Raw genomic sequence first — 142529 nt, 5'->3', positions numbered from 1 at the left:
GAGTAGGACTGGACACGACAGATGTGTAGTCTATTGAAGTGTGACGAGGCATTCTTACCAGTTAAAATATCTTTGTATTTCTCTGGAAGTAAATTCAAGGCTTGTCAACATATGAAAACCAGTAATAAACAAGTTGGAAGAGAAGATGAGCCTATACAAAACAAAAACACTGAATAAAACTGGTAAGTTGGTTGTTATTATGTTTGTTCTTAATAGTTTGCCTATTTACTATTTCAATTTGTACAAAATACTAAAGTCAATAGCGAAAAAGTTGATATGCTTGCAGAAAAGATTCTTGTGGAGTAAGGAGGATAGGAAGAATAGGATACCTTTATGCTATGTTTGTTTGAGAGGAAAATGGAAGGAAAGAAAAGGGAGAAAAGAAAATGGGAAGGAAAATGATTATTTTTCATTGTTTGGTTGAGGAAGAAAATTAGAAGGGAAAGAAAATGGATGAAAAAAACTGGTGGGCCCATCAATTTTTTTCTCTCCAACATTCGAAAGAAAATGGAGAGAAAACTAATGTTTTTCTCTCTACTTCTAATACTACTCCTTCACTTTTTTAATATATATTATAATATAAGAGTAAAATTGTCTTTCTATAATATTTCTTTCCTTCTTATTTTCCTTCCATCCAAACACATCTAAAGAAAATAAAAATCCACTCAATTTATTACCTTTCCTTTCTTTCCTTTATATTTCCTTCCTCTCTATATGGAATACAGCTTTCTTGTTTAAGTGGTAGTGACGATTTTCGAAAGATAAATGTTCATTATAGAAGAAGATTGCGTATTCATGTAATAATTTGAATCTATCTGAAATACTTTCTAGTCAGCCCATACCTACCAAAGGAGGCCATAGAAGGATGTTTGTTAGTTACAAATTAAAGAGTCACATGTGAGAAAAAAGTTATCAAAGATTTGTCTATAGAGATAGGAAATAAAAGAAGAGTTCAGTTCAGGGAGGATATATAGTTACAAAACAGTGCTCTACAAGATACTCTTCTGGGTCTCAAACAAAAGAGAATATGTTATAGGTAATTGTGAATTTTGAGATGAGTTATAGTGGTTATGGAGTTTTCAACGGAGGAGGGAGTTGTTCCAATAGGAGTTGGAACTAGTTAATCAACTCCATAGGACCTTAAAGTCGGTTAAGTTAACGGCAAAGGGAGAGGATTGAGTTGTATAAAAATTTGATAATAAAAAGACGGATATACTACTAATTCTTTTGTACAAGTTTTGCAGTTCTAGAGATTATAACAAACTATAGTTTCACTAACTCTATTTGGGGAGGTTCATTCCACCAAAAGTGGAGTTATTTGTTTAGTTAGTCTTAGTTGGCATAGTTAATATAAAGAAAAGATTGTGTAGATTCGACGTTATTGAGCAGAATGATAATGTTGTATATTATGTAAAAAAGAGGTTGAGAATATTTTTTACTTGTTTTTTGACTATAAATTTATTTAGCATGTGTGATGTGTTTGGATGTTTGTCTCTGGTAGATTATAAACTATTACAAATACTCTAAAATAACACTTTAAAAATTGGACGAAAACACATGAAAAAAAAAAAAGAAGAGCGGGAGAGATGCTAAGTGGTTTCTTTATTGTTTTTTGGAATGTTTAGATATAAAAGAATGATAAAAATTTTAAAAATAAAGACTCAAGCATTAATGGCAGCTATCAACAGGTCGGTTAATAGCTACTAAGACTGAAATAGTGTTGACCTTATAAATATTGATAACAATGTCAAAAATAACTATAGATTAAATTTCATAGTCTATTTGTGTTTTTAGTTTTTTTTACTATTTGTTCTTTATATTTAACCATGTGTTGAGTTCTTTGTCGCAAACAAAATTTTTTTTGTTAATTTAACAAATACATTATAAAATACGGAATTTTTATTTAAATTAATTAATATAAAATTTATTGAAATATGTAATCTATCAAAAATTATGAATTTAAATATGCCTTACACATTCTAAGTATACATCCTTCAAAAAAACAAATTAGATACTATATACTCGAGATATGACACGTTAAAAAAAAAAACTAAAAAAAATTAATTGTATGTAAAATATGACACAACTTTAAAATTATATATAACCTGGGTGCCGAGTACCTGGAACATTGGCATAATTAAATTATGGCAAATGTACCCGTTATATATATATAAGCAATGCTAGGGCCAGTAATTTTAATATTTTATAACTATTAGTTGGCCATCAATAATATTTTTAATTGTGTGAAATTACATCAAATGATGAAAAATCACCCACTTTTTTTTTAATGATTAAGTGCTGGTCAGAAAACACAAAAATTGCTGGCCCCTAGACTTTTTCTATATATATATATATATATATATATATATATATATATATATATATATATATATATATATGAGGGTCTACACTTTGGATAACTATTTGACAAAGATCTTATAAAGATTGTTTTGGCTCAACCATTTGTTATACGGCATTCATCTTACTACTATCTATACTTCTTTTTTTTTTTGTTCCCTTGTACAAATAGCTAGTATTCAATTTTTTTTTGTAGTTTATCTCAACAAAATCATAAAAAACGGTGACGAGATAGTGATATTTAAGTGCAATTTATTCGTGATATTGTGTATTTATCGTCTTGATTTTTTTAGATGCACTAAGAAATGTCATCTTAAACAACACAAGGTCAATAGATTCGAAAAAAGTTGGGAGAGTTGCATATAAATTTTTATCATTGCTGTTTAGTCAAAGGTTTTTTAACGGAACATTTTGGGTCGAAGCTAATAAGTATCTGAATATAATATTTGATATACATGTTAGGCTAATGCTACAACATGTGATGGAGTGGTATGCTATGATCGGTGACGTAGGTGGTAGTATCGAGGAACACCAATTCATTTTTCCAAATCTTGCGATAGTATTGAGGAAGATGAGAATGAGTGTGATTTGGATTATGTTATTGAAACCAAATCATCTAACAAAGAGTGATTTTTCTGTGGAATTTGTACTAGAGACTCCAATAGGTGTAGTTACTCGATTTCTTCTTCCTTTTTTTTGGCCATTCTATGATTATCAGAGGTTTCAAAATATTATCACACTCTTTAACTTGAATGCAATCCAATTATATTATCCTTTCAACTTGGGGGAATATTGCAACACAGATGATAGTGTAAAATTTTAATGTGCCCTAGATTTAGAAGTAAAGATGTTGTGATGGTGACCATCTGTGTAAACCAAAATGGTAAGCTACATTTTGAGTGTGATGATGACCTCTTTCCTCTTCATACTGAAGGTGAAAAATATGGGTCTCCGCTTCATAAATGTAAAAAGTAAGACATTATCAAAGATAAAATCATTAGTTATACTGCATATATATCCGAACCCAACTTTGCTAATGTAAAATGGTAGCATGTCTGGTGATACAAGAAAACTTGTCTCTCAACAAATTTCCACCGGCAAGTGCACCGGATTGTCGTCAAGTAAAAACTCATAGTAGAGTGAGGTCGAATCCCACAGGGATTGGTTGGTTGATCAATTTTAATTAGAGAACTGTTCTAGTTGAACTAAATCAGAATTTGAATTTAGGTTTTCAAAATTTAAATTTGCAGGAAACTTAAAGTGCAAGAAATGTAAATAACTGGATGTAAATAATAGAAATTAAATGACAAAAGGGAAGTTGCAGGGAATTAAAGTGCAGAAGCTTAAATTGCAAGAAATTAAATGGGAATGGGGTTGTTAAGCATAAATGTAACAGCAGAATTACGAGAATGTGTGAGATCAGAAATGGGAAAGCTCATCGGGGTCAGGAGATGTTATAATCCTCCGGATCAAGTTTATTTTCATCTCTTCCTCAATCAATGCATTCATTGATCTCCTTGGCAATCTTAGGTGATTGGATCCCAATTTCTTGACAAGCCAATCTCTCTAAGCATGAACAATTGCCAATTTCTTGATTTAAGTGCTCATGGGAAGAGATGAAGTTTGGTCACTGATTATACCACACACATTCATAGATCAAAGTATTGGTAGGATTACGTGTCACTATATCCATCCAACCCCCAACCTAATCCAATGTGAGAAAGATTTCAAGCATGATTCTGTGATTTTTCTTCCAAGCCTATCACAGAACCCAATTACATTCAATTTCTTTCTCAAGACAATTGAATGATTGAATGAAGAACGAAACCTTTCTAACAGATCAAGAGAAAAGAAAGAAGAAGAGAAATAAAAACTAATATTGATCCATTGAATTACAATAGAGCTCCATAACCCAATGAAGTGGGTTTAGTTGTTCATAGCTCTTTGAATGGAAATTGAAAATGGAAAGTACATTGCAGTAAACTGAAATTACAGAGAAAAGGAAATTCTGCAGAGTTACAGTACTCAATGTGTGAAAAGTCCCCCTTTCTAACTTAAACTCTAAGCTATTTATACACTTTCTTCCATTTGCCTTCAAGTCTTTGGATTGGGCTTTTGGCTCTTGTTGAAGCATATTGAAGTGGATCTCAATGATGTGGAGGATGGACGTTAACCAATTAACGTTTCTACTTTGCATGGTGCCTGATTTAATTACTGCTGGTAGTAACGTTGGTGATAACGTTGGCATGAAAACGTTGAGCCCAACGTTAATTGGAAAGGGAGTGTTTTGCTTCTAACGTTTGCCCCAACGTTGGTTCACCAACGTTACATCCAACGCTGCCTACTTGTGTGTACGCACGTTGCCTTGTGCGTGCGCACACTCACCATTTTTCTACTTGTGCGTACGCACACATGGTTGTGCGTACGCACACAAGGCAGTTTTGGGAGCTAATTTTTTGGAAATCATCGCAGACGTTGGACCAAACGTTGGATTGCCAACGTTTCATCCAACGTTGCTCACTTGTGCGTACGTACATTGCCTTGTGTGTGCACATACTTTGCAAATTTCTTCTTGTGCGTACGCACACAAGGCAAAATTCCCAGCTCCAGTTTTGAGACTTTGTCGCAGGCGTTGGACCCAACGTCGGATTGCCAACGTTGTCTCCAACGTTTCCTACTTGTGCGTACGCATGCTACCTTGTGCGTGCGCACACGTTGAATTTTTCTTCTTGTGCGTTCGCACACAAAGCAGTTTTCACAATTCTGAATTTGAAGAGGTTGGAGGTAACGTTGGTGAGTCAACGTTCCCTCCATCGTTGGCACCAGCATTAGCAGAACGTTGCAGCCCCCTTTCTTCATCGTTTGAGGCAACATTGGTGAGCCAACTTTGGACACCAATGTTGTTTCCTCTTCTTCCTTCCATGGTTATTCTTGAGCTTCTTCCATACTTCTTTTCTTGCTTCTTTTCTCCTATCATCAATCAATACGTATACATCAAAGCTTTGCAAAAATCACAAGAGATTGCATCATTCTTAGCACATAAGTAAATAGAGCATAAATCTCATGAAAATGCATCAAATTAACCATGTCTGAATGAATCAAGGCATGCATGAACTTTTCATCCAAACACTTACTTATTACTCAAGAAAGTGCATAAAACCTACTAAAACAAAAGAAAAAAGGCTAGTAAAACTAGCCTAAGATGCCTTGGCATCATCTGGCGATGGAATCGAGAATGTCATGCGACCTGTCAAAAGCAATCGAAGTATCTGTAAGAATACCATTGATAAGTCTTTTTAAACTTATTGCGTATAACAATCCAAACAATTACTTAGTTTGTTGTAAAATAAATAAATAAATAAGATATAATAAATATAAAATAAAGAAGTATAAATAAAAAACTCTAGTATTGGTATTCACTAATATAATTATCTCACTATAATAATAGAAGTAACTTATCTATTTACTCATATTATATATATTGCAACTTAAGAACTTAAAGAGAGAAATAGAAAGAAAGGGAATTGTATATGAAAGAGGGAAGAGTATTTTTATTATTGCTGTGTGTGTTTCTTTTGCATCAATTCATGACTATTTATAGGCATACAAAGTTTATGTTTCAAACTTCATTAAGTTTTCTTCATCCTAAGAATTTGTTTCTTTCAACATAGGAAAAATGATCCACCCATAAATGGGCATCCATCATCTTTATCCATCTTCGTCACAACACTCCTCTTTGGATGACCATTTAGGATTATGCCTCATTAAAACCTTACTAAAGAAAAGTCCAATGAAAAAAAAAACTTTAGTAAAGAAAAAAGAGTACAATATCCTTTGTGATGGGAACTGCCTCGTTAAAAACCTTGTAAAAAAAATCCAACCTAACCAAGAAAAAAAAAGTACAGTCCTCCTCTCTTGTCAACATCATTTAATATCTCGAAATCGACGTATCCCAATCTGATGTACCAATTTTTCAAAGAAGGATTTTGGAAGTGACTTAGAAAATAAATCTGCCAGATTATCACTTGAGCAGATCTGTTGGACATCAATTGTCTCTTGATTGTGAAGATCATGTGTGAAGAAGAATTTGGGAGAAATATGCTTTGTTCTATCACATTTGATGTATCCACCCTTAAGTTGAGCAATGCACGCTATATAATCTTCAAACAGAATAGTTGGAGTTATCTTATGATCAATCAGTCCACATGATGACAGAATATATTGGATCAAACTTCTGAGCCAAAAACACTCGCGACTTGCTTCATGAATCGCTAGTATTTCAGCACGATTAGAGGATGTTGTTGTAATTTTCTGTTTTGTGGACCTCCATGATATAGTTGTACCACCATATGTGAACAGATATCCTGTTTGAAATCTCTCTTTGTGTGGATCAGACAAGTATCCTACATCTACATAGCCAACTAGTTGTGACTTGGATCCATAGGGATAAAACAATCCCATATCAACCGTTCCATGAAGATATCGAAAGATTTGTTTGATTCCATTCCAATGTCTTCTGGTTGGAGAGGAACTATATCTTGCTAGTAAATTCACAGCAAATGATATATTGGGTTGTGTATTATTAGCAAGATACATTAGCACTCCAATAGCACTAAGATATGGTACTTTAGGATAAAGGATATCTTCATTTTCTTCCTTAGGACAGAATTAATCATTTTTCACATCCAAATACCTTACGATCATTGGGGTACTTAACGGATGTGACTTATGCATATAAAATCTCTTCAAGATCTTTTTTGTGTATGTTGTTTGATGAATAGAGATCCCATTTTTTGTATGCTCGATCTGTAGGCCGAGACAAAATTTAGTCTTTCTAAGATCTTTCAACTCAAATTTTTCTTTTAGAGTTTTTATAATTGTTGGAATCTCTTCAGGAGTTCTAATGATATTTAAATCATCAACGTACACAGCAACTATAATGAATCTAGATGTAGATTTCTTTACGAAAACACATGGGCAGATATCATCATTCTTGAATCCCTTTTTGGCCAGATACTCAGTAAGACGATTATACCACATTCGTCCAGATTGCTTCAGGCCATATAAAGATCTTTGTAATTTGACTGAGTATAACCCTTGCGAATATTTATTAGATGGTTTAGATATCTTTAATCCTTCAGGGACTTTCATATAGATATCACGATCTAATTATCCGTATAAGTAGGCTGTTACCACATCCATTACATGCATATGTAGTTTATGATATGCGGATAAACTGACCAAATAACACAATGTTATTGCATCCACTACAGGGGAATATGTTTTTTCATAATCTATATCGGGCCTTTGTGAAAAACCTTGTGCCACAAGTTGAGCTTTGTAGCGTACAATTTCATTTTTCTCATTTCATTTTCTCACAAATATCCATCTGTATCCAACAGGTTTTACATCTTCTAGTATACGAACTATAGGTCCAAAGACTTCAAGTTTTGCAAGTGAGTCTAACTCAGCCTTCATGGCTTCTTCCCATTTTGGCCAATCATTCCTTTGTTAACATTATTCTACTGTTCTTGGCTCAAGATCCTTACTTTCATGCATGATATTTAATGTCACATTATATGCAAATATTTCATTGACAAATGTCTTATTTCGGTCTCATTTTTCTCCTGTAAATACATAATTTATTGAGATATTGTCATTTTCACAATTTTCAGGTACCTGAACGTCTTTTGGCGTTAAAATTATATCAGAATTTTGGACAGCTGCATGTGACTTTACTATGTCTTTTTCAACAGGAATAGAATTTACCTCTTTTCTTTTTCGAGAATTTTTGTCTTTGGAACCAACCGGTCTTCCACGCTTCTGGCGTGAATTTGTTCCATGGCCACTTGTCCTACTGGGACATCAATTCGAATTAGGGTATTTTTTGTTGATATGTAAGATTTGGTTATCCTCTTTGTATCAGAAAATGCATCAGGCAATTCATTTGCTATTCTTTGCAAATGTACAATCTTTTGAACTTCTAGTTCCTATTTCCCTGATCGAGGATCTAAAAGAATCAAGGATGATACATTCCAATTAAATTCCTTTTCAGGAAGCTTATTCTCTCCCCTTAATGTTGAAAATTTTGATTCATCAAAATGATAATATGCAAATCAAGCTTTAAATACATCTCCAGTTTGTATCTCAAGATACCTCACTATAGAGGGAGAATCATATCCAACATATAACCCCAATTTTTTTGGGGTCCCATTTTGGTGCGAGAAGGTGGTGCAATGGGAACATATGTCGCACACCTGAATATTCTTAAATGGAAAACATTTGGCTATTGGCCAAAAGCTAATTGCATAGGAGAGAATTGATGGTAACTCGTTGGCCTCAAACAAATAAGTGTTGCGGCATGTAAAATAGCATGCCCCCAAACCAAGGTTGGAAAATTTGTTCTCATAAGTAAGGGTCTAGCAATTAATTGGAAGCGTTTAATAAGTGATTCTGCTAACCCATTTTGTGTGTGAACATGAGCTACTGGATGTTCAACACTTATTCCGTTATGCATACAATAAGCATCAAAGACTTGGGAAGTGAATTCACCAGCATTATTAAGACGAATTGCTTTGATTGAATTTTCTAGAAATTGTGCTTTTAATCGAATAATTTGAGTAAGTAATATCGCAAATGCCAGGTTGCGAGAAGACAACAAGCACACATGTGACCATCTTGAAAATGCATCTATTAGGACCATAAAATATCTAAAAGATCCACATGGTTGATGAATAGGTCCGCATATATCGCCTTGAATCCTTTCTAGGAATTCAGGGGACTAGAATACAATCTTTACTGGCGATGGCTTTAAAATTAACTTTCCTTGAGAACATGCAGCACAACAAAATTCACTAGATTTAAGAATCTTATGGTTCTTTAGTGAATGTCCATGGGAGTTTTCAATAATTCTCCGCATCATGGTTGTTCCCAGATGATCCTATTGATCATGCCAAGTTATGAATTTATTTGGGCTAGTAAACTTTTGGTTTACAATGGCATGTGATTCAATTGCACTAATTTTGGTATAATATAACCCAGACAAGAGTGATGGTAACTTTTCTAATATAATATTTTTATTTAAATCATGAGTTGTGATACATAAGTACTCATGATTTTCCTCATTTATTGTTTCAATATGATATCCATTTTGGCGAATACCTTTGAAACTCAATAAGTTCCTTAAAGACTTAGTAGACAATAGTGTATTATTTATTATGAAATTTTGTTCCTCTAGAAAACAAAATTATAGCTCTTCTAGAGCCTTCTATCACATTGCCTGAGCTAATAATAATATTAATATATTCTTCTTTTGGCACAAGATGGGTAAAATATATATCACTTTTGAGAATGGTGTGCAAACTTGCACTATCCGCAAGGCATACATCTTCATTATATATCCTTGTCATTTTCTTCTAAGACAAATAATAATAAAATGAGTAGAAATATTTGCGCAGTAAAATTATTTTCTTGATTGAAAATATTTTTCTAAGACATATAGTATATACTAAAAATTTTATTATTATTATCTTGGCACATTTAGTAATTTTGAAATTCATAAATATTTTATTATACATGATATTTGAAAATCTAATGCATAAAAATAAAACTTAACAATAAATTTCTTATATTTTTTTACATTAATACTTAACAATCTCACATATTAAACTATTCCATCATTAATCAAATGACCAATATTTTCTTTAGGATCCTCAAAGAAATCAGATATATCATAATGAGTGGTGTAATTTTCAGCATCATTTGAAACAAAATTTGAGACATTGTTGAGTTATGTTCATTTATGGATTTAAAATCCTGTCGACGCAAGTGCGTCCATTCATATCGGGTTTGAGAAAGTATCACCATTTTTTATGATTGTACCTTTTTTCAAGATCTTTCCACAGATTTACAGGATCTTTTAATTTGAGATATTCATTTTTCAATCTTTCATCAATATGACGACGAAGGAAAATCATGGCTTTAGCTTTATCCTTCTGAGATGTATTATTTTCAACCTTAATGGTATCTCCAAGATCCATTGAATCAGGATGGATTTTAGCATCTAGTATCCATGATAAATAGTTATTTCCAGATATATCAAGAGCATTAAATTCAAGATGAGAGAGTTTCAACATAATAAAAATTTATTACCCGAGTCTTTCTAAAATTTGATCAGAGTCTCGTGTTGATAAGGTGTTGTAAAATAAATAAATAAGGAAGATATAATAAATATAAAATAAAGAAGTATAAATAAAAGACTCTAGTATTGGTATTCACTAATATAATTATCTCACTATAATAATAGAAGTAACTTATCTATTTACTCGTATTATATATATTGTAACTTATTAAGAACTTAAGAGAGAAATAGAAAGAAAGGGAATTGTATATGAAAGAGGGAAGAGCATTTTTATTGTTGCTGTGTATGTTCCTTTTGCATTAGTTCATGCCTATTTATAGGCATACAAAGTTTAAGTTTCAAACTTCATTAAGTTTGCTTCATCCTAAGAATTTGTTTCTTTCATCCTTATCCATAAATGATCTATCCATAAATGGAGATCCATCATCCTTATCCATCATCACAACATAATTGAGATTATGTCATAAAATATTATTTATTTAAATTTTAAAATGGACTAATTAAATAATTGAATGTAACTAAATGTTATAAATAAGTAAATAAATAATTTAATTAAAAATTTCAAATTTACAAGATAATAATAAAACACAATTATTTAATTATATCTTACTATAATAAATCTTTTTAGTAAAAAAAATATAACTTCATATATAATTAAATAATTAATTTTGTTCTAATATTCACTCCTAACTATTATTCTTTTAGCAAATTGAATCCAAATAAATAAACATATCAATTAATTAAGTATAACAAGTTACCCTATCTAATTGTAAAAAAAAAATTAAACTAACATATTTAATACATACTCTAACTACTTAAGTTCAAATATTTTAACATGACAATTAATTAATTAAAAAAAAGACAAATCACCAAAATAAAATATTTGAGTTCCAAAATTACCGAAATATAACTTTTGCAGTTTAGATACGAAAATGTAACTTTCTACAAAACTATGTAAACCGCGGGAGGAGTCCCACAGTTTTAAAATACACATAAACTGTTGATGGGGTTCTGCGATTTACGTTGATAACGAATTTGGTTAAAAATTATGGTAGGGGTTTCACGGTTTCTGTGTGAATGGAAAATAAGCATAAACCATAGAAGGAATCCAATAGTTTATGCTTGCACCAAGTTCCACTATATATAATTAACCCATGTTTAGAAGTTATTCGCCATCATTTGGATATATTATTTGTTGCATTGCAAATATCTATTTAGGTTTATGATTGGCTTCAATTCTTTATTCATCAAGTATGAATGGATTTATAAACATTCAATAACATGAATTTGGGTGTTGGAACTCTAAACTTTAAAGCGTAGCCAAATCTATAGCTATTGGCACGCTTTTAAAGTGTGGGCATATCTCTAGCTACTGGCACACTTTAAAAGCGTAGCCATATCTGTTAGGGATGGCAAAACTCCCCGAAACACGGGGATCCCTGCAGGGACTGCCCCGAATGGGATCCGACTATGGGGAATTTTTCCCGTGGAGATGGGAACGAGGGACAAAATTCTCCCGAGGCAGGCGCGGGGACCCGAGCGGGGATCCCTGCCCCATCCCCGCTAATCCCCGAAGTTCATAAATTTACTGAATTGTCCTTAATAGTTTATTTCTCATATATGTTTTTTAGTCATTTCACACACACACACACACACACACACACACACACACACATAGAAACCCAAAACTCCTAATCCTCATTTGCATAACTTTTCTTCAATTCAGAAATCCCTAACGCTGTCCATACTCCATCCAACCTCTCTGCAACCACCCTCTCGCTGCTCTCCCTTCTCACCGCATCGTCACACCTCACCGTGCCATGATCCTCACTGCGTCGTACTCTCTATTTGCGGCGTTCCTTTCCGTAACTTTGTCATCGTGTCCATTCTTCTCTTTGTCGCGTCTCCCACCTTGTTCACTTCTCTATCCTCTGGCTCGCCGTTGCGTTCTCCCACTGCGTCATTTCGAAAAAAGTCACCATCTTGTCGTTTAGATTTTTTGTATAAAATCTTGTTATTTTTGTATAGAATGGATACTTACATCTCTATTCATATGGAAATTAATAATTAGCTAGAATTATCAGATAGATGGGGAATGGGGATGGGGAGCAATATTCCCCCACAGCGGGGAACGAGGTGGGACGGAGAATAAATCTGGGAGCGGGGATGGGGAGCAGGGAGGCATCCCCGTCCCCGCCCTGCCCCATTGACATCCCTAATATCTGTAGCTATTGGCACGCTTTAAAAGCGTAGTCATATCTCTCGTGACTTTGCCACACTTTAAAAGCGTAGCCGTATCTCTAGCTATTGGCACCCTTTAAAAGCGTAGCCATATCTAGCTACTGGTACGCTTTAAAAGCGTAGTCATATCCTTTCGCATACGGCCACGCTTAAAAGCGTGGCAATAGATAAAAGCGCGGCGACAAAAAAAGCGTGGTCATAGGTCACCAAAAGTGTGACAATAGAGCAACCGGCACGCTAGCAATTGTGACCCTTTCAAAAGCGTGCCGGTTGCTTTAAAAGCGTGGTGAAAAGCTATCGCTACGCTTTTTTCCACTTTTTGCCACGCTTTAAAAGCGTAGCAAAATCTTGATTTTCTTGTGGTGTATTTATTACAATGCAAGAAGGTGATTATGAGATGATATATATTGACAGAGCATTTAAAGTGCCCATTGCTCCTTTTCTCTTTCTATGTTTGGAGATTATGATGATAATGATGTTAATACTATTTGAAATAGAGAGCTTGTGATGGATTATTTTGGATTTAGATGCTCTCGAGGAATTAAAGTAAGGTATTTTGTATATAAAGAATCAAATTATCTTCTTGTGAATATCAGCAAATGTAGCATCAAAGTTTTTCCTCTTATAAGTATATAAACATTTATTCCACATTTGAACCTAAAATGTTATCAAGCCATGATAGGCAATTCTAGAGGGAAAAAAAAAGAGACAAATGTATTTTATAGTTTTTGGGTTTGGGTGAGGTAACTGAAGGATCATGTGTGAATTATGACTTGTGAGTTAATACTTAATATTCATGAAGTTTTTTCTACTCCAATATTATGATAGATTCATTGACATAGAAATTTGCTTCAAGGAGTGATCATCATCACCATTAACATGATATAGGGAAGTTAATCAATCAAGTTCACGTTTATATAGTTATAAGATTTTGTCACGATGAATGCATACATGTCACGTCATCACTCATCGGTCACCATGATTTATATGCAAACTTTTCAAAAGAATGCAAACATTCTCATTTCTCTATAGCTTCATGTTATACTTTTAACTAACTCCTCTCTCTGTAGTATATTTATATGCTTCCATTATTATATTGCCATAAAAAATGAAAGGTATGTCTCTGATCTCTCCCACATCAAAGTTTATTTATGTAAAAGAGTTAGAGTGTACTTATTCACACAGAAATTGTAAAATCTTATCACGGTTTTTAGTTAAATTCATTATCAACGTAAATTTTGAAGTTTATATAATTTTGTAAAAAATTGCATTTCGTATTTAAACTGCAAAAATTGTATTTTCGTAATTTTAGAGTCTAAATGTTTTATTTTAGTAATTTGCCTTTAAAAAAAAATTAATCTAATATGTTATTATTTTACTTATTTATTAATTAAATAAATTAAAATTTCTTAACATATCAATTAATTAATTATTTAAAATAAAAGATAAATAAACTAATTTTGAAGTCTGAGTGTTCTCACTACGTTGTCATGGCTTTGAACACACTCCAACATTACAGTGCCGGCACTTGGACTTACTCAACTTCTTGAGCTAAGACCAAGTCAGCCTAACCCTCAATACTTAGCAAGAAAGCTAAGAATACAAGAGAACACAAGAGAAAGGAAACTTTGGTGGAAAGAACACTTTATTACTCAAGTGTTGGTTACAAATGATTCACACACCCAAACTCTAACTCTCACCCATATTTATAGCCATCCGCCTCCTCAATGGATGGTTAGGATTAAATCTTATCAATATTCCAGATTAATCATCCAGAACCTTCTTTACAAATATCTATCCTACCACAACTTTCTAAATGTTTCTAGATTATTCCATACCACTCTTTATACTTCTATATACATCTACACTCTTCTAGAATACTCTATGACCTTCCAGAGTCTTCTAGAACCTTCTAGGATAGTCTAGAACGTTCCGGAACTATTTAGAGTATTCTCAAATACTCCAGAAAACTATATAAACACTATTAAATCTAACCTTCTAAAATTTACCGTGACATTCTCCCCCACCTAATGCACAGACGTCCTCGTCGCGTTCTGCTCATGATAGCGCCGTAGGTGTTTTTGGAATTGCCACAAATCTTCACAAGTTTCCTAGCTAGCTTTGGTTATCGGGAGTCCTTTCCACTTGATCAAGTATTGGATACTTGGTGGTACTCCTCTTCATCGCACGGTGCGATTAGTTAAGATCTCTTTGATTTCTTTATCAAAGGATCTAATCACCACGGGCGGAGCACGACTCGAGTTACCTCTACTCGGTTCGTCTTGGTCTTCATGATATGGTTTAAGCATACTCACATGGAAGACCGGGTGGATTTTCATAGAGGGAGGGAGTTGTACTTTATAAGCAACCTCCCCAACACGTCCAATGATCTCAAATGGCCTTTCGTATTTGCAGATTTAGCCCTTATGAACCTTGCAAAAGGCTTTGAATTGTTGTGGAAGAAGTTTAATCATTACCTGATCTCCCACTTGATAGCTTGTATGCCTCCTCTTCTTATCTGCCCATTTCTTCATCCTCTTTGCAGCTTTGTCGAGGTAAGAACGAGTAACATCTGCTTGTTCTTCCCATGACTTAATCATATGATAAGCTCCAGGGCTCTTTCCTGAGTAAGAGGAAGAAAGAGAGTGAGGTGTAAGCGGTTGTTGTCCAGTCACAATCTCGAATGGGCTCTTCCCTGTAAACTCACTCCTTTGCAGATTGTATGAAAACTGAGCAATGTCTAGGAGTTTTGTCCAATCTTTCTGATTGGCACTTACAAAATGCCTCAAGTAACACTCAAGTAAGGCATTCACTCTCTCAATCTGCCCATCGGTTTGAGGATGGAAGCTTGTTGAGAAATGAAGCTCCGACCCAAGGAGTTTGAACAGCTCTGTCCATAGTCGTCCTGTGAATCGTGGATCTCGATCACTAATGATGCTCTTAAGCATTCCCCAATATTTCACCACATTCTTGAAGAATAGTCATATTGCCTCCTCTGCAGTGCAGTCAGTAAGGGCGGGTATAAAGGTAACATACTTCGAAAATCGATCCACTACCACGAGAATAGATCCAAACCCCTCGGACTTCGGTAAGGTAGAGATAAAATTTAGAGAAACACCTTCCCACGATCGCCCTGAGGAGGCAGAGGTTCCAACAACCCACTTGGTGTCTTATTTTCAATCTTATCTTGTTGGCACACAAGACAAGTCTTCACATAGCTCTCCACTTCATCTCTCATTTGAGGCCAATAATAAGAAGATTCAATGAGTGCTAAGGTCCTTCGCTGACCTTGGTGACCAGCCCACTTGGTGTCGTCACATTCTCTTACCAACTTCCTTCTCAGATTTTTCCATTTAGGAACGTATAATCTTCTCCCTTTTGTGTAGAGAAGGTCATTTTCTAACCAAAATCTTTTGGTCTTACCTTCTCTAGCCAACTCCACCAACTTCTTGGCTAATGGATCGTGATGTAACCCTTCCTTGATGGTATGCACAATATCTCCTTCAACTATAGAAATGGCCGCCATCCTGTATGGATTTGAGATAGGCGGTTTCGCTCCTAACTCCAATTCAATGTTGTCATCCATCTTTCTTCTAGGTGGTAACTGATTTGGCAACTCGAGAGGTATCACATTCTTATTTTCTTCAAGGACTTCCTTGATTTTAGGGGGAACATCTTCTCCTTTGGCTGTTGACTCCTCTTGTAGTAAAGCCAAAGACATCATCTCCTCCTTCTTGAAACCTTTCTTGAGTTGCATGGTCGAGAGCATCGGAATTCCTTCAGCCTTTGAGATTGTAGGGACCATGCATGGAGACCCTTTCTCCATGACGCATACTATATTGTAGTATGGCATAGGTATTATATTTGCCTTTCTTTGCAAATCAAGTCCGATGACTATTTTAAAATCGTCCATGGGTGCTACTGAGAAATCCACAAGGCCTTTCCAAGAACCAAGAGTCATCTCAACCCCTTTTGCTACTCCCTTAAGGGGTTCATCCTTGGCATTCACGGGTTTGAAGCAGCCATTTTTTTTGGTGATTTTTAACCCTAGCATCTTTGCTTCATCAGGCGTGATGAAGTTGTGTGTAGCACCAGTGTCGATCATAGCCATGACGGATTTTTCATTGATAAAGGCTTTGACATACATCAAGTCTTTCTTTTCTACAGGGTTTGTCTCCTTTCCCTTCACAGCATTCATGAGTTGGATAGATCCAACACATTTAGTCACTTGTGATTGAGCCTCTCGTTCCTCAGCGATAGATGCCAGACTCCCTACCTTGGGACAGTCCTTCATTTGGTGTGGTCCCTTGCACACGAAGCATCCTCCTTTGGGCACGAAAGCCTTCTTCTTTTCCTCGTACTTTTTATTTGAAGAGTATTTTCCTTCCTTCTTGGTTGAGAAACTCTTCCCCTTGTCTCCCCCACCTTTAGTAGAACTAGGCTTGGAAGAAGACTTAGGTTTAGAGTCTCTCCTATGATACTCAGTGAGTGATTCGGCCACCACGATGGTCTCATCGACATCCTTAACATTCCTTCTTTGTAGTTCTTGCTTTGCCCAAGGTTGGAGTCCATCAATGAATAAGAACAATGCATCCTTTGATGCTAAGTTGGGGATTTGAAGCGTGAGAGTAATGAATTCCTTTACGTAGTCGCTAATCGTACTCTTGTGCTTCAACTCCCTCAACTTCTTCCTTGCTTCATAAACCACATTCTCGATGAAGAATTGTCTTTTTAATTCCCTTTTGAAATCTTCCCATGTGGCTATATTGCAAGTACCCTTCTTCATATCTTCACACTTTCTCCTCCACCATAAAGTAGCATTATCAGAAAGGTAGAGAGCTGTAGTGCGTACCTTTATTGCTTCTTCGACCACCCCTTGGCCTTCGAAGTACCTCTCCATTTGCCACAGGAAGTTTTCCACCTCTCGAGCATCCCTCATTCCCTTGAACTCCTTTGGCTTTGGAAGATCAATCTTTGTCGTCTCCCTTATAATGATTGGTCGAGATTTTGCCTCCTCGAACCAAACTCGAACTTCCTCAAATAGCTTCAAGGAATTCTCAAGCTTCTCTTCGATTTGGAGCATGCTTTCTTTGAAAGCATCTAGTTCTCCCAACATGTGAGCCTCGAGGGTCTCCTTGTCATGTTCTATCCTTTGGAAACGCTCATCCATAGAGGATAGAACATTCTCCAACACAGAAACTCTCTTTTCTAAGAAGTTAGAGTCTTTACCTCTAGGCTCACTTAAAGAACGGATCTTCTTGCCTCCCCATTGAGAAGGAATAGCTTTTCGTCCCCTTTGAGACTCAACATGCTCCATGGTTACACTAGAAGCCATACCCACAAACCACTTGTGCTCCCTCTCGAACCTTGCTCTGATGCCAAATTGTCACGGCCTTGGACACACTCCAACGCTACCGTGCCGGCACTCGCACTTACTCAACCTCTTGAGCTAAGACCAAGTCAGCCTAACCCTCAATACTTAGCAAGAAAGCTAAGAATACAAGAGAACACAAGAGAATGAAGCTTTGGTGGAAAGAACACTTTATTACTCAAGTGTTGGTTACAAATGATTCACACAGCCAAACTCTAACTCTCACCCCTATTTATAGCCACCCACCTCCTCAATGGATGGTTAGGATTAAATCTTATCAACGTTCCAGATTAATCATCCAGAACCTTATTTACAAATATCTATCCTACCACAACTTTCTAAATGTTTCTAGATTATTCCATACCACTCTTTATACTTCTATATACATCTACACTCTTCTAGAATACTCTATGACCTTCCAGAGTCTTCTAGAACCTTCTAGGATATTCCAGGACCTTCTAGGACATTCTAGAACGTTTCGGAACCATCTAGAGCATTCTCAAATACTCTAGAAAGCTCTACAAACACTGTTAAATTTAACCGCCTTGGACACACTCCAACGCTACCATGCCGGCACTCGGACTTACTTAACCTCTTGAGCTAAGACTAAGTCAGCCTAACCCTCAATACTTAGCAAGAAAGCTAAGAATACAAGAGAACACAAGGAAAAGGAAGCTTTGGTGGAAGAATACTTTATTGCTCAATTATTTGTTACAAATGATTCACACACCCAAACTCTTATTGTCACCCCTATTTATAGCCATCCACCTCCTCAATTGATGGTTAGGATTAAATCTTATCAACGTTCCAGATTAATCATCCAGAACCTTTTTTACAAATATCTATCCTACCACAACTTTCTAAATATTTCTAGATTATTCCATACCACTCTTTATACTTCTATATACATCTACACTCTTCTAGAATACTCTATGACCTTCCAGAGTCTTCTAGAACCTTTTAGGATATTCCAGGACCTTCTAGGACAGTCTAAAATGTTCCGGAACCATTTAGAGTATTCTCAAATACTCCAGGAAACTATATAAACACTGTTAAATCTAACCTTCTAAAATTGACTGTGACAACGTGGTTGTTATGTTGAGTTATATATGCTTTTTAAAAGACAATTTACCTATTTAAATTATTTGGAAAATTATGTGTTACCAAGATTACAACTTTTGAAAATTATAAACGTAAATGTAACTTTTATAAATTTACAGAAACTGCAACACTCTTCTGCCGATTAAAGTTGCACATAAACCGCTACATTTTATCGCGATTTACGTTGAACAGCGTGCATACAGAAATTGCTACAGCCTGTGTAGCGATTTCTAAAAGAATAGGCAATATGAAAAAACTATGATAGCTAGCCTACAGCAATTTCTTCAAAAATTGGATGAATATAAATCCGGTGGAGGTAATAGTGGATTGTTCACTTGAAGATTTTTGAATGAGATCCTAATTTATATTATAAAAAAATTACAATATAATTATAAATTTTATCGAACCGAATAAAAAATAAAAAAAATTTAACCAAAATAAAATATTAAACATAAAGAAGTAAAGAACAGTAAATAATAAAAAAAAGTTAACATGAACAAAGAAATAATAAGAATTGCAAAAAAAATAATATACATAAAAAATTAGAACATTAAAAAAAATATAAAAATTATTTATCATTATAAATAAAATAAATACAATAAAAAATAAAAATTTAAAATAGAGTACTATAAATTTTATAATGTCAAATAAAAAATAAAATATTTTATAATTTTTTTAGTATTATCAATAATTTAGTATTATTTTAAACTATAAATTTTTATTATTTATGATTTTATTGTTACTTATAATTAGTTTTTCATTTGTTTTGTTCTTTTTGACAGGATTATAATTCATATTATCTAAAATTTTGATAATAAATGTATTAGATAATGATTACAATTACAAATTTTACAAAGCCGAATAAAAAATAATTTTTTTATACAAAACAAAAATAGAGTACATCAAATAATAGAAAAAAAACTCATACCGATAAAAAAAAATAAAAATTTCATAAAACTAATAACATATATTATATGAACAAAAAAATAAACATTAAAATATGAAAACGAGTACTAAATATAATAAAATAATTAAAATATTCACTTACCAGCGATTGAAACAAATTTAAGAGATTTTGATGGAAAAAGGTTGGAACTAAGAACTACTGTAAACTAGAACTTACTGTAAAGCCATAAAAATAATGGTTACTCGTATCCTTAAGATTCGTAGAAAATAAATAAATTTCTCATTTAATTTCAAGAGACTCAAGCGTGCTTCTCTAAATGGTTTTTGGAATTTCCCATCCATTGGTACTTTTAAGATTAATTGTGATGCTAGTTATTTTGGTTCGGGTAATAGTGTTGGTTTTGCTTGTATTATTAGAGATTGTAATGGGAGCTGGCAAAGGGGGTGTTTGTGAATGATTGAGAGTAATAGTATTCTTTAAGGAGAATTGTTTGCTATTTGGAGATGATATCTCTTAGCTTGGGATGTGGGTCAACGAGATGTTATTTGTGAGACGGATTGTGTGGAAGCATTTAATCTTGTTACTCAAGATGGTTTTTGGGTTTATTGATCCATTGGTGCTCAAAATAAGAGATATCATGCATTGGAATTGACGTGTTGACTTTCGTTTGATTATGAGAGATGCAAACACGGTGGCAGATACTATGGCAAAGATGGCGATAAAGTTACAACTTTCGCATGTGGAGCCTCTTTCACATTGGGAGGAGTTTAAGAGTAGTCTTAAACAGGACTGCCCCTCTATTTAAGCAGTTCCTTGTTTTATTTTTTTTTGTTTTTCTTTGTTTAATTTATTTCAGTAAAAAAAACGTACTTCTCTTTTTTCTAATGTATTTGTCAAACATACTTATGGACATTTTTCAAGTAGTTACATTGTGAAGAAATCGCTGCAGACTGCTGCAGTTCCTCATGTTGCCTATTCTTTCAAAAATCGCTACAGAAATAGCCATTTCTACACGTCATTTAACATAAACCGCGACAAGATGTAACGATTTAGTGCAATTCTAATCCGCGATAAAATGTCGCAATTTCTACAAATTTATAGAAGTTGTATTTATGTTTGTATTTTTTAAAAGTTGTAATCTAATAACATAATTCTCCAAACATTTCAAAAACTTAAAAAATCTCTCGAATGATAAATATTTTATTATTTACCAGTAAATGATATATTTAATTAATTTAAATAAAAAATCTATAAATATGTCAAATTTTAACAAAAATATTTCTTGTCGTTATACATTCACAGTTCTATATCTGTTTTATTTTTTATTATTAATCTTCGTTGCACTCCTAAAAAAATCTTAATTTAGCATTACTTTTATTTGTTTTTTTAAGAATTCGTTATTTTTCATTATCATAAGAGAATATACATGCTTGACGTGTCTATGCTTGATGTGTATGTGTCAGAAGAAAATTTCGTTAGTAAATGATAATTTATTCTAACTTTTCAATATTCCTAGATATTTTTAGGATTCTAACCAGTATTTTGTTCCTGTCTCAATATCAAAATTCTATCCTTACTTTAATTAATTTGATGCTCGAACTGATAATAATGCTACAAATTTAAACAGAATTTAAAAAGATTTTTTGGGTATATTTAGATTGAAGTTTATAAATAAAATTATATAAAATTAAGTTTGTTTTAGATTATATTATTCAAAAAAAATTTTAAATAAAAAATTACTAAAAAAACAATTATTTTGTATTATTTTATTTTAGTTATTTAAATAAATTTTATTGATCAATTTTATAATAAAAATTAATATTTATTTATTAAATAAAAATAACATATAAAATTAATAAATATATTTTATATCAAAAATAAAAATAATATATCAAAATATATTTTGTTAAATTATATTATTCATAATTTTTCTAATATTCTCAGTACTCAATTATTAATTATAATTAATATTTTTTATTTTATCTTTTTAATGTGATTAATATTATATTATAACAAATTTATAATAATAAACATAATATACCAGAGTCAAATAAAAAATTTTATACAAAACAAAATAAAATATAATAAAAAATAAAAAAACTCATATAAACAAAAAAATAAAAATTTTACTAAAAAAATATAATTATATATATAAAATATCTTAATACTAAAGAGACTAAAAAAATTGAAAAGATAGCATTAAAAAAAAAGAAAATAAACTCAATTAATTAATTGCACAAAGAATTTCTTAAACGCAGAAACAAAAACTTCTAACTTCACCTACAGGCTAGGTGAGTTTAGAAAGTAACAGAGAAAAAAATAATCAAATACAGAAAAAAAATATTTAAAGAAGGTAAATGTATTTTTCTCTTTCTCAAGAGAAAAAAAAAGTAAAGAAATAGAATTATGTGTTAAAATTGTGTAAAACATACCATGATACAAGATACAAAGTATTTACAGATATATTCATCAATTACAATCATAAATATCTAACTGCTAGCTAACATCTTTTCAATTACTAACTACACTCTATTATTATTATTCTAATATTTGTTACATGATAAAGTAAAATGAATTACGGAAGATAAAATTGATTTCTTTAACGTGAATTAAATTATAATTTTTTTAGGGGAATTGTTATTATTTGAAATTTTGAGAATATAATTACAAGCAGAGAGGATCTTATCAAATTGGGTGGAATCAACGACAAATGAACCGCTATGGCCAAACTACACATAAAAGAAGAAAGCCAACCCAATGAGCTGTTTAGTGTTTTGTTTTATAAACTTTCATGTCTTACCTTATCAGGTTTGGATTATATATATGGATTTATTTTAAACAAATGAACCTAATGCACAAATATAGTTTTGTTTTTTTTTTTACTTAAGAAAAAAAACGAAGATAGCTATAAATGGGGTTAAAAAATATTATTTATTTTAAAAAATTAGCCATTAAAATTAGCTATTATATTACATTATGCACAAGTATAGCAAATAATAATTTAAAGGGAAAAATGTTATATGAATCACGCTGCAAGGCAAAACTGGCTACAAAAGTCTTGTTTATAATTTTGGTTACATTATAATGCATTTATGTGCACACAAGATCCGGTCTTGAACGATATAATATGTTAAGAGACAACATGTAGAAAGAATAAATATATGTGGGGTTTTACCAGCAGCAGGGTCATACATGTAAATAAAGGTGCATCATTATAGCAAGGTTTCAGTCAAAATTTAAATCATCATACATATTGAGATGATCTTATATTAGAGCATAGAAAAAGATCGACATGAAATTATGAATTTGGACATGTGGCTACAATGCTTATTGCTTACTAAGTCTACAAAAAATAAAAAATAAAAAATAAAAAGAATATTCGGCCTAAGTCATTATAGGTCTTCACAAAAGGAGATGAAAATGGGAAACGGTCCCACTCTCCTAACTTTCTATGCATTTTTCATTCAATTATTACATACAGCATGAGGTGGCAGCTTGAATACTCGAACTGTATACATATGTGGGTCCAATAATATGGTGATGAGTAATTTACTATTTTTTTCCCCGAGCTTTATAAAATTATCTAAGTACTTATATTGTATTTATTTACAGGAAACAGGACATTCAAATAGAAATATGGAGATATAAAATTATATTTAATAAATAAATATAAATAAAAATATTAAATTAATATATTTTATATTTATTTTAATAAAAAAATATAAAAATATTAATAAAAAGTATAATTTATTTTTTTATTATTTTTTATAATTATATTTTTATTATTATATATATTTTTAAATTTTTTAAATAAAAAATAAAAATAAATTAAATTTTTATAATTTATTTTATTTTATTATTAAATAAAATATAAAAATATTAAATTTTATATATTTATTTTTATATCTTATCTTATCATATTCTCATAAACAAACATAGTCTTAATAACTTAACTACACACGACTCATAGGTGGTAGCAAGAATTATGACCCTTAGCTTCTCCCATTTTGCCTAACCTCTACGTATGGTTCTAAGGTCCTACGTAAAACGTTTTTTCGATATCTTGAAGGGATATGTGTTAAGACTTAAGAATAGTGGCTAAAAGAGCTTAATGAAGTGAAGTTAGTGTCTTGACTTTTGTTTTCTGTGCAAGCTAAGGGCAAGACTAGTCCTTCTTTGGCTTAAAAAACAAGCTTATCCAAACAAAACCCAGTTTTGAAGCTAAAATATTGTTTTTATTATAATTCGGTCAACAAATATTATTTAAAGAAAAAAATTAGAAAACAATTTTGTTTTCAATCAATAATCAACTCTTATTTCTCTTTGATTGTTAGTTGAACAAATTAATTTCCTAACAAAAATATGTTTGATTGGATTATCTATTACATATATAGTGGAGATGAGGAGAAATTTATTACATAATATCTTTTTAAAATATCTTTCATCGTATACAATTCATAAGAAAAAAAAATTATTAACTCTAAGAATTGAATCCATAATCATTTAATTTTAATATAGTAGCATATACACTTACCATCTTGATTAAAATTAAATTTATTATTGTTATATATATTTAGTCTATAAAAAAATGAATAATACACTAGTAATAATAAGTTATTATGAACGGTTCAACTAATAACCTTGTTGAATCACTGATCTACTAACAAGTTAACACAATACTTTGACCGAATCAATTGCTGTTCGTTATGATAACTACCGTACATGGGAGCGATTAATTTTGCCATTTTGGTACTAGGAATGGGAACATAGAAAAGCGTGCAATGGTGTCAACAACGGAGTGTGGCCGCCATCAAGTTTTTCAGGCTGTCTTGGTTTTCTTTCTCTCTCTTTTTTTTTTTAATATCCAAAAAGAATTCATCCATACCATGCCCCCCCGCCCCCAGGGCCCAAATTAGCCAAATGTGTTGCCAACTGCTTCTTGCTGGCACCTCTTTTACAGCACCTCAATCTCTTTCTTCTTTTTCTAGTAGAATATTCTAGAACTTTCAATTTTTTTTTGTGGCTAAAGACTAATTTTTCATAGATCAGAGCTCCATCTAAGAGTCTTTTGTTGGCCAATTGCTATATGCACAATGTGTGATTCGAGCACTTGTTTAAGCGACTAATCCAAATTAGTTAGAAATTCCAATTTCTTAGAGTGAACTCCGTCTCCTGAGAATTATCTCGAAAGGACAACGAGGTCCCCAAGAAAAAAAACACTCAATCCGATCTCTGATATTTGTTTGGGATTGATTAATCCATGTGCAAAAAAAAAAAAACAACCTGAATTTTTTCGACCCTTTTAAAGTAATTATCAGTAATCGGGTTGAATTTTTTTTGTTAAAGGAGATAATTGTCAGAGACTTTTGGGTTTTATTCAATTTCTCTTTAACATGAGAATTCATCCTACTAGTCATATCCACCTCGAGCTACTTTCAAGTTTCAAGTCCATCTAAAGAAGTAAATATACTTCTCATGTAGTAAATAAATAAAAATCACACATGGTTTACCAAAAACAAAAAGATCTAAGGGACTGTTTCCATTTGTAGAAGCCATTGAATCACATAGTAATGAACTAATGATTGTCTAATCAACCTATAAGGGAAAAGAGAAAATAAAAAGACAGGCTTATTTGGAATTAGAAATCAAATAGAAAAGGTATTTTCAACATAACACATCAAAGAGAATAAAAGATAATTATGAGGATGTTCACAATGTGTGATGATTCGTGTTTAGAACATTGCAGTATGGTGGTAAATCAGATACATTGTTGGCCAATGGCCATTGTCCCCTCTTTTGTTTTGATTCTGCTTGTCTTCTTTTTTCGGTCGGGCTGTAAATAATGTTGTCTACTAAGATTCTGCCAATCGCTAAATGCTAATCCACAACTCGTTTGGGCCACTCCTCTTCCCGTATACAGGATTCTGTAGTTCACATGGCCCAATTAAGTTGAGCTAGCTCATATTTCTAATACCAAACATATAGATAAAGAAACTCTCAATCACAACACGAGGGAAAAAAAAAAGCAAAAAAGGATAACAACTGTTTCAAATGGACATTGAGTTAGTCACCAAAGGACATTGAGTTCTGACCAAAAACATAGATAACGAGCAATAAGTTGTAAAAAAAAAAATTGAGTTGTTCTAGTCGTTAGTTCGCTTGAATAAATGTCGGAAATTCGAATTCTATCTTGTGTATGCAAAAATCCATTAGCCAATGATAAATCTTTAATGACGAATTAGTTCTTGGCCTACCAGACTGGAGAATAGTATAGAAAACAAAAAAATTATGAAAAAAGTTATAAAAACAAATGATACCAAAAATAAAAGAGTTGCAAAAACAAATAAACAATTTCAATTATAAAGTAATTAACTCATTTGTTCGCTTAAATAGCTATCAAATATTTGAATTATGTCTTCTGTATATAACAATCTAATTTCAAGCAACATATCTTTAAATAAAATCTAAAATTTGTTGCAGCATATTAATATGTCCTATTGAGGAGGAATAGAACCTACCTTCACTCATTTCTTTTTATTCTTTATCCTCCTTTACATGACAAAGGCATGGAAGGTAAGCAGAGGAGGGTGGCTAGGTGAAATAAACGGTAAGGACCAATGAATCAGAGTAATTATTGGCAACTAGAACATACCGGATAGTGGATAGATATTAATATATTATAGAAGTAAACCAAAATCATGATCCTTGATGGAGTTAAAAATGCATTTAGACACAGACAGCTCCTAAAACCAATCAACTTGGCCTAAGCTTAGAAAAATAAGAACAAGTGGACGGCAAAGAGGGGACACCACCATAACTCCAATATTTGACTTTTCCATTTATTTTTATTTTTATGCATGCGTGGCAACCGGCAACCGGCAACCGGCAACGGCTAAGGGAGCAAGGTTAAGGGAATGAAATCGTGACAATTGCCTCTGTCAAGAGTTTCACAATGGAATATATGTACAATGTGTACAATGAGAATTTAGAAATGTTTTGGTACCCATATGGTTATTCTAGATAATATATATGAGTGTATTAAGTTTGAGAAATTAGTAGTATTTTATCTTAAATATTTATTTTTTAACTCATATTAAACTAAATAAATAGTCCATTATACACACTATACAAATATTCCATTGACTTCCTAACAGGATTCTATTTATTACAACAAATAATATTTAAAATTAGTGACCTGACTTTGCATTATTATATGATCTTCAAACTGTATTCTGTTTCAATAATGAACAAATGAATGACGCTTGCGCGAATTGGATTGGCGTGTAAGTCAGTAAGTTCATGAAATCTTTTTATATTTAAGATGTATGTTAAAATAGTAGGGCAAACGATGTTAATTTGATATTGAACTTCCACTAATTCCACAAGATATCGCGTCGCAGGCTGATTTTATAAACACCACTTTATTAATCAATTAATAATCAGTATTAGCGTGGAATTTTGATCCTCCAAAATGAAAGTCACTACTAGCAATAAAAAGAATTTGACTATGGATATAAACCCTTATCACTAATTAAGTAATTATTCTTATTATTAGAGTATATATCAAATAAATCTTAAAAAAAATTCGCATAAGATATTTTTGTTTAAAAAAAATTTATCACATTAAAAATTTTAAAATTTATAAAAATAAAATATATAAGTCTTTTTATTATATTTTTTAAAAAATTATTTAAATAAAACAACGAATCTAACTGAAATAAATATTTATATATTTTATTTTATGAATTTTAGAGATTTTAATATAATAAAAAAATTTTAAAGACAAAAATATTTGATGCAAAATACCTATTTGACTATATACTATTGTTATTATTCTACATTTTATCATATAGTCTTAAAGGTGACATTTATGCATATACAAACACTTGGTCCCATTACGAAAAAAAGAGTTATGAACTTTCTGCAATTATATTTATTTGGTTGGACCCGTTTTGCTAAAGACTAAAAAGAGTGATACGTAGACGCTGAGTGATTATCCACCATAGAATTAAGTTGATAGATCTGAATATTATCACCTACTTTTTTTAATTAATTAAACAAGAAATCACTTCCTTAAGTATTGAAAATTTGGGTAAGACTTAATATATCAAGATTAAATTAGATATATTAGTGTATAATGTACGCACATCGACCTAGTCCTATCCATTAATATATGATTAAATTAAGTTATATTAACTGAATTTTAATATCTTTACAAAATAATACTATGTTTCTAATTTTTCAATTGCTTTGGCAGAATTCATCAACAGTTAGATTAGATGTAATATTCTGTTTAATTAACATGAACAATTAACCGTGGGTCATTCTACATATACTAAAACTATTAAAATAAACTATTGCCCTTAGCTTGACCATCGGCAATAATTCGTGCAAATATACCTTTGCAAGCATGTGATGAAAGTCATACAAAATTGTCCATGACTGCTTTTTATTGTAAAGATCGTAAACATTGAAGAAGACGTTGGTAATTCGTATGATTGAGTTGAAGGGTAATCAATCAATAGAATGCTACTCAACAGTTAAGATCATTAAGGAGTCATTATTCCGGATGGTCTAAATTTTAAATTTTATTTTAGAGAATAAATATAATTTTTTATTATTTATTTTATAAATAGAACTTTGAGAAAATATGAGAAAAAAATATTTAAAAATAAAAAAAATCATATTTTATCTTTTCAAATAAAAATTTTAAATTTAAAAAACCTAAATTCAATGTAATTTTTATTTAACAAAAACTCTCAATTTAAACTTAATCAATGTGTGATAATTGATAAATAATTAGCTAGTCATTTGAATAGAATAAAATATTAGAATACAAAGGTATACATACGTGTGATATATAAATTATTTTTATGTATCCTTCGTATTCTAAGCGAGTTCACGATTTGTAGAGGTGAAGACTGAAAATTCCAACTTCGTCAAGTGCATAATCAAGTCGGGAGGACAACCTGCAACACATTTCGATGCTAAAGTCAGTAAAGTATTAGATAATGAACATTTTTTTTCATGTGTTTATTTGTTAGTTGCTTCTCCTTTTTAACTATTCTATTAGAGAATAAATTAGAATCAATATTAGATCAATTAGTATTATTTATATTTATATAGCATATCTGTATGTTAATTATAGGATTATATACTTTTATTACTCTAATTTTTTTAGCACCTATATATACCCTTTGTACATTGTATTTTTTCATAACCTGAATAATATACTCTTTTAGATTACTCTCTTGTTTCTAACATGGTATCAAGAGCATAGATTTTTTTCCATGTAAATTCGTTTATAGCCCCTTTGTTTCTTCTCCTCCAACTGTGTTCTTCAGCCTCGTTTTTCAATCCTCTCTTGACGCTTTGGTTCATCACAGCCATTCCCACTGTGTTCGTCTCATCGTCGTGATTCCAACGCATCCAGATTCACCGTCATCCGCCACCGCACGCACCGCTGCAAGACGCTGCCGTGACTAGTATTCTTCTCCTTCCAGATTCATCCTGCGCCATTAGATTGGGCTCTACGATCAACAGCCCAACGCTCTCCACGTGTCACCCCCTTTGCTCTGCGCTGACTCTACAGCCCGCGCCTGGACCCAACCCGGTCCGACAGTTGACCCGCATTCCAGCTCACTCGCCAGTGTGTCCTTCCCCTCCACTTAGACGTCGCCACGTGGCATCCATCTGCTGACGTGGATGTTGACGTGGCGCTGACGTGGCAGATAGTGAGACCATTCCTAAGGTTTTTTAGTGAGCTCTTTCTGATTCTGCACTCCGATTTCTCATTTTCTGCTTCGAAATTATAGTTTTCTCTCATCTCTTTGATCTCTGTGTCTACTATTATGGAAAAGTCAGATGTTTTTGTTATCACAGACAAAAAGGGTAAATCCTGTCGAAAACGTAACCATTCCGAGCACCTCTTCTCCGACTGTCCTTCTGTTGAATGTCGCACATGCCACCAAAAAGGTTACATTAGCTACCATTGCTTATAGCTATTCTACCATTATTGCAAGCTCTCAGGACATTTGATTACTACCTGTCCTACTCGCCCACCACGTCCTGATAAATTCAAGTATCATTTTCGTCCCAACTTCTCTAAGATTGTGCATGCTTTTTCTATTGCTGCTACTACTGAATCTACCACCTCTGATCCTCTCAACTCATCTCTTGTCTCTCTATCTAATATTGCGTCTCTTCTTCAGCATCTTCTCTCCCTTTCTGGTAATACCCCTGTTGCTTTTTTGACTCCTCCAGGTAATTCTAAATGGTATTTTGACTCGAGTTGCTTTAATCACTTGTCTCCATTGCGTATTCTTTTCTCGTCTCTGTCTACCACTACAAATGCACCTTCTGTCAATACTGCTAATGGTTCTCTCTTGCACGCAACACATAAGGGCTCTATCTCCCAGTCAACTCTTAATCTTCCTGATACTTATTATATTTCCAAATTAAAATTTAATCTTATTTCTGTTGGTCAACTTATTGATCTGGGTTTTGATGTCATTTTTTTCATTTCTGGTCGTGTACAGAATCGTCGGATGGGACAAATAATCGGGATTGGACGTAAGGTTGGAAGGTTGTTTGAACTCGAGAATCTTCATATTTCTCTTGTGCCAAATCTCTGTGCTGCTTCTTCTCTATCTACCCTTCAGTTATGGCATTAACGCCTTGCCTCACAGCTCCTTAAAAAAATTGCGTCCTCTTATGTCTTAGAGTGTTTTGGGTTATGTTCCTAATGAATCTTTTGATTGTATTTCTTGTCAAACTTCCAAACAACCTGCTTTATCTTTTCACAATAATTTCTCTCTTGCTTGCTCTCCTTTTGATCTCATTCACTTTGATGTTTGGGTCCCCGCTCTCGCCGCTTCTAGGAGGAGCTCGATACTTTGTCATTTTCATTGAGAATTATTCACGTTTTACTTGGGTTTATTTGATGACTAATCGCCATGAGTTACCTCAGATTTATATTAAATTTGCTATTATGATTAGAACTCAGTTTTCCAAGGTTATTAAGGTTTTTTGACGCGATAATTCTATGGAATACCGTGATTATAAATTTTAACCTTTCTTGCAGAACATGGTACTTTGTCTGAGTTTTCTTGTCCTAGTTCGTCTCAACAAAATGGACAAGCTGAACGCAAATACGGTCACATTCTTGACTTTGTTCGTGCAATGCTTCTTCCTTCTTCGTGTCCTGAGCTTACTTGGGGTGAAGCTGTTCTTACAATTGTTTATATTGTCAATAGACTTTCTTCTTCTGTTCTTGGTAACGTTACTCCCTTTGAGCGTCTTTATCATACCTCTCCAGATTACAGTTCTCTTCGAGTTTTCGGTTGTGTCTATTTTGTTCTTCTTCAGCCTCATGAACATAGTAAACTTGAACCTCGGGCTCGTATGTGTTGTTTCCTTAGTTATGGCACTGAACACAAGGGTTATCATTGTTGGGATCCTCTTTCTAACCGTATTTGTATATCTCATCATGTTGTCTTCTAGGAGCATCACACGTTTTCTCGGTTCTCCTCCCTTGAGTCCATTCCTCCTACTCAGTCACCTTTTTTCACTAATCCCAATGTTGATCTTTCTCCTAGTGATGATTCTACAGGTTCTATCTCGAGTCACCCTCTATAGCCTTCAGTTCTTCTGCCTTTTTTATCTCCTGATGATTTCAGATCGGACGACGATCCTGCTCCTACCTTCATGCCTCCTCCTTCCACTTGTTCTTCTATGGTAAGAAATTCACCTCCTCATCTTCTTTATTATCATTGTTTTTGTACTATTCTTCATCAATATGAACCTAAGTCATTCAGAGAAGTCTTCACAAATTCAAATTGGCAACAAGTAATGCAGGAAGAAATACAGACACTTAAAAAAGTATACACTTGGGATTTGGTTAATCCTCTTTCTAATCAGAAAGTTGTGGAAAGTAGATGGGTATATAAGATCAAGACTCGCTCTGATGGTTCTATTGACTGTTATAAGACACAATTGGATGCTCAAGGTTGTATGCAAGAGGATGGAATTGACTATGAAGAGACTTTTGCTCTTGTTGCTCGTTTCACATCTGTTTGAGCTCTTGTTGCCATTGCTGCGGTAAAAAAATCGTCTCTTAGTCAGATGGACATGAAGAATTCATTTCTTAATGGAGATTTGAAAAAAGTCTATATGAAACTCCTTCTAGGTTATCCTTGTCCTTCTAGCAAAGTTTGTCTCCTTCGCAAAACACTTTATGGTCTTAAGCAAGTTCCTTGCGAATGGTTTGACAAGTTCAGCACCACTATATGCAATATCGGTTTCACTTGCAGCCCTCATGAGAATGCTCTCTTTATTTGTAAAGTGAACATGGAGTTGTTCTTCTGCTTTTGTATGTTGATGACATGATCATTACTGGAGATGATGTTGATGGTATCTCTGATCTCAAAGCCTCCTTTCAACGTATTTTTGAGATAAAAGATCTTGGTTCTCTCAATTATTGTTTTGGTCTCGAGGTCATATCCACAGATGATGGTATCTATCTCTCTCAAGCTAAGTATGCTTCGGATCTTCTTGCTCGAGCCGGTATAATAGATAATCGCACTGAGTCTACTCCTCTTGAGCCTAATGTTCGTTTTACTCCTATGCATGGCATTGTTTTGGATAATCATACTCTTTATCGACAGTTAGTTGGAGTACTAGTCTACTTAACTGTCACCCGACCAGACATTATCTATCTGGTTTATGATCTTAGCAGTTCTTGTCAGCTCCTCGTACTACTCACTATGCGGCAGTTCTTCGCTACATCAAAGGCACCCTATTTAATGACCTTTATTTTTCTGTGCATTCATCTTTATCCCTTTAGGAGTACTCAGATGCTAATTGAGCTGGTGATCCCACTGATCGTCGTTCTACTATTGGTTATTGTTTATTTCTTGGCAACTCTCACATTTTTTGGCGAGCTAAGAAGCAAACGTTCACTGCTTAATCAAACACGGAAGCTGAATACCGTGCTCTCGCTGACATCACTGCTGAGGTTGTCTCGATACGTTGGCTTCTCAAAGACTTGGGTGCACCGCAGTCGTCCCCAACTGATATTTTTTGTGACAACCGCAGTGCTATTCAGATTGCCCACAATGATGTGTTTCATGAACACACCAAACATATTGAGATTGATTGTCACTTTGTTTGGCAACACATCCTTATTGATGTTGTTCGTCTCATCGCTGTTGGAACATTGAATCAGACTGCTGATATCTTCATGAAGACTCATCTTCCAACTCATTTTCAGACTCTGGTATCCAAACTCAAGATGGTATCTTTAGCTCCCACTTGAGTTTGAGGAGGGGGGATGGTAGAGAATAAATTAGAATCAATATTAGATCAATTAGTATCATTTATATTTATATAGCATATTTGTATATTAGTTATAGGATTGTATACTTTTATTACTATGATTCTTCTAGCACATATATATACCCTTTGTACATTGTACTTTTTCACAATCTGAATAATACACTCTTTCAGATTACTCTCTTGTTTCTAACATTTTTCTTCTGGAGCTGCCTTTTTTTTGACATTTAGTGCTTATTGCAACATATTATTACTGAGATTCGGGCAGTTACAAGCTTTAATGGCATAGCCATTGTGGTATCTTACCGTTATCCCATGAAGTCGGCCGTGACTTTAATCGCTTCATCAGTTACGTTCTTTTTTGTCCGGAACATGTATATATAATTTTTTTTGAGAATATATTACTAAAACTATAGGATATTAATAAAATTAATTGATTTTATGTATATATAATATTTTCGATTTTGTATGGATAATTTATATTTATATATTATTAGTGTAAAAAAAATTACACAAAGGGGTAAACATAACATATTAACAATTATAATTGTTATGTTACCCATTAAAACTAAATTCATTTGTTATTTTGACCGGAGTAGTCAACTACTAATAATTCACAGAATCTATATATATTAGCAGAAAAGAAAAAAAAAAGAAAGAAAGAAGATTCTGATTAATTTAAAAATAATTTTGAAAAAGTTCGTTACCTCGGTTGTAGGATTGGATAAAGGGGTAAACCGCTCCGCCCCCGCCAAATTAATTCATTTCAAAGTGAAAGGTTCGTTTCACTTCTGATTTCTAATCTCACCCACCAACGTTTCATTCTTCCGTCACCAGATTTTCTCGGAAAAAAAAAGGGTTTTATTTCAAATTTTCCGGGACAAAACTAAAAAAACAAAAAAGGAAAAAGACTTGAGTTGAGTATATTTAAATTCTCTCACTATAACAGTACTCTACGATTACGATTACTTTTGTTTCCCTTCCTTTCCGTTCCTTCCAGTTTGGGATAAAACTTCTCACTCAGTCTTAACTGTTACCTTTTTGTTTCTATTTGTGTGCTTCATGTTAATAACCAGAATCTCGTGAGTGCTCTCGTTCGTTTATACTTTTATACACATGGCGTGGCGGGGCTTCATATCTTTTGGAAGAATATGGCCACCGTTTCAGGTAGTTATTCATTTTCTTCTTTTCTATCCTTACCACAATAATTTAAACTCAGAATTTGGATTTGGATATTCATTTGATTCTTACCGCCGTACCAGTGGGATTTAATGTTGATTTGGTTTAGGATGTTAAAACTTCGAAGCAGGTAAAATTATTTTCTGGTAACTTCATTTACGTTTTAGCAGGGTTAATTGATGATGGAGACCTGATTATGCTTGAATTTTAATTGAAGCATGGAATAACCTAACTTTCAGCGGTTGTTTCAAATAGGTAGCAGCAAATTTATAGGGATAGAGACGTGTGGTCCATTTCTAATTAGGATGCGTGTGGTGTGGGTTGAAACTTGAGAGACTCCTCTTGATCCGTAAGAAACTTAGATCCAAAAATAAAAATGATCGACCATTTTCGTATGAGATTAAAATGAAGAACTAAGTATTAATCAACATAATTTATCCAGTTTATTACTGTTTCTTCAACTGAAGAATTTTACTCTGATTGATTGATGCATGCAATAATCATGTGGTGCGGGAGGAAAATTTTCCGAGTAGTTTTATGTGACCATTTTGTACTCAAATGTTGCCTCTGTTAAATTAGATGTTTCTCTCTTGGTTATTTCTTCCGGCAGGGACGGATGCCCCGGGTTGATCCTTCTGCTCACACAATCAAATCACATGGGGCTACACTTGCAAGAAATCACCTTCATGATTGGCTCATATTGCTGTTGCTCATAGTGATAGAGGTTATTCTTTTCGTCATTCACCCGTTTTACCGCTTTGTGGGCAGAGACATGTTGGAAGACCTTAAATATCCCATGAAAGAGAACACTGTTCCCGTATGGGCTGTTCCTGTAAGTTCCCTTCCTTAGACAGAATTAAAAGCTCATTGAATTGCTTCCATGTTAGGGGATCCCTTGCTTTGTTGATTTCTGTTTTCATTTCATTACGCCTGAATGAACTTGAATTATGTTTTAATAATAATGGCCTGAGCTAATTGCATATTTTTATTTAATGGAAGTAATTATGGTTGATATGTTTTTTCTTTCTTTGATGTGTCCAGCTATATGCGGTTCTGTTGCCAATGGCTGTTTTTCTTCTCTTCTATATGCGGAGGAGAGATGTTTATGATTTGCATCACAGTGTCCTAGGTAAACTTCGTATTTTGCATACTTTCACATACACAAATTAAAGCTGTTGATGAATTGGTAATAATGTTGTACTTCATTGCTAGCAGGGCTCCTGTTTGCCGTTCTGATTACCGCTGTCTTAACCGATGCAATAAAAGATGCAGTTGGTCGGCCCCGGCCAGACTTCTATTGGCGTTGCTTCCCTGATGGAGTAGAGGTTAGCAACTATCATTTAATGGACAATGTCGTTACATATATATACTAATATAACCACTTGATCATAGTTTCTCATACTCAATGTTTTAGTCTCTCCCAAGTGAAATTTGGCCCCATTTTGTTGTGGTAATGGTGGCATAGAAGGTATAAAGATAATAGGATGCGTCCATCTCTTGTATAGAGTTTCTGGATTATTCCTTGTCTATCTTTTTTATATACTTGTATGGTTTCATTTTATTAGGAGTTTTCAGATGGTTTTACAAGAACTGTAACTGCTGAAATTTCGTACAGAGGGAATGGTCTTTACTTATTTGTTATCTTCTATTTCATTAACCTTGTAGGTTTATGACAAATGGGGAGGTGTAGTGTGCCATGGTAAGGAAAGTGATATAAAAGAAGGACACAAGAGTTTCCCAAGCGGTCATACATCATGTGAGCAACAAAAAGTTTACTGTTCTCTTCTACTACAAGCTTTTGGTCCGAGCAGATTGGAATTAACAATGCATTTTTAGTAGTGAAGTCGAATCATAACATTAAATCAGTTGCTCTCACATATAACTGGGTTGATAATCTTTAAGAAACACGAAATTGGTGAAATGCAGTAATGTTTGTATTCTTATAAGATAGCATATTGTAAATCTAACGAAATTGGTAATCATCATTCACTTAAAATTTTAAGACAGTAGCAACAAATTCTTTCCAAAATCAGTGCTGAAGTTTATTATAGCCAATATCTCTCATGTGCTGTTAAGTACATAAAATAATATCTTAATTTACTCATCAAATCAGTAGCTAATTCCTTCAGGAAAAAGTCTGTGTGTGGAACCTGATACTTATATTCACTTCTGCAGGGTCCTTTGCAGGATTGGGTTTTCTATCGCTGTACCTATCTGGGAAGATCAAAGCTTTTGATCGCCAAGGGCATGTAGCAAAACTATGCATCGTGTTTCTTCCGATACTTGCTGCTTGTCTAGTTGGAATCTCTCGTGTAGATGACTATTGGCATCATTGGCAAGATGTCTTTGCTGGAGGTCTTCTAGGTTGTTCTTAATGACTTAAATAGCTAGAAAAGTTTAAAAATGGCTTAGTCCCAGCGCTGAAAGATCAAATTAAAGTGAAACTCATTTGATTGTGTTTCTTGCAGGGCTGGTTGTAGCAACCTTTTGCTATATGCAGTTCTTCCCTCCCCCTTATAGTGATGATGGTAACACCTCATCTCTCTGTTTGACTTCTTCAGTATTTCAAACCTTGTTTACGTTGATTTCTCCGAAGTTTTTGATTCACAAATATATTTCCAAAATTAAGTCTTTTGTAATTTTCTTATTGCCATGGCTCTACCAAGATATGGCTTTTTATGGTTTTTTTTTACTATACCCTCTCACTCCCTATACCTATTAGATTCTTCTTGAGAAGTTAACTTATTTTAGATAGCAAACAAGATAAAACATTGAGCCTTGCTTAATTAGTCACCTGCAATTTCTCCCTTCAAAGTCACTATTCTTCAAGGCCTTTTCCTTTGTCCCTCGTTTAGAAGAAAATTTTAATCTCCTCATTCAAGTTACCTAGAGATATCAGATATAGCACTTGCAGGTGATTTGACCACTGTAGCAATAATCTAGTTTGTAACGAAGTCGCATTTGTGCTTAATGTGCCACTTTTGTCGTCCAATCATTATTTCAATTTTCAACTGAGAATAAGAACGGATGCCTCTGGCCTATAAGCGTAGTTAGGTGGAAGTTGGTTGTACTAGTATTAAATTCTGCATGATTTTGGATTTGATAACATTTTCAATGACAAATAAAAAATATTAAGGTGGATTTGGCCACTAACTTCAGGTTAGCCATGTGGTTGTGTTTGACCACCTTTACCAATAAGCTAAAATTTTGGCCATTCATGATGTCTGGATCAATGTATCATATACTCCTAGTTTGAAGCAGATTCCTCGAGCTGACTTCAAATTTGTTTCTCTTCAGGATGGGGTCCCTATGCATATTTCAAGGCAATGGAGGAAGCACGAGTCAATTCAAACACGAACCGGGATTCACCTCTTGTGCAGACCATGGAGGTTCCAGGGGGTGTGAATCAAGCACCAAGGAGAAATGGTGATACATTGCCCCCTTTCACTTATCATAGCCCAAGCTTGGAAGCGATGGAGCTTGGACAGAAGTGATCTGATGAATTCTTCTGCGTTAATCTTCTCCTTTGATCCTTGTGACTTTGCTTTTGTGTAAATTGAAATGAGGTTCTCGGTCTACACGGCAAACACTTGATTTTAGCAAAGTAGCAAATATTGTGCAGTTTCTGTTCATGCATTACTAGCACTGTTGCTGGGTAAACAGAAAATGGTGCATGCTTTTCCGCTTATTAAGTAGATAGAACGTAGCTTAGTGGAAAAATTTCTTTAGATTAGTGTTAACATATGAATAATACTTGATGGCATTTGAATAATAATCGTGGTTCTAAATGTTCTAGCTTCCTGTTCACCATTATTCACAAGTCATAATTTGACGCCTCAAACCAAAAATACATCAGTATTACTCTGTTAAAATTTATTATCTACTACGGTTCTTGTAAAAACTTAAATTTGAATGTGGTATATGATTTGAGTTTTATATGTGAGCATTGGACAATTCAAAAGGAGGAGGAATGGTATAGTGCTTATAAGGTTTTCCATGAAACTAATGGATGATAAACAAAAGCATTAATAAATTTGTAAGATGCACATGCACTTTTCCAAGTTATCACGAATATCCAGCCAGCTGCATTGTCTGCTTGCTCGCATAACAATAAAGCCCATAAAAGAACATGTTTCTTGTAGCCCTAAAGGGCCTGCACGAGATTATCTTCGAAAATGAATCATCCTAATTTTTTTTTCAATTATTTGGTAAAGTATACGATCTCTTATCTTAAATTTTTTAAGTAGGACAAAAAAAAATATGAAAGAAGATATTAAATAGTGAAAAATCACACTTTATCAAATAATTAAAAAAATTGAGAAAATCTACTTCTATAATCTTCTATTAATTTTAGAATGAATAAACTTATTACTTGAGCCTCTAGGTTATGTACTATATTATATTATTATATAATCTTAATACAGCAAGTACTATTCACTATGGTATTCAGCTAAACATTAAATAAATCAGGAATCATAGGGGAAAGAAAGGAGACTTTTCCTTGACAGTATGTATTTTATTTTATATATTATTTGAGGTGTATGCCTGAGGAAATAATCATATGCAAATCAGTTGTCACCTCTTCTTAGCAATCAAAAGGTTGCTGGAGTAGTAAGCAATAACCACTCACCCATTTAATGAAAAATTCAATAAGAAATGTCTATAGTCTAAAATAAAGTCCGTTAGGTTCTGAAAATTAAACAGTATATTTCACATATAAACTGAAATTAGTCAAAATTTCATTAATGAAAAAGGGGATCTGAATTAAACCCCTTGCAATTGCAAACGAGTTGATGGAGTTTGAATGGATAACTGACTAAATCCAAATAAGAAAAAGCAAAAGCCAAAAAGGAAAAGAGGCAAAGCGGGGTTGAGATACGATTACGAAGTTAAAGTGCATATAGAAAATATCCACTCTTGCCTTGAGTAGTTATGATTTGTGAACGCAATAATAATAATTTTAACAGTTGTATTGTATTTTACCTTTCCAAACGAAAGAAAAAAAAATCAAATTATTCAAATTTATTTATTATTACACCATTGGCTTCTTTCTATGCCGAAGGTTCTCTCGCCACTCTGTCTGTGTGACCGTGTCGGTTGCTGTTCCTTTTTTTTTTTTCTTCTCCCCTCTTTCATTTTTTTTTTCGGGGTTCTATAGGGAGTTTGAGTAGAGAGCAAATAATTAGTTGTAAATAACGAAAAACAAATAAAAGGTGACATAGGAAGAATCGAAGAAGATTACTCGTAACAATTCTAATCAGCAATTATGAAGTTCAAATTCCCTATTTCCCTTTCATAAGTAGAAAATAGAATAACTGACCCGAAATCATGAAGGAAGCAAATTCCTAATAATTGAGGAGAATACAAAAGATAGAATATCGCAAAACCGCTTTGCGTTGTTCAACAACTCCACGCGCCTTCTCCATTGTTTCTGCTGCTTCCGCCTTTTTTGAATTTCCTTTCTCCTACATCACCACAAACGCGCATTCTCTCCCACGCATTTTCATATCATTCTTTCCTTCTGCTTAGCCTCGAATCTCGAACACGTGCATCTGAATCTGCAGGTCAGTTACTTTCTCTCAATCTCTTCGCATTGTGATTCCTCTTTGTTCGTTGCACGTTTCACTTTTGTGTCTCGGTTTTTTACGCTTTTGCTTCTTAATTTTCTGTTAAGCGCGACTTGTGTGATATTTGATAGCTTAAGTTGACTCCTCCTCGAAAATGCTCTTGTTTCCCGTGAAAACCGCTTCCACAGAATATTAACGGTTGGATTTGTGTGCTGATTGCTGAAACACTCTTCTCAATTGATGATTTTACTTATCAGAGATTCAGAGTTGGATGTGATCTTCTTTTATTTTTATTTTCTTTTTCCAGCTGTGGAACTCCTTGAGACAATTCTCGTTTTTCTTTACCTGTTCGACCGATGAATGAGTTTGAGCTAGCAAAAGGAAGAAAACTCTCCTTTTTTCTTTATGATTACTTTTTGAAGAGAATACGCACTGCATATAGTTATTAACTTGATGATACCGGTGCCTGCTCAATAGCTAGGGCACAGAAAACTTACACCGTGATCATTATGAATTCTGTGGCTGGAATTAACCGTGCGATCTAGATAATTTTGGATTTTATATAGGTGTATATGTAATTATATATTTCTGGTGCTAAGAAATCGTGTGTTGACTCATTCTTGGTTAATCAATTAGATGTCTAAAGGTTTTGCATTCCCCTGAGGAGGTTTAAGAGAACTCAGAGCTTGCGACTGTCACATCGTTTTGGGATAGGTCAATAATGAATTGTCTTCATTTTATTAAAGTCAATATCTTACCCGTGAATATGATTAATTTGAATGCTGCTTTCGTTGATTGCAATTCAACCCCAAATTGAACCGTGAACCTACATTCCTACCTACCTGTTAAAGTGTTTTATATAACGCATTCCTACCTACCCTCATTCCATCTTCTTTTTGCTCCTCCTTTTTTGGAACCTGTAGTCTAAAAGTCCTTACATTCTTTTCCATTTCTCTTACCAATCTAAGCATGAAAAATATATCAACGAAATCATATGCATAACAATATACTGTGGTTCAATGGTAATGACAAATTGACAATGGTAGTGATTACATGTTTGCTCGAGATCAATATGAGGCACAACATTAAATAAATAAAAACCGAAAAAATGGAACTATACATTCAGGTTTATTACTCTAAAAAACTTGTCACTCTAAGAATTTGAGGTGTCTTTGTGTACAAAATTGGGCTTGGGAAAAAGTGGAGAAAAATCCTTCAGACGCCAAACTACATAGTTCTGGATTGTGAATTTTCTTTCTTCTTGGGTGAAGACTGTTCCCCAATCCTATCTACTGAATTAATAGGATCTATCCCGCTAGTGTTCTGTTTTGTCAGTTTCACATGATTTGTAACAGTGTGTTTGTTTTGTTCTCCTTTCTGATTTTGCTTTTGGTAAATTTCCTTAAATTTTATGGTACCTTAATTCCTTCTTCCTATTTTCTCATTGGAAGCAGAGAAATGCCAGAAATTCAATTGGGTACACACACTATCAGATCACATGGAACTAGTGTGGCAAGAATACATATGCATGACTGGTTTATTCTTTTGCTTCTTGTGATCATTGATGCTGTCTTGAATATAATAGAGCCATTCCATCGTTTTGTTGGACGGGATATGATGACAGACCTTAGCTACCCATTGAAAGATAATACTATTCCCTTTTGGGCAGTTCCGGTATGTTGTATTTCCAAGAATTGTCTTAAAAGAAATTTACACCTATACAGATATTAAAGCTATATTACCCATTGGTTTGATCAACATTCAACATATAATCTCTTGACTGTGTACTTTCTGAGCAGATCATTGCAATATTGTTGCCGCTGGTCATCTTTCTTATTTACTATTTCATTAGAAAGGATGTTTATGACTTTCACCATGCTATATTGGGTACGTCTCTGAACCTTTTAAAAGTTTTTTGTTATTTGTTATCCTTCCTGTTTGCAGATCACTGATACACGAACATATTGTAAAATGCACACCAGGCCTTCTATATTCAGTCCTCATTACTGCTGTGATAACTGATGCTATCAAAGATGGTGTTGGACGACCACGGCCAGATTTCTTCTGGCGTTGTTTTCCTAATGGAAAAGGGGTGGGTTTTCAACATCAACTACTGAGCCTGTTTTATTCCCTTTAATGTTGCACTTTGTATTTCATTGCTGAATAAAAATGACATTGGTGCATGACATATCAGGTGTATGATCAAGTAACAACCGATGTTATGTGTACTGGAGATAAAAGTGTTATCAAGGAAGGGCACAAAAGCTTCCCAAGTGGACATACCTCCTGTATGTAGCCTTTGACGATCTTAAATTAGAATTACATTCTCTTCTAATATATTCTTTTTTCTATTTCAAAAATCTTTAGTATAACTACAAAGTCAGAAATTGTTCATGGATGAGTTTGGTTAAAAAGAATAAGGATACGAGAATCTTTGAACCCTATTTAAGAATAATATACTTACGCAAAAGGTTGAGGTTTTGGTGGTATTAGAATAGTTAGTTTATCAACCTTGTGATTTTTGAAAAAGGGCTTCCCATAGAGTTGGCATTTTTTGTGTGGTGGTCCATCTCAAGAATGTGTTATTCTGTTCTTGTTTTGTAATTTACTACTTCCTACATGAATGACAACAATATAAGAAAATAAAGTCTCCTTTTTTGCTTTTATTTTTTTTTAATTATTTTATGTTTTATCCAGGGTCCTTTGCTGGTCTTGTTTATCTGTCTTGGTATCTATCTGGAAAAGTTAGGGCGTTTGATCGTAGCGGTCACATTGCAAAGCTCTGTCTTGTTTTCTTTCCAATCCTCATGGCATCTATGGTTGCTGTCTCTCGTGTTGATGATTATTGGCATCATTGGCAAGATGTGTTTGCTGGAGGCCTAATAGGTTCGTTATTTAAAGTTAAATTTATTATTAACATTTAAGTAAATCTTTTGGTAAAGTTTCTTATGCAGACTTTTGCTATGCAGGGAGTGTAATTGCTTCCTTTTGTTACTTGCAATTCTTCCCACCACCATATGACACTGATGGTATGACTATGAATTGTTATCCTTTCTAGTATGTGTTGCAAAATCTGTCACATCTAACATCTTATACTGCAAGTTTAGTATGTGTTGCAAAAAAAGAATGTTTAACATGTTCTGTGTCCTATATATTCTATGATCATATGATTTGATGCTGTTCCTAATATGATTTAAGCTTCTATAGATATTAACAAAACTATTATTAGATTAGTAAATAATATATTTTGCATAACTGTTGCCACGTAAATTTGTTGGAGCTGAGTGAAAATTTGTCACCTGATGTTTTCTTTCGATTTAAGCAATGGATTAGCGTCTTTGTTTATGCGGCCAATCTTTTGTCTAATTGTCTAAGGACTAAGATCCTCGGCCCTGTTATTCAGGTGTCTTGAAGCATAGATGGCTTTTCGTTTGGCTTGTTTACACAAGTGTTGTTCATCAATGATTACTTGATTTCATTTTTCAAGAATAATATGATACTGTCACATATGCAGGGTGGGGGCCTCATGCATATTTCCGGATGTTGGCTGAATCTCATAATGCCGCTCGACCCTCTTCCGCCAATAATGACAGCCAGCGAGTGCAGTCCTCTGAGCTTCAGGCAGTAACTTTGTATATCCCACCTCACCAGGAGGGAGATACACGAAGCAATAGCTGGGATTCAAGCCCCATGTTAGGCGCACCACAAAATGTCAGGACACACTGACTGCTGTAAAGAGATTGGAAAGATCACCGGGTGTAAAAATTTTACGGGTTTGAGTTTTAGTTGCAGATAATAGACATTAGCATCATCCTGTTAGATATATATGCGGATGTCGATCTCTTTGGTTTTAACTTTTGAGCTTCTTATTGGATTAGAAATATCTTTGTAAGTTCGTTATCCTTTCTTTATAATGGCTTAGTTTTTACAGTCACTTGTTTCCAGTACATATACTAACATTACTCTATACATCATATATCGTTGGTTGAATGATTATTAGTGAAACGTAATTGTTAAGTTAGGTTTAAAATGTGTGTCCAAAACTAATTTGTCATGTTTAATTTTTCCCTTAAAATAGCATAATGGGAGAGAGAAAAATAATTGAATAAACAAGGAGCAAAGCACCGATAAATCTGTAAATACATATTAGTCGCTGTTCATATTTACGAAGTCTCCAAGAGTTTTATAAAGAGCAATCTTAAATGTTTTTGAGTCATCATAACTACAAAAATCAATAGTCATGTATTTAAATACGTGTGCTGTTTAATTTTTATAGATAATTAATTTAATAATTAATTTTTTTATATACGCATAACATGATTGTCATATTAATTATAAATAGATTTTCAAGTTAAAAAATATCAATTATAGTAGTCATGATTTTTTAATTTAAATTGAGTTTAACTATTGACAATTTGACGTACCTAACTTCCCAATGACTTGAAATAAAATGTTTGTTAATGGCCGGACAATATTTTAAAGAAAAATATGACAAAAAATGGAGGGAAAGTCAGCAACAAACGACAACCTAGAACGTTATTTATTCTGGCAAAGATCAAACGGCGAGTGCTTAAAGACCTTGCTTCTCTGTTTGTCTGCTTAGTGTAACTGCTGCAAGCAAAGCTACAGAGCAGCAATACTGAAAAGATGACAATCCCATCTGATAGTGAAGCTGCTTCTCTTGATTCTGGGCTTGTCCGCCTTCACGAACTCGGCTACAAGCAAGAGCTCAAGCGTGATCTCTCGTTAAGTTCTCTCCTTTTTCACCTTTCATTTTCATTTGCTAACTAGTTTGCTATTTAGACCCCAAGAATAGGATATTTTGAAATACTACTATTAGAAACTCACTTCACTTATAAATAAACTACTTGTTTGAGAAGTTTTAGTTTAAATTTTGTTTAATTGATATTGAGAAAAGTTGTTTAAATTTACTGAATGAAATTTGATTTTACTTCATTTCCACAAAACAATTTCATTATTTTTTACTTTTGAGTGGTATGTTCTTTTTCTTTTAACCAATATTTTTAAGTTTGATTTTTTGTATATGGATTAACATCTATATAGAATCTCAATACCTGAACATGATTGATTGTTTTAACTAACAAAATATGGTAAGTTTTTGTTTTAGTACTTGGATTTTGTTTTGGGTTGGATTCACGGTTTTTTATTTTGATTCCTAAATTTGTCCAACATGCAGGGTCATCTCAAATTTTGCACTTACATTTTCTGTTATATCCGTGCTGACTGGTATAAGTACTCTTTACAATACTGGTTTAAACTATGGTGGTCCAGTTTCGATGGTGTATGGCTGGTTGGTAGTTTGTATCTTCACCATGCTTGTTGCTCTATCAATGGCTGAGATTTGTTCAGCATATCCAACTTCTGGTGGTCTCTACTTTTGGAGTGCCAAGCTTGCTGGTCCTCGATGGGCACCCTTTGCCTCTTGGATCACTGGCTGGTATGAAATTTCTCTTCATACTCATTCTTCGTCGCACATTGAGCCAATTCATAATTCATTCCTCTCCACTAGTAGAAATGATGAGTTGCTGAGTATATATAACACAATGTTGGTTTCCCATGCAGGTTCAATATCATTGGCCAGGTATTTTTGAAAAATCACATAATCTAGTATTTTTGAAGGTTTTTGATGACCCATTTGACTAAGTTTTGAAATTTTTTTCATTTGCAGTGGGCAGGGACAACAAGTATAGACTTCTCACTAGCACAACTGATTCAGGTTATCATTCTCCTTAGTACTGGTGGGAAAAATGGTGGTGGATATGTGGCATCTAAATATATAGTTATTGCTATCCATGGTGGGATTTTGCTCCTACATGGTATAATAAACAGCCTCCCTATCTCAATGTTATCACTCTTGGCAAACTTGGGTACTGTTTGGAATGTTGTAGGTAGGAAGAATTTTTCTATTTGAATTCTCTTTTTCAGTTTAGGGGAAAAGATTTTGAATATCTAATTGGAACTTGAAAAACTTTCAGGTGTTTTTGTGCTTATTATCCTGATCCCATCTGTTGCAACGAAAAAAGCGAGTGCCAAGTTTGTTTTCACCGAGTTCAATACAGATAATGGGGTTGGAATCAATAGCAGACCTTACATATTTGTTTTGGGACTTCTTATGAGTCAGTATACCCTAGCCGGGTATGATGCATCAGCTCATATGGTGAATATTTAAGTATTAGTTTATAAGTTGATTTTCAACTTCAAAAATATTGGTGCTATTCATTTACTGTTATAATCCATGCTGACAGATAAACAATGGGAAATTTGAGAAAGTTAGAATTGGATTTTGTTAATGGTGGGATTTAGATTTACATTAGAGATACACACTACATATAGGATGGTAACTATCAAGAAACTAACACATTGTGGTAGCCAACATCCAGAAGTAATTAACCTCTAATTAAGTCACTAATATCTCTAAGATTTAACTTGACTGGTTGAGTGATTATAGGATTGGACTAAGATTTTTCTCTTATTGAAAACTTCAATTTTCAGACGGAGGAAACCAAGAGATCTGATATAAATGGACCAAAAGGAATTATCAGCTCAGTTGGAATATCTATTGTTTTTGGATTTGGTTACATATTAGGCATTACCTTTGCAGTTACTGATATCCCTTACCTATTGAGTCAAGACAATGATGCTGGTGGATATGCAATTGCTCAAATATTTTATATGGCATTCAAGAAAAGATATGGCCATGGATTTGGGGGTATTATGTGCTTGGTGATTATTGCTGTTGCCATATTTTTCTGTGGTATGGGTTCAGTTACCAGCAACTCAAGGTAAATGTACCTGAAATTTGGTGCTGTGCATTTGGCATTTGCATATTAGAGGCTTTATAATATCTCTAGTTGCTTATATTTACAGGATGGCTTATGCTTTCTCAAGAGATGGGGCCATGCCCTTGTCATCATTGTGGCATCAAGTTAATAAGGAGGAGGTTCCTATAAATGCTGTTTGGCTTTCTGTTTTGATTTCATTTTGCAAGGCTCTAACGGTATGTGTTTTTTTTATTTTGTTAAGAAATATTAAATATTTTAAATTTCAAAATACTCTTCAAACTACATCTTCTCTTATTTGTCCTTGGCAACAATGTAGAGGAACTAGTATTTATCTAACTCTGCTAGAGATTCATAAGCACTATTCAGTTTATAGTCTCTAGTACAAGTGTTGTGCTAACCGAAAGTAGAAACTAAATAACAGAATTGTAACTAACCACTAACTGTGAGCTAACCAATTCTACATAAACAATGCTATGTGTGTGTATGAAATTCGTTCTTGGCAAGTATCTAACTCAACTCTAATTCTATTGCAGTCTCTTGGAAGCATGGTAGCATTTCAGGCCACAGTGTCAATAGCAGTGATTAGTATCTATATAGCATATGCCCTGCCAATATTCTTCAGAGTGACATTGGCAGCAAAGCATTTTGAGCCTGGGCCTTTCAACTTGGGCCGGTATGGGCTCATTGTGGGCTGGGTTGCAGTTATCTGGGTTGTGATAATCTCAGTACTCTTCTCACTGCCTGTTTCCTACCCAATAACCATGGAGACACTTAACTATACCCCTATTGCTCTTGGATGTTTGGTAATTCTTATAGTTTCTTATTGGATCATCAGTGCTCGCCATTGGTTTAAAGGCCCTTTAACCAATATAGATAAATGAAGTTGTGTTCGTTATATTTAGTGACTTATATATAATAATAATAATAATAATAATAATAATAATAATAATGTCTCTTGGCATATCAGAATTTGGTATCAGCATCTAATATTAATATAAAAAACACTCAAGACCATGCTAAGAAAATCTGCTTTGTCCTTCAAATGTCATAATTTTTTTATACTCAATTAAAAAGTTGTTAGTTCGAATTTCCTATCTTTAATAAAAAAAATAAAAAATCTGCTTTGGTTTAAGTGTTCATATTTGTTTATGGTCAGCATTTTGGGTTGATAATTTGACCTTGTAATTAAGAATTGTGATTTTTCTTTTGAATACCTAAATACCAAGACTTTAGATCAAAATACAAAAGGAGAAGGGGGCGTAAATAAGAAAAGTGAGATGTGATCCACCGACGCTTTTTCTTCTCTTGATTCTGGGCATGCACGTCTTCACTCTTCATGAACTCGGTTACAAGAAAGAGCTTGATCTTTCGTTGAGTCGTCTCCCTCCTTTTCTTTCATTGCCTTGCTTCTCCTTGAAATTCAAACAAATAAAAAAGATTTACAAAAATAATTCGTTAAATTAACTATTTTTAGAAAATATATATTAAAAAGTAAATATATATTAAAATATTTATATATAAATATAAAATAAATTTACTATTCCCAATAAAATAAGATTACAAATTTATACTCTGCAAAGTTTGACGTAGCAACCTTCCTAATGACTTGAAAGAAAATATTTGGATAAACCATCAAATGCGTTCAATTTTAATGCAAGTGTAAAATTTAAATAATGGTACAATTATATCTATTTTTTGGATAATCATTTAAGTTGTCAATATAATGTGATGTTATATAATTGGATGTAGGTATAAAATTATTTTACACCAATTAATTTTGATACAATAATAATTAGAGAAAAACTCTGCATACAAGTCATTAGGGCTTGTATGCTTTACAAGTTAATTAACGAATAAACCCCAAAAACGCGATGCAAGGTCTACGTTCTTTTTCTTCTTCCTCTTCCTCTTCTTCTTCTTCTTTTCTTTCATTTCTTGCCTTCTCTTTCTCCTCCTTCTTCTTCTTGCTGTACGTTCTTCTTCCTTTTCCTCTTCTTCTTCTTCTTTTCTTTCGTTTCTTGCTTTCTCTTTCTTTCTTTTCTTTCGTTTCTTACCTTCTCTTTCTCCTTCTTCTTCTTTTTGCTGCACATTCTTCTTCCTATTTCTGTTCTTATTCTTCATTTACGTGCTTTTCTCTCTGTCGTTATTCTCGATTTCCATTTTTTTGACATCAAGTTGTGAAATCGTTTTTGAAGAAGAAGCAGCAGAAGATAAGGAGGAGAAAGAGAAAGAGTTCTAAAATATGCATAAGGTGTATTTCAACGAATTTTGGGTGTATTTCTTAAATGTATTTTTGTAATCCTTTGGTGTATTTCTGTAATCCTTTGGGTGTATTTTTATAATGGTTTGGGTGAATTCCTGGTGTATTTCTGTAATCCTTTGGGTGTATTTCTGTAATTGTTGGGGTGTATTTTTGTAATCGTTTAGGTGTATTTCTGAAGTTCTATTATCTTCAAATTTGGCAAGAAAATTGTTTTCATGGAGGAAGAAGAAGAGTCGTTCATAATGCATGGTGAGTAGCGCACCTTGGAAACAGGAAATTGTTGAATAATGTGCGTTTTATTTACTCTTAAATGTGGAAGTGTGTAATGCGTTAATTAAATGTAATGTGTGTATTTTATTTGACTTGTAAGACTTGTAAGCCAAAAAGAATTGTATATGTAGCATATCTCTAATAATTATACGTGCATCTAATTACATAGCGTTATCAAAATTAAACCCAAAAAGTAATAGGGTTGACGTAAGTGCATTTAAAAAAATATGGAAGCTGACTTAGAGATTAAAAGAGTGTAGAAACTTATTGTTAGCCATTTGTTGCAACTAACTCTCTAACTCATCAAGTTTAGAAATTGTGTATAAATATAAAAATCTTTGGTTGTTGTTGAATGTAAAAAATCAACTGTTACCAATAGAATTCTTCATTCCCTCTCGTCATCTACTTTTTGTTTTTTCTCTCTATTTCTTCAACAGTTTCTGTCTTTCTGATACTTTACAATGCAGGAAAAAATATACGAGTGCATCTCATTAGATAACGTCTTATCACAAAAAATAATTATTATTTTTATTAAATATTCATCTAAAAGAAATTATACAATAGTATTGTGTATTAAAATTAAACTCAAAATATCATGTGATTTGATAATAAAATTATTCTATTAATAATAAAAATACTCTCAATTTTTTTAAGTAGTGAATAACTTTATGTATTTACGAATCACTTGTATAATTTATCCAAAATTTTGTGAGAATATATGGCTAACTATTTAAAAATTTTATACAAAAAATAAAACCAAAATTTGATCTCAAAATTTGTTATTTTTAAAATTATTTTTTGATATTTACAAAAATCACAAAAATTTATAGTAAAATAATCACATTTTAACAATAAAAGAAACATTTGTGAAGGTTGCACAAAATATTTTAAAGAATGGTACAAGAAAAAATTGTAGGGAAAGTGAGCCATAAAGGAAAAGCTATAGCGTTATTTATTCTGGCAAAAAATAGTACGGAATAATAATAATAATAGTAGTAGTATAAATTCTAGCAGAGAAAGAGTACGTACTCCGTACTCAAGGAGAATGAGAGAAGGAGAGAGCAGGAGCAAGCAGTTGAGGGTGAAACACGGTGAGGAAGATGGTCATGCCATCGGAAGAGATAAGGGGGAGAGCGTGGGTGGGTGTGTATCCGGTGTTAAGGAGGGTTCTTCTCGAGATGGGTTAGAAAAGTCATCCAATGTCTCTTTTCGAGATAAAGTTATTGGTGCAGAAAAGTCTAAGGCCTTTGCATTAGTAGGGTCTTTATCTAGGGATGGAATCGCGACGGTCACAGGTAAGCAGGGTGATTTTCGTCCACCAAGTGTCAATCTTACCAAGGAGGCAAAGAGCTGTCTGGCTGAACTTTATAAGGAAGCCATCGTGATCAAGGTGCTGGATAAGCATTATGGCTACACGGCTCTCATGCATAAGCTTCGGATAGTATGGCGCATCAAAGGAGGGTTTGATTTGTTGGATGTGGGGTTTTGATATTTTTTGGTTAAATTTGATATTGCTGCAGATCGTGAGAAAGTCATTCTTGGTGGCCCGTGGTTGATAGACGGTCACTATGTTGCAGTAAAGCCATGGGATGTGGATTTTAGGCCATGCGAAAAATTCTTTGGATCAACGCTGGTATGGATTCGAGTCTCGGGACTTCCAATTTGGTGCTACCAGGAACAAGCAATGCTGCGAATCACTTCTGCAATAGGGATTCCGGTGAAAGTAGATTTGGCCACTAAGCTTGCAGAAAGAGGAAAGTATGCCCGAGCTTGTGTTCAAATTAATCTTGAGTTGCCTGTAATTAAACATATTATATTGGAGGGTGTGACTTATGAAGTAGAGTATGAGAGTTTACAGTTGATTTGTGCTACTTGTGCACGATATGGGCATGATAAATCGTTGTGCATGGAGAAGGAGTCCTTGGAAGGAAACGGAAATTCCTTTGGTGATGGAAAAAATAATGAATCCCCGACACTAGTGCCACACAACAATCATGAGATTCAAAAAGATACTGAATCAGAAGCTCGTGATTTAGGTGAGAATCCTTGTAATTTGTGTGAGAAATTAGGAGTTGTTAAAGGGAAGGATGTGGTTATGGAATCATTGGCTCCTCACGTGCCTGATGGTCATGTTAATGAGGCATGCATGGATGATGAAGAGGGCTGGCAACAAGTGCTGTGTAAGGGAAAATTCACAATGGGCCAGTCATCAGGTTTGAAGGACCAAGATGGAAAGCAGCACAAGTTTGGTTCGAGAAGGGTTCCAAGGCCCAATTTTCATGGTGATGGAGGCAAATCAATTGGCATTAGGATGGGGAAGCGAGAAAAACATGAAATTGCGCCATCTCCATCGCGCAGAACTCCTGCACGTCGTGGAATTTCTCTACGGAAGCGTCCTCGGCCTTCCTCCTTGCAGAACTCGCCAGTTGATAAAAATGGTGGCACAACGGAGAAAACTTTAGTAGATGGAAGCATGGCAGGTGCAGTGTCAGGAGGTCCGAAGGTGGCAATTATTAAGGATCAGAGTGTGCTAGTACCGCAGGACAAACCACCTATTGAGGTTGGTAATTCTGTTTAGAGTTTATGTTCTTATTTATTATGTCCCTATTATTTATGGATAGTTTAAATATGATTGTTTGGAATATTAGGGGTGCTTCTAATAAGTTAGCCCGAGTGCATTGTAAGGAACTTGTTAGGAAATTTAGACATGTTTTCTTTATTGTGGTTGAAACTCACTCCCCTTTTCAGCATTTAAAATTATTTTGGGAAAGGTTGGGGTATCACTCTGTTGGTATAGTAGAAGCAGAGGGGCATAAGGGAGGTATTTGGTTTCTATCCTCTATGAAGGGTGTTTGTTGTAAGTTCATTGATGCTTTTGATCAGGGTGTTACTGTTGAGGTTCACTTTGATAATTTAATTTGGAGGTGTAGCGGTATTTATGGCAGTCCTCAATTTAAGAAAAGGGTTCTCCTTTGGGATTATCTTGTTGCACAATCCATGGTTTTTCAAGGACCTTGGATTGTTCTTGGTGATTTTAATGAAGTCAAATTTTCTCATGAATCTAAAGGTTGTCAATTTTCTCATCAAAGAGCAGACATGTTTGCTACTTCATTAGGGGATAGTGGTTTGTTTGATCTGAAGACTATTGGGAGGCAATTTTCTTGGTATAGGAGGGTGAAAAATTATGTTGACGTGGCAAAAAAGCTTGATCGAGTCTGTATAAATAGTAGTTGGTTATCTATCTTTCCAGAGGCTTATGCAGAAGTTTTAAATAGGCTTCAGTCTGATCATTGCCCTATTCTGGTGCGTTGTAAAGGTCGTCCTCAGCCTAAAGGGAATCGACCTTTCCGATTTGTTGCTGCTTGGGCTACTCATCCTGGGTATAGGGATATTGTGAACCAGTCATGGTGGTCTGGTAATAGAGGGATTCATGGCAAGCTTTCGGAAGTACAGAAGAATTCACTAGAGTTTAACTCGAAGGTATTTGGTAACATTTTTGTTAAGAAATGTGAATTAGAGCAGCAGATTAATTATTTACAAAAGCGTTTGGAAGTGGTGGATAGTATTTATTTGCGTCAGAAAGAGCAACAGTTGCTTGATGATTATAATAATACTGTAGTGCAAGAAGAGCTCCTATGGTTCCAAAAGTCCAGAGAGCAGTGGGTTAGGTTCGGGGATAGGAATACAAGATTCTTTCATATTCAAACTCTTGCGCGAAGGAAGCATAATAAGATTCATGGCCTTTTTCTCAAGGATGGAGTGTGGGAAACTGATCCAGAGGTTCTGAGTCAAGAAACAGAGTCTTTCTATAAAAGCTTATTCTGTCATTTGGATGATGTTGATTTGGGTTGCCTTGGTGATGTGCCTCTTCCTTCTCTAAATGAGGAAGCTTGCAATAATCTTACGGCACCAGTTACTATGGAGGAAGTCAGAACAGCTGTTTTTCACATTAACTCTTTTAAAGTTCCGGGTCCTGATGGATTTCAAGCTTTCTTCTTCAAAGAATATTGGGAGATCATTGGTCTTGATGTTTGGAAGATGGTTAAGCAGGCATTCTCCGGTGTTACTCTTGATCCGAGAATGTTGGAGACTTTACTGGTTCTCATTCCAAAGGTTGAATCACCGGTATCTATGAAAGATTTCAGGCCGATTAGTCTCTGCAATGTAGTTTACAAGATCATCATGAAGGTCCTTATTAATAGGCTTCGTCCTCATCTTGCGGATATTGTTGGCCCGCTTCAAGGAGGATTTATTCCGGGACGAGGAACTCCTGACAACATCATTATTGCTCAAGAAGTCCTCCACTTTATGAAGAAGACTAAATCAAAAAAAGGCACACTGGCCTTTAAGATTGATCTGGAGAAGGCTTATGACAGAGTTGACTGGAGGTTTTTAGCTCATACCCTTAAGAGTTTTGGTTTTCCTATTCCTACACTTAATTTGATTATGAATTGTGTCAGTGCTTCTTCTTTATCTATTCTTTGGAATGGGAGTCGTCTGAATGGCTTTACTCCTAGTCGAGGTCTTAGACAAGGAGACCCTATGTCACCCTATCTTTTTGTGTTGTGTATGGAGCGATTGGCATGCTTTATTAGTCATCAGGTTGATTTGGGCTTGTGGGAGCCGGTTGCTATTTCTAGAGGGGGACCAAGAATATCCCACTTAATGTTTGCGGATGACTTGCTTCTATTCTGTAAAGCTACAAAGAGAGAAGTGCAAAATGTGATGTTGGTTTTAGAGACTTTTTGCAAAGCATCTGGGATGAAGAATAATGTGGAGAAGTCTAAAGCGCTTTGCTCTAAGAATGTCTCTGCAACAAGGAAAGAGATTTTCACTGGGGTATCCTCTATCAGATTTGTCCAGGACTTGGGCAAGTATTTTGGAGTTACCCTTAGCCATTCTAGGGTGACTCGTTCAGCTTTCAATGGTGTCCTGGATAAGGTTCGGAGTAGGCTAGCAAGCTGGAAAGGGAGTTTACTCAATCGGGTTGGTAGACTCTGCTTGGTTAATTCTGTTGCCACCGCTATTCCCACGTACCAGATGCAGGTCTCTATTTTTCCCAAAGGAATCATTCGTAAATTGTAGTCTATGATGAGAAATTTTCTTTGGAAAGGACAAGTTGATGGAAGAGGATTGAATCTTGTTAGTTGGAAGGTATTATTTACTCCAAAAAAATATGGAGGTTTGGGGATTAGAGATCCTTATTGTGTAAATATTGCTCTTCTTGGGAAGCTAGTTTGTACTTTTTTCCAGCAGCCAAACAAGCTATGGGTCCAATTGTTGGATGCCAAGTACCGATCATCTCTATATGACTGTTTTAGTTATCCTAAGAACAAGGACTCTCCCATTTGGAGGTGTCTTTGCAAGGCTTGGAAAGTGTTGAAGGATGGGTTTGCTTGGTGTATTGGAGATTTGAACCAGAATTTTTGGTTTTCTAGCTGGAGGAGAGAAGGACGGTTATCTAATGAGATGGATTATGTTCACATTTCTGATTCGAATCTCCGGATACAAGATATTTGGTCGGTTGGTAGGTGGCATTTGGATACTCTTTATTCTCCTTTATCTCAAAATCTGAAAGGTAATATTCTCTCTTACAATCCAGATGAACAAGCAGGTCCGGAAGTGGGTTGGTATTGGAGTGGGTCTGCTGCCAAAGTCTATAACTCACGCAATGGTTACTTGTGGTTGTGTAAGCAACTGTTTGGTTGGGAGGAGCGGGAGAATTGGCTTTGGCTTTGGCGTCAGCTTGTTCCGGAAAAGCATAAGTTTTTGGCTTGGTTGTGTCTTAAGGAGGCTCTTCCTACTGCAAGTTTTCGCTTTAGAAGAGGGATGTCGTCATCGGATAGGTGTCCAAGATGTCTTTCTAGCCAGGAATCGGTTTTACATTGTATTCGAGATTGTCTAAAAGCTCAGCTTGTCTGGCATAGGTTGGATATTTCTTGTCATCCTTTGGATTTGAAGAACTGGTTCTTGTATCATAGCAGAGAGCATCCATTCAAGTTCTTTTTGGAATTTTGGTGGATATGACGAGCAAGGAATAATGACATATTTAATCCCCATGAAACTTGGCCTAAAAAAAATGATTTGTCTGGCATTAACTTCAGAAAAGGAGTTTAGGAATATTTTTGAATTACAACGTATATCCCTTCCCTCTACTCTAAATGGTTTTTGGAATCCCCCATTCATTGGTACTTTTAAGATTAATTGTGATGCTAGTTATTTTGGTTCGGGTGATAGTGTTGGTTTTGCTTGTGTTATTAGAGATTGTAATGGGAGTTGGCAAAGGGGGTGTTTGGGAATGATTGAGAGTAATAGTATTCTTCAAGGAGAATTGTTTGCTATTTGGAGAGGATATCTCTTAACTTGGGATGTGGGTCAACGAGATGTTATTTGTGAGACGGATTGTGTGGAAGCATTTAATCTTGTTACTCAAGATGGTTTTGGGTTTATTGATCCATTGGTGCTCAAAATAAGAGATATCATGCATTGGAATTGGCGTGTTGACTTTCGTTTGATTATGAGAGATGCAAAAATGGTGGCAGATATTATGGCAAAGATGGCGATGAAGTTACAACTTTCGCATGTGGAGCTTCTTTCACCTTGGGAAAAGTTTAAGAGTAGTCTTAAACGGGACTGCCCTTCTATTTAAGCAGTTCCTTGTTTTGTTTGTTTTATTTTTCTTTGTTTAATTTATTTCAGTCACCAAAAAAATTACCGATTTGGATTAGTTAATGATTTTTTATTTTTAAATTTAGAATGAATTTGACTTTGGACAATTGACTTTCGTTCCAGTTTTCCAGTGACTTAAAAAAAAGTTTAAAGACAGTAATTTTATTAAATTCTAACCACATATAATTAATAAAAAAAATAAGTAATTTTATATTATTGAATAAAATTTTATATCATTAAAAATATTATTGATAGTTATTTAATTATTACAAATCACAAAAATTATTGCCTCTTAACATTCTTCAACTTAAAATATTTGTTTACCGCTGCACAAAATATTTTAAAGATAATAAATATTTATATGCAATTATGTTGATATAAAGTTAAAAATTAAAAATAATTAAAAATTTATTTATTTAAATTTATTAAATTATTTAATGATTTTTAAATATCAATTTTAAATAAAAACAATTGGAAGTGAGTTTCTATCAATAAAGAGGATACGACAAAAAAATGGATGGAAAGTGAGCATGAAAGGACAACCTGGAACGTTATTTATTCTGGGATAAATCAAACGGCGAGTCCTTAAGACACTGCTTCTCTGTTTGTCTGCTTAGTGCAACTGCAAGCAAAGCTAAAGAGTGAAAAGATGACAATTCCATTTGATAATGAAGCTGCTCCTCTTGATTCTGGGCTTGTCCGTCTTCATGAACTCGGCTACAAGCAAGAGCTCAAGCGTGAACTCTCGTTAAGTTCTCTCCTTTATCACCTTTCATTTGCTAAGTAGTTTGCAATTCAAACCCAAAAATAGCATATTTTGATTCCTTATTTCATCCAATGTGCAGGATCATCTCAAATTTTGCACTTACATTTTCTATTATATCCGTACTTACTTGTATAAGCACCCTTTACAACACTGGTTTAAACTATGGTGGCCCAGTTTCGATGGTGTATGGCTGGTTGGTAGTTTGTATCTTCACCATGCTTGTTGCTCTATCAATGGCTGAGATTTGTTCAGCATATCCAACTTCTGGTGGTCTCTACTTTTGGAGCGCCAAGCTTGCTGGCCCTCAATGGGCACCCTTTGCCTCTTGGATCACTGGCTGGTATTGTATCCAACTCATCTTTTTTTTATTTGTAACAATCTTTACATGTAACATAATATTGGTTTCCCATGCAGGTTCAATATTATTGGCCAGGTATTCTTGAAAAATCACATACTTTAGTATTTCATCATCCTTCAACTTTTACTGCAAAGTCAAAGTTGTGTAAGTTGAAGGTTTTTGATAACCCATTTGAATCTCTTAAGTTTTGAATTTCTATTCATTTGCAGTGGGCAGGGACAACAAGTATAAACTTCTCACTAGCACAACTGCTTCAGGTTATCATTCTCCTTAGTACTGGTGGCAGTGGATATGTGGCATCTAAATATGTAGTTATTGCTATCCATGGTGGGATTTTGGTCATACATGGTGTAATAAACAGCCTCCCTATCTCAATCTTATCACTCTTGGCACACTTGGGTGCTATTTGGAATGTTGTAGGTAGGAAGAAATTTCCTATTTGAATTTTCTTTTTCAGTAGTTTAGGGGGAGAAGACTTTGAATATTTAATTGGAATTTGACAAACTCTCAGGTGTTTTTGTGCTTATTATTCTAATCCCATCTGTTGCAACGGAGAGGGCAAGTGTCAAGTTTGTTTTCACTGAGTTCAATACAGATAATGGGGCTGGAATCAACAGCAAACCATACATATTTGTTCTGGGACTTCTTATGAGTCAGTTTACCCTAGCTGGCTATGATGCATCAGCTCATATGGTGAATTTTTTCACTATTTTTTTTTTCTTGACTCATCTCATAGTATATGTTACCTTGGACTGGTTGAATGATTAAATTATTGGACTAAGATTTTTCTTTTTATTAAAAACTTGGATTTTCAGACAGAGGAAACTAAGAGATCTGATATAAACGGACCAAAAGGAATTATCAGCTCAGTTGGAATATCTGTTGTTGTTGGATTCTGTTACATACTAGGCATTACCTTTGCAGTTACTGATATCCCTTACCTATTGAGTGAAGACAATGATGCTGGTGGATATGCCATTGCTCAAATATTTTATATGTCATTCAAGAAAAGATATGGTAGTGGATTTGGGGGTATTATGTGCTTGGTTATTGTTGCTATTGCTACATTTTTCTGTGGTATGGGTCAATTACCAGCAACTCATGGTAAATGTACCTGAAATTTGGTACTATCCATTTGGTATTTGCATATTAGAGGCTTTATAATATCTCTAGTTGCTTATATTTACAGGATGGCTTATGCTTTCTCAAGAGATGGGGCCATGCCCTTGTCATCATTGTGGCATCAAGTTAATAAGGAGGAGGTTCCTATAAATGCTGTTTGGCTTTCTGTTTTGATTTCATTTTGCATGGCACTAACAGTATGTATTTTATGTTTTACTAAGAAAAATTATTTAGTTATCTGGATCTTGTGCTAACAGAAAGTAGAAACTAAATAACAGAATTATAACTAACTGCTAACTAAATTCATCTTAGCTAATGCTATTTGTAACTGAAATCTTTTCTTGGAAAGTCTCTAAACTCAACTCTAATTGTAATGCAGTCTCTTGGAAGCATGGTAGCATTTCAGGCCACAGTGTCCATAGCAGTAATTAGTCTCTATGTAGCATATGCACTTCCAATATTCTTCAAGGTGACATTGGCAGCAAAGCATTTTGTGCCTGGGCCTTTCAACTTGGGCCCGTATGGGCTCATTGTGGGCTGGATTGCAGTTATCTGGGTTGTGTTAATCTCAGTAATCTTCTCACTGCCTGTTTCCTACCCAATAACCATTGAGACACTTAACTACACCCCTATTGCTCTTGGATGTTTGATTATTCTTAGAGTTTCTTATTGGATCATCAGTGCTCGCCATTGGTTTAAAGGCCCTTTAACCAATATAGAAAACTGAAGTTGTGTGTGTGAGTGAATTTTGTCCAATTCATCTGATAAAATATAAATAAACCACATTTTGAGGTTTAAGTTTCAATGGAGTCAATGGAAAACCTTTAAGTAGAGTGTCTTAGAGTGTGTGTGAGTTGTATGGAAAAAAAAATATTGTATTCATCATATTTATTATTTGGTGACTTAAATATAATAATGTCTCTTGCCATTTTATTTTTGTCAGAAGCTGATATCAGCCTCTGATATTTGTACAAAAAACTTTGAAGATCATACTAAGAAAATCTGCTTTGGTCAAAGTGTTGAATTTTTCTTTGTTGATTTTTGTTTTTGTCAACATTTTGTGCTGATAATTTGACAATGTAATTGGGAATTGTCATGGTTTGGAGTTTTCTTTCTATTCACGCCCAAATCTTGATTACCAAAATACTAAGAGTTTAAATCAAAAACAAAAAGAGAAGGGGATGTAAATAAGAAAACTGAGACGTGGTCCACCAAAACAAGCTTAGGTCTCTGTATGTCTGGAGTTGAAGGAATTGCATTATTAATGGAATAAGATATGATGATGTCTCTTCTCATTGTTTTTATGGTGGAAAAAATGGATACGTCACGTGTTCTTTGTCTCTCAGACTTAGCTGTTTGTGATTTGTGACATATAACCACTTTTTTTTTAATCAAAAATAAAAAGATTCAAATCCACAACTTCTAAATGAATATAAAAAGAATATGTCATTTGAGTTATAGTTAGTTACCTAGAATTATTTCTTCATTATATATACGGTACAGTTACAATAGAATGATACATTATGTTACCTTAAGTTTTACACTTTGTACATCGTATACATGAAATAGGAGAAATTATAATTTTACTTTCTTTTTCATAATGTCACTCCACATGATTTCTTTTATATTGTATACAGTATGAATTCGTAAAAAAAATAAATGACATTATTAAAATTGGAGTGAGAATATCCATTTGAAAAGTAGTGAGAGTATTTTTGTGTTACGACAAAAATTGGATGGGAGAAAATTGGTATCCAATGATTAATATTGACTTACATAATGAAAACAAAATATCTTCGCATGAAAACAAAATATCAACTTCGCATTAAATTAACATGGAGTTTTTATCAATCACAAAACCATACTATTAGCAAAATATGAATTTTATAAAAAAATTATAAAAAAAATTAATTATATAATGATATCTTCATATATAATATTTATATTTATTTTAATTAAATTAGATCATTTGATAATTTAGTTATTTATTTGATTTTCTGCAAGTGGTGTATAAAAGATAACTGTCAGCTGACATTAAGTTAGTCTAAGAACACATTGTAAAGAGTTCAGTTGTAACATTAAGATACCACGTTTTCTTTTAGATGAAAATTCAATCGACTTCGGTTAAATCATCTAACGACCTATCAACTTTACCTGAAATGTATTGCACCTCAGTTTTCACCTTTCTTTTAGACATTAACAAAATTTGAGTAAAACACGTACTATAACTTTGACTATTCATTTGCTTCTCTGTTGGTTGCTTAATTTGTTGAACCAAGCTCTTAACTGGTGGAGTCTTGTATTCAACATGACACTCCAAACACATGTGGTGGTCGACGCTGCTTCTTCTCTTGATTCAGGCCATGCACGTCTTCATGAACTCGGTTACAAGCAAGAGCTCAAGCGTGATCTTTCGTTAAGTCCTCTCCATTCTTTTCTTTCATTTACCTTGCTTCTCCTTCGAATTCTAACTAACAAACAAAAGAAAAGAGTATGTTTTGAATTCAGATTTCAGACAAAAGAAGGTTGTGATTTATTAAAATGATATCAGAAATTTATAGTTCAATCTTTATATTTATTGCACACTCAAGCATACACTACTATTTTGCAGGGCTATCTCAAATTTTGCATTCTCGTTTTCTATTATATCGATCCTGACCGGAGTAACCACACTTTACAACACTGGCTTGAACTATGGTGGACCTTTTTCAATGGTCTACGGCTGGCTTATTGCTGGTTTTTTCACCATGTTTGTTGCTTTATCAATGGCTGAGATTTGTTCAGCTTATCCAACTTCTGGTGGTCTCTACTATTGGAGTGCTAAGCTTGCTGGCCCAACTTGGGCACCTTTTGCTTCTTGGATCACTGGCTGGTATTGTAACCAATTCCTTCATTTTGCATTGTTTTTCTTTGGTGAACCTTTCCAACTGTTGTTATTTCTCTAACATGTGTTCTGTTTGGTTTGTTTTTCAATGCAGGTTTAATATTATTGGTCAGGTATTCTTGAGAATTCGAGTATTCTGGACAAGAATTTCAACATTCTAGTGTGGGATCATGATTTCTAATAAATAATTTGAAGCTCTAACTTGTTTGCTTCTTTGAATCTCCAGTGGGCAGTGACAACAAGTGTAGATTTCTCATTAGCACAACTGATTCAGGTCATTGTTCTGCTTAGCACTGGTGGAAAAAATGGAGGTGGATATGAAGCATCTAAATATGTAGTTATTGCTATCCATGGTGGAATTTTGCTCCTCCACGGTATATTGAACACCCTTCCTATCTCAGTGCTATCATTCTTTGGACAATTTGCTTCTATTTGGAATGCTCTAGGTATGAACACTTATCCTTTTTTATTTATGTTTATCTTTTCTGAGTTCATTTCACATGGGAAAATTAGAGCATTTTGAGAGTCTAATTGGAGATTTGAAATGGCAAAGTTTTCAGGTGTTTTTGTGCTTATGATTCTGATTCCAATTGTTGCGACCCAAAGGGCTAGTGTTAAGTTTGTTTTCACTCATTTCAATACTGATAATGGTGCCGGAATCAGTAGCAGTCCCTACATATTTCTAGTGGGACTTCTTATGGCTCAGTATTCTCTATCTGGATATGATGCATCAGCTCATATGGTAAATCTTTTCTCTTCATTTCTACTTTTCCTTTGTAACATAATTTCAGTCAAGTTATTGAAGGATTTAGCTTAATTTTCAGACAGAAGAAACCAAGGAAGCTGATAAAAATGGACCAAAAGGAATTATCAGTGCTGTGGGAATATCTATTGTTCTTGGATTCTGCTACATATTAGGAATTACCTTTGCAGTTACTAACATCCCTTACCTGTTAAGTAAAGACAATGATGCTGGTGGATATGCCATTGCTCAAATATTTTATATGGCATTCAAGGACAGATATGGTCATAGTATTGGAGGAATTATCTGCTTGATCATTGTTGCTGTAGCTATATTTTTTTGTGGTATGAGTTCAGTGACTAGCAACTCAAGGTAACCAACCATGCCTTAGAATATTACTAAAATTTCTTGTGTGCTCTAAGAGCAAATACATTCTCTTGTTCTGTATCATTTATGTTTATATTGCTAGTTTGAAGTTACTTATAATTAATTCATCAGAGCACTATGAGAGATATTTAATTAATATCTTTAGCTGTTAATGAAGGATGGCTTATGCTTTCTCAAGAGATGAGGCCATGCCATTGTCTTCCTTGTGGCGAAAGGTTAACAAGCAAGAGGTCCCTATCAATGCAGTTTGGCTTTCTGTTTTTATATCATTCTGTATGGCATTGACGGTATGTATTCCAAAAATTGTTAGATGATAATTTAATCAAATTATCAGTTAACTATTTTTATCTATTAATTTTACATGAAATTAACTGCACTCGAGTTTCTACCTTCAATTTAATTATATCTTAGTGTAAATGTTATTGATGCCACATTTTTAAACTAAATTTTGACCGTTATGCAGTCTCTTGGGAGTATGGTGGCATTTCAGGCCATGGTGTCCATAGCAACAATTGGTCTCTACATAGCATATGCACTTCCAATATTCTTCAGGGTGACACTTGCAGCAAAGTACTTTGATCCTGGGCCTTTCAATTTGGGCCCTTTTGGGCTCATTGTGGGCTGGGTTGCAGTTCTTTGGGTTGTCACAATCTCAGTACTTTTCTCATTGCCTGTTTCTTACCCAATAACCATTGAGACACTTAACTATACCCCTGTTGCTATTGGATGTTTGATTATTATTATTGTTTCTTATTGGATCATTAGTGGTCGCCGTTGGTTCACAGGCCCAATATCCAATATAAAAAAGTAAATTTTATTCATTTTTAATAATAATAAATTTTTAAAGAGAATCATTTCCAATACATGGACATTGTAAACAAAGAAGTTGTGTATTGTCTCTCTGAAAGTAATCAAAGTAGTGATGTTCACTTTACTTAGCAAAATTTTATATTCGCCTCTCTTAATTTGAGATATATGTTGATAAATGGCTCATAATTACGTCTAAAAATTTTACCAGTGTTTTTTTTTTCTTAAATGATGGAGAATTTTTTTTTTGCGAATTTGGTTCTTCAGTTAATTTCAGTCTAATATTATTTTAGGCTCTAAGAAATGTCGTGTGTGATGGGAACTCGTGGATTTGATTTAGAGACAATTTTGTTAAACTAACTCTTCCATCATTGTCCATAATTTTGGAAATTAAATAGTAAATTGGAGTTTTGTTAGAGAAAGGAGCTAAGGGGAAAAGAAAGTCAATTGAGACGCAAGAATCCTGTCGGGGTCGGCTAGGCTGGTTCTCATCCCATGTTACTTAGCAATACTGACAGAATGTATTACGCATATCAATAGTTCAATACTGCCAATTAATTAGAGAGGAGGGAAATAATTTAAAGAACAAGAGAAAATGACAAATAAGTCTTTGATCTTTTGACTCGCCTAAATTTAAGTCTTTGAAAAAGAAATCATATTTTATTTTTTTATTGGGTTAAAGAAATTGATGTGTCTAAATTTTGAGAAAGTACTGTATTTTTTAATTTTTGAAGACTTAAATATTCGTGAGTAAAAAAAATATGTATATATTGTACCATTTGCTGCTATGGCCTATGGGTCAACTTGTGGCTGCCATTGTGGTTGTTGGGAATATGTTATCATCATATTATATTGTGTGTTGTCTTTGATCTTTTTTTCCTCCGGCCATTTTCTTATTGTTATTTGTCACATGTTCACAGCAAGTCAGCAAAGGTGTTTTTTGTCAATGTGAAAGTTATTAACATCCACCGGCCGTCCACAACCCACATCATCATAACCATCATCTGATTTCAATATATCAATTAAAAAGTCAATTGTATGAAGTAATTTATAAAAATATATTTTAAAAAAAATCAGATGCCTTATTAAACAAATGAAACGAATTAATTTAGTTGGTGCACATCATCTTAACTTACATACGGGCAGCACATCTACTCGCTAATCAGTTACAACTTACAACATAACCAACACTAACTTATATTACCAGAAGGCTGGATAACTAACTCTAGTAGTTAATACGTGTGAGGGACTCAAACTAAAAAAATGTATTAATCGCATTATTATTCCCCTTCTTTCTCTACCATCCAACTTGCTGCACATTCGAATCGAATCACATATACAGAGCGAACAAGTAACTTGTTTTTGGTCAACCAAAAGAACGCGTGTGACTCAAGTATCAGTGTGTGAGTGGGCCCTATCGGACCCGGGTTTTGATTTCATACTTGTAAAAAAGAAAGAAAAGCTTGATATGGTAAGTTTATAATAAACAATTATACAAGAGAAAGTCTAAAAAATAATTTTATTAAAATTTGGTTAGTATTTAACTAAAAAAAAATATACGAGTAATTTTATATTATGAGATAAATTTCACATCACTAAAAATATAATAATAACTATAAATTATAAAACTTATTGACCTATCACTTATGTAATAATTAACAACGTTGAATGTAGCTTAGTCAACTTTAGATCCAAAGCTAAAGGATCCTCACAAAACGAGGGAGAATTTATAATTTTATATGCAACATTTCTTTTCTTATTAATTTGCATGTCCCTTTAACTCAGGCTCTTGTATTCTATCGGCAACAAAAGCATGACACTCCCGTCACACGTGGCTCCCGATAATGGCGGAGGCGGCGGTGACGGTAGTGTTCCGCTTGATTCTGGACTTGCCCGTCTTCAAGAGCTCGGTTACAAGCAAGAGCTCAAGCGTGACCTCTCGTAAGTGTTTTGGCTCATCTCATCTCATTTCCTCTTCAATTTTATTTTGCTTCTGATTAATAATGATTGAGTTTGCAGGGCGATTTCGAATTTTGCATTCTCGTTTGCAATTATATCGATTCTAACTGGAGTAACCACACTTTACAACACTGGCTTGAACTATGGTGGACCTGTTTCATTGGTCTACGGCTGGCTTATTGCTGGTGCTTTCACCATGTTTGTTGCTCTATCAATGGCTGAGATTTGTTCATCGTATCCAACTTCTGGTGGTCTCTACTATTGGAGTGCTAAGCTTGCGGGTCCATCATGGGCACCCTTTGCTTCTTGGATCACTGGTTGGTAAGTCAACCTTTTCCCCTTCTTTGCCTTTATATTATATGCTTTCTTTATTTTTATTTGCATAGTATCCATCATGTGTTGTAATTAAATTCAAAGGAAGCTGCTTGTTTCTTTGTTTTGCAATTTGATGACACTATAATGATATTCTATTAGAGAAGAAGAGACTCACATCCCAGAATCATGATTTTCTATGTTCAATTTTCAAGTTCTACTTCTGTATCACTGCTGAATCAATTTGGAGTACATTTAAGCCATATAACTATTCAGTACAATCATAATCATATATTCATATTATCATGTTCAGTTATAGTCAAGTGAAATTTCTGCCGCTTTAATTTCCCTGTTTTCTTTATTACCCAATTTTTAACTGTAGTTTTGAAATCTACTGCATTTAACCACCATTCTATTGATTCTATAACATCCCTTCTTTACAATATGTAAATATCTAATTTTGTAACTTCCACTCATGCCATACACTTGAAAACGAGGTTTAATGCTTAATCTGCATCATATCATATAAGTATAATCACTAGTTAATTGCACTCTTCCATTTGCTGCAGGTTCAATATTGCTGGTCAGTGGGCAGTGACAACAAGTGTAGATTTCTCACTAGCACAACTGATTCAGGTTATTGTACTCCTTAGTACTGGTGGCAAAAATGGTGGAGGATATGAAGCATCTAAATATGTAGTTATTGCTATCCATGGGGGAATTTTGCTCCTCCATGGCATCATAAACAGCCTTCCTATATCATTGTTATCATTCTTAGGACAATTGGCCGCTTTCTGGAACATTTTAGGTATAGAACAAGGACATACCTATTTGATCTTTATTTAATTTTTGAATGAATTGATTAGTTCTAAGTTCATTTCTCAGTTTTGAGTCTCTAATTTGGAATGGCTAAAAATTTGCAGGTGTTTTTGTGCTTATGATTCTGATTCCAACTGTTGCAACGGAAAGAGCTAGTGCCAAGTTTGTTTTCACTCATTTCAATGCTGATAATGGTGCTGGAATCAGTAGCAAACCCTATATATTTTTGCTGGGACTTCTGATGGCTCAATATACACTCACTGGATATGATGCATCAGCTCATATGGTAAATCTTTTCTACTATTTACAATGAATATACTTCCTCTTAAAACATTTCAGCTCTAATTTGCTCTTGATTTTCCACCTTGATTAAGAGTTTAGGACTAAGATCATTTCTTGTTTACACTTATTTTTTCAATTTTCAGACAGAGGAAACCAAAAATGCTGATGAAAATGGACCAAAAGGAATTATCACGGCTGTTGCAATATCCATTATTGTTGGATTTGGTTACATACTAGGAATTACTTTTGCAGTTACTAACATCCCTTACCTGTTGAGTGAAGACAATGATGCTGGTGGATATGCCATTGCTCAAATATTTTATATGGCATTCAAGAAAAGATATGGCCATGGATTTGGGGGTATTATGTGCTTGGTGATTATTGCTATTGCCATATTTTTCTGTGGTATGAGTTCAATTACCAGCAACTCAAGGTAACTAACTACTAACCCATGCGTTTGGGATTAGTGTTTAATTCATTAGCTACTTGCAAATTTACAATGCATGAAATTTTTGTAGGATGACTTATGCTTTCTCAAGAGATGGAGCCATGCCATTTTCATCATTGTGGCATAAAGTTAATAAGCAGGATGTCCCTATAAATGCAGTTTGGCTTTCTGTTGTTATAGCATTTTGCATGGCCCTAACGGTATGTATTGAATTCTGTTACCTGGTATTATTTTTAATTGATTTTATGTCTTTTTAGTTTTTATAACAAAGTGTGATTTCTGTGTATTGCAGTCTTTGGGGAGTATGGTAGCATTTCAGGCCATGGTGTCCATAGCAACAATTGGTCTCTACATAGCATATGCACTCCCAATATTCTTCAGGGTGACACTGGCAGCAAAGTACTTTGTGCCTGGGCCTTTCAATTTGGGCCGTTTTGGGCTCGTTGTGGGCTGGGTTGCAGTTCTATGGGTTTTGACAATCTCAGTACTCTTCTCACTGCCTGTTTCCTACCCAATAACCATAAAGACACTTAACTACACACCTGTGGCCGTTGGATGTTTGCTAATTTTAGTAGTTTCTTACTGGATAATCAGTGGTAGGCATTGGTTTAAAGGCCCTGTAACCAACCTCAAATACTGAAGTTTAGTGATTCAATGATGAATGAATAGTGCAGTATAGAGCCGAGGTTATTTGTGAAAATTATTGCAATATTTTGTTAAGGTTAAAGAGAGGTGATTCCTATCCATAGGTTAGACCAATTGTAACATTATTCTAGAAAATATCTTAGATGAATTTTAATTGATTTATATTTTCTTTGTAATTTAAATAAACGAAGATGTTTTTGCTGTATAATTTGTTAAGAAACACTCCATGCTACCTTGAAATGAGGTTGTTTCTGGTTTCTGCTTTCTAGCATTCCGAAGAACAAGGCAAGGCATCAGTGGTCTTATCTTAATTCAAAGATGAGAAGGAAGTTTTTCCAAGAAATGGTGTCCCAATCTGTGTCCCTTGAATGCATGTTTGATTATAATCCTTAACAAGCAAGAGAACTAGTGAAGATTGATTAGCAGCTGGATTAAACATATAACAGGACACAATGCAGCTGCTACAACATATCAGAATAGGTTGCAAGTAGTGAAGAAAATCCAGGTCCAAACAATCCATTGCAAAGTTCATGATTCAAGGAAAATATTTTCTTCCATGTGTCCCCCCAAGGAATTTTTTATTAAATATTTTAAAATCATAAAATCTTGAATTTAAAATTTAGATGGATATAATTAAAATTAACGACTTAATTGAATCTAATCCAGTTAAACATATTCGCATTATTTTTTTTTACTTGTAACACATCTCGTATCCGAACTCTATGTTCAATTGTTTTTAAACCTATGTAAGGCCGTGTAAAAATATAGGTACACTCAACAGTATACATATTGGTAAATAAAATATTTATTTTGTTTATAAATAAAAAAAATCCGTCCCACCCCAATCGTGTAAGAATTTTAGAATATTATTTATGGATTACTTTTTTCAAAAGTAGCCCATCTTTGTTGTTTATTTATTTACGAGTAAAGTGATCATTAGCTCTTGACTAATTAGTCTTAAAAAAAAAAGAGAAAGTATAGGGAGCCAATGACTTAAGCGTACAATGTGTATAATGGAGGTTTAGAAAGTATTAGAGATATGATAATTAGTGTTACATTGTCCTGTCAGGTTACGTTTTTGGGATAAGTAGGTTCATGACATGGTATTAGAGTTCTAGATCCGAAAGGTCAAGGGTTCAATCCTTGGTGAACTCCAAAATCAACTTATTTCTGGTATCCGGATGGTTATTCTGGATAGTATGGGTGATGTTCATTTTATTCATGGACCAAAGATTTAACCCATTATACACATTGTATGCTTAGGCCATTAGCTCCCTAGCACCACCCTAAAAAAAGTACCAATTACATGATGTCTTTTTATCAATTCATCAACTAAAATTTAACGTGATGTTTATATGTACTGTTAATTACTCTGACGTGTCTATCTATGAAAAATAGTTATGTAGATAACAACTTTTGGAGTGAAACTTCACTTGTTTTGATAGAATTTATAATAGAAAGAGAATCGTTGATAAAAAGATATATGAAAACTCAAAAGATAAGAAATGTTCACTATCCAAAATTACATCGTTTTAATACTCATTGATAGTAACAAGACATATACCACTGTAAATAATAAAATATATAGACAATTTCATTTCATTCTGTATTATTCATTGACAGAAGGACATGCATGTCCACCATTTATTATCTTAAAGAGTCTAACTGATACTTTTTGTCTTCAAGAACTAATTAGTCCAAGATTAACATATCTTCGAAGATCTAATTATCACTTTATTTTTTATTTATTATTGGTTCTGTTACCAACAATGAGATTTTAATATGCATATCACTTAAATATTTTTTTACTAGAGAACTCAAAGTCACTTGTCCAAATTAAATTCCAATTATATAAAAATTTAAAAATATTACACATATTTTTTTTTAATTAAGTCTAACCAACTTAAATAATAAAAATTAGGTAAATGGATAAATAAGAGTGATGAGAATATTTTTTATTAATATTAGACTAACTTAACTAACAAAAAAAATATACATATAATATTAGAATAATGTTATTCATCCAAATTTTTTTATGAACTAAATCCAATTAAGTTAAATAATAAAATTTGGAGTAATATTATCCATAATTAATTTTTATTAATATTTTTTTGATGATCATCGGGGCAGAAACGCCCAAAAAAACAAGAAAACTAAATAGAGACTACTCTAAGGAGAGCAATACCTATAGAATCAGCATGAAAAGTTAAGGAAATACAAGAAGGCAAATTGAAAAAAATATGACAGCCAGATGAAAGACTATGACTAAAGTGAGCCAACCTATCAGCACAAGTATTTGCTTCCCGAAATTGGTGATGAATATTCCAGCAAGTAAGCCTGCTGCATCTGTTTCTGATAGCCAAGACTAAAGATCTAGTAGCATGTAAGTCAATATCCTCCTGGAGACAAAGCTTAACTGCAACAAGGGAATCCGCTTCAATAATCAGATGAGAGCAACCAATATTCAAAGCTAGCTCCAGGCTTAGTAAAATTTCCCAAAGCTCTGCTGTCGTCACTGTTCCGCCATCCAAATTCGCACTAAAGCAAGCTATAAATCTTCCATCAGAGTCCCTTAGGATCCCACCACAAGCTACTCTTCCTCCATCTAACACAGAGCCATCCGAGTTGAGCTTAATAAACAGGTGATCTGGTGGCTTCCATTTGATCTGTCTTTCAATGAAATTGCAAACCTTTTTCCTGCTCTGAGCAAGCTCGAGCTGTGCCAAAGAGTAATCCTTCGCTAAGTGGAAGGCCAAAAAATGAATTCTATTCTCTGCTACGGCCTCGTCGCTATCAAAGATCACCTTATTTCGACGAAGCCAGAGTGCATTCATTGTGCATACAAAAAGGAGGGGCCAATGAACCCCTTTGAAGAGGGATTGGGATGATAAATTCTCCAACAACCAAGGGAGGAGGGGGGTGTTGAAAAAGTCACCAAATCTCAATCTGGCATCAATGCTCATCCATGTTTGTCTCGCGACTCTGCAGTCTCGGATCACATGGAGCATCGATTCGGTTGCCTCACCACAACTAACACAAGATCCATCCTGGGCCATATTTCTTTTGACTCTAATCTCATTTGTTAATAGCACCTCATTTGCAACAAGCCAGCAAAAAGTACGCAGCCTTTGGGGAGCTTCAAGCTTCCAAATCTTCGAAAATAGCTTAGCTTTAGAGTTATCTGAAGGGCTTAGGTAAAGAGAGCAAGCTGACTTGATAGAAAATGCATCGTCTGATGTCAACAGCCAAGCTAGAATATCTTCTCCCATCTCTGGTTCAGGTGTTTTCGTCGACCTAAAAACGGAAATCCAATCGTCGCCTAGGACTACTGTAATTCGATTGAGATCCCACCTCCGGTCTGATACACAGTCACACACACGTTCCTCCAACATATTAGGAAACACCTCGGGCTGAGCAAAATCAATCAGGTGGTGTACCCCTGGCATCCAATGATCAGTCCAGAAGTTAACATTTTCCCCGGACCCAAGTCTCCAAACAAGATTGTCAGCAAACTTCTTCCAAACATGAAAGATACCTTTCCAAGCATTAGACGAAGATAGATGTTTTGTGATAAGTGGCAGGGAGTCATCTCCACATCCATACTTGCTGCGGACTATCTTTACCCATAGCATATCCTTATTATGGATTAGCTTCCAGGCCAGCTTCATAAGATTTGCATTATTCAACACTCTAGCCGGTCTGAGGCCCAAACCGCCTTGGCGTTTGGGAAGGCAAACTTTCTCCCAACTCATGAGATGAGGTTTCCTCCCCGAGCTAACACTTTCCCACAAAAAATTCCTGCAGATTTTATCAATGCTATCACAAATGCTTAGAGGAAGTTTTATGGTCTGCATGACATAGGAAGGAATAGACGCCAATGCTGATTGAGTGGGAGTAACTCTGCCCGCAAGAGAAAGATTTTTAGCCTTCCACGAACTAAGTCTATTAGCCATTCTATCTAATATGAATTGAAAGTCCTCCTTCTTGGAACGACCATGAAAGAGAGGGACTCCAAGGTACTTACCCATATTGTTTGTTAGCCTCATTCCCAAAGCATCACTCAGTTCTTTTTTCCTAGCGAAGCACATATTATCAGAGAAGTAGACACAGGATTTAACATAATTTACCTTTTGCCCCGAACATTTACAAAACAATTCCAGAATGTCCCGTACAACTTCAACCTGCTCCATGGAAGCTTTCCCGAATAGAACAATATCGTCAGCAAAGCAAATATGGGAGAGTTTCGGCCCACCTCTATTCAAAACCATCGGCTCCCAAAAATTATGATTAACAGCAAAGGAGATAATCTGAGACAATCTTTCTATACATAAAACAAAGAGATACAGTGACATAGGATCACCCTGTTGAATACCTCTGGAAGGAGTAAAAGAATTGGACGGGATACCATTCCACAGGACTTTCATATCCGCAGACGAATAGCAATGAGAGATCAGGTCAACTAGATTCTCTGGCAGTCTAGCTTCAATTAAAGTATCCCTGATAAACTCCCAGTTCAAAAGATCATAAGCTTTCTCCAAATATATCTTAATAGCCATATAACCGCAAGCACCTTTCTTGATCCTCATGGAATAGATGGCCTCTTAGGCTATGATAATATTATCTGCACTCTGCCTGCCAAGGACAAAACTTGACTGGGAGGGGCCAATTAATTTGGGCATAACCTGCTTCAGCCGATGAGAGATAATCTTTGTAATGAGCTTATACGAAACATTACAAATCCCAATAGGCCGAAAGTGACTAAAGGTTTTTGGAGCGTCAATCTTCGGGATAAGCGAGATATAAGTGCTATTCGCCACTTTAATTTCTTCATGATTGTTGAAAACCCGAAAAACCCAATTTACCACTGAGGTTTTAACAGATTTCCAATTACTTTGATAAAACATCGGAGGCAAGCCGTCAGGCCCCGGTGCCTTCCAGGCTCCCATAGAGAACATAGCAGATTGGATTTCTTCAACAGTCACCATTCTTCCTAGCTGGTTTTGCTCCTCATATGATAGAGTCGGAAACAAGCCTGGAGCATTTAGTTTCTCACAATTCCCATCATCAGTATACAGAGTTAGAAAGTGTTGTGCTCCAATATTCTGAATTTGTTGCACATCATCGATCCATTGTCCTTCTGCATTTTTAATCATGGTTATTCTGTTTCTTCTCCTCCTGGCAGATGCTGTGCTATGGAAATAAGCAGTATTCTTATCACCATAATTAATCCATTTGCACCTAGAACATTGCTTCCAGTAGACTTCTTCCTGAATAAGCAAAGTTTCCAATTCCTTGCACAATTGGATTTGAAGATTATCAAGAAAAGGATTCGGCGTGAAACTGAGATGAGCAGAAATACCATTTAATCTCGCCAGTATCCGATTTTTTCTTTTAATTAGATCGCCAAACACCTCTAGATTCCAAATTTTAGCAGCCTCCATGAAAGTGGAGATATTTACCTCCAGCTGATTATCAACATCCTAACTACTCCTTAGTAAGTTATTAAAATCATTGTGAGTCATCCATGCCGCAATAAACCGAAATGGGTGAGTAGAGGAGCCAGGATTTTTGGAAGATCTCAAATCAAGTAATAATGGGGCATGATCAGATTTCAGTTTCGGAAGGTGTTTTACTACTGCATGATTAAATTTTTGAACCCAAGAAGGGTTCGCAACGTACCTGTCTAATCTCCTTTGAATACTATCTCTCTGCCAAGTAAATGGCTGTCCTTGGAAGCCAATGTCTTGGAGACCACATTCAAAGAGACAATTTGAGAAGCGAGCATGATCCCTGGAGAGAGTTGAGGTACCCCATGTATCTGCCAATGAGAGAACACAATTGAAATCACCCCCCAGACACCAATCACCATGCACCAGATCCCCTAATCTTTGCAAATTTTTCCATAATTCGGATCTTGGTCCAATATGAGGTGAACCATAGACTACCGTCAGATACCAGTATTGTTCATTACAAAAAGAAACTCTAAGATAAATAAATTACCTATGTGACTCAATAACATGAACATCCCAGAAACTGCCATTCCACATAAGCCAGATCCCGCCTAAGAAACCACATCCTTCCACTAGATGCCAATTCGGAAAACCAAATTTTTGAGCCACATTCTCCGCTTTAGCCCCCGAGATATGTGTTTCAAGTAAACAAAGAAAACCAGAATGAAATCTATTGCACAGGTCCTTCACCAATCTGGAGAAACCTTTACCACCCACACCTCTACAGTTCCAATTTATTATATTCATGATAAGCAGCAATAAAAAGGAGACGAGGGACCAAACGGCCAGAAATTACTGCGCATTTGGCGTAGCACCTATGGCGATATCTGCCACCATGTTATCTGAAAGCACCCCAATATGGGATATAGCTGAAACTGACTTACCAGCATTTACGTTCTGATTTGCTCCTGGATCAAGGGGATTTGCTGCTGAATTCCTCACTCCAGGTTTAAGGCGAAGCTGCTCCACCATCGCAGAAGCTTCCATGGAGGGTAAGTGAGTTTGAACCCCCAGGAAACATCCCGTTCTCCCAACCGTCACTACCTTCCATGCTTTGAGCTTGTTTAATTAAATTAATAGAATTCCAATAATTTTCCTTTCTCTGATTGTGGACCTCTGTAGAGCTGGAACCTTCTATCTCCTTTCCCTTCCAAGTAGACACACTCGTATTAACTATTGTCCCTTTATTCTGATTAGTATGAGGTTTTTGAGATGGTTTTTTATTTTCTTTTCCTATTGTGGCAGGTTTTGCAAACATAGCAGCTTTATTGTGCTGAGGTTTTTTGACCCTGGACTCCAGATGAGCTTCATTCTGCCTACCCACCAAGTCCATTTGTGTCGACTCCTGGTTTTCTATTGGTCTAGAACCTGGTACCTTGAGCCCAGTGCAACATTAACTCCCTTATTTAGATCAAGCCCAGAGACTTTTTTCTTCATATTTTTTCTTTGGGGCCTCTTAACTATCATCCAAGGCCCAAAAGAATTCAAGGTGTTCCCATTTTCCATATCTTCATTCAGATCTGACACCCCAATATCCATTCCCACATTATTTATAACTGGATTAACTGAATTCAAAAGTTCCGGCATCAAAGTAGTGGATTTCACAACCAAGTTCTTTGGAACATTTTTCGATTGACCACCACCATCAGTGCACGGTGGTTGAACATTCTCCTTCCTTACCCCTCCTTCCGAACATAGCTCAACTCTATGACCATAACGGCCACAACCGAAGCAAATCAAATGTAGTCCTTCGTATTCCAGTTTGAAGTTGCGACCCAGTACTTTGATTGCTGGAACCAGTTTGCGCCTCAGGTCAATTTCCACACACAAACGTGCAAATTTTCCTCTAGAATGAATGGAAGTATTCTGGTCAATCTTTAACATTGTTCCTATCTTTTCCCCAACTCTCTATAGAAATTTATCAGTATACAACTCCACAGGCAGTTCGGGAATACGCACCTAAACCGTAATTTTTTGGACAAAATCATTTGAAGGCTGGAATAGGGGCCTCCATCTCTGCACCAACAGATAGTGGTCTGCAACTAGCCAATGACCTTCAAATAAGGCATGTCGATAGTCACCTTCATCCATGAATCTCACTAAAAAGAAATCACATGTTAAGTCAATTTGAGATCTCCATTCCGTGACCAAGCCCTCCGAATCCAAGCCTCCATCGCTCGAAATTCCAGACTCTTGCCAAGCAGCTTCACGATGAGAGAAAGTTTCCATGGTTTGCACCACTGATTATATTCCTCCAAGGAGACTTCTACTACCGGTTTTGGATTGAAGGGAGCCTCCTCTTCCTGATTCACATCCTCGATCTCCTCCAAACCATAATCCTCAGCCACTAACTGCACAATTTCTGTTGGAGACAACACAATTCCCGTATCATCCGGCATCAACCTGTCCTTGTATGTACTCACTTGTTCCGGATCTTTCATCCTCGGTCCACACCCATCAAGCAGGGTGCTCTTGTTCTCACTCGATTGAATCCCCTGGCTGGAATTGGGATTTTCTATGATCATACTTTCTCCGTCTCCAACAAATTTCACGTTGTCATCCGCATCCGGCAGTGATTCATCCCCATTCGGCTTTGCTTTCTTAACGCTACGAAGCCTCGAGTCTTCTTCTTGGGGAGATTCCCCTTCTGGCAGCTTTGCATTCTCCAATACCATTCGGTTTCGTGACCTAATTCTTCAAATATTTTTAATTTTTATTAATATTAAACCAACTTAGTTAGACTTGATTAATAAAAATACTTAAATGTGTAACATTATTCATAATTATTATTATTATTCTAAAAATTGATCATTTACTAATAAATTTAGAGGAATATTAGGGACCAGCAACTTTTGTGATTTGTAGTCATCAATAATGATTTTAATAGTGTGAGATTTGTATAAAATTTCATTCAATAATTCATTTTTCTTTGCCGATTACATATATCGGTCAGAATTTAATAAATTGCTTGCCTCTAAACTTTTCCATAAATTTAGTCAAGCCTATCCTAATAAACTTTAGTTATATTCATTTTAAACCTTACATTCACTTTAAAGATATCATAACCAATCTTATTTATTGTAACTTAACTTTATTTTTCAGTAATTTTATAAGAACTTTAATTTTGGTACACTTATAATCTAATACTTTTATCACATGATCGTTCAATCAAATCCAATTTATTTGCTAATGATCATTTATTTAAATAGACGATATAAAAAATAATTTTATTAATTATTGTGTTGATGTGTTTTTATAAAATAAAAAATTTCTAAATGTTAATTATAAATTATAAATTTAATTAATTTTAATACATTGAAATATTGAACTATTCTGAGATATATGTTGATCTTCAATTTTAAAATATGAAATAGATCTAGTCAAAAAAAAAAAAAAAAAAATAGATCTATAGAAGCAAGAACCAAAAGATACGATTCGAGACGCCGCCAAGCACCAGAAGGGCGCGTGGGTCGTGAGTCGTGAAGTATGGCGGTGAGGTTTTTCAAACTCAAATCAAGGATTACCGCCAATTATGAACCCTAGGGTTTCTCTCAAATCCCTAATTCAGTTTTCTTTTCTCTATGCAGGACGACGAATTCGCCGATGAACTGGAGCCCTTGTTTGATTACAGTCGCGTTCAGCCCCCCGTCATTCCCCTCGACGATGGTTTGAATCCGAAAATATCTTCTCTTTTGCTTCTTAGTCGAAGTTGAATTTGAATTCCTAATTGTTGTTGATGAATCTCAGCAGATGATGATGATGATAAGGATGCTGTTCCCCCCAAGAAGGGAAAAACCTCTCATGATCCTGTAATTACAGCATTGCTCCGACTTTCTACCTATTTGCAATTGATTGTTTCTGCAATTTGGGAACTTATTGAAACTGTTGTTGGGATTTAGGTTGTGCCTGAGAAGAAGAAGACTGACGTGAAGCCGGTGCCGGTGGTGGATATTGACGATGAGGATGATTGGTTGCCTCCTCCACCAAAGGTCTCCACTGATGCACACAAGTCTATTGATGAAGATTCAACACTCAAGAAGTTGAGGTTATGTGCATTTTTTACTCTTCAAACTAATTTTCATTTTACAATTGCCAGATCCTTGCGATTATTACTATATAACCAATTAAGCATGTTGCACGATCCACACTAATATCTATATTGTGTAATGAAATGATGAACTGCAACAGTTTAGATTTTTTTTGGTAATACCTCCCCCTTGTTTGTGTGTTAATAATGTGGATAAGAGTAATGACTAATTGAAAGTTGAAACAGAAGAAAACATGCTCAGTTATCTTTGATTTTAAAAGAAAACCTACCACGTTTTTGGTAGAGTTTCTTATAAGGTTTTATTCATCTATGTAGATTGAAGAAGCAAGAACTTCAAGATTTGTTCAAAACTGTTGAGGAGTCTGAAAAAAGTGAAATCTGTGATTCACCGAAGTCTTCCATGGATGATACAAGTGAGAAAACATCAAAACCTGCAGAAAGACCTAAGATTTTGATCTCAATTCAAGACAAGAGCGAAAAGAAGCCAGTTCGTGTGTACAGGGTATATAATTTCTCCAGTACTTATACTTCGTGTAGTCATTGTACTATTTGTATTTCTTATTGCTTTGTAATTTCAAAACTAGAGTCTGCTTTTCCAAAAAGTTAGTGCTTTGCATTTGTGGTCAAATATAGGTTGTAACTTGTAACTAAAACTTGTGTTGAAATGTAGGACATGGTGACTCTGCTATATATGTTGAAATGAAATAAATTGAATTTCAGTTTGCACCATTTAAACCAGAGTTTGTGATGCTTTTTAGAAAGATCTGATTTTGCATTTCTTTTTAGGTCATATTTTATGATAATTTGGCAGAGTGGAGATAATTTTTTTATATTTCAGCTTGATGTCTGAATCTTGTTCTTCAATTCTCTGTAGGATGACAAGTTTGAAAGGATTTTCAAAATGTATGCTGAGAAACTGGGATGTGATCAAAACAAGATAGTGTTATCATTTGATGGTGATAAAATCAGTCCTTCCGAAACCCCGGATATCCTTGGGATGGAAGATGGTGACATGATTGAAGTTCATGTGAAATCAAGCTGATATAGGGTGAGACATCTTATAGCTTCTACAAATTATTCATTCCTGTAATCTTGTTATAATACTATTTGGTGATGCTGTGTACGACTCGAATTGACTCTAAATGTGTCACAATGATGAATTTTGATGTGTATCCAAAGTAAAAAGTAGGAGGGGTCTATTGTAAAAATAGTTATCCGAGCCCCAAATTGTAGCTTGAAAATATTTATAATCTGATTTCTTACTAATAATCTAATGTACCTTCATTCAGGTCTATCAATCAGGGATGCTCATCCTGGCATTTTGGAGCCTCTGTTTTTTGTCGTCAAGTGTTTTTATTGTCATCATTGTGTCTCTGTATTGTAGGAGAAAGCCGAACATATTGACAATATTTGACCTAATTGTACAGCATATGTTTTTTGGGAACGTTTTAGCTAAAGTTTTTGGTAGAAGATTCTCGGCTACTTGGTATAGTTCTGTGAAAAAAAATGCAAAAACGCTATTTGGAGTTTTTGGAATCCCCATGTTTGATTGATTTTTGTTTGTCACGACTAACAAACTAATGAAACGATGCTGATTTAAATTTTGGGAAGGGGAATCCATATTCTAGTTCGATATTATATGGTAAATAGTCTTCACTGTTCAGGGATACTGAACTTGGACGAACGAACCACTTTGTTCTTCTCTCCTTGTTCTATTCTTTTGTAGTTTCCATTATGTATTTATATTTTATATTAAGTCGTCATTGACTATATTTATTACTTTAATTTATCAAGTTGATGTCATTTGATGTGGTGCATTATGTTTATAATAATATATATATTAATCTGTCAAAATAATAATAACAAAAATAATAAATCTATATATTACATGGATAACGCCGTACATAGCGAGGATTTACTTTCAATTAGAATTTAGAAAACATTTAAAGAGTTGCAATTTGCAAATCAATGGGCTGAAGTACCCACCGTGCTAGTATAAACAACTTCATATTTCGTGGAAAAAATAATCACATTGACTGTCACAATTTGATGCATATAAGTGGAAACCTAGTAATACCCATTTATTATCATATATTGAAGGTTTTCCGAAATTGAGTAATAGTTGTAGGCACCGACACTTTTCTTTTCTCTGCACTACCTGTTGTCCCTATTTTCAACGCTTTTGCCTGTAGATTCAAATGCGCAATGAACTTAATACTGACATTCCAAAACTGAAATGATTTCATATTGTGTTTCGTTGAGCCCAAAATTAACAAATAAATTGTGAGTTTGTCCTGTGATAGTATAACAAAGCCTTGACTCTTGAGTGTTGACTCTTGATAGATGGAAAAGGTTAAGATGGGTGTGGCTCGTGAATCACGGGGGTGGGTTGAAGGTGTGTGGGTCCTACAAGGTTCCCCGCGCCCATCCCGGTTCGCAAGTTAGAAGGCGAAGTTTGATTGGCGGAGTGATGAACTTTCGGATCAACATTACCATTACCTTGACCTTTCTTTTCACATGTGAGGGAGGGTGAGGCACGCACTACACTATGCATCGGATAACGTCCCTGGACCCCACCACTCCTTGTCCACGTCTTCCCTTCCACGCTGGAAAGTTCACTCTCTTTATGACACGTCACCTCCACCATTGGGGCAAACACCTACAACGACCGTACCACCAACACCCAAACCCAGCGACGCATGTCTCCTCTCTCCTTCATACAACGCATTACACGACCTCACACTCGTCACACTCTTCTCTTTTCTTAGTTCTTCTCCCAAACTCCCTAATTTCTCCTTACTTAGTTGGATCAATTCAATTCCTTCCTCTTGAGAGAAGAAAAATAAAAAAATAGTTGCTGGTTTTATTGGGAAACAATCACGGGTACGTCTCTTCCTTTCTTCTTTTGCAGTTTTCCATGTAATTTGTGAAGTCAGCTCCTCCGCCTGCTTGCTTCTCTGAGTTTCACGAGAATTTCATGCTAGTTCTCTCTCTTACAAGGACGGACTGCTTTCTAACTTTGGGATTTTATAATTGTTTATTTGTTTTTGGGAACTTTAATAATTGCGATCTTTTCTTTATTTGCCTTTTTTTTGGTATTTTTCATTTTTGGGAGGTTACAGTGCTTTGCTGTTGCTAAGTTACCATTAATTTGGAATTTTCCAAGCTGGGCATGTGCATGAATGTGATGATTATTATTGATGAGTGATGATGACAACTATCATACTATAACTACAGTGTGTTCCGCATGCAACAGTTTAATTGACTATGCAACTTTTCCCTTTCGGATATCCAACAAAATTGGAGCTACAGAACTAGGATCTGAAGTTTGACTTTTACTGCCTTATTACTGGTTACCATCGTTTTTTATTATTGTTGTAAGGATTCAACTCCATGCAACTATATTTTGATGTAAACTTATGGTCTTCCTTTTAGCTATATTCTGATTTGTTTTTATTGTATATTTTACATTTTTTTTTTTTGCTTTAGACAGGACAGAATGGATTCCTTAACTTGACTTTGCCTTTGATGGAAAAGGTCTCTGTATATATCTGAGACCAGCTAGGCTAATATCTGGATTCTACTACATTCAAATTGCTGGCAGATTAGCATGGAGTTTCACAATTTCAGTGCTCATGTTCATGTTTGAAAACCAAAAGGGAATGGAGAAGGTCTGTGAATTCTGCACGGATTTGAGGCCACTTGTATATTGTAAGGCTGATGCAGCTTATCTGTGTCTATCCTGTGATTCAAAGGTGCATTTTGCGAATGCACTGTCCAGCCGGCATCTTCGGACCCTTGTTTGTAACTCTTGTAGGTACCATCTTGCTTATGTGCAGTGTTTGGATCACAAAATATTAATTTGTCAAGAGTGTGATCAGAAGCTGCACGATGTCTCTTTACCACATCGAAAACGAGCTATCAGAAGTTTCATGGGTTGCCCTTCTGCTAAAGACTTTGCGATGCTATGGTGTTTTGGCTTGAATGAGATGGAAAACATCACCTGTGAGGATTTGTTTGGATCTGCTTCATGTGTTTCCGCTGATTCAAATATGGCACAAGCCTCTGTACGGGCTAGAAGTCGAATATCATCTAAGGCCAAACTTCATGGGGGATCGAGCAGTCGACAAGGTCAGGTATGCCTGATGATTATATATATTGATTAGCCATGTAAATTTTTTAGACTAACAGACAAAATGGTACTTAAAAAGTGATTGATTGCAAAAATCTGAAGCGAATACATAACTTAAAGCAGCCCATATATGAGGATACAGAGGTTGGATCACTGGATGTAAGTTTACCTTTGATATTCATTTTGAAAATGAATATCAATATGGAGTGGTTATTAATTGAGAGTTGAAAAGGACCTATACTTTAATTGCTTTCATTTTGTTTTTGGATTTATGCAATGAAAGGATGCTTGAATTTAAGCCTTTGTTTTTGTAGAATTTGAAACCTGGTATAAGTCGTCTTGCAGATATTATACAGTGATCAAGAGCGAAAAAAGATTCTGCAGCAGATTATTGATTTAAAACAGCTTCAGCTAAATGAGAATACTGGTCAAACAATAAAGATAAATGGACCTGAAGAAGAAACAGACTTAACTTCTTCAGCATATCAAACTATCAAGAAATCAGATGAAAAGTTCAATAAGCAAGAACAAAATTCAAAGGATGTTGTGGAAAAAGACAGTCACACAGTGGAGCTGAATCCTGAACCTTTGCCTTCTACGTTTTCTCAGCTTGATAACTTACCTTCAATTGTAGATCTTCCCTTACATGGAGAGTTGTTCTGGACAGGGAAAAGTCCACCCCGAAGTAATCAGGTCAGCCTATAACTACAAACTTATTCTGCTGCTCTGGACTTTTCTGCAGTGATAAGCATGCTTTTGATATGGGACTTAGTGCCAAATCATATGGAAATATGGTGTTCAGTTCATAAAGATGTGCAATACATCATTTTTCTTTTCCTCTTTTTAGTCTAATAATCCAGTTAAAAAGAAAATAATCTCAAAATGCTCAACATTTTATGCTGATGTCAACTAAGATAGATAATATGCCTTATATAGGCAACTCAAAGCACCCCAAATTTACTAGTAAGACGAGCCAAATGAATTGAATGTCTGACATCTAGCAGTGTAAGCAAACACATGTATACTCTTTGTTGCAGTAACTATTAACATTCTATTTATTCAAATGAGGTTGGTTGTCATTTTATCGATTCAATACTCAAGCCTCTGGATTTTTGGTCATCTTGGAAAATTCTTTTTGTGAATCTTTGCAGTTGTGGTCCCAAAACATACAAGACCTTGGGATATGTGAAGAACTTGTTTGTCGAGATGATTTCAACATACCTGACGTTGATCTAACATTCCAAAACTTTGAGGAACTATTTGGAGATCAAGATCCAGTTAGAGCACTGCTTGATGATAATGATGTTTCCTGCTCCTCTTTAGAGAAGGATATGTCAATTGATAAGTCAGATATTGACAATCTAAGTGCAATAGAGGTCTGAATTTATACCTTCTGCTCTCTGAAATTTCTAACATCTTAACATTATATTCAACGCGTGTTATATTAAAGCATCATCATATACTTTATATGAGCTTGAGCAGAACATGGATCATATGGATAGCTTTTTGTAGACATGAATTATGTTTGCATAAATTTGTTGCTGTCATTCATTGTTGTTAGTGATTCCAAACAAGTAAATGAAGTTACAAAGTTGGCATATGTATGTAAAAGTTGTTGCAGCATTTTACAAATATAGTGTTTTATAAAATAGAAAAATGAGTGGCTATTGTAGCCTTCTATAGTTCTATGTGTGGTGCAATGGTTTGAGTCCGTTATTGTGTAGCACAAGCATAAATTACATTTAGAAGAACATATGAACTTGTTAATTTAAAGTTGATTCCATTTGGTCTTCAACAAAATCTTATAATCAACTATTTGCAGGTGTTGATGATTGAGCTAGTGTTTAAGATCTAAGATGTGAATGTAACAACATCAATGATATATCCTGCCTCAGAAATAAATTATTTTTTAATGTTATTGCTGTTGTCTGTGATGAAAGGATTCTTCGGCAGCCATATCAATTACCATCTTGCAATCAGCTCGTGAGAACAAGGATATCGATAGTACCAACATCCAGCATTATCCAAGAAGCACAGATCCTCCACACACAATTCGACCATTCGAGTCAACTGTGTCATCGTCTGTTTCAAGATTCTGGGCTGCAAGCAGTCCTACTTATCACAATGACGGTGCCCTTTCTCCCTGCAGTGAAGAGAAAGGCTATTTAGGAAATTCAGCTGAATTGGAGATATCACATATGGAGGCCACACAAAATCTCACTCTCACGTATGAAGAGAAGCCATCTCGACGGTAAGTGCTAATTATCTCCCTTCATCCTTCCTTGTTTTGAACAATCACATACTATGGTGCTTTCTGATTTCAGAAGAAAATTGCATCAATCTCCATCTCAGTATTGTTGTTAATATCTGAGCTTACTATTATTGTTACCATGCTGGTTTTAATAGTCGCAATAATGCAGGATGAGCCTGGAAATACCAATTAGGGTCAATTACACTAATCTCCCCTGAGATAAATTATATAATATTCGATATCATAGTCATATGAGTTCACTAATTAGGTGATCTACTGCATACTAATTCGCGCATACCATTTCATAATCCATACCGGAACATCATAAGTATACTTTCTACATAAAATATTTTACATATGGCATACCTTATACTACCAACCTGTTCCGGTATCGGAACATATTGCGTTCCATATAACTATAATCAATACCTTTGTATTGTATAAATTGAAGTGTGCCGTATGTAATGTCTTTTAATTAACTTTAGGGGAGTTCAGTGTGATCTACCCTAGTAACTGATATATGTATGCCACTATTTTTCACATTTTTCTTGTTTATATTCTTTTGGTTCCAGGAACGAGAAGCAAGTTCGACTCCCATCTGGGAAACCTGGAGCTAATGTAAGAAAGAAGGTGAAAGGCACTGTCAAGGCAGAAAGCTATCGACCTTAGCTAGCAATAGCGTGTGAATGCTTTATATATATATATATATATATATATATATATATATATATTTTCATGTTCATTTCACCAACTGATTCTTTCATTTTCATCATACACATACTTTTATATATTTCTAACAAGTATAGGGAGCACCATAATGTTAATATACTACTTCTTATTTGGAAGATTTAACATGTGTGCTTCTAATTAATTAGTAATAAGGGATAAGATCTACACATATTAGTCTCCCATTCAAATCTGCTAGCAGCCATTTTCAGTTGTAGCTCTGTGAATTGAGACAAAACAGAGAAAGGGACATCTGCTCCTTAGGCTTGACAAAACCACAAGAACAGCTAATTGAGATTGGTTTAGTTATAATAGTCTGCATGGACCGAAGCTGTAATGAAAAGGAAATGTAATCTGACCATTGCTTGTTTTATGGAAAGTCATTATGAGAAGAATTGTGTGGCTAACTTAACAACCGTGACACAAGGGAAGCCCTTCACTCATTGGAGGAAAAATCAATATCCGGATTAGTTATCTTTTAATATTTAGAAATTACAAATTCATTTATCGCAATAAAAGGACAACAAATTAGTCTTTCGATGTAAAAATCATACTATATGCGAGGACTAACGTGGGCCTGTTTTTTTTTTTAAGATGAGTTTGTTATTTATAAATTTTGATTAACTACTTTACTTTTTTATGGATGGGATTAGGAATTTAATCTTGCTTTTTAAAAAAAAAATGATTTATTGGTACCATGTATTTGTGTTCTTTTATTCACCATTTCACCAAACATTTTGATATAAGATTTTGAATTGATAGAGTAGCGATTAGAAGAAGAGGTTGTTGTAAATGTGATTAAGAAGCAAGCACCTTTGCCTTCACCTCAGAAATAAGAAAAGAGTATGATGGGCTCTATCTTCCTAAATGACATGTGGCTTAAGATGTCCTCATGACTTGAAAATTGGAAACATATGTGCCAAAGACCACCAGCCAATAACCTCCGATCCTTCAAAATAACTTCAAAATCAAGCATTAAATAATCAAATGCCTCTTCTAACCGCAACTACACCTCGAATACGCTCTCTAAACTCTCTCTCCCCCCTTATTATGTTTTCTGTTAGAACCGATAAAGTCATTATATTCTTTATATACAATACATGTTCTAGGTGGGACCCTATTGTGTGCTTTCGATGTGATTGAATGTTGATTAGAGTTGGACATCATTTCATATTGCCAACCATCATATACATACCACAAATCCTAATTAATCTAACTTTTCCTGATTTGATTGTTTTAAGAAAAAAAATAAACAATCACATATTTGATGGAATAGAAATGAGTTGAAAAGATGAATACAATAGTAATTGATATGAGAATTATTGAAGTGTATGTAGTTCAATGATAAATGCAGATTCAAATAGATACCCATCTGATCCAAAATAAATTGAACATGTGATTTCAACAAATATTTTGAAAAATTTTTGTTAGATCTCTATCTTTTTGAAATATTTTTTTTTATAATTATGCAATTTTTTCATGATTCAACTCCAATTTTCTGAAAAAAAAAAGCCTCCAGTGCAACATTCACTAAATTACATTTATTCCAATTTAATTTCTTTGAAAATCTAAGTACATATCTTTAAATTAATGTATCTAAATTTAAGTTATTGTGAATCCAAAAAATCATTCACTATATGCATTTTAAGTTCTTAACAACCTTTTCTTTTTTCCGATAAACATTGATTTCATTTTCATGTCCAAAAGAATAAAACTATAAAAGTTGTACTCATTTTATCTCCACTATTTTTTTTCTTAATTTTCTCTAATTTTAAAATTTCTTTCCTCCGTTGCTATCTCTTTCACTCTGAGTTCACATACTCATGTAAGTACAAACTAGCCTCTATGTAAAATCTTCTGTTACTTATATATTAAGTGTAGCTAAATATATGAGACCAATTTTATTTATTTGAACATATTAAATATACATAATTTAAACATAATAAAAAACAAAAATGATGTAATAATTTATATTTTTCTTCTTTTTTTTTCGTTTACAATGCCACTATGGTATGTAGTATAGTATATTAGTATGTACTATGTACAACAGTACACGTAGCTTCTTTCCATATCTCCGGCCATGATCATTTGATGGAGCTACAGAATAAAAGTTTGCAATTGCAATGTAGTGAGTAGTGACCCTGAGACCTGACTCTACAGCAAGTCAGCAACCTGTGCCTTTCATCTCCATGGACCCCACCAGACTAGATTACCCAAACAGCCCCCGCTGATACCGAGTTCTACTGAAAAGAGTAGGGGCTAACGTGGTAAAATCACTTCCCACCCCTCGATAATTGCACAAGGGTCCGAAAGAGCATTCTGTTAGGAAGTGTGTCGGAGACGGTTTTTTTCCCTCGCACCAAACACACTACCCCTCTCTCACTCATCGCCACTATATAAACCCTTCTTCCACCTTTCTCTCTCTCTCAAGAAGCTCAGAACCAGACGACGACGTCAGGTCAGGGATTCTTCTTCTTTGCTCCTTAGCGTCCATGTTACGTTCCACAAACTCTGATTCGTATCTCAATTGGACCTTACTCTATTCCGTTATTTTCCATTTCAATTTATTGTTATCATATTTTTATATTTGTTATATAATGATTGTTTCATCAATATCATGTTCATTTCTTGAATCATTGCGTTTTGTTTTTAGTTTTTGTTTATATATATTCGATCACATTTATAACAGTTTCTGTGAATTCTTGATGATTCTGTAAAGCAATTGCGACGTAGAAATTTGATGTACGAATGAGCTAAAGAAATGTGACTGATTCCGTTAATTAGTTTATAGTCAAGTTTCTGATATTTTCATATATTTGATCGCGATATTTACAGCATAAATCTTGCATCGAGGAGAGAAAAAAAATGCATAACAAGGAAGCTTGCTCTCCCTCCTCCAATGGCGGATTTGGCGCCAACACCGCTACTGGCGGTGGTCAAATCCAGTCCAATGGCGGCGCATTGGCTTCGTTCTACTCTGCTCTCTTGAACGACAATCCGTCGCTCTCGGCGAATAGCAGCAGCTCGCTTTACCCGTACTCTGAGTCGGGAACTCAGATCAACTCGTACGACTCTTGCGTCATACAGAAGCACCAGGACATGGTGAATCGTCACAGCATGTGCCTTAATCGCCTCGTGGAGACTTCCAAGGAGGTAGAATCTCTGCGGCAAGAGAACGCGCATCTCCGTGCGGTGAACAAGGAGCTCCAGAAGCAGCTCAACTTCGTCATCCAGGCTTCGCTGGAGAACCAATTCGGTGGCGGCTCCTCCTGCCAGGGTCAAACGACGCCGTTCGACGTGGTGCATGGATTCCGCGGGTTTCAGATTGGGGAAGGAAAAGAGAATTGCGGTGATTGGAATAGTAACAACACCAACAATAATAGCAATAACAATAAGGAGCAGGAAGTTTCGGACGAGAGTCCAACGAGCGTGATTGAGAACAACGGCGTTGAGGTTGAGAGGTTCTCTCTCCCAAAGAGCATATCTGTGAGGTCCAATGGTTACCTGAAGATGGCTCAGTCTGCTGCTGCGGCTACTGCCACCAACACCACTACCTGTCGCACTAAGCCTACGACTCGCCCACGCGTCTCCTCCACTCCACCTGATGCCGTTGTAAGCACGTAAAACTCACGCGCTATATATTTTTTCCTTTTAATTAATTAGTTTATTAATATTGTTTATTAGTATTAGTCAATTATCTTCTTTGCTTTGGTGTGTGTGATTATTGTTGCTTTTATCGTTATTTACCGAACTTGAAATGCCTTGATAATCCTTTTTTCCTTCGGAAACAAGTTATGTAAAAACCTTGCTTGTCAGCGTCATAAACTGGTAGCTGCAACGAATGGAGTAGTTTGGTTGTTTTCTAAATGACGGGTATATAATTAGAAAAATGCGTGTGCTTGTTTTGTAAGGGTGCAAGCACACTCTAGCTGCAGGTAAGCTCACCCGACCCCATTCGCTCTAGTTGCTTTGAGGCACAAAAGAGGACTAGTAGCCCGACTTTGAAGCATTTTGTGTGATAGTCTGAATAAGTAACCTGCGTATTGGTACCTTTGGCTTAGGATCGTTAGGTGGGCTTCTTGATTTTTTTCCATTTTTGGCAAAGTTTGTGGCTATTTAGTACCTTCACTACCTTTGTACAATAACTATATTTTGCATGTGTATCTAGGATGAATTTATTATTGCATATTTACCAGTAGCATGACGGAGAAAGATAGAGACATACTTAAGGGGTCAAATATTTACCTTTTTCTTCATATACAGATGACTTTTAAAATAGGCTAATTCTGTGATGTTTATAAATTGATATCTAATTTTTATAAATACCATGATAATCACTTTTAAAATATTCATGATAGCAATCTACTGTCAACATCCAATCCGCCGGTGATGCTGCGGGTGGTGTGTAAGTTCAAAGTTTTATTACATGAAGGCAAAAAATAACTTGAGGACACTACCAATATGGATAAAATGGGTGTATATATACACACACTAATTATGTAGCTACTTAAATAGAATCATGACTTTACTTTCAATTGTTTACGAAATTACAATATCGAAAGGACATCAATATGGCTGACGACAACCAGATTCAATTGTTGTCATCCAGAAGAGGAGTTACTATCTTTTATTTGTTGGTGGTTGATCTATAGGGTTTGACTATTGTTTAATATTTGCGTATGTTTTGTATGGTGCAGCAAAAGGTATATGTGCGTGGAGGGAAGACAGAGGAAGAGCCTCTTGAGATGGTGGTTTATAACCAAGGGATGTTCAAGACTGAGCTGTGCAATAAATGGCAGGAAACAGGGACATGCCCATATGGAGACCACTGCCAATTTGCTCACGGCATAGGGGAGCTTCGCCCAGTGATCCGCCACCCCCGCTACAAAACTGAGGTCTGCAGGATGGTCCTTGCTGGTGTTGTATGTCCATATGGCCATAGATGCCATTTCCGCCACGCACTCACTGAACAAGAGAAAGCTATATCACATCCTAAGTCCAGAACAATCAAGCTCGAAAGATAGATAAGATACCTGCTAAGTCCCACGGAGAGAATGGACATGTTCATATCACTCAACGAATTGAAGACCATACATAATAATTTTCTTCTTTGTGTAATTACAGACATAGACAAGCATTATAGGGGGAAAAAAAAGTTTAATAATAACTTTCCTAATGAATAGCAAAGGAAAGCAAGGGGGGAAAAACAAAGAAAAAGAAAAAGAGAGGTTCGCATCAAGGTGAGATCTATAGCAGGATTCTTGAGGCGAATATTATTGGTCGTCATTCTTTTTTCTTTTGAATCTGGACTCTTTTTTTTTATGGTGACATTTTGGATACCTCATACCTAATCCGTTTGGTGATCCCACACCAGTAACCAAGGGAAAGTACGCTTAGTAATGATGCTATTTTTTTGATACAATGCAAAGCAAGCAATTTCTGATTGTGGCTGTAATATGTTTCTTGTAGTCTAGCTTTTTGCTTGTACGGTATTTTTGCTTCTTGTACTATCTCTTTTACTATAAACATAAATACATTTACCTTAGGAATAGACTTCATGGGAAAAAAAAATATTATATACATTATTTTTTTTCATATCATTTTTGTTTTTTATCTTTAATATTAAAAGTGAGTTTTAATAATTAAGAAAAATTGTGTTTTGTATCATAAAAAATATAGATATATACAAAAAAACGATGCAAACATTATTCTCCTAAATAAAAAATAAAAATAAGAGTATTACAAGAGGCTTTTAAGATTGTTTTGTTTTCGGCCTGAGCAAGTTGAAAAATGTTTGGGCTGTGAATGCACCAGCCAAGGGCTGGGTATTACCATTCATGTTTGGGCCTCGATAATTTTGGTTAACTCAATTATAGGATTGTAGGTATCCTGGGCCTCATAACTTCTCACGACCCCGAAAGATACAGCAGAAGAGATAATCATTAGACTCCGCCAGGCCCACTTGACCAAAAAAAACAAGGACGCCGCCAGGCTACGGATTCCTTTTTATGATTATACTTCATATTTTTGGCGTAGTAGCACTTAAGTCAAATGGCCAACCAAAATTGTAATGTTTTAAGAGATTATTAATACTAAGACACTGATATACTTGTATATGAATTGGCAATGCCTAATTGCTTAGAAGGCAAACAGTGAGTAGGACGACAGAAAAACTAAAAATGTTGAAGTTTGCTTACACAGCCGTTTGTAGCGGTAAACGTGTCCATGTTATCTCTAAAGTCTAAACAATAATAGAGGGTAGTGGTCCCAGTTTGGTCATTGTGCTCCCCGTCTAATGTAATCTCCATTGGCTTTATTATAGAAAGCTGACCTACCCTCACTTGCACGCCATGACCAAGGCTCTCTCCGCACTATTAATTTGTGGAATTAGTGCATCCAAATCCCAAATTGTTCGAGAGAGAAGGGAAAGAGGGAAGAGCTTGAGGAAGTTATGGGATATGGGAGGACCGGCAAATTAGCATAGCAAATCTCATCTGAATTTTTGGATGATATTTCTATTTATTTTGCCGATTCCACCCATTCCTATGATTTCCTCTCGTTCCTCTCTTTCTACTCGCCTCTCCCCTCTCACTTATTCCTTTTTGGTAAGCCATATCTACTCTTATAAATGCATCTCCTTTTATGTTTAATATCTTTCTAGTTTCTATCCTCATAAAACATGTCATTATAATAATACTAATACTTTGGATCTTGCCATATTCCTATAACAGACTCACTGCCACTTATTTCAACATAAACTAATTGTTCTAACATCTTTAATTAACACTCGCTTTGTTTCCATGCTCGCTCTCCTTGTTGATCTATACTAAACAGAGCTCCACGACAAGGCTAAATTTTCTTATTGATCAATAGATCCACGATTCCAGTTCGGTATGCTTACTAATAATAAATATATATAGTACTAGATATTTTTATCCTCTATGTTTCAAGAGGAACTACTGTTAAATAGTTTCTAAACATTATTGTGTATCATTATCGCTGCTAATAGTTACCGCTTGATCCTTCATATTCCACCATTAACAACAGAAAGGGGACATCTGTATTCTATTTTCTTTTCACCACTCTCTTTTAACTGCCAACATTTTATTAATTGTTTCACTTTAAAAAATTTTTATAAAGAGGACTAAAACTAAAAGTTTATATAATCAAATATTGTATCATATATCTAGTAATATTAATTTTTTTGTTATTTTTAATAAAAAATTTATTAAAAAGTATCATATCAAAATAAAAATTTATAATAAAAATAATATTTTAATATCATTCATAACTAAAAATATTTGTTCTCCAGTATTTTTTATATATGCATTTAAAAAAAAATTAGTAAATACTGTATGTAAAATACATAGATATTAATAAATAATTTATTTAATATGTTCTAATTTTAATATTATGAGAAAATAAATAAATTTTAAAATAAATTGACTTTGTATATATTTTTCTTAATACATTTAGTTAGGAGTTATTATAAAAATTAAACTATTCTTTTATATGATAATAGATGTAAGAACTAAAGGAAAAAAAAGAGAAAAAAATAAAAGGAACAATAAAAAAATCGTTGAACAAAATGACTTGACCTATAAAAATATAGTTAGTGGAAAAAAAAGTTTTAAAACGTAAGAAATGGGATTTGAACCTAGATTTATAGTATGAAAATTTCACTTGTAAGCTACTAGGGTAGAAAACCACGTGTATATAAAATGGCAAATAACTACCTTAAAAAATTTTCACATCCAATATGCTCTTTCACAGGCAAAATTCACATCAGTGATGACCAGTTGGTACACTAATTTTTTCAACAAAAGTAAAATTATTCATAACCCCAAACTAAGCATGAATTTATAATTTAAATACAATATGAAAGCCGTCAAATCTCTCTTGGATAATTTATTTGATCAACCCTAAACACGCAAATTTTTAAGCGTACCAACATAGATTTATAATGCAAAATAAATGTAATTAAAATGTAAGCCAAACATCTCAATTTTCCTATGATACGTTTAGTGCTAAGAAAACATTTTGTGATTCTAAATACCATGCTAAGACTTTATCTATTTAAAAACTAGACTGAACATAGAGCACAAATTTAGAACAAACTAAATGATAAGGATTTATTTTTTAATCTACATTAAAGAGTACATATTTAAACTAAACTAGTTCGTTAGTCAATTTTTACTCCATTGTAAGTATTAGAATATAATTAGGATCAATTATGATTAATTAGTATTATTTAGTACATCTGAATATTTATTATAGAAAATTACGTCTTTATTATTATGATTCTCTTAGTACCTATAAATACCTTTTCATATTGTATCATTTCAGACAACTTAAGTGGACAATTTAAATATAGTCAATAATACACAAATTCTTTCTCTAATTTAATCTCTTGTTTCTAACTGTAAGCATGCCATGGAATTAATTCTAGACAATAAATTTGTTGGTCTACCATTATATAGTGTGCATGTTGGTCCAAATAATTTTTTTTTGTGAGCAACATTGGCCAAGTAGTTCACAGACGGTGGATTAGCCTCAGAAAACAAATTGTAACAATTCTTTTAAATTCTCGCTCGATAATGTGTTGTGAACTTGTGATACTTTTTAATTTAGATATAAAAAGAAGAATGCTGTAAGATGTAGTTATAGAATGTATAAATATTTTACATAATTATAGTGTTATAAACAAAAATTAAATCGTCTGTAAAGAGTTCGATTTGTGTTAAAATTTTAAAAAAATTTGGGGTATAGCAATTAAATATTCGAATTTGTGTACCTAAAATTTTTTTAATTTTTAAACATAAATCGAATGGTTCAATTACTTTCGTTAAAATTAAAATTTTTTTTACACTAATCGATTTGTCGAATTAGTAGGCTTAATTTTAAAAAAAATTGAATGGTCCAAAAAAATGAGCCAACTTATGATTGGTCGAAACTCTATAATTGCAACTTGCTTCCTAGGAATATGTGTGAATAATTGAATATGTTTTCTATGTAGAAAATTATATGGTACAGATCTAAATCTGTACAGATTTAAAGATTTAAAGATGTGGCAAAATCTAAACCACACATCCTAAAGCTATACTTTTCACTCAAAACCGTAACTCTTCACAAAGAAAAGCGTCACCTAATGGAGAAAAGTAAATTAGAAGATTTAAGAGAAGAAATAATTAAGTTATCAAAATTAATAGATCAAAAATTAATGATTTTAACTAATGTTAATTGTAATGACACCGAATTCTTAAAATCAATACAAAATGATTTTTCTCAAAATCTTTATTTTACTATAAGTTTTATTGAAGGACTTCAAAAACCTGAAAAAACTTATTTTTCACACGGAATTTCTAAAAAATGTTACCATGGAAATGATTCCCCACATCTTTATCATACCTTCAACCCACAATTAAATTCTATAGTAGATATGCTTGAAGAAATATTAGTATCCATAAATTTTCAAAGAAATAAGAAAAAAGAGAATCCCAAAGAAGAAAAATTTCAAAATATAATCAACATAACAGACTTAAAAGTAAAACCACCATTGAAATTATGAATATTGAAGAAAAATTAGAAGAAGTTACAATACTTTTTAAACAATTAAAAATGGCTCAAGAAAATAATATTATGGAACATGGTTTTCAAATAGAAAAAGAATTAGTAAATTCTGAAAACATAGAAAATGAAGAACACATTCTAGATTATTCAAGTGACGAAGAACCAGCAATTCCAATACAAGTAAAAAATGAAGCTGGAACATCTAAGGATAATCAATCTCAATTTAAATGGGAAATAGGTTTTGATAATTATGCCTTTAAAAAAGGTTTTATAAATAAAGATTCAAAATATACAAAAATACCATCAAAATACATCCCTAAAATCCAGGAAATGGAAGGAGATAGAATGCTCGATTTAGACTGTAAAAAGAATGAAAAAGAAATTTTCGAAAACTGGTTGAATTCCTTCTTATTAGAAGCCTTTACTAATCCAAAACTTAGTGAATTGTCTGGAAGAGACATTTGGAATTACATAGGGTTTCATACTAAAGGAACTATAAGAGATTATATGACATCAATAGAAAACCAAATAATAGAAGAATTAGAAACAAAAACATCAGCTTATGATAAGATATTATATATAATGATGATTCTATATAAAGAATTTTTTGGAAAAAAATATTATAGATCATAGACAAGAAGTCTATAATAAAGAATATCAAGAAGCAAAAAATCATTTAGCTAATATTCAGATATATGATTTATGTAATGTGGAGTCTTATATATGTAAATCCAAGGGATATATCCCTAAAATTTACGAACAGTCAACCTATTTTTAATGAAGAAGAAGAATGCTTGGTTCCAGCACACCAAGTAATATTCATGTCCGTCTTCCCAGGAAATTTTCAACCAATTGATCAAGTTCAAGATTTAACAATCTACAGTCATGAAGGAAGACTAGCCAGCACACTAGCAAGGGTCTTCGAAAGAACTCAAAAGATAACAAGGGAATCTCACACAAGAATCAATTATAAAAGCAGAAATACTTTGCTTGTGTCCAGTAAAAGAAATGAAATTGAAGAGAGAGAGATGAGACTCTTAGTGGAATTTGAATCAGCATTCTACAACTTATCTGGACTCTTAGAAAAGCTCCCTGAAGGGATAAAGAGGAATCTCTGCTATTTGATAAAAGACAGAGAAGACCACAAGTGCCAGCTATGTGTCTCAGAAGAAAGCAATAATGAAATGGAATCAACCCACATGATAAAGGAAGAAGACAACGCATCTGAAGGTCACATGATGAAAGAGGAGGACAGCACATCTGAAGCATCTCTCAACATTATTACATAGTGACGTAAGCGCTTAGGTCATAGAGCACCAACAATGTAGCCGGTGCAAGATAATAAACAATGGCGTAAGCAATGACGTCATAAAAAGGGTAAGGATGGGAATTGTCCATCAGACCCAACCATTATAAATAGGTTGCTTAGGCAATTATAGAAATCATCAAACAATAGAAAGCAGGAGGCTAAGAGTACTCATATGCTAGGAGAGCAAGAAGGAAGCGGCCGAGGCGATTCTATAGTTTGAAGAATAATTCCCTTCGGAAAAATCAATTATAAACTCCCCTCTGGAGTTAGTATCTACAATCTCCCCTCTGGAGATAAAAACATCTTATGTAAAATATTCTAAATAAAGGAAGTTTTTCTCCAGAAAGGTATGCCTTTATCTTAATCTCATAGTCATGAATTATTTAGAAAGTTTAGAATTAACGGAAGAATCTGATTAGTATAGATTATCTGCTTTATTAGATAATGAAAAACAGGCTGTTCTAAAAACAGAATTAAATCTCAAATCAAATGAAAATTTTAATAAACAAAATCTTTTAAAAGAAGTTTTTAATAGAAAAAATATAATATACTATGGAAAAATTCAACTTGAAGCCTCTATAAAGATAAAATCTGCTAATGGAGAACTTAAAATAGCTTTGATAAATGATGAAGAATTGAGTAAACAGATTGAGAAAATTAAGGATCAACAAAAAATATCTAAAATTGGATGGATTCATATTAGTACTATACAAGTCTTAATCAAATCTACATATATGAAAGGAATTAATTCACCAATAAGCTTAGCAATTTGTGACAAAAGAATTACTGATGACCCAATAGATCAAATAATTGGAATTGTTCATGGAAACTTGGCAAACGTAAATGTTAAATTTAATGCCCATCTTGGATATGCTATACCTTTATCAACTGAAAATCTTGGAAGATCTATAAGTTTGGCTTATAAATTTCACAGAAAGAATCTAATGGAACAAGACGATGAACCATTTTCAATTACATATGCAATAAATTATGCTTTAACAAATAGCCATCATAGTATAATATTTAAAAACAGAGAAAGAATTTATGTCGATGAATTATTTCAGAAAATTGTAAAAACAGAAATACCAAAATATAAAGCTATTGAAAACCCAGTTCTTTTACTAAAAGAACCATCAGGAAAATTAGTTTCATCAAATTTTCAAATAAGAGAATCCAAAATTAATAGCCCTTTAAGTTTATCTAAGTTAAAGATTAAAGAAGAAAATTCTGAAATAAAAGAATTAACAAAAAAGGTCGAAAAATTAAATGAAACCCTAAACACTAAGTTATGACAATAAATAAAGAGAAAATATATGTAACCTATCAAGACAAGAAACAAGAGCTCTTTGAAAGAGAAAATCGGTTGAATTATTTACAGTTTTCTGAAATAAATCAAAGAGCATTTGAAGCTCTAAAAATAATCTATGACAAATTGAAAGGAGAAGTTAAAGAGTTAGAAAAATTAATAGAATCTCTAGAAAATAGTGATGAATCGATGATAGAATTTGCAGAAATTCTAAGATAAATAATGAAGTATACAAAGATTGAAAGACCAGAAAACAAAATAAAAAGAAAAAGGGCGAAAAAATTAAAAAGTAAAATAAAGGAGTATAAAAGGGAATTAAATAATCTTCGGTTCGAAATTAATGACCTTATAATAAAAAGGATAGAAATAAGAACAAATATAAACAAGTTGGAGCTAAACTTAAAAAATTTATAAATGCCTGGAACACCATATTATGACTTAAAAGAATTAAAGCTGTTGAAAGAAAAAATGGAGAATGAAGTTGAAAAATTAAAAAGACATTTAGAAACAACAGAAAGTGTAGAAATAAAAGAAGTTTTGGAGGATTTGAAAAATTATATTAAAGAAAAAGACAAACAGATAAAAGATTTTATATACAATAATCAATGCAAAAAAGAATATTATAAACTAAAACAAGATTGAAAAACTATAAAAATAAAATCAGAATTAGTAACAGTAGAAATGCTCAATACTTTTGATTATGAAATTACAAATTTATAAAGTACCATCAACCAAATCTATACAAATTATAAACTTATTCGAAGCAAAATATGAAGAGTTAATTTTAAAAGTTGGTAAAAATTGGTATCAGAACCAAGTTAACGATTAAGGGTAACACTTTTTCTTTAAGCAACACTTTTAGTGATACACTTTTAAATCAATAAAAAACAAAATTCTGTAAATCTGTACCAAAATACATCTGTACACTAGATGGACCCTTTCCATGTATAAACGGTGTACACTAATGAGCTTTTCTTTACTCATATTAGAAAGGTAGGAGAGAGCATGACAAGATTTATGTATATATAAATTGTGTAAAACAATAAAGTATACAAAAGTATTTATAGATGTTAAAAAATATTAAAATAATAAAAGTATAATATTTTATAATAAATATTTAAATACAATAAATAATTTTAATGAATATTAATAAATCTTAATCTATTTTAATATCTTGAACTATATAATAAATAACTTATCCATATTAATTTTGTTTTAAAACAAATTTTTCATAACATGTCATTAGAAAACATGGAATCGTATATATAGGAGGGCTTTTACTTTTTAGATTGAGCCTGCACACAGCAACATGATTAAAAAATAAATAATAAGAATAAACCAATAAAAAAATAGAATAAGAAAATAAAAACAAAACAAAACTAATAGTAGAGCAAACACATAAGAATATTTTTAATGAAGTATTTTTAGAGTATTATTTTTAAAAGGTAAATTAATTTAAAATTGAAATATATAATAGAATTAATTAATGAAATAAAATTAATATCACCTTAAAATTTTATCACTTATATAATTATGTTGATAAAATAATTAAAAATAATATAAAATTTTAGTTGAATTAAGTATTGAAAGCACAAATTTTATTTTTAATTTTAAATCATTATTTATAACAAAAATAATCTTATAAATATTTATGTGTCATCTTATAATATCTAAAATAAAAATTAATATTAAAGATAATTTAAATATTACTTGAGAATTTATATATATTTACACCAACATCCTAGTAGCAACAATAGCCACAGCAAGGTTTAGTTCCATATTTGACCCTATTACATACTAACCTCATGGTTTATATGACCATCAATATTTCTTCTTCCTTTTCGCTGCTTCCTGGTGAGGTGTGTTTGCAGCAAATTAGTAGATGAATTTCATAAGAACGCATGTAAATTGTATAAGCCAAGTTCGAACCGCCACATTTAATGGCAGCAAAATACATTCCAAATTAGATCACACCTTGGAAACAAAAATCGAGGGAAAAATAAAAATAAAAAAATAAGCCGGAGAAAAAAGCATCAAGTGAGCATGGTAATTGACACAACAATCGGGTCTTGGTCTTCTATTCAATACAACTTTTGACACTACAACATCGCATGTAATGTTTAGTGTCGTTTTTCATTGATTTTTGTTGTAACAATGTTACAATACAGGCCCACACCTTACTTTTTTAGGTTTGTGGGAGCTACTCTAATAAAAATTTTATAATTATCATTATGTGTATATATTTTATTTTAATTATTAGATGATAAATTATTAAATTATAAAATTTAATTTATATATATTATAAAAATATTATTTTTATTTAAAATGTGTCTAAATAAATAAATTATTTTTAAAATAAATATTATCATGAAAAGAGATATTTTCATGGAAATAATTGCCATAAAATAATGCATCCCGAGCAACGCAACACGTTAAATATTATCCTCTCCCCAGTGACAATGAGTAGTACACTATGTATCTGGATTGTTTAACGTGTTCTGAAAAATTAAAAACATATATCGTTTGCAGAGGATACAAGATGTGTCATAGTAAATATTTCGCGTGAAGATGAGATATAAAAGAAACAAAAAAAATTGAGTTCTATATAAATAAAGATCCTGTTCTGGTAAAACCATTACATTTTCTCATCCTTCTTTTCTTTTTATCTTACAAATGGATAATAACGAAAATATATTTATTAGTGTGTTTCCAAATGAAAACACAAAAATGGATGAGCATGGAGTTGTATTTGAATGTGCAACTCCTATACTAATGCGTATTCGTTGTGTGGATTTTCTGACTGAGTTAAAAAAAAAAATCATATTAAAGAATATGAGAATAATTCTTGGTCAGAAAGAAATTGTGAAAATTGGATACAGAATTCTAAAACCCTTAGGAAATCAACAATCTAATTTCGAGTATTTAGCTTGAAGGAATAAAGGCGACAGCTATGTCCAATTAATGTTAATATATTTGAGTTGATCCAGTGATTAACTTACTCATCTATTTAAATAAGGAGAATATTAGGAGAATAATAATTATTTTAAACAATATGAACAACTACCAATCAAATAAAGATATATTTCATTTTAATTTAATGTTACTAATTTAAATTTATTCTTTTAATCTTATTAATTCACATTGTTCACATATTGTAAGTAACTAACAATATTTTTGAACAATGTGTAAATAATATAAATTAATATAATTGGAAAAATAAATTTAAATTTATAACATTAAATTAAAATAAAATATATCTTTATTTAATTGATAATTGTTCATATTGTTCAAAATAATTATTGTTTCCTAGCATTCTCCTTTTAAGCTTTAAATATAACTTAGATTTGTAAGAGTGTCAAACTGCTTTAAATTTAAATAGATGAATAATTGAGTAAAGCTAAATGATGGGTCTGATTTGGCGGGTAGGAAAAAAGAAGTGGGGGCAGAAGTGTCGGGTGAATGCTTATCTTGAAGGAATCTCATGTTTTAATCAGACTTGCCACGCGTCTGTCCTCTTTTAATCACAGCCCTCCATTCAAGATTCCTTCTCTCATTTACTTTATTATTTAAGGTGAGAATGAGTGATGGATGGAAGGAAGTGGTGAATGAACGGAAAAGGGAGACAAGATTAGGGGAAGGCGTTGGTATGGGGGGATTGGGAAGGAATGAGTGAATGAATGAAGTCATGTGATGTGCCTTCAATACTTCTTCCCTACACCTCCCATACCAATTGCTTTTCCCTTGTTTCTCCCCCTTCCCTTCCTTTCTGGTAATTTAACACTATTTCCATTCTTCTCTCTTTAGCTTTATATCTCTATTTCTATTTCTGCAATTGCTATGGCTAATTCTTTTACAACATACCTATTTCATTTCATTCCGCAAAATAAGTTGCTTGCAATTTATGTACCACGAATGCTTCTGAGGTAAATATTTCTGCTATGGAATTCTTCCTTGATTCGAATGAACAAGTTGTTACAATCGGAAATGGACAACAATGACGAAGACGAAAGAAACTTCATCAAAATAAAGATAAAGGACTCGCACAATTGCAGTTAAGTTGCTTTAGGGTGTAGAATTGCAGATTCATGATCTTTTTTTTTCTCACTCATATATCCTCAACTTCTTAGTATTTTCAAAGATGACCAAAGAAGGGCTATTTTACCCTGTAGGTTCTCTTTTCTTAGACTTCAGCTCTGAAAATACAATATATAATTAAAAAAATGGGATGATAATTAAAATTTATTATTTTTAGTTATTAAAAAATTTTATATATTATTTTCAATTTTTCATTCGCGTCCAAAAATATATACATTATTATACAGAGGTAGTTGGTCTTTTAAGTTTTAAGAAACCAACTAATATATTCTCTTAATAGATAAGAATTTATATATAGTTTTTTTTATATGAAATTAATAGTAATTATTTAATAATTTTTAATTATTATAAAAATAATTAGATATAAATTTTTATCCTCTTAACATTTTGCCTAACACATGGTTTCTTATGTTAACTTTTTGTTTTAATATTTTAACTTCAGTTCCAGGAGGACATTGAGTATATTTAAAGCAAAAAAAAATATTAAGTATATTTTCATAGTTATTACAGGATGGATCTCCAATATTTAAAGAGATTAATGTTACAACATTATCATATTTATCTTTATCATTTATTATATTAGGTGAGATTTTTAAAAGATTCGAACAGATATAATGTTATAAGATTGAGTCTTTTTTTTTACTATGAAATTTTTTTGTAGATTTTATATATGTCATATTTTGATGAGTAAAATCTTTTAAAATAAGAGGTAAGTTCAGAGCATATTTAGTGACACTAGATAAAGAAAAAAAAACAATACTAGCTAAACTTTGAGAGAAAGAAAAGGAATTTATAATATTTTGTGAGATAGAAAAGGATGAATATATTACAATATTCGATACTATATCTTATAATTAAGATGAGTCCCTTATTTTATAGAGATCTCTGATTGACAAATATATCTTACAGAATTTAAACAAGTCTATTATACAATGTCAGCTGAAAGATAAGGATAAACTTTATCTCTTCCTAACATAGCTAGATAAGTGACCGTGGTCATTTTATTTTAGTGCGCTTAATAATTATACATAGTGGGGACTCTTGCTTTAATAGACTTGCTTTAATAGACAGACGGCTTAAAATAGTTTTCTGGATAGGTCCATCATTGTTTGAGTAGGATGATGTGTGATCACAAGTCAAGTTGACAGCTCTAAAATTCATATTTGAGTCCTGTAAGTAAGTAAGTGGGTCTTTAGTGTTCTCCACATTAAGATCTTGGGCATCTTGCACATATGGGTCATATAGGTCTGAACATGGGTCTTCAGTGTCATTGGATATTCCTGCATCAATTTTGGTTGGGTTAGGTGGTAAGGCATATGCTCTAACACTTAGATCTTCAGACTTTATCAAGATTTCTGTTTGAAGTTAGGAGATATATGAATGTGCTAGACTGATCAGAGAATTTATGTCTTGACCTCGGAGTATAAAAAGAGTACTGTCCAAATTGATTAATTATTCTTGAGGTTATGAATCTGAATTGAAACTCTTAGAGTGTGGTTGGAACATCTGATCTGAATGAGAGTCCTTCAATTATATCTCTTTCTTCATATATTCTAGGTTGCCAGAGTTAACAAAGATATTTGGCCAAGGCATTTAAGATTGACTTTGTCAACTCTGGCAACCTAGAATATATAGAAAAAAAGATGTAATTGACGGACTCTCATTCAAATCAGATGTTCCAACCAAGGTTCTGAAAATCGGTTCGGACCGGTCGGTCGAACCGGTTGAACCGTAAACCACACATAAAAATGATTCGGTTAAACAGCAAAACCGCAAATTTTAAAAACTGGAATTGAATTGGTGAATTGGCCAATAACCAGTCGGTCGAACCGAACCGTGACCCGACCGATTTTTTGACTAAGCAGCAAAACGTTGTCGTTTTATGCCTTCTGGAGCCCTAAATCCCTAATTCGATCCTCCCCTTTCTCTTCGAGATTTAGAAACTAAGAACTGAGAGTGAGAATTAGGATCTGGGAACACCTCTCTGACTCTCACACGATCGTCCTCGTCCCTCACCTCCGTCCAGCCATTGTGTTGTGCCGCTGCCGTCGTTCATTCAAACAGCCACCTAATCGCGCAGCAGCCGTCGTTCCTTCGCCAAGCCACCTCCGTCGTCGAACAGCCACCTCCATCGCGAAGCAGCCATCGTCCATTCGAAGGTGCTCCACCACTTCTTGGTCACTTGGCGTCGTTGTCTCCCACTCTCCCTATTGCATGTTCTGTTGAAACCTTGAAGGCGCCTTCAAGCTTCCAGAGTTCCAGGTAATTTTTTTAATTTCTTTTTCAGTTTAGCATGTCTCTGACTCCCTGATGAGTTTGATTTAATAATTTGTTGATTTTACGAAGCTCTGTGAAGTGTGAACTGAAGTCACTGCAGTGTGACATGATGAACTCTGAAACTGTGAACTCTATCTCCTTATTTTATTTTTCTTTGAACTATGTAGTGTGAAACTGTGAACTGATTCAAGATTCAACTGATCCTGCTAAACTGAACTGTGAACTTTGGTTAATAATTATTGTCTACTGATTATTGAACTGATTTTGCTTTGTTTACTGAACTGGATTTTGTTGTTTGTTGAGTAATTGTGAATAATTTTTAATAATTTAGGACGTTGTTTGTTGTGAACTTGAGAGTTGAGATTATTGGGTTGAATTGCTGGTAATGTTTAGGTATGGATGAAAATCTGCAGCAAGTTATGAAGGATTTTGATGATTGATGACGAACTTGGATCATTTTGATGTTGCCATGTTATGTTTGATTGGTTGTTTTGTTTTTTGACTTTTGAATTTGTATTTGAATGAGATTATAACATTCTGGTTTATGTAGTACTTTTAATTTGAATGATATTTAACGTTTACATTAAACTATAATTATATTTTCATGTGTTTATTTATATTTTATTTATTATTTTATTATAAAACGGTTTTTCGGTTCAACCACAGTCGAACCGGTTGAACCTATAAACCAGTGAACCAGTAGCTAGAGCAGTTCGATGACCGGTTCGATTTTCAGAACCTTGGTTCCAACCACACTCCAAGAGTTTTAGTTTAAATTCATAACCTCAGGAATAATTAATCGATTTGGACAGTACTCCTTTTACGTTCTGAGGTCAAGACAGAACTTCTCTGATCAGCCTAGCACATCCAGACATCTCCGAACTTCAAACAAAAGTCTTGATGAAGATCTGAATTATGAAGATGTTAGAGTATATGCCTTACCACCTAACCTAATCAGAATTGATGCAGGGATACCCAATGACACTGAAAGTCCAAATGCACACCTATATGACCTATATCTGCAAGATGTCCAAGATTCTAATGAGGAGAATACCGAAGACCCAATTACCTACTTACAGGACCCAAATATGAATTTTAGAGCTGTCAACTTGGCTTATGATGACACATCATCCTACTCAGACAGTGATGGGACCCTTCCAAAAGACTATTTTAAGTCGTCCGTCTATTAAAGCAAGAGTCTCCACTATGTATAATTATTAAGCGCACTATAAATAAAGTGACCACTGTCACTTATCTAACTAAGTCAGCAAGAGATAAGGCTTATCCTTATCTTCCAGCTGGCCTTGTATAATAAACTTGTTTAAATTCTGTAAGATATGATTGTCGATCATAGACCTCTATAAAACGAGGGGCTCATCTCAATTGTAAGAGAGAGTATCGAACGTTGTAATATATTCATTCTTTCCTATTTCACAAAATGTTATAAATTTTTTTTCTTTCTTTAAAAGTTTAGATAGTATTATTTCCTTTCTCCTTATTTAGTGTCATTAAGTATGCTCTAGGCTTATCTCTTGTTTCAGATGATCCTTACTCATCAGAATATGACATAAACAGAATTTACGAAAAATTTTAATAATAGAAAAAAAATTCGATATTATAATATTAAGTTCTACTAAAACCCTTTAACGAGTATGTGATGATAAATTATATTTGACAATATCAGTTAAAAAATTAAATTGACAGGCATGATTGTTGTCGAGATCTTACCTTTCATTTATGATTGGATTTTGTTTTCAAGGAATTAACAAGGCTAATAACTAAATAAGGTATCCTTTCTTCCTTTGGTCTGGGTTGTCTTTTTGTAAATATTTACACAAAATAAGAAACCTTTTATTTTTTTAATTTAGTAAATTAATGATTAATTTATCACAATTTAAGTGTTATTAAAAATTTTATCGTTGGAAACTTTTTATCTTATTATTAAACTATTTATTTTTGTTTGCCTTCCATAGAGTTGCACCGGGTTCAAATCCTCATGAAGGAATATAGAACTATTTGTGTGTATCTTCATGTAGTGTGTGTGAGTAGTTTGTATAAATGTGTAATGCATGGGGCTAATACCTAGAATTGAGGGCTGTCCAATTTACTTGACAAAAAAAAAGAGTTACACCGTATTTAAATACTGGATTAAGTAGTTCAGGAAGTGAAATATAGAATCCATAATAATAGCATGGTTCTGAAAATCAGACCAGACCGATCGGTTCGACCGGATTAATCGGAAATTGGTCAGTTAATCGGTCTGGTTAATGCCAAAAACCAGTCTGTAAAAAACCGGTGGAAAAACCGGTAGTTAACCAGTGAACCGGTCAGTTTTTTTGAAGGCTAGGTTCTCTCATTCACATCAACATGGTGTCATTTTGGGTTTTTTTTTTTTTAAAAAAAGGCAAAACGGGAGAAGACCCCCCAAATTCCCCCTCTCCCTTCTCGCTCACTCTCAGTCTCACTCTCACTGGCAAAATCCCTAATTTCAAAGGTGGTAGCTTTGGAGAGGAGCGGAGCCCTCGGAAGCGGTGGAGGAAGGAGGCAGTGGAGTTGTGTCTGAGGTTGATGTGCATGGCTTCTTCTCATTATTTCAGTGTCTCTCTAACTCTTAGTCTCAGTCGCCGCCACTCTTCTCCTCACTATCTCTGTGCTCGTCGTGAAGCCTGCCTCTGTCCTCGCCGTCGTCGGCCACCTCTTTGTCGTCGTCAAAATGCCTCTATCTTCGAGCCATCTCTCTATCTCTATGCTAAGTGCGAACGTACCCGTGCCGCATTGGACTCTTCGCCGTCGCCGTGAGTTCTTCAATCCTCGTCGTTCCTCAACATCTTCTTCGTGGTCTTCTTTATTTTCACTGATTCTCCCTTTTTCACTTTAGTTTTTGATTTGTTTCCTCTGTTGTGTGTGAAATGAGTAATTGATTATTTGATACTGCTATGATGCATTGTTTCACTACATTGTTTATGGAAATTCGTAATCTTCTCCATGTTTCTGTTAATGGAATACAGTGGTAACAGAGTATAGAGAATAAATGTTGAAAACTAGTGATCACATTGTGGAATTCTATATTCTATAACGTATTCTTCTAATTATCCTCCTAATTTTGATATAATTTCAGATCTTGGATTTCGAATGCTGAATTGAATTTTGGTATAATTTTATAATGCTTAACAGAATTGATATAATTTTGGATTTTAAGTTGCTGTAATTCTGAATTTTACTATAATTGCTGTAATGGCTGAGGTTTTTATGTTGCTATAATGGCTGAAACATGAAGTTGGGTTTTAAGGGGTAGTAGGTAGTTTGTTTTGCACATCTTGAGAAAATGTTGCTGCTATTCATAGCTATTTCTAATTTGTAATTTGGCATTAATTGAGTGAGTTTTGTCTAATTAAGTAATTATTGATATTATTATTGATTGTTGGTGATTGTTGATTGAATATGGATATAGTATTTTATGCCATGATTTCTTTTAGTTATAAAATGTAATCTTTGAATTTGAATGTAGAGTTTTAATGATGAGATGAGATATAGTTTAGTTAGTAAAATTGTAATCTTTGAATTTGAATGTAGAATTTTAATGATGAGATGAGATATAGTTTAGTTAGTAGGTGGGTTATGAAATTTTAAATTTTATTATTATATGAATGATTGAAAAAATTTAGAAGAATTCATTACAGAATATAGAATTCACATTGTGGAATTCACATTGTTGCTGATTAAATTGTAGTATATTATATTTTTAATAATTTTATTTTATATTTAATGAAACCGGTTTGACTACGATTTAACTACGGTTGGACCATTAAATCAATGAACCAGTTATTTGACCAGCTTAATGACCGATTCGGTTCTCTCAACCTTGAATAATAGTAATGTATGTGTTAGTTTGTGTGTTTTGTAAAGAATTAAAAAAAAGATTTGAATAGTGTATGACCAAAAAATAATTTGACCAAAAATCGTCCCTGAAAGATAACTCGATCTCCATTTTGGTCCTCGAAAGGTAAAGTTAATCGAAATCGTCCCCAAAAGATACACGATTGGTCACGTTAGTCCTTCCGTCAGTTGGATGATGACATGTCACGTTAAGTGCCACGTGGCATATGATGACGTGGAGGGCTAATGCCACGTGTCACAAGATGATTGATTGACGTGTCAGATTAGTGACACGTGACTTGCCACGTGACACTTCACATGTAAAAAAGTTATTTATAATCAAAATAGTCCTTGAAAGTTCAGATGTAAGTCATTTTCATCCCTAAAATTTTAAAAATTAATTAATTTAGTCCTTATATATTTTTTATTTTTTCTTGATAATATTAAATTTAAAATATTTTTTGATACTACTAATTTTAATAGAAATGTAATTGACAAACAAAAAATTAGTGATTGTATCTTTTCTTTTTAAAAATATTTTCAATAAAATTATCACTCTCCTTTAATTCTTATCAAAATCTCTCTTATTCTTTTCTATTCTAAAACCTTTTTCTTACATTATTACATTTTGCTGGAATATATATATACTCAAAATTTAAATGTATGTATTTGCTAACCTAAACAAAGTTATATGCTCAAAATCAAAATTTATGTATGTTAACCTAAATGAAGTTAATAAAAATTTATACATCTTTTTTTTTTCATTACGGTATTACTTTCATTTAGTTTAACATACATAAATTTTGATTTTGAGCATATAACTTTGTTTAGGTTAACAAATACCTACATTTCAATTTTGAGAATATATATATATATTCCAACAAAATGTAATAATGTAAGAAAAAGGTTTTAGAATAGAAAAGAATAAGAGAGATTTTGACAAGAATTAAAGGAGATATTTTTATTGAAAAAATGTTTAAGAAGAAAAGATACAATTACTAATTTTTTGATTGTCAATTACATTTCTATTAAAATTAGTAGTATAAAAATATTTTAAATTTAATATTATCAAGAAAAAATAAAAAAATTATATAAGGACTAATTTGATTAATTTTTAAAATTTTAGGGATGAAAATGACTTACGTTTGAACTTTCAAGGACTATTTTGATTATAAATAATTTTTTTACATGTCAAGTGACACGTGGCATGCCAGGTGTCACTGATCTGACACGTCAACCAATCATCTTGAGACACGTGGCATTAGCCCTCCACGTCATCATCCAACTAACGGAAGGACTAATGTGATCAATCGTGTATCTTTCGGGGAGAATTTCGATTAACTTTATCTTTTGAGGACCAAAATGAAAATTAAAGTATCTTTCAGGAACGATTTTGGCTATTTACTCGTGAACATTTATACCATTGCTTGAATCAATTGTAAATCATTGGATGCGACTAACCGCTCTATTTTCTTATATGCAAAATGGTTTTATCATTTGTGCTTATTTTCATCTACTCTTCACACGATTATTATTATTACCACCGTTGCTAAATAGTCTGTTTCTCTCTTCTCACTACCATTACCTCATTCACTACCACTTCATCACTATCTGTGTATGAATCCAACAAAAAAATTCAACCTTCAACAACAATCTCTAATAAATTAAAACCAAACAACAATTCAATAACACTATTTTAACAAACAAAGAAAATCATTATCATCATCGTCAAAACAAAAAATAACAAGAACAATAAATATCTTGTTCTTTCTCTAATTTCTCAACATCAAAGAACCAAGAAAAGCAACAATAATCCACAAGAACAAGAATATCACCACTCATGTTTTACAAAATTTTCTGTCAGCTCATCCACAGAGTTTGTGATAAATTCGAAAATTAGGGACTGTGATGAATAAGAACAAAAATTAAAAACTTGAATCTTAAATTGTATGTGATAGCAGTGATGGTAAAACTACGTGGTGATAGTGGCAGTGAGTCTGGACGGCGGAAGACAGGGAGAGAAGGAAAAAGGAGGCGCGTCGGTGATGTTAGAAACGCGAAGAACACGACGACGATGAAGCACACGAGGTGAGGACCAGGCTTCTCTCTCTTCTATCTCTCTATCTTGAAGGCGTGAATGAGAAGAAAAATATGATAGGGTTGTGATGGAGATAATGATACTAACTAAAGTAGAGAAAATCGAGATTTTACGTGAAATCGAAAAAGTAAATAAAAAACGTAAAACGTAAAATCTTAACAAGATTTAAATCGTAAAATCGTGAGACTTAGTACAAATTTCGTAAAATCGATAAACTCATTTAAAATTGTAATATCGAAAGATTTTAAGAGTTAAATCGAGATTCTAGCAACTATTACTAACGATATAATTGTCCGAAAGACGATTTTAAAATCAAGTTGAACTTTAAGGACAAATTTAAATAAAAAAAAGTTAACAACAATAAAATTTTTTACCTAAACCTTAGGGACTAAAATTGTACATAACCCTTAGAATAATTAAAATAATATTATTTTAGCTGTAAAAAGAATGTTTCGAGTTCAACTAATATTTTTATAGGTATAATAATAAATAGGAATAAATATTATTTTGATTCTTAAAGTTTAAACTCAGAATTAAAATTGTCACTAACATTTTTTTTATTCAATATAGTCGCCAACACTGTATTTTGAATTAAAATTATTTTTATTTTTTATTTTTCGAACAAAAATAATGCTAATATCTTTATTGTGACTCTAATCTCATTATCTACTATCACCATTTTTATATTTAATAATTATTTATTTCATCCATCGTTAATAATATTACATCATTTGAATTTAAGAACATCAACAATAATATCATTCATTGGAACTTAATCCTTTAAATTCAACAATATAATATTTATATTATTTTTAGAAAACGAAAGAAAGAAAAAATTAGGATAGAGAAAGACAAGAGAGATGAAGTGAGTTTCGCGAGAGAGAAGAAAAAAAAGGAGAAAGTAAGTTGGACAGTGGCGTGGCGTGGCGGTAAGAGAATCTATCGCTGCTGCTATTGGTTGGAGAGAGAGAGCACTAAAATTGCTGCCGTTGTTATTCTTGCGAATCCCACTAGGAAGTTAATGGAGTATTATACAATGTGTACAATGGACTATTTATTTGGCTCAATATGAGTTAAAAAATAAACATCCATGATAAAATACTACTAATTTCTCAAACACAATACACTCATACTATCCAGAATAACCATCCGGATACTAAGAATAATAAACATCTGATATCCTACTGAATCGAACATCTTTATACCTCTATTATACATATTGTATATATATTCTATTGACTTTCTATACTTTCTCTATTCTTGTACTCCAAAACCGCTACTATTGTTGCTCCTGCTCTTTCTCTGTTTGCTACTACAACGGCATTTTTCACTCCTTCAAAAAATTCATAATACTCGCTCATCTCTCTTTTCAAGTAGTCTCTTTATCATGAGGTCATAGATTGCTTCTTAGATCTTGAAATTGTTATGATAAGCGTGGGTGGATGCCCATTTAATGATTTATGACTTCTTTCACAATTTTGGGCGGCCAACCTTTTCGATATAGAATTTGTTTTTATCAGAGGAAGACCATATTTAATTACATTTGAAAGCACAACTTTTATGTGCCTATAAATAGGAATATGATATGAAGCAAATGACACAACAACAGTAATAAACAAATCAATTTTCTCTCTCCCTCTCTTTACGTTCCAAATTTACTAAATACTTCTCTCTCTTTATATATATACATTACAACATATAATATTAGTAAATACGTATATGAATTATTGTTATTGAGCTAAATATATTAATATTAGAGTCTTCTATTTATACATCTTTATTTTATATTTAGTATATCTTTATTTATTTTACAACACGTTATCAGCACGAAACTCTGATCAAATTTTTAGGAAGGCTCAGGTAACAAATTTTTATTATGTCAAAACTTTTTCATCTTAAATTCAATGCTCTTGATATATCTGGAAACAATTATTTATCATGGATATTAGATGCTGAAATCCATCTTGATTCAATGGATCTTGGAGATACCATTAAGGCTGAAAATAATGCATCCCAAAAGGATAAAGCCAAAGTCATGATTTTTCTTCATCGTCATCTTGACAAAGGATTGAAAAATGAATATCTCACGTTAAAAGATCCTGCAGATCTCTGGAAAGACCTTGAAGAAAGGTATAATCATAAAAAAAACAGTAATACTTCCTCAAGCCCGATATGAATGGACTCACTTGCGTTTGCAGGATTTTAAATCCATAAATGAATATAATTCTGCAATGTTTCGAATCACCTCACGAATGAAATTATGTGGGGAAAAGATAACTGATCATGATATGTTGGAGAAAAATTTCTCAACCTTCCATGCCTCGAATGTGCTCCTGCAGCAGCAAAAAATATTCTGAGTTAATTTCTTGCCTTCTTGTTGCTGAATGCAACAATGAGTTGCTTTTAAAAAATCACGAAGCACGCCCAGCTAGAGCCGCCCCATTTCTTGAAGTAAATGTGGCAAATCATTACCCCAGAAGAGGTAAATGGCAAGTTTTTAATAACAAGAAAAATTATGGAAGAAAAAAGAATTATGTTAAAAAGAGAGGATCTCACCAGAAGTGGGATAAAGAAAGAAATATTGGGTCGAATAAATCAACAGAGGATAAGTGTTTCCAATGTGGTGAAAATGGCCATTGGTCACGTACCTGTCGTACCCTAAGGCACCTAGTCAATCTTTACCAGGCATCTTTGAAAAAAGGATGACAAAGGAAAGGAAACAAATTTTGATTCAAATGATGCTGAAAATTTCACATCTCATTATGATGTATCTTATTTTTTTGAGGATCCTGAGGAAATATTAGCCATTTGATTAATGATGGAATAGTTTAATATCCGAGTTTGTTAAGTATCCATGTAAATAAATAATGTAATGAACTTATTGTTAAGTTTTATTTTCTATGTATTTGAGTTTCAAATATGATGTATATAAATAATGAAACATTAATGTTTATGACTTTTGAAATCATTAAATGTGTCATGTTTCAAAATAAAATTTTAGTATATAACATTATTTTTATGTACAGTGTTTCTTAGAAAAATAATTCCGATCAAGTATTCAATTTAACTGTGCATACTACTTATTTTATTATTATTTGTCTTTGAAGAGAATGGCAAGGACTTATAGTGAAGATATTTGTCTTGCGGATAGTGCAAGTCCGCACACTATTCTCAAAAGTGATATATATTTTACCCATCTTGTGCCAAAAGAAGAATGTGTTAATACTATTATTGGCTCAGGCAATGTGATAGAAGGCTCCGAAAGAGCTATAATTTTGTTTCCTGGAGGAAAAAATTTATAATAAATAATGCACTATTGTCTACGAAGTCTCTAAGAAACTTGTTGAGTTTCAAAGATATTCGCCGAAATGGATATCATATTGAGACAATAAATAAGGGAAGTCATGAGTACTTATGTATCACAACTCATGATTCAAATAAAAAGGTTATATTAGAAAAGTTGCCCTCACTTTCATCTGATTTATATTATACTAAGATTAGTGCAATTGAATCACATGCCACTGTAAACCAGAAGTTTACTAGCCCAAATAAATTCATAACTTGGCATGACCGATTGGGTCATCCGAGAACAACCATGATGCGGAGAATTATTGAAAACTCCCATGGACATTCACTAAAGAACTAAAGATTCTTAAATCTAGTGAATTTTGTTGTGCTGCATGTTTTCAAGGGAAGTTAATTTTAAGGTCATAACCAGTAAAGATTAGATTTTAGTCCCCTGAATTCCTAGAAAGGATTCAAGGTGATATATGTGAACCTATTCATCCACCATGTGGATCTTTTAGATATTTTATGATCCTGATAGATGCATCTTTGAGATGGTCACATGTGTGCTTATTGTCTTCTCGCAACCTGGCGTTTGCGAGATTACTGGCTCAAATTATTCGATTAAAAGTACAATTTCCGAAAAATCCAATCAAAACAATTCATCTTGATAATGCTGGTGAATTTACTTCCCAAACTTTTGATGCTTATTGTATGACTAATGGAATAAGTGTTGAACATCCAGTAGCTCATGTTCACACACAAAATGGGTTAGCAGAATCACTTATTAAACGCCTCCAATTAATTGCTAGACCCTTGCTTATGAGAACAAATCTCCCAACCTCGGTTTGGGGGCATGCTATTTTACATGCCGCAGTACTTATTCGTTTGAGGCCAACGAGCTACCATCAATTCTCTCCTATGCAATTAGCTTTTGGCCAGCAGACAAAGGTTTCCCATTTAAGAATATTTGGGTGTGCGATATATGTTCTCATTGTACCACCTAATCGCACCAAAATGGGACCCCAAAGAAAATTGGGAATATATGTTGGATATGATTCTCCCTCTATAGTGAGGTATCTTGAGATACAAACTGGAGATGTATTTAAAGTCCGGTTTGCAGATTGTCATTTTGATGAATCAAAATTCCCAACATTAGGGGGAAAGAATAAGCTTCCTGAAAAGGAACTTAATTGGAATACATCATCCTTGATGCATTTAGATCCTCGATCAGGGCAATGTGAACTAGAAGTTCAAAAGATTATACATTTGCTAAGATTGGCAAATGAATTACCTGATGCATTTTCAGATACAAAGAGGATAACCAAGTCGTGTATACCAGTGAAAAATACCCCAATTCGAATTGATGTCCCAGTTGGACAAATTGCTACCGAAGCAAATACACGCCAGAAGCGTGGCAGGCCTGCGGTTCCAAAGACAAAAATCATCGAAAACGAAATGAGGTAAATACTATTCCTGTTGAAAAAGACATAGTAGAAACACCTGCAATTGTCCAAAATTCTGATATAGTTTTAACGTCAGAAGACGTTCAGGTACCTGAAAATTGTGAAAATGACGAGATCTCGATAAATTATGTCTTTACAGGAGAGAAATGGGACCGAAATAAGACATTTGTCAATGAAATATTTGCATATAATATGGCATTAAAAATCATGCATGAAAGTAAGGATCTTGAGCCAAGATCAGTCGAAGAATGTCGACAAAGGAATGATTGGCCAAAATGGAAAGAAGCCATGAAGGCTGAGTTAGACTCACTTGCAAAACGTGAAGTCTTTGGACTTATAGTCCGTACACCAGAAGAGGTAAAACCTGTTGGATATAGGTGGGTATTTGTGAGAAAACGAAATGAGAAAAATGAAGTTGTGCGCTATAAAGCCCAACTTGTGGCACAAGATTTTTCACAAAGACCTGGTATAGATTATGAAGAAACGTATCCCCCTGTAGTGGATGCAATAACATTGTGTTATTTGGTTAGTTTATCTGCATATCATAAATTGCATATGCATTTAATGGATGTGGTAACAGCCTACTTATATGGCTCATTAGATCGAGATATCTATATGAAAGTCCCTGAAGGACTAAAGTATCTAAACCATCCAATGAATATTCGCAAGGGTTATACTTAGTCAAATTGCAAAGATCTTTATATGGTCTGAAGCAATCTGGACGAATGTGGTATAATTGTCTTACTAAGTATCTGGCAAAAAATGGATTCAAGAATGATGATATCTGTCCATGTGTTTTCATAAAAAAATCTGCATTTGGATTTATTATAATTGTTGTGTACGTTGATGACTTAAATATCATTGAGACTCCCGAAGAGATTCCAACAATTATAAAAACTCTAAAAGAAGAGTTTGAGATGAAAGATCTTGGAAGGACTAAATTTTGCCTCGGCCTGCAGATCGAGCATATAAAAAATGGGATCTTTATTCATCAAACAACATACACAGAGAAGATCTTGAAAAGATTTGATATGGATAAGTCACATCCCTTGAGTACTCCAATGATCGTAAGATCTTTGGATGTGGAGAATGATCAATTCCGTCCTAAGGAAGAAAATGAAGATATCCTTGGTCCTGAAGTACTATATCTTAGTGCCATTGGAGTGCTAATGTATCTTGCTAATAATACACGACCCGATATATCATTTGCTGTGAACTTACTAGCAAGGTGTAGTTCCTCTCCAACCAGAAGACATTGGAGCAGAATCAAACAAATCTTTCGATATCTTCATGGAACGGTTGATATGGAATTGTTTTATCCCTATGGATCCAAGTCACAATTAGTTCGCTATGCAGATGCTGGATACTTGTCTGATCCACATAAAGGAAGATCTCAAACAGGATACTTGTTCATATATGGTGGTACAACTATATCATGGAGGTCTACGAAACAGACGATAGCAGCAACATTCTCTAATCATGCTGTAATACTAGCAATTCATGAAGCTAGTCGCGAGTGTTTTTGGCTGAGGAGCCTGATTCAATATATTCTGTCATCATGTGGATTGATTGATCATAAGATAGCTCCAATTGTCCTGTTTGAGGATAATATAGCATGCATTGCTCAACTTAAAGGCGGATACATCAAAGGAGATAGAACAAAGCATATTTCTCCCAAATTATTTTTTACTCATGATCTTCAAAATTAAGGGACAATTGATATCCAACAGATCCGCTCAAGTGATAATCTGGCAGATTTATTTACAAAGTCACTCCCAAAATCCTCTTTTGAAAGACTGGTACATGGGATTGGGATGCGCCGATTTCGAGACATTAAATGATGTCGACAAGAGGGGGAGACTGTACTCTTTTTTTTTGTTCAGGTTTTTTCCCATTAGGTTTTTCTTGACAAGGTTTTTAATGAGACAGTCTCCATCACAAAGGATATTGTACTCTTTTTCCTTCACTAAAGTTTTTTCCCATTGGATTTTTCTTTAGTAAGGTTTTAATGAGGCAATAATCATAAATAGTCATCCAAGGGGGAGTGTTATGATAAGCATGGATGGATGCCCATTTAATGATTTATGACTTCCTTCACAATTTTGGGCGGCTAACCTTTTCGATATAGAATTTGTTTTTATCAAAAAAAGACCATATTTAATTACATTTGAAAGTACAACTTTTATGTGCCTATAAATAGGAATATGATATGAAGCAAATGACACAACAACAGTAATAAACAAATCAATTCTCTCTCTCTCTCTTTACGTTCTAATTTTACTAAATATTTCTCTCTCTTTATATATATACATTACAACATATAATATTAGTAAATACGTATATAAATTATTGTTATTGAACTAATTATATTAATATTAGAATTTTTTTTCTACATCTTTATTTTATATTTAGTATATCTTTATTTATTTTACAACAGAAATCAGTATTTTAAAATAGTAAATTGTCTATTTTTCTTTTATCACGAGTTCAATTCCCTTAGAAGTTAGAACTCTATATAGTTAATGTTGTAATTTCTTTTAATAAAAGAATAATTCATAAAGTCAAATTATTTGGCATCAAATTGAGTGATGAAAATTTTTTGTTGTTATCTCTTCAATGCTTTTTAAATATAACGTCTTTTTTAAAACTAGAGATATCTCTGAATCGTCAAAGTGAATCTTTGGACTTTAATGCACTTGGGTTTGATTTTTAGTCGTATTACAATTTATAAGTTGCAAAATTTGTGTTGATAGCTATGGAAAAGGAGCAATTTAGATTGTGAGAAATGCGTAAATGTCCAATTTCATTTGAAATTATTGTATTGATTTGTTCTAATCTGATGCTAAAACCAGCTTCTTCTTCATGGACTACCGCTTCAATGCCTTCTCGAATGGTGAAAATATTTAATTTTTCTCAATCTGACTTTAGTAATATTTATATTAATATTGTTAGTAGTTTCAATTTACTCATTTGCATTTTTTTAGAAACCACGATTGGGTAACAATAGAAAAAAAAGTTTCTCTACTAGTTTTTTTTATAAGAAAATTCTCTACTAGCAAATTGATCTCTCCACTATCTCAAAATACAAGAATGTACCATGGACTTTGAAGGTCTTGAAAAAAAAAGAGAAAGTATGAAGAGCTAATGAAATATTTGTACAATGTGTATAATGGAGGTTTATGGAGTATTAGAGATATAACTATTAGTGTTACCTTTTCGTATCAGCTGAAGCTTTTGAAATAAGTGGTATCATGATATGATATTAGAGTGCTAGATCCAAAAGGTCAAGAGTTCAATATGGAGGATGTTCATTTTATAACTTAATAGTCCATTGTACATATTGTATAAATAGTCTATTGTCTCCCTAGCGGATCCAAAAAAAAAATTCACAGAAGAAAGCAGAAAGTTCCTTAAACGATTATACTCACATAATCATCTGATAATTTGAAGTTATTCATCTGTGAAATTTTTGGACAAGTCAAATGAGGAAGTCAACACATGAATCCAAACTTTACTATGAACGATAATTCAATCAAATTCTGATTTTCATTTCCCTATAACTTTTGCGAATTGATAAGTATCATCTCTAGAATTATTTTCAATTCATTACAGATTGTAAATTGGCTTAGATAATATAACATATTTATCCATAAAATACTAAAATGCAAAGCGAAAATAGTTCAGTTCATCCGACATATGTGTGTGTGTGTGTTTTTTTTTAATTTTCTTTTTGGGTGTATGTGTGCTGGGAACAACGAGGAGATGGAAAAGAGAATAACCCAAAATGGAAAAGCCCTTAGACGTAGACATATAAATAGTTACAACGTAAAAAACATGGAATGGAGTGGGTTGGCTTACCTTACATTGGATTCTATATTCTGCTTAGCAACATCCACTTCAAGACAAGGCCCACAGTGAAGGAACTTTTCTCCAATCAATGTGAAATCCGTGTTCACATACAAACTTACAATATATTTATAACCCTAAAAGTGAATTCCATCATGCATAGTCACACTCACACGACACATACTCACATTGTTATTACTTATTAGTGGTACGTTAATTAATAAATTTAATTTCAATGCACGGTTAGTATAAAATTATTTAATATTATATTAGTAAAAATAACTATTTTTATATTATTTACGTAAATAATTATTAAAAAAATAATTATAAATATTATAAAATTATTTATTTTAAAAATTTAAATTAATAAAAAATATAAATAATTATATTTTTAATAATATTATTTTTTTTGAATTTGTTTAATTTTTATAATATAAAATTTTAATATTATGTCAAAAAATCGTTCATCTTAAAAATTTAAATTAATAAAAAAATATAACATAAATAATTATATCTCTAATAGTGATTACATAATTAATATAATTCTTAATCAATTAAGCTAATGAAAGGCAAAAATGATGGCACGAAGCTAAGGTTAAAAAGGGAAATGCGAGTTTTTGCATTCATGCGGGATCCAATGTCGTTTTGCATTGGAAGAGACCCCCTCACGCGCCGCTTACTTGTTGCATTGCACGTGCTCTATCCTTGCTTAGAGTCGGGTTAGTACTAAGTAGAATTAATGAATTATCCTAAACCTAATGACATAATTATGACGTAATGCTGAGGTATATCGTCTAAATTCTTATTTTTATAACCTACAATATCAAAACTGTATTATGTAGTATTTTTCTAATTGAAATACATATTAAATAATATTATACGAATATATAGTGTTTTTCTCTTATGATTGTCGTTACCTTGACGTTTGTTTATTTCTCTTTGCTATCACAGTGAAAATCAAACCAAGACGCAACATCACAATGATTTGGCATTATTCATAATGTCAACAACTTCATTCCTTTAATTTCAACACAATTTGGGCCACATACACCTCTTTATTAAATTCAATTTGGAGAATTCGTTGTACCAATCATGATAGTGAGGTTTACAGTGCACTTGTTACAATTGCCGGATGAGATAAATCTCAAAATAGTTTTTGAAGTTGCACTTAGTCTCAAAATAATTTCTAAAATTAATAATTTTTTAAATTCGTCCTTAAAATTGCACTCCAAAATTCATAGTAGTTCTTAAAATAATTTCCGTCCGTTCTTATTATGGAAAACTGAGCTGGACCGAAACAACATCGTTTTATATTTATTTGGAAAAAAAAACCTAATCTCCAATATGACGTCGTTTTATATTTATAAAAAAAACTAATCTTTATCTTCACCAATTCTCTTCTTCATTGATGTTCTTCTTCTTTTTCAATTTCATAGAAGCAACAACAACATCTTCAGAAACAACAAAAATCACATAATTGAAAAAAACTAACAATTACAAAAAATCACAAAAGAGAACCAACAACAATTAGAAAAGATCAATTAACCTAAATAACTAGCATCAATCAACCTAAATAGCAACAATCACAAGCAATAATTACAGAATCAAGAACACAAAAAATCAACCATGACAGCTACATTAAAACACAATTATCAGCAGTAATAATCATCCAAAATATTAAACAATAATGATTCAATAACTAAAAAAAAATTAAAAAAACTCACCTTTGTCGCAGAGAAGAGAAGAAGGATGCAGAGGGAGACAGAGAGGAGAATAGAAAGCAGACGGCGACAAATAGGGAGGGGCTGTCAGCCGGGACAATGGAGAGCGCTTGGAACTAGCGTGAGAGACATTCTGTTTGTGGCCTGGAGCGCCTGCCTCGTTGTGAAGCTGTTGGTGGATTTTGGAGTTGCCGGCGAGTGCGGCGGGTTTGAGAGCGAAGACGACAGCGACGAAGGGTTGGGGGCAGTTGACGGAGCGCTTGAAAATAGTGAAAAAGTGTGAAATCTGGATGGCAAGGTCGGAGAGCACCTCGATCTCGTGGTGGTGCGAAGAAGCAGATTGGAAACGTGAAAGACTAGGTAGGGGAGAGACAATTGGCACGACACCGAAATGGAGGCCGGCGACAGAAAGGGTTGAGGAAAGCTTGCTTGTGAGGGAGAGAAGGGGAAGGGAAAGGGCAAATTGGGGAAGGGGAAGGGGAAAGGGAAGGGTTGGGGAAGGGAAAGGGAAGGCTCGGAGAAGGATGGAGTTTCGCGTGTTTTATTTATTTATTTTTTTAAATAAATGTAAAACTATGTCGTTTCTAATGTTTCTTTCTTTTTTTTTTAACTTCTTAAAACGACGTCGTTTTAAGATTCTAACGAACGAAAAATTCTTCAATAACTACTATGTGTCTCGGAGTGCAATTTCAGGGACGAATTTGAGAAATTATTAATTTTAAGGATTACTTTGAGGCTCAAGTACAACTTTAGGAACTACTTTGAGACTTATCTCGTTACCGCATGGCATAAATTAATGTGGATTGGAAAAATAACAAAAAAAAAAAAGAAGAGAAAAGGAATCAAAACCGCTGACTTATTCTAACTATGCTTTTGTAATGTTGTTGCTTTAGTTTTCTTTTTTGAGCTATTATTGTGGTGGCCAAATCTATAGTAAAGTGGTGATGATTGAGGTGCATACCATATTATCATGCTCCATGAAAAGGGTGTTTCATGTGTCTCAGACAACGACTTTGCTATCCATTACGTTTCAACTTCATTCTCCATCTGCCATTTTCCTCTTTTCTTTTTTTCCTTCTTGCTAGAGGACAAACAAGAAGATAATCATTCACCTTTATGAATAATAATTATCTTAATTATTATCATTACACAATAATTGAGAATAAGTATATACATAGCTAGGCACATCAATCGTATTAGCAAGTTTCTTGCATTTTTATTTGGGGATAAATAATACTATTTTGCATGCTTTATTGAAGCCCCTTTTATATATGTATTGTAATTTTGAATTGTCTTTTTCTCGTTATGTTGAGATTTACTTCAACTACTAATACTCATAAAATTTCAAACACGCATGCTATGCGGATAGCCTTAGTTCAAAATGTTGACGTCCATTTTGTGGAGTCCACACTAGACTTGAAGTAATGCATGTTGGTTTCCCTTGGAAAATTCTTCACTATGAAGTTTACTTCCTAATTTCAATGTGTTTGCTCAACTATTCAAATGCACTTTTCCATGTGAAGGAAAATTCTAAACAAACCTAGTGCTAAGAATATATTTACAAGTACCTTTGCTTCTTAAGCCTTAACTACTCTTAATGACCATGGTGTCCAATTCACTTTCACCTTACTCTTCAAATTAGTTGATGTTTTCGACAAGAATGTAGGATAGAAAATATTGTTTAGCAAAAAAAATATTATTTTAATTTTAATAATACTTTTTAAAATATTATAATTACTATGGTCACTCTAACATAATTCTACTAAAATGACTCTAACAAGAAAAAATGTTATTGTCTATATTCCATAAGAATGTTATTTGTATGTAGTCCCCTAGATAGTATTGTTATTTGTATTGCATTGGTATGCATGAAAGTAGAAAATGGTGGTGTTGATTAGTGAATGATGGGGGGGTGAAATTGAAGGGCAGAAGATGGTGGGGTTAGCTGTACCTTGGGCCAATCATCGGCCCCCATATCTATGGTAATGCCCCACTACTCACACCCCTCCATAATAACCTACTATTAACTCATAACAAATACTTGCAACATCTTCATTCATTCAACAATTTTCTTCATTTTTGCTTTACAAATGCAAGACCCTAGGAAACCGAGCTAGTGGAGTATTTTGCATTCCCCACAAACCATATTAGACCAACAATTTCAACCCCTCACTTTTTTCCTCCTCCACATGCCTTATATTTAAATAAGAATAAGAATTCATTCACAACAAAAAGCTATAATCTCGCCTTTATATACGACCCATCATGTCACTCTTTTCTCCCTATGCTCACTCTCACTCTCACTCACACTCTATTCTTCCAACTCTTCCTTCATTCCACAGAAATGGGCTCCATAAGGGTACCTCGTGAGGATGCTTGCTCCGTCCTACTAGACGGTGGTGGTGGTGTTTGGTGCAAGGGTATTTCAGTAAATATAGGTAAAAGGTGACGCCGAATAAAAAACCAAGAAAACAAAAAGGCTTTGCAATTGCACTCTCCCGACTTTCTAATTTGCAGAATTGGGAGAGTGTTATCGTTGCATTGCGGGGAATTGAGGGTAGCGGTCCGAATCTGCCTTTCACTACTTTAATTACTATTAGGTCCTTCATTTTCTATTAATATTACTTCTTTGCTTTTGTGTTAATTATGTTTTTGATGTTTGTTATCGTGTGGGATGGATGTAAGAGATGCATACGAGGTTGCTTCAAGGTTATTTGGTTTGGTCAAATGGGTATTATGGGAATTTAAGCGTTAAAGGCTTGGATTGGTTAGTTTAGGACTCAATGCTACTGGCATGCATCGCTTACACTCATCAATGTATTTTGCTTTTTTATATATGGATTTTGATTTTACATTATTGCTTTGCTTTCATTTGGATCTTCAGCTTTTGATTTCTCTTCATTCGATAGAATGATTACATTAAAAATATTAAATGAATGATAATGAGAAAGAGATAAAGCTAGCAACAGGGTATACACATATGACTTTGGCGAGAGAAAGTAGGTTCTCCACTTTAGACTTTAATTTATGGTGAAAATTCAGATGCAGTTGACTTCACGTAAAGTTGAGAGTTATTAGATAAAAATTTAGTCAAATCAGTCAAATCATCTTAACGGTTTTCAGTTATCAACTTTACGTGAAATCGACTGAATCTGAGTTTCCACCTTAATTTATATATAAAAATTGGAATTACACACACGATAAATGAATATTCCATACCAGGAATTGAATCGCAAGAGATGGTTAATAACTCAATTGGATTCATGAATTGGAGTTATTTGTGCATCACAAAAATGGAAGGACATGATAAATAAAGGTTTCTTGTGCTTAATAATTACGGATTAATAATGAAAATAGTTTTGATAAGTTCTTCTATCTAATGAATATTGAATTTATGTCATATATGTCTATGTGTCTACCCAATAACCCAAAAGGGCATTCAGGGTAGTTATGATGTGAAAAAAGAATAAAAAGAGCTATTCTTTTTAGCTGCTATGATCCTGGGACATGTTGGACAAACGCTTCTTCTGGCAGTTAACCAGACCTAAAGTATACCAATTTGGTTTGCCCTGCCCCAAAAGCAAAATAAATAAAGCATTCTTTACTAAACATTATTTATTTAATTTATTCATGATTAGCTTTTAATATGAAGCAGATGAACCCCCCCCCCTCTCTTTTCTTTCCCTCTTTCCTTTTTTAAGTTCTTGACATTAATCATCTCTAATTACGTGATTAAGACTGCTGAAATGGAAGAGGCCTTTAATTTCCATTACATTAATCATTATCCTCTAAGAGTATTACTGCATAATTAGCGGACACCATCATGTGTAAAGTTGTATACTATATTATATTAATTCAGAAGCCAATTCTGAGATTTTTTTTGGCTTTATCCTTTAATTGGTGTATAAGAATTCAGAAAGCAGTGAAGAATGGATAGTGTTAGTTGCATGATAATGATAATTTTGCACTTGTTGGAAGCATTAGTCCTTACTTATTAATGTGCATGAAATTCAACTGTCAAGAGTAAGGAATCAAGAAATTTATCGTTACCGCATGTAGGAATATAAATTATTATATATATATTTTTTAGTAGACATGAATTAATATTTCAAACTAAACAATATCCTACGGAAACTGCTATTCGTCAATCCTTGTTTTACTTTTTGATTCGTATGAACACTGAGGGGGCCGAACTTAAGCGCTTTCGAGTAAATCGTCAACTGAGAGGAAGAGCTTTACGTCGGCCAAGATCAAACACCGCGGCGGGAATGCCTATCGTATGAACATTGAGGGGGCCGAACTTAAGCGCTTCCGAGTAAGTCGTCAACTGAGAGGAAGAGCTTTACGTCGGCCAAGATCAAACACCGCGGCGGGAATGCCTACAAAAGATACTTCGACACTCAAATTAGAGAGAGAGAGAGAGAGAGAGAGAGAGAGAGAGAGAGAGGATATAAAAACTAGTAATGGATATGCTCGGCTTTATAGGAGTTATTTTACCGTTTATTGTGGATAAGTCCTGGTTTGTAGGTTGGTTATGATATTTCTGTTTTAGGCTCGGTTAAGCACGTTTCTTATCTTCAGATGAGTGAGGCAGTTACTGTCTGTTTTCGTGCCGAGCATATCGGCCCGACGATATCATCTGCTCACGTGCCGAGCTTTTTGCGCGACCGAGGATAAGGGTGACGTATCATAGCCCCCAAGCTTGCCTTGGTTTGGACAGGATCAAGGCGAGCTTTCGAATTAGGAGTGCCGGAATCCTCGGTCGCTGAGTTGTCGTCATGTGTGCTCCTTACAGCCCCCAAGCTCAGCTTGGTCTTGTGTTAGAATTCAAAAATGTTTTTTTTTTGCGGTGGTGGCTTCGTTCTGCGCGCCATCATGACATGATTGATGTGAAACTGTCCCACTTCTCAAGGTACCCCTGTCCGTTGGATTTGGTAGTGGTTTTAATGCTTGCCTCTTTTTTGTCAAATGTAGTAAATGCATAACTTTGGTAACCGTCTGTTTTATAGAAGTTATGCTTTGCTTCACTTTTTTTTCTTTTCAAACTGCTGAGATTTTGGATAAAGTTTATTTTCGCTTCCTGTCTGAAAGATGAGTAAGCCAGGTCAGTTGTGATTTTTTCCTTTCCTTCCTTGTTTTCTTGCGTTCTTTCTTTTCTTGTCCTTGATGGAGAACCGTGATGTGGTAGATCCCTATGACTGGGTTGATGCTAGGGTAAGGGAATGCATGTCTCAGTTTGATGATGAGGAGTCTGTGAGGTTGCTTGGGTCCAACATTTGGGTTAGAGATGGTAGTAATGTGAGGATAGAATTGTTGCCTTGTGGTAGGGATGACCGGGTCTGTGACCGATTAGGGGATTGGTCCTTTTTCTATATGTATAGCTGTCTGTTTACTGAGTTCGGTGTCAGACTTCTGTTTACCGAGTTCGAGTGTGGGGTTTTATATTGGTTGAACTGTGCCCCAACTCAGCTTCACCCTAATTCTTGGGGCTTTGTTCGTGCGTTTGAAATATTGATGGAGTTGCTAGAGCGTCCGCCGTCTCTTAGGTTGTTTTTCTCCTTATTTCAGGCGAAAGGGGTAAATAGGGGTTTGTGGGTGAACCTTAGTAGCTATCCACGTCGTGCGATTTTTGGACTGTATAAGTCATCGTTTAAGGACTTCAAATCTATGTTTGTGAAAGTTAGAAGTATACCCGAGGACTTTCCCTTTTACTTGAATGAGCATTTAGTGGAAAGGTTCCCCTTGTTCTGGTGTGCCGAGCCATATCAAGCACTGGATGTAGATGATAGGCTTGTTGATGATGATATTATAATGGATTTTTTGTTTAAGTCTTTGGGACCGAAGGGTTTATTGTCGGTTGCTGAAATGTTGAAATGGGATACCGATAAACAAGCTGTGTATGATCACATAGGTAAATTGATTTACTATGTTTGTTTCCTTTTTTGCTTTGATATGCTGACTCTGATTTGGTTGCTTTTGTTCTGCAGCCGGGAAAGCTCCCACTATTACTACTGCAGGGTTGAAGTCTTACTTCAATCAACGTAAGAAAGGTGAGAAGGAAGTTTCTTCCAATGTGGGAAAAGGTCCTGCTGCCGCCGCTGTTCAATATGGTCCTGTCCATAAGTCAAAACGCAAGAGGGGTCAAGCTAAGGGTAGTGTCGCCGAGGTATTGGAGGGTAAGGGTGAGTCTTCCATGATTCTCCAAATGGTGGAGTCTGCCTATGAGTCACAGAAGAGGCTTCATGGATATGATGAGAATGAGCATGGGAGGTCGTTGTGGGCGAAGCTTTATCCTTTTGGTACAATGGCTGACGAGCTCTGCTGTTTTCTGGATGACATGAAAATGATCGATGAGGTTGGTCGGGCTGGTGTTAGTCGCTATCTTCAGGTATATTTCTCTGCTTGTTTTCAGTTGTTATTTGCATTCTGTTGTAGTATTATTACTGATCCTTTTTCCTTCATAGGTGATTGGTGCTCGGATTGTTGCCGTTGGTAGGGCACAGGAGCTTGCTTTGGGCCGAGAGGAGAAAGAGGCGTTGCATCTTGAAGAGTTGTCTGGTCTTATTAAGGAAAAAGAGAAAAAGATCTCTGAGCTGTCTTCCTCCATGGAACAGGTGCAATTGAAACTTGAGGAGCAGAAGCGTGTCCATGTGTCTTCTTCTTCTCGAGTGAAGACCTTGGAGTCGGAAAACGGTCAACTATCTGCTCGGGTAAAGGAGTTGGAGGGTGAGGTGTATGAAGCCTTTGCTCAAGGCTTTGAACGTGCTGCTTCTCAGGTTAAGGTCCTGTTCCCAGAGGTTGATGCTTCAAAGTTAGACATTATGAAGGCGGTTGCTAATGGGGAGCTCGTGGATGATGAAGCTGCTGAGAAGGATAGCGGTAGTTCTAGTATCGGGGATAAAGTAGATTAGGCTTTTTATGACTGTTGTGTTTTGAAATTTGGACTTGTATCTGTTTTTGGTTATTTTGAACAATTCCGAGTATTATGCTCGGCTGTTGATATTTTGCATCTCGAGTACATGGCTTGGTTTGACAGTGACTTGTTTTGTTTATAAGATATGATATTTTTGCACGGTTATGATTAATGATATGCTGTGTTGTGATAACAATTGTGTGTATGTATTGATGATGGTTTGCGGCCATCTGGTTTGATTGCCAATGGGGAGAGCAGTAGCTCTGCTATAGGGGTGGTGGAATGATCTTTAGGATTTACTTGAATAACTTTATGTTTGTTGTATTTGTTTGTATTTTTCCCAGTAATATGCTCAGTATGCGCATTTTTGACTTCCGAGTATGAAGCTCGGGTTAGTTTGTTTATTGCTTTTGGGAAAAAAACATTGACTTGCTTATATGGTGGAGGTTTTCCGAGGAATATGCTCGGCTCGCAATTTTAGGACTCCGAGGATAATGCTCGGATAATTTGGAGTGTTTATTAACTGAAATGTATGCTATCTGTTAGGATGAGAACTGTTTTGATTGCACAGTAAGTTATATGGGTATGATGATTTGTAGCGTCCGGCCTCGTTAAAACCCTCTCCGAGTAAAACCCATGTCTTTTGGGAGAAAACCTTCGGAGGGAAAAAAGAGTACCATCATTCGCGAATTTACAGATTATATTATGATTGATATCCTCTTAGGGAGGAGACATTCCATGTTCCTGGAAGTTGATCTCCTTTGAGGGTTTCTAGTTTGTAAGCCCCCTTTCCGAGATTTTGAAGAACTCGGAAAGGTCCTTCCCAATTTGCGGCTAATTTGCCATGTCCCAGAGGTTTCCGAGCTTCTTCTGTTCGTCTGAGCACGAGGTCTCCGTTGTTGAAGGACCTGTGAACTACTCTTTTGTTGTGTCTTCGCTCTATGTATTGCTTTCTGGCTCGCTGCTTTATGGCTGAAATATCTCTTTCTTCTTCTACAAGATCCAACTAGGCTGTCCGAGCTTGCGAATTGTTGGATTGATCATAGAGGTCGGTCCTTAATGTTGGGACGCTGACTTCTACTGGAATGAGTACTTCTGCGCCATATACCAGTTTGAAAGGAGTTTCTCCTGTGGCAGACTGTATACTGGTATTATAACTCCATAGGATTTCTGGAATGAGATCGACTCATTCTCTCTTAGCTTCACCGAGCTTTTTCTTTAATCCCTGCAAGATAATTCTGTTAGCCGATTCAATTTGTCCGTTAGTTTGCGGGTGCTCTACTGAGCTGAAATGATGTTTGATGTTAAAATTTGTTAGAAAGGTAGCGAGCTTATAATCTGTAAACTGTCTCCCATTATCCGAGATTATCTCTCTTGGGATACCGTATCTGCATATGATATTTTTCCATAAAAAATATCGTACTTTTTCTGCCGTTATGTGTGCTAGTGGTTGTGCTTCTATCCACTTAAAGAAATAATCTATTGATACCAAAAGGAACTTTACCTGGCCTGGCGCTTTCGGGAAAGGTCCGAGGATATCCAATCCTCACCTATCAAAAGGCCAGCTTACCTCTATGGTGTGGAGTTCTTCAGCTGGGGTTTCGGAGAGTGTGGCATGCTTTTGACAATTATCGCATGCCTTTACTTTTGAAATACAGTCCCTTTTTATCGTTGGCCAATAGTATCCTGTTCGCAATATCTTTGTGGCTAATGATCGGCCGCCAATGTGATTTCCGCAAACTCCTTCGTGTGTTTCGGCCATAACCTCCTCGGCTTCCTTATTGCTGATGCATTTGAGTAGTGGTTGGGAATGTCCTCGCCTGTATACGGTGTTTTGGAGCACTGTATAGAAGCTTGCTCTTCTTCTGAAGAGCGGCAAGTTTGGCTCATCATTTGGCATGGTGCCTGTGTTGATGTAGTCGAGAAAAGGTGTTCGCCAATCTGGTACCTGTATGATACTTAAAATTGTACCCTGCTCAAAATTCGGTTTGTCAAGTGTTAGCTGGGACAGTGCCGATGTGTTTTCGGTTTGCCTAGTCTTGGCTAACTTGGATAACACATCGGCCCTGGTGTTTTATTCTCGATTCACATGAATAATGTCAAATTTGCTAAATTTTGAAATGAGATCCCTTGTTATGAGCCAATATTTCTCTAACAAAGGATCTTTTACCTGGAATTCACCCTTTATTTGATGCACCACTAATGAAGAGTCACAGTAAACTATTATTCGGGGTATTTGTAGTTGTAGGGCGAGCTTTAGTCTAGCGAGTAGGGCCTCATACTCCGCCTGATTGTTGCTTGCGTTGAAGTGGAACTACAGTGACTGCTCGGCCACCACTTTGTCTTCTTCCTTCAGCAGTACCCCTGCCCCACTGCCTTCTTTGTTTGACGCTCCATCCACATGTATGCTCCAATTGACCTCTATGTTTTGTGTGTCATTAGTCATTTCCAATATAAAGTCGGCTAGCACCTGTGACTTCAGTGTTCTCCTTGACTTGTACTGGATATCGAACTGGGAGAGCTCGACCGACCATTTTATTAATCTGCCGGCGAGCTCAGGTCTGGTTAATATCTGCCTCAGCGGCTGGTCCGTTCGTACTATGATTGTGTGGCTTTGGAAGTAATGTCGCAGTCTTCTTGCCGTGGTTATTAGTGCTAGTGCCAATTGTTCTATTTTCGAGTATCTTGTTTCTGTAGGTTGTAGTACCTTGCTGATGAAGTACACTGGATTTTGCATTCTCCCTGCTTCTGTTACCAGTACCGAGCTTATAGCATGGTTAGATACTGATAGATATAAGTACAATGGTTTACCTGTCTCAGGTCTTTGGAGGATTGGTGTCGATGTTAAGAGCTGTTTGAGTTCGGTAAAGGAGTTCTCACATTCGTCTGTCCATGCAAATTTCTTGCCTTTGGAGAATGTTTGGAAAAAATGAGAAGATCGGTTTGCCACTACAGGTAGAAAACGTGACAGGGCAGCTATTCGCCCTGCTAGTTGCTGGACTTCTTTTTCTGTCTTTGGGCTTGTCATGTTCAGCACGGCTTTGCATTTCTCTAGGTTGGCTTCTATGCCTCGTGAGGTTAGCATGAAACCGAGGAACTTTCCTCCTTGGACTCCAAAAGCGCATTTGTCCGGATTGAGTCTCATGTTGTATGGTCGGAGCTGTTCGAATATTTCTACCAAGTCATCACAGTGTGACCCTTGTGCCAGTGTCTTGGCTACCATATCATCTACATAGACCTCCATATTCCGGCCTATCTGCTGTTGGAATACTTTGTCCATTAATCTTTGATATGTTGCACCTGCATTCTTTAGGCCAAAAGGCATTACCTTGTAACAAAAATTTTCATGTTCCGTTATAAAAGCTATTTTGCTTTGGTCCTCTGGGTGCATCATAATCTGGTTATAACCAGAGTATGCATCCATAAAACTCAAGGCTTTGAAAACAGAAGCGTTATCAACTAATTTATCGATGCAAGGTAATGGATATGCATCTTTAGGGCAAGCTTTGTTTAAGTTTGTAAAGTCGACGCACATGCGCCATTTACCTGAGTTCTTCCTTACCATTACCATGTTGGACAACCATGTGGTGAAGCGAATCTCTCTGATGAAACCTGCGTTGAGGAGCTTCTTGGTCTCTTCAAGTGCTGCTTGTCTTTTCTCCTCTCCGAGGTTCCTTTTTTTCTGTGCTATTGGTCGGACTGTTTTGTCAATTGCTAACTTGTGGCAGATGACCTCTGGATTTATTCCGGGCATGTCATCTGGTGTCCATGCAAATAGGTTGGCGTTATGGCGTAGTATGTGTATAAGTCTTGTTCGGTCTTCCCCTTCTAATGCTTCTACAATGTATGTGCATTGTTTCTCATCTGCTGTTAGCGTAATTTGTTGAAGGTTGTCCATTGGCCGAGGTCTTTCGCCGAGGTCTTCCCTTGGGTTGAGGTCGGCCAGCGTTGCTGTGTCTGCAGAAGTGTGGATTGATTGAACCTGAGTCCGAGCTTCTTGTTTTGTTCGGGTTAGCTTTAGGCTAGCATTGTAGCACTGCCGAGCTTCTTGATGGTCGGCGTATACTATAGCTATCTTGTTTTCCTACACTGGGAACTTAACACACAGGTGTAATGTGGACACCACTGCTCTGAATATATTCAGGGCAGGTCTTCCAATTATAATATTGTAAGGGCTGTAACAGTCTACTATTAGGTATTGAATATCAATTGATTTTGACATAGGATTTCTCCCATTGTGGTCTTTAGCCATACGTGTCCCATGATGGGGACTCTCTCCCCAGAGAACCCAATTAGCTCTCCCGAGGAGGGCTGTATCAATTTTTCTGATAATTTCATCTTTATAAAGGTAGAATAAAATAAAACATCAGCACTACTACCTGGGTCCAGCAATGTTTTTCTTACCAACAGTTCTCCGACCTGGATGGAAATTACCACGGGGTCGTTGAGGTTAGGGCTTGCCGATCTGAAGTCTGCTTGGTTGAAGGATATTGTGACGTCTGGGTCTTTGTCCTTTTTTGGCTGTATGGTTCCTTCAATTGCTAGCATCGCCCTGTAGCTTCGCTTTCTGGCCGAGCTTGTTTCACCTCTATCCGCGAATCCTCCTGATATGTGGCTAATGACTCCCCTTGGTGGATCAGGAGTTGTCCGTTCTTTTTTGTTGTTGTCCACCGTTGCTTGTTTGTTCTCTTCCCTGTCCGAATTTCCTTTTCTGCTCTTCCGGCTCTCGACATATTTGTCGAAGAGTCCTTGGCGTGCCAGCCTTTCTAGGAGGTCCTTTGCGACGATGCAGTCGTCCGTGGTGTGGCCGAACTTCTAGTGGAAGGCACAATGTTTTGTCCTATCCACGAACCTATGGTTCTGGTAGCTCCCTGCTCGAGCTGGTGGTTTTATGATTTTGGCATTGAGGATCTCTCTGATGATGTTTTCTCTCTTAGTATTGAATCTGGTGTATGTGTTGTATTTTGGTGTGAGCTTGGAAGGCCTCTTAGTGTCTCTACGACTTGGTGATCTGAAAGTTCTTTCCTCATCTCGCCGATGTGGTGGTTTGTCTGACTTTTGGACCTCGCGGAGTTCTTCGATCTCTATTTGACCTGCCGCCCTTTCCCGAAATTCTTCTAGCGTCTTAGGCTTTGTTATAGCAATGGTTTCCCGGAATTTGCCGGGCCTGAGGCCGGCTTTTAGAGCATGTAGGTGGACGGCCAGGTCCAAGTCCTAGATCTCCATAGTGGCATCCGCGAATCTGGTCATGTAGTCTTTCAAACTCTCGTGCTGGCCTTGTTTGATGGTGCCGAGGTAATCTGATCTATGTACGTATATCCTTGATGCAGCAAAATAATCAATGAATGACCTGGCTAGGTCTTCAAAGGAGAAAATTGAACCTGCAGAAAGTTTAGAAAACCAGAGCCATGCAGCACCATCAAGGTATGTGGGGAATGCTCGGCAGAGGACAGGCTCATTGTTAGGACCATTGAAGAACATCATTGATTGAAATTTCTTCATATGGGCTCGGGGGTCTCCGAACCCCTTATATGGTTCTAGTGCAGTAGGCAGTGTAAAGTTTTTCGGCATTTGGTAGTTTGTGATCTCCTCGGAGAAGGGGTTGTCGAGGGTGAGCTTCTCTTTTGGCGGGGTGATGTTTAAAGGATCTGTGGTACCTTAGGCCGAGCCTTTGGAGCTTTCTCCATTGTTCTGGGTTGATGGCTCGGCTATCCTTCGTACTTCTGCCTAAAGCTCGGCGATTCGAGCCAGGAGGTCATCCTGTGAGAGTTGTGGATTCTCCCTGTCAGCCATGTTCGAGGATCGGGAATCCTGCAAAATAGAGTAGAAGACTAAACAAAGGAAAAAATGGAGTTAGATGTATTCGGCCCCACAGTGGGCGCCAAGTGATTCGTCTGAACACTGAGGGGGCCGAGCTTAAGCGCTTCCGAGTAAGTCGTCAACTGAGAGGAAGAGCTTTACGTCGGCCAAGATCAAACACCGCGGCGCGAATACCTGCAAAAGATACTTCGACGCTCAAGTTAGTGATAATCTCGAGAGAGAGAGAGAGAGAGAGAGAGAGAGAGAGAGTAATTAAGTGAGAGTGAATAAGTGGATATGAAAACTAGTAATGGAACCTGCCTTTAGCCGAGCATATTAGCTCGGCTTTATAGGAGTTATTTTACCGTTTATTGTGGATAAGTCCTGGTTTATAGGTTGGTTATGATATTTCTGTTTTAGGCTGAGTTGAGCACGTTTCTTATCTTCAAATGAGTGAGGCCGTTACTGTCTGTTTTCGTGCCGAGCATATCGGCCCGACGATATCATCTGCTCACATGCCGAGCTTTTTGCGTGACCGAGGATAAGGGTGACGTATCACTTTTAATTAAGAGATGGCTATTAAGTGGTACCAATATTCTACTCATCAATTGGTAATAGAGCCTCAACCATGTATCTAAGTTCAAGTTGAGCAATGCGAATAGTAGTAAAGTGAACACTCATGTGCAGTTATTTTCAAGTGGAGTTAATAGTCGAAAATTGTTAGATAATAATTTAATCAAATATGTCAAATCATCTAACGATTTTTAATTACTAACTTCACATAAAAAAAACTGCACGTGAGTGTTGGACTAATAATAATGTTATGATCCCATAGCAAGGTATGAGACTTTAGTTCCACATGAGACCAAGTTTGGAAGTTCAATATATTGGGGTTGATTTTTAGGGAACACTAGCAAGGTATGAGATTTATTTAATTAATTCCTATATGGGAAGTAGGGTTTATAAGATCTCCATCAGCCTCTCGATCAAATCACAAGAGATTATCTCTAGGTTTTCGTCATTGGAGAATTTAATAAATCTTATTCAATACCAAGATATGTGCATGTGCCAGTGCCATAGCATACAAGTTCCACTTCTCTCACAAATCAATCCATGCCAAAATTTCCAATTTAAGATTACAAATTTGTTTTACGATTTTAGTATCATTGTAAAATTTAAACAGAGTATTCTGGCAAGAAATAGAAAGGAAAAGTTGGATCAGTTAATTAATGAAGCTAAGCAAATCATGTGTTACGAAGCAATCTCCTGTAACTAATAATAAGGAGCTGCAATTTCCAACCATTTAACATAAGTTTTAGATTTGAAATTTTGTTTTGATTGGTTGTTAGATCATAATTCATTTGTTTTAATCTGTACCCAAATTGAACGAATTGAGGATATTCATTGTTCAAATCCTCTATGTTAGGATACATGTTACTAGAATTGACTTTGTGTTGGTTCCAATATGTTGACTCAAATAAGACCAATGACTCACCCCTTTTTTTCTCATGAAATAATAATAACAATAATGATAAAAGCAACTTCTGATTATGAGATATGACTGTTTTTCATCCCTTGTGTATGTTGCTGTGTCCAACAATGAAAACATTTTTGTGAATGCATGTGAAACAACAAGATACACGCTTGTACAAGAGAGATGAAAGTTGCATCCAATAAGAAATGAAAGGAGGCAAGTTGATGTTTCCACGTTGAGCTATTTATGATGAAGATAATGATAATGATAGGGGCCAACCCAATCTTTTGCTAGCTATGTGGCTTGTGCCCTGTGGCCTGTGGCGTCCCCCCCACATTAAAGCACCGCAAAATTGTCCTTTGTCATGTCATCTAAGTTGCAATCCATCTCTTTCTTGGTCATAGTAATCTGCCAGTTACATTATATTCCTAGCTTGTGCTATGAAATTCAGCTGTTACATTATATCATGCAATGGAATGTAACAAATTTTAAACTTATATTGCTTTGGTGATGTGTGGCTACAACAACAGAACATGAACAACACAAGTAAGATTTCAGAACTTGGACAATGAGCTAAATAACTCCTCAGCTATGAATATTACTGGTAATTTTAGTGCCCACTATTAGTAACAGAAAATAAATGTTTTACACTTTTTTATTAATAAAATAATCATTCTATGAAGTAATGTTAATTTTTTTAACGGAATTATTTTTCGTAGGATCGCACACAGATCGGATCGGATACGATATCCGCATTTTTTCAAGTTGAATCCGATCCGATCCGATCCACATACTTGTGGATCGGATCGGATATCGGGTATATCCGTATAATTCAAAAAATTATTTTAATGTCCTTTTTTATTCTAGAAAATCTATTTTTTTACCTGTTTAAGTCTATTTACTCCTAAATATTATCAATAAAATTTTTTTGAATAACAAAAGAAAAATAATAACACAAGATTTAAGTTTAATTATTCTAAATTAAAGTACAATATAAAAAATTAAAAACAAGATATCATAAAATTCATAGAACAACACACTAAAATTCATATCATATTAGATTTTACTTTCTTAAACTATACTATTTATATGAGACTTACGGATATACAAATTTACAAATCGAATCTGTGAATATCACTGTTAAATCTGCAATCCAATTCTATTATAATATAGATTAAATAATATCTATAAAATTCAAATCGAATACGAATAATTACCACATATATGCAAATATTATCCGATTCATTTATAACCCTAAATTTTCTCGTGCACCCTAATTCCTCATCCCAAATTCATCACATGAGACATGCCAACTTCTTTTGGGATGAGAACATTTTAGTAGAGCCATTCAATTCATTCGTGCAATGGTACAAAATTTTCGTACCACTTATATTTTCTTTATATATATAAGTAATTGACAATACGCGTTTTATATGTGACATCGTTTTCATGCGTAATATCCTATATATTTTTTTTAAATTAAAATAGTACCTTAATTTGTACTTAGCTTTTTATACATCACTCGGTTGAATATTTAGAAAAGTACGCACAATTGTATCAATTATTAAAAGCTTAATTATAATTGAGGAATTTATTCATAATGAATATTTTATTACATTCTTTATTTGTTATCAAATATGTTATACGTCTTGATAAAATAATTAAAATATTTAATTATTAATCACTAATTCCTCAAATGTCTAAACATGAATTTTAGAGAGCCTGTTGGTGTTGGGTACCTGAACATTTCTAGAAGAATTTCGCTAGGAAATTAAGAGATAGTTTAGCAAAAAATAAGTCAATAAGTGATTTTGAATTTCATTCTATACTAATTAATAATTATTTAAATTTTATAATTTAAAAGATAAAATATTAATGATTATTAATTATTTTTTTATTTTAATTCACTTTTTATCATTTATTATGCAAACTCGAATACTTCTTTTTAAAAAAATTTCGAAATTCCAAAAAAAAAACATAGCAAAACATAAGATAAAAAATCATTCAAATCCTAAAAAAAAACATACAAAACATATGAAAAAGAATCATCCAAAACTAATAAAAAGAATCATTCAAATAAAAAAAATATACAAAACATAGGAAAAAGAATCATCCAAAACTAATAAAAAATCGTCCGAAATTTAGAAAAAAGAAACATAAAAAACTAGTTAAAAGAATAATCAAAACTAAATAGGAAGAGGAGAAGACTGCAGGGTGGCCGGCGACGACGTCCTAGACGGCATTGCGTAGATAGTGGGGACTCGCGTTGCGAGGAGGAAGCTATGGAGGTCGCGCATTGCAAGTGGAGGAGTCGCCATAGATCAGAATAGTTGATCGCGCGTTGCGAATGGGGGCCTGACAGTGGCTACGTCGCAACGGATGGAAGCCGTGATGGTGTTCGGCGATGCAGATCCCGCGGTAATGGAGGCGACTATGTCCAACGAAAAAGGACGGCTCGTACAATGGGCGAAATGATGAGGCACTGATGGGGTGGTTCCAAATGCAGCAATCACGTCAGTGGATTGAGGATGAAGTGATACGGTGGTTCAAACGGTGGCTCATGCGGCGGCAAAATGAGGAGGGAGCGATGCGGTGGTTCTAATGGTTACAAGAAATGAAAACGGTGGAAAGGAACACTGCCAAAGAGCACTCTATCCATGGAAGATAAATGGTGAGGTATTGACGTGTCAGTGACTAGTTCACGTAGAGTTATCTCCTAAATAAAGACTAATCGCCCTTTGCAACCAATTCAAAACGTTGTTGTTTTCATAGCATTCTCTTTGTTCCCTCGATCAAACTTGTTAGGATTTTTCTTTTTTTTTTCATTTTCTGCAAAGTTGATTGCAACTTTTTTCTCAACAAGTGCATTAAAAACTTTTTTAAACAACAAAAAATTAAAAAGAAATTGAGAAATCGAATTAAAAAAGTGTATTGAGTGTCTGAAAACTTAGAAAAATTAAAATATGAAAGCTTGAATTTGGAAAATTGGCAGAAAAGAATTGGAAATTTTTTGCAGGTAAGAGACTGATTCGTCCTCTTCTTTTCCATCAATAGATACCTACTTCGTAACCTGGTTCCATATCCTGATGGAGTTCGACTTCAATGCCGGTGGCTTCACCTTGAAATAGGAACGGATTCAAAAATATTATTGTGGGAGGCCAATAACATATATAATATTAAAAAATTATACAAAAAATTATATAATGTAAGATGTATTACAAAAATATACCGATAGAGAATATAATTTAAAGTGCAAAAAATATGTATGTACTTTTTACTAATGAAGTGGTCGATTCTTCATATCATAAAATTCATCGATAATAGAATATGTGTCAAATTTTTTAACAATTTTATTTTCAATATAATTAAAAGACAATTAGCAAGAAATTCATCTTTCATTTTGTTTAAGTCATTTTTCACAATATTCATAGTTGAAAAAGATCTTTTAGTTATAGTAGTTGAAACAGAGAAAATTAATACTAAATGAATCAAAAAAGACGGTCACAAGAAGAAAAGGAATCTACTTTATAGAATTTGAAAATTTTTATTTTATTAAAAAAATTTAATAACAATATCTTTTTTCAGATTTTTTTTGTTACTTACTTTTTAGATATTAAAAATTATTAATATTTATGTTGGATTGGACTTTTATTTATATTGAACTAAATATTAAATAATATTTTTAAAAAAATTAAATCATATTTAATAACTTATTACTATTAATTTAAAAAAAACTTGGAGTCCAAAGCCATCCTAATGTCCGTCCCGGCCTTGAAGTCCACAAGTTTGGTGTAATTCACGGCATGAAAATTCTTAGGGTGGAGGATGGAGGCAAGCTTCGAATGTGTCGCCGACAATTGTGACAATAGCCATACGATCGCCAAATGGTGGTGCAACACTCAAAGATGATTTTTGTTGGGAGGTCGGAAGGGTGAGGGGAGTACTCATGGAGGAAGTGAGCAATAAAGAAACTACCGACGCTAGTGCTGATAATACAAATGGTGGATGAATGTTGTTTTGGTTATTGTGCAAGAGTCAATAAATCTCAAATATGAACGCATAAAATCAGAATGAACTAGTCACTGATATGTCAACACTCCACCGTTTATTTTTTGGTTGCAAAGATCGCGATGGGTATTTTTAATAGGGTGGAAACTCAGATGCAGTCGACTTCATGTGAAGTTGATAGCTGAAAGCCGCTAGATAAAAATTTAACCAAATCGATCAAATTATCTAACAACTCTCAACTATAAATTTCACGTAAAATCGATTGCACCTGAATTTTCACCTTTGAATAGAGATTAATGGCCACTTTATTAATTTCAAATAGTAAAAGTGCGTTTTGTCTATAATCCAAATGGTTAGAAACAAAAAAGAATACGGAAAAGCTCTGCATACAAGCCATTAGGGCTTGTATGCTTTACAAGTTTATTAAACAATAAATTTAAAATACGCGCTCCTCCACGTACGTTGATTACACGCGCTATATAATATGCCGCGTATATCTAACTTCCAAATTTAAAATATTTGTTTCCTTCTTCATTTTCGTTATTTTGAGATTTGGTTGTTCTTCTTCTCGCGCGTCTTCCCTCATTCTTCTCCATCGATCTTTTCCTCTTCTTTTCTCACTGGTATGTTCTTCGTTTACGTTATCTTTTTCTCTCTCTGCAACTCGAGCTTCGTTTTCTCTTTTGATTTGTTGTTTTCTGAAATCAAAGTTCGAACTCGTTTTGAAGATAATGGATCCTTCAAGCTCAGATTTTGTGCTGAATCCAGGCGATGTGGATTATGAATTTGAATCTAACGAAGTTCCTGAGGTTTGATTTACAGTAATTTGTATAGCATTGTGTAGTTTAAAAATTGCTGAACATTGTTTAATTACCTGGAATTTATAGCAGACGCTCGGGTGTAGATCAATTCTTCTTTGGGTGTATTTTAGCTATAAGTGTGGGTGTATATACACTTTACTGGTTTTTTGTTATTTTTAATTGAGTTGTTGTTGTTCAGGTGTATTATATCAGACATGATTGGGTGTGTTTTTAGTTTTTGACATGGTGTATTCTGCAGCCTGTGTATTGACAGTTTATGGCTTTAAAGGTCATTCTGTAGTTGAGTTGTTGCGGTTTGGGTGTATCATATTAGACATGATTGGGTGTATTTGTATCATATCTATGGGTGTATTCACAGTTTTGACACGGTGTATTGTGCAGCCTCTCTCGGTTGTTGATGACGAGCTTGTTCCGAAGGTCGGAATGACCTTTACCACCCTTGAAGATGCCGGAAAATTTTACAGGAACTACGCCAAGGCTGCAGGTTTCTCTACAAGAGTTCGGTGCACAAATAGGAAGGGAAACGAGATTAAGAATCAACTAATTACATGTAGCAGAAAGGGAAAATGGAAATCTAAAATATCTCCAACCGAGAAGACCAATCCGACAGCCGGTTTAAACTGTCCTGCAAGAATTTATATACACACATTGAAGGATGTCGGTGCTTGGATCATTTCAAAGGTTGTGCTGGATCATTCACACCCCTGCTGTCCAAGCAAAGCAGAGATGCTCAAACAGCACAGGGAACTAAGCATGTCCATTCGTCGTACGATAGAGAATAACGACGAGGCCGGTATCAGACCAAGCAAAACCTACCAATCATTTGTTGCGGCTGCCGGGGATCACCGCGAGTTAAATTTTATCGAAAAGGACGTGAGGAATTACATTACCAGCGAAGTGCAGAATGTTTCCGAACAAGAAGATGGAAAGGAATTCGGGAAATATTTGTTAAGGATGAAAGAGAAGAATCCGAATTTCTTTTTTGAGCTCGAACTCGAGGAGGATCAATCAATTAAGCTGGCTTTTTGGGCCGACGCAAGAAGCAGAGCCGCCTTTAAGTATTTCGGAGACGTCATTTCATTCGACACCACCTACAATACAAACAGGTAACAAACTGTCCCTGTTTATGATGCTAAATTAATTTATTTTTACGAATCCGCAGCAGAGGTGTATATTGGCTGTTTCATTGGGTGTATTCGAAGCTTTTGTTGGGGTGTACCTAATGATTTTGCATTCTGGACCATGGTAATTCGTTTCAGGTATAATTTGGTCTGTGGTTCTTTTGTCGGGGTGAATCACCACGGTCAGTCAACACTTCTCGGATGCTCTTTGATGAAGAACGAAGATATTGATTCATTCAAATGGTAATTTCAATGCTGGCTTCGTTGCATGGGAGGAAACGCTCCGAAAGGGTTTCTCACCGATTAGTGCGCATCAATGAAAAGGGCTTTAGAGGCCTGTATGCCAACAACAGTTCACCGCTGGTGTATTTGGCACATCATGAAGAAGATTCCAAGCAAATTAAACGGGTACAAGAGACATGCCGATATCGAACAACAAATGAGCCATGGTGTTTGGAACTCTCATAGCAAAGACTCATTCGATAGGAATTGGAACGATTTTCTGGTGAATTTTGGTCTTGCGGACAATAAGTGGCTTTCAGGTAATGTGTTTTTAAAATCTGCAGCAGAGGTGTAAATTGTACGATCTCTCGGGTGTATTTTACTGTGTGTGTTTGGGTGTATTATGCAGATCTGTACGAAGACCGTCACATATGGGTTCCTATCTATCTGGACCACCACTTCTGGGCAGGGATGAGAAGCACACAAAGGAGCGAGAGCATGCATTCATTTTTTAACAAGTACATCACCCGGAACAGCTCGCTCATTCAGTTCGTCAAACAGTACGATAATTGCCTCGGAAGCAGGGAGCAAGCAGAGAGAGAATCAGATGATGCAGATTTTCATACGGTCATACCGTGTGCAACCAAATCCTCCATTGAAGCTCAGTTTCAAGATGCGTACACTCACGCAAAGTTTAGGGAAGTCCAAGCCCAATTCAGAGGAAAGGCGAATTGCATCACCAGATTAAAGAATTCCGCTCTAGGCTATTCAGTATACGAAGTCGGAGAACAAGTTTCCAGCTCAATATTCGACAAGTTCGCGGTTACCTACGACTCAGTTGCAGCCGAGGTAAAATGCCAATGCTTATTATTCGAGTCGAGAGGGATACTGTGCCGTCACGCACTAAGCGTGTTAAGCTTCGAACAAGTAAGCCAAGTGTCCCCTAGATATATACTGGAACGATGGAGCAAGAAGGTAAAAAGGCGACACACACACATCAAGAGCAGCCACGACGAGCCACTAATGGAGCCAAGAAGCAAGAGGTTCGACCAATTGGTTTTTCGTTCGCAAAATATTTGCGAATTTGCCTCCGAATCGGAGGAGCTGACTGCAATTCTGCACCGTGCGTACGATAACGTCATGGCCGAGATGGAAGCATTAAAAGGCAAAAGGAAGGGGACATCTTCTTTATCCCACGAAGACGCCAACTTGGAATCCGTTAACGAGCTTCAAAGCCCGCCAAGGATTCGAACAAGAGGACGTCCAAAAAACAGGCTAGGTTCAAAGCTGGAGAAACAGATTGCAAATGCCACAAAGAAGAAGAAGATGAAATTTTTAAGCGAGGTAAATGTAATGTTCTTTAAATTTGTGGCGATTGAGTTTATTTTTCTAGTTAATAGTTTAGCTAATGCGTGAGTGTTATATTCAGATAAACCTGTTTGATGCTGCATCAGCGGCGCATTCAAGTTGCAGCCAATATCAGGGACAAGTTATAAATTATCAGTTCAGGGTACCAGCAGCAGGGGATAACTCTTTGGGTGTATAGTTATAAAGAGTATGGGTGTAAAAGCACTGTTTCTTTTGGGTGTATTTTTGTTAATTGACAATTATATATAGACACATATAGAACAAAAGCTGTAAAAATTCACAGGTTATGGGCGTATATTTCAATTGATGTTTTTTTTCATATTTTAGTACATGTAATTCATTCATTTTGAATACAGCACAGACATTTGGGTGTATATTTTATTCAACCTCGGGTGTATTATTAGACTTGCGTTGGGTGTAACAGTTTATAATATGCGTATGCCTTGATTTTTTGCTTTATGTTTTACCACCTGTAATACAGTTTTTGAATACATCACAGACAGTTTACCAGCACAGATAGTTTAACTATGGGAAAAAATATACATGGAATAGAAGTTGTTGATAAATGGCAAATATTTACATCATTTGTTCAATTTACAAACTACCCAGCAGTTGGATTACCCAGTTTCTATATCAGCAGAATTAATATGACAAAACGGACTCAATAATACAGAGGATGGCTTCGATAGCCTTATAGCACTACTCTCTCTAATTGCCCGGTCTCTCTGTTTATTCATCTCACTGAATAGTATCCGGGAAGCATACTCCACTCTATAGTGGTCCACCTCCTCCTACAATTAAAAAGTATGTTATCTTTAAACAGAAATATTAATTCAGTAAAGTAATACAGAGTTATATAGTTCTAAAGACAGTTACCTGTGTCCAATTATCCCATTCATACTTCCCCTTTTTAATGTTTTCCGGCTCAATTAACTCAAGCCACTTCATTACGTAGATAGCGCAGTCATAGCTGAAAACGAAGAAAATAAATTACAAATCTCATTTAGGAAAGTTTAAGGTTCAGAGTCACAAATCTATACCTTGTTTTTTGGCCTGCAATTTTAACATATGGTGCTTTAATTTCCTTCCCCTTCTCGCCTTTCTCGAGAGGTTTCCCGCCGGCATATGTTATCAATCTTGAAAATACATATCCCTTAAATACCAAAACAAATCAGTAATACACCCGAATGAATGGACAAGATACACCCAACTGAATATGGAATATACACCCAACTCAACCTTCAAAATAGACCTATCTATTAAAGTAAAGAAGACAGAGACAACTTACAGTGAATTTATTAATGTCCTTTCTCTCATCGCTTGGAGCTTTTTTGTGTAGCGGGTCAAGTATTTGACATTTCCGCTTTCTTGTATTTATCAGCCATAACCACCAATGTCCCGAGTGGCAAACAGGAGCAAAAATCTGAAGGATTGCCACATTTCAACAGTCTGTTATTTTATTTGGCATATAAGTAAATAAGCGTACTAACAAATTTACGAAACAAAAACTTACATATGGATGCGAACTTAATTTTTTTCTATCTATGAAGTGAAT

At 34.4% G+C, this 142529-nt stretch overlaps 11 protein-coding genes and 3 long non-coding RNA genes across 34 annotated transcripts in view; 11 read left to right on the top strand and 3 right to left on the bottom strand.

Moving 5' to 3' along the window:
- Window positions 1–25644: 25644 nt before the first annotated feature.
- Window positions 25645–26804, bottom strand: LOC140175006 (uncharacterized). The gene is made up of 2 exons (XR_011865177.1): window positions 26637–26804; window positions 25645–26042 (listed from the first exon to the last, which is right to left on the bottom strand). It is a non-coding gene; the product is annotated as an uncharacterized lncRNA (long non-coding RNA).
- Window positions 26805–34066: 7262 nt separating this feature from the next.
- LOC112712039 (lipid phosphate phosphatase 2) lies at window positions 34067–38417 on the top strand. 4 transcript variants are annotated; one of them, XM_025764821.3, is made up of 9 exons: window positions 34067–34228; window positions 34527–34617; window positions 35240–35461; window positions 35671–35758; window positions 35845–35954; window positions 36295–36385; window positions 36805–36993; window positions 37098–37157; window positions 37927–38417. In XM_025764821.3, the coding sequence occupies exons 2-9, from the start codon at window positions 34567–34569 to the stop codon at window positions 38121–38123; spliced, it is 1008 nt and encodes a 335-aa protein (XP_025620606.1). In that variant the 5' UTR covers window positions 34067–34228; window positions 34527–34566; the 3' UTR covers window positions 38124–38417. The 4 variants fall into 4 exon arrangements, with proteins under 4 accessions (XP_025620606.1, XP_072059630.1, XP_072059629.1 ...); XM_072203529.1 differs by having other exon boundaries at window positions 34204–34366; XM_072203528.1 differs by lacking the exon at window positions 34067–34228 and having other exon boundaries at window positions 34374–34617.
- Window positions 38418–39638: 1221 nt separating this feature from the next.
- Window positions 39639–44186, top strand: LOC112712038 (lipid phosphate phosphatase 2). 5 transcript variants are annotated; one of them, XM_072203525.1, is made up of 9 exons: window positions 39765–40193; window positions 40504–40910; window positions 41651–41870; window positions 41996–42083; window positions 42179–42288; window positions 42391–42484; window positions 42894–43082; window positions 43166–43225; window positions 43711–44186. In XM_072203525.1, the coding sequence occupies exons 3-9, from the start codon at window positions 41655–41657 to the stop codon at window positions 43920–43922; spliced, it is 969 nt and encodes a 322-aa protein (XP_072059626.1). In that variant the 5' UTR covers window positions 39765–40193; window positions 40504–40910; window positions 41651–41654; the 3' UTR covers window positions 43923–44186. The 5 variants fall into 5 exon arrangements, with proteins under 5 accessions (XP_025620603.1, XP_025620605.1, XP_072059626.1 ...); XM_072203526.1 differs by having other exon boundaries at window positions 39958–40394; XM_025764818.3 differs by lacking the exon at window positions 40504–40910 and having other exon boundaries at window positions 39639–40193.
- A 472-nt stretch (window positions 44187–44658) lies between these two features.
- Window positions 44659–47968, top strand: LOC112712036 (amino-acid permease BAT1 homolog). The gene is made up of 8 exons (XM_025764817.3): window positions 44659–44941; window positions 45394–45654; window positions 45780–45798; window positions 45886–46105; window positions 46193–46374; window positions 46710–46999; window positions 47085–47214; window positions 47533–47968. The coding sequence occupies exons 1-8, from the start codon at window positions 44844–44846 to the stop codon at window positions 47878–47880; spliced, it is 1548 nt and encodes a 515-aa protein (XP_025620602.1). The 5' UTR covers window positions 44659–44843; the 3' UTR covers window positions 47881–47968.
- A 9922-nt stretch (window positions 47969–57890) lies between these two features.
- Window positions 57891–59303, top strand: LOC112712037 (amino-acid permease BAT1 homolog). Its single transcript, XM_072203523.1, has 2 exons — window positions 57891–58644; window positions 58827–59303. Exons 1-2 carry the CDS (start codon window positions 58516–58518, stop codon window positions 59172–59174), a joined length of 477 nt encoding a protein of 158 aa, XP_072059624.1. The 5' UTR covers window positions 57891–58515; the 3' UTR covers window positions 59175–59303.
- Window positions 59304–60555: 1252 nt separating this feature from the next.
- On the top strand, window positions 60556–63404 carry LOC112712034 (amino-acid permease BAT1 homolog). 2 transcript variants are annotated; one of them, XM_025764816.3, is made up of 8 exons: window positions 60556–60862; window positions 61059–61319; window positions 61426–61444; window positions 61558–61777; window positions 61892–62073; window positions 62156–62445; window positions 62618–62675; window positions 62924–63404. In XM_025764816.3, the coding sequence occupies exons 1-8, from the start codon at window positions 60756–60758 to the stop codon at window positions 63269–63271; spliced, it is 1485 nt and encodes a 494-aa protein (XP_025620601.1). In that variant the 5' UTR covers window positions 60556–60755; the 3' UTR covers window positions 63272–63404. The 2 variants fall into 2 exon arrangements, with proteins under 2 accessions (XP_025620601.1, XP_025620600.1); XM_025764815.3 differs by having other exon boundaries at window positions 60591–60862; window positions 62618–62747.
- A 1342-nt stretch (window positions 63405–64746) lies between these two features.
- Window positions 64747–67991, top strand: LOC112712033 (amino-acid permease BAT1 homolog). 2 transcript variants are annotated; one of them, XM_025764814.3, is made up of 7 exons: window positions 64747–65208; window positions 65287–65547; window positions 66108–66346; window positions 66462–66643; window positions 66783–67072; window positions 67158–67287; window positions 67380–67991. In XM_025764814.3, the coding sequence occupies exons 1-7, from the start codon at window positions 65081–65083 to the stop codon at window positions 67725–67727; spliced, it is 1578 nt and encodes a 525-aa protein (XP_025620599.1). In that variant the 5' UTR covers window positions 64747–65080; the 3' UTR covers window positions 67728–67991. The 2 variants fall into 2 exon arrangements, with proteins under 2 accessions (XP_025620599.1, XP_072059623.1); XM_072203522.1 differs by lacking the exons at window positions 64747–65208; window positions 65287–65547 and adding an exon at window positions 65663–65813.
- A 4342-nt stretch (window positions 67992–72333) lies between these two features.
- LOC140175232 (uncharacterized) lies at window positions 72334–74214 on the bottom strand. The gene is made up of 4 exons (XM_072202185.1): window positions 74039–74214; window positions 73733–73963; window positions 73412–73618; window positions 72334–73072 (listed from the first exon to the last, which is right to left on the bottom strand). The coding sequence occupies exons 1-4, from the start codon at window positions 74212–74214 to the stop codon at window positions 72334–72336; spliced, it is 1353 nt and encodes a 450-aa protein (XP_072058286.1).
- A 2354-nt stretch (window positions 74215–76568) lies between these two features.
- LOC112712032 (uncharacterized) lies at window positions 76569–78826 on the top strand. 3 transcript variants are annotated; one of them, XM_025764811.3, is made up of 7 exons: window positions 76569–76734; window positions 76830–76908; window positions 76990–77051; window positions 77142–77287; window positions 77606–77792; window positions 78165–78338; window positions 78580–78826. In XM_025764811.3, exons 1-6 carry the CDS (start codon window positions 76729–76731, stop codon window positions 78330–78332), a joined length of 648 nt encoding a protein of 215 aa, XP_025620596.1. In that variant the 5' UTR covers window positions 76569–76728; the 3' UTR covers window positions 78333–78338; window positions 78580–78826. The 3 variants fall into 3 exon arrangements, with proteins under 3 accessions (XP_025620596.1, XP_025620598.1, XP_025620597.1); XM_025764813.3 differs by having other exon boundaries at window positions 76570–76734; window positions 76993–77051; XM_025764812.2 differs by lacking the exon at window positions 76569–76734 and having other exon boundaries at window positions 76824–76908.
- Window positions 78827–79657: 831 nt separating this feature from the next.
- LOC112712030 (putative zinc finger protein At1g68190) lies at window positions 79658–84794 on the top strand. 7 transcript variants are annotated; one of them, XM_072203533.1, is made up of 7 exons: window positions 79658–80173; window positions 80547–80667; window positions 80784–81426; window positions 81768–82115; window positions 82574–82798; window positions 83363–83673; window positions 84246–84794. In XM_072203533.1, exons 3-7 carry the CDS (start codon window positions 80926–80928, stop codon window positions 84340–84342), a joined length of 1482 nt encoding a protein of 493 aa, XP_072059634.1. In that variant the 5' UTR covers window positions 79658–80173; window positions 80547–80667; window positions 80784–80925; the 3' UTR covers window positions 84343–84794. The 7 variants fall into 7 exon arrangements, with proteins under 7 accessions (XP_072059634.1, XP_025620592.1, XP_072059633.1 ...); XM_025764807.3 differs by having other exon boundaries at window positions 80780–81426; XM_072203532.1 differs by having other exon boundaries at window positions 80413–80667.
- Window positions 84795–86744: 1950 nt separating this feature from the next.
- Window positions 86745–89854, top strand: LOC112712029 (zinc finger CCCH domain-containing protein 15-like). The gene is made up of 3 exons (XM_025764802.3): window positions 86745–86857; window positions 87235–88011; window positions 89097–89854. The coding sequence occupies exons 2-3, from the start codon at window positions 87265–87267 to the stop codon at window positions 89421–89423; spliced, it is 1074 nt and encodes a 357-aa protein (XP_025620587.1). The 5' UTR covers window positions 86745–86857; window positions 87235–87264; the 3' UTR covers window positions 89424–89854.
- Window positions 89855–90535: 681 nt separating this feature from the next.
- LOC112712028 (uncharacterized) lies at window positions 90536–91478 on the top strand. The gene is made up of 2 exons (XR_003157658.3): window positions 90536–91004; window positions 91234–91478. It is a non-coding gene; the product is annotated as an uncharacterized lncRNA (long non-coding RNA).
- Window positions 91479–100173: 8695 nt separating this feature from the next.
- On the top strand, window positions 100174–104424 carry LOC112712027 (uncharacterized). 2 transcript variants are annotated; one of them, XR_011866210.1, is made up of 3 exons: window positions 100175–100353; window positions 100473–102941; window positions 103350–103550. It is a non-coding gene; the product is annotated as an uncharacterized lncRNA (long non-coding RNA). The 2 variants fall into 2 exon arrangements; XR_011866209.1 differs by lacking the exon at window positions 100473–102941 and having other exon boundaries at window positions 100174–100353; window positions 103350–104424.
- A 37092-nt stretch (window positions 104425–141516) lies between these two features.
- LOC112713093 (uncharacterized) overlaps window positions 141517–142529 on the bottom strand; it is a 5531-nt gene continuing 4518 nt past the window's right edge. For 2 of the 3 annotated variants that reach the window (XM_072203914.1, XM_072203916.1), the window contains 3 exons: window positions 142488–142529; window positions 142263–142397; window positions 141861–142127 (listed from right to left, as the gene is read on the bottom strand). The exon at window positions 142488–142529 is cut by the window's right edge and continues 87 nt beyond it. In XM_072203914.1, coding sequence (XP_072060015.1) covers window positions 141978–142127; window positions 142263–142397; window positions 142488–142529 — 327 coding nt within the window. In that variant the 3' untranslated portion in view covers window positions 141861–141977. Of the gene's footprint in view, window positions 141766–141850; window positions 142128–142262; window positions 142398–142487 lie in introns of those variants that run through there. The other variant, XM_072203915.1, reaches the window with a different exon arrangement.

This window comes from Arachis hypogaea, chromosome 9, assembly GCF_003086295.3.
Source record: "Arachis hypogaea cultivar Tifrunner chromosome 9, arahy.Tifrunner.gnm2.J5K5, whole genome shotgun sequence".
NCBI lineage: Eukaryota > Viridiplantae > Streptophyta > Magnoliopsida > Fabales > Fabaceae > Arachis > Arachis hypogaea.
The sequence above is the reverse complement of the archived record's forward strand: the minus strand, read 5'-3'. Positions and strand labels throughout refer to the sequence as shown.

Excerpts from the sequence above, each read along its gene's own strand:
- LOC112712039 (XM_025764821.3), top strand. The coding sequence starts at position 34,567 with ATGGCGTGGCGGGGCTTCATATCTTTTGGAAGAATATGGCCACCGTTT. Across the intron at positions 35,462-35,670 it reads TTCCCGTATGGGCTGTTCCT|CTATATGCGGTTCTGTTGCC; the intron begins GTAAGTTCCCTT and ends TGATGTGTCCAG. Across the intron at positions 37,158-37,926 it reads TCCCCCTTATAGTGATGATG|GATGGGGTCCCTATGCATAT; the intron begins GTAACACCTCAT and ends GTTTCTCTTCAG.
- LOC112712038 (XM_025764818.3), top strand. The coding sequence starts at position 41,655 with ATGCCAGAAATTCAATTGGGTACACACACTATCAGATCACATGGAACT. Across the intron at positions 42,084-42,178 it reads CTTTCACCATGCTATATTGG|GCCTTCTATATTCAGTCCTC; the intron begins GTACGTCTCTGA and ends AATGCACACCAG. Across the intron at positions 42,485-42,893 it reads CCCAAGTGGACATACCTCCT|GGTCCTTTGCTGGTCTTGTT; the intron begins GTATGTAGCCTT and ends TGTTTTATCCAG.
- LOC112712036 (XM_025764817.3), top strand. The coding sequence starts at position 44,844 with ATGACAATCCCATCTGATAGTGAAGCTGCTTCTCTTGATTCTGGGCTT. Across the intron at positions 44,942-45,393 it reads GAGCTCAAGCGTGATCTCTC|GGTCATCTCAAATTTTGCAC; the intron begins GTTAAGTTCTCT and ends TCCAACATGCAG. Across the intron at positions 46,375-46,709 it reads ATGATGCATCAGCTCATATG|ACGGAGGAAACCAAGAGATC; the intron begins GTGAATATTTAA and ends TTCAATTTTCAG.
- LOC112712037 (XM_072203523.1), top strand. The coding sequence starts at position 58,516 with ATGGCTTATGCTTTCTCAAGAGATGGGGCCATGCCCTTGTCATCATTG. Across the intron at positions 58,645-58,826 it reads CATTTTGCATGGCACTAACA|TCTCTTGGAAGCATGGTAGC; the intron begins GTATGTATTTTA and ends ATTGTAATGCAG.
- LOC112712034 (XM_025764815.3), top strand. The coding sequence starts at position 60,756 with ATGACACTCCAAACACATGTGGTGGTCGACGCTGCTTCTTCTCTTGAT. Across the intron at positions 62,074-62,155 it reads ATGATGCATCAGCTCATATG|ACAGAAGAAACCAAGGAAGC; the intron begins GTAAATCTTTTC and ends CTTAATTTTCAG. Across the intron at positions 62,748-62,923 it reads CATTCTGTATGGCATTGACG|TCTCTTGGGAGTATGGTGGC; the intron begins GTATGTATTCCA and ends ACCGTTATGCAG.
- LOC112712033 (XM_025764814.3), top strand. The coding sequence starts at position 65,081 with ATGACACTCCCGTCACACGTGGCTCCCGATAATGGCGGAGGCGGCGGT. Across the intron at positions 66,644-66,782 it reads ATGATGCATCAGCTCATATG|ACAGAGGAAACCAAAAATGC; the intron begins GTAAATCTTTTC and ends TTCAATTTTCAG. Across the intron at positions 67,288-67,379 it reads CATTTTGCATGGCCCTAACG|TCTTTGGGGAGTATGGTAGC; the intron begins GTATGTATTGAA and ends TGTGTATTGCAG.
- LOC140175232 (XM_072202185.1), bottom strand. The coding sequence starts at position 74,214 with ATGGTGGAGCAGCTTCGCCTTAAACCTGGAGTGAGGAATTCAGCAGCA. Across the intron at positions 73,619-73,732 it reads CATGTTATTGAGTCACATAG|ATTAGGGGATCTGGTGCATG; the intron begins GTAATTTATTTA and ends AAATTTGCAAAG. Across the intron at positions 73,073-73,411 it reads ATTCAAAGGAGATTAGACAG|TTTCACGCCGAATCCTTTTC; the intron begins GTACGTTGCGAA and ends TGCTCATCTCAG.
- LOC112712032 (XM_025764811.3), top strand. Across the intron at positions 77,052-77,141 it reads GAAAAACCTCTCATGATCCT|GTTGTGCCTGAGAAGAAGAA; the intron begins GTAATTACAGCA and ends GTTGGGATTTAG. Across the intron at positions 77,793-78,164 it reads AGCCAGTTCGTGTGTACAGG|GATGACAAGTTTGAAAGGAT; the intron begins GTATATAATTTC and ends AATTCTCTGTAG.
- LOC112712030 (XM_025764808.3), top strand. The coding sequence starts at position 80,926 with ATGTTCATGTTTGAAAACCAAAAGGGAATGGAGAAGGTCTGTGAATTC. Across the intron at positions 82,116-82,573 it reads GTCCACCCCGAAGTAATCAG|TTGTGGTCCCAAAACATACA; the intron begins GTCAGCCTATAA and ends GAATCTTTGCAG. Across the intron at positions 83,674-84,245 it reads GAAGAGAAGCCATCTCGACG|GAACGAGAAGCAAGTTCGAC; the intron begins GTAAGTGCTAAT and ends TTTTGGTTCCAG.
- LOC112712029 (XM_025764802.3), top strand. The coding sequence starts at position 87,265 with ATGCATAACAAGGAAGCTTGCTCTCCCTCCTCCAATGGCGGATTTGGC. Across the intron at positions 88,012-89,096 it reads CCACTCCACCTGATGCCGTT|CAAAAGGTATATGTGCGTGG; the intron begins GTAAGCACGTAA and ends TGTATGGTGCAG.